The sequence below is a fragment of the Salarias fasciatus genome, chromosome 2 (assembly GCF_902148845.1).
Source record: "Salarias fasciatus chromosome 2, fSalaFa1.1, whole genome shotgun sequence".
NCBI lineage: Eukaryota > Metazoa > Chordata > Actinopteri > Blenniiformes > Blenniidae > Salarias > Salarias fasciatus.
Genome location: NC_043746.1, coordinates 6,995,693 through 7,127,756, shown reverse-complemented (window position 1 = coordinate 7,127,756; position 132,064 = coordinate 6,995,693). Strand labels below are relative to the sequence as shown.

The following is a 132,064-nucleotide window of genomic DNA, read 5'->3' as shown; positions in this document are numbered from 1 at the left end:
AACAGGCTGTCACTTAATAGAGCACTTTAATCAAGAGCGGTGGTGTAGTTAAATGACAACTGTTATCTGCAGCAGACGACATCGGCTGCTGATGGTAATAACAAGATGAGGTGGGCTAATGAAAGGGATGGTGGAGTGCACTGATAAGGCTGCGGTCCAGACTCAGATATTCCTTTAATGACTGGGTCGTCCTTTGCATTCTTAATGGGACGGCGCTCGTCTGCTCCCGGGATGAAGAAGCGGCCGTGGTGACAGGCCATTTGCTAAACATAAAATCTTACAGCTGTACCTACATTTAAACACAGACGTGCAACCAATACCACAGAAGCAATACATCCGCCCGCGCCCCCCCACACACACACACACTCACACACATACACACACACACACACGTGCTTAACAATAACGTTTGGATATTGAATGGACCGGGGCCGCCTCACTCGACATCTCCTAAATACCTGCAGAAATTGAGTCTGCCCTCATTTAAGTTCTCTAAGAGCATCCATTTTCCTCCTCCGCCGCCCGAGGCACCACAGCCCCCCTGCTGTGCAAATGTGAAATATCCCCCGGTCGGCTGGCAGGGCCAAGGCGAGGGCCGGGGCGAGACAGACCCTGTAAATTACTCAGTGCCTCCCCTTTCTATAATTCTCCGCTAATTGTCCGGAAGGCTCTGCATTCAGGTGTGGAATAATACTGACCGAGCGGCATATTGAAATTCCGCCGCCGCGCTCCCTGGGGTCACGTTTACAATATGCAGCCCTGCAAGAGCCGCGAAGCCGGAGTTTAGCCTGGCGCATGAGGTAATGAAGAGCGGTATGCATTCAGAGGAGTTTCTCCTCTGCTGTGATGAGGCAGTGGCACCTTTGGGCCTATTATCCCGGCAAGGCTGTGACAGGTACACACACACACACACACACACACACACACTGAACTTTTATTACAGAGTGCCTCAGAGGAGGTGGAGAAATCATAACAAGGACTTTTATGTTCCTACATTCATCCTACCATGCAGAGGAAGGAGAAGAGACAAAAAGAGAGGCGTGAGGGAACCAGGAGGGAAGACTTTGCATGATAAAGTAACACACAACAAAAGCTCCACAGCAGACCTCCAGCAACTTCTTTGCGCACCTCCTTCCCATTGTAACCCCAACCGTTGAATGTATGGGCACCATGTGGGCATGCATACATCCTCCGCCACACACTCCCCCGTGATGACTAATGAAGTTGACACAGGCCTTTCAACTATTCATGACTTGAGGCCTGAATTATTTGTTGGGTTGATGTAAGCAGGCAAACTGCGTTTCCAGCGATCAAACTCTAGAAAGATAGATAGAGAGAGAGAGAGAGAGAGAGAAAAAAAAGTGGTCCCCCTCTGTGGGAATCTTCTGACTAGGCGTGCCTTTGATTTCAAAAACACTGTCTCTGTTTCCTACATCAGCCCCTCGCAGTTTACAGCAGCTCCTTGGGGCGGACGCTCCGTGCAGCTGTGGGCATGTGAGAGAGAACGACGGAGAGACAGGAGACCGAAGACGCTCAAGCTAAAGCTCATTATGCCTCTTGCTTACAGGCGTTGTGTGGATATTCTATTAGCCATATCTAAAGTGTAATTGTACCATTGGGGGGGGTGGGTGGGCAGTGTTGTTGGGGTGCCAGGCTTTCTCTCGGCGACTAGCGAAGTGTGGTAATCTCACACACCATCTCATTACAGTTTAAACCCCCAGCAGCTGCTCGCATTAGACTTTTATTACACGCTGCCGCTCACAGCTGTGCTGGCATAGCCCCGGACAGGATGGTGAGAGACGGGAACAAAGACAGACAGACACAGGGATTCCAGCACAACATTTGGCTCCCATCAAAAAAGTGGAAATATCGGAGCAGAGGGTTGTAATGACCCTAGCAGTCTCTCAGTGTGATAGCTCCGCGGCCCCCTCCTCCACCCCAGATCCCAAACCCAGGCCAAGGACAGTCGCACAGATGGACCGAGTCAGACCCAGTCAGATTGGGATTCAATCAAAAGTGCCAGGCCAGTGGTCATGCGAAAGCTTCACGCAGGGACAGCTTTCATAAGCATTTGTCTCATCCTGGGAACAGTGTGAGGCAGCGGTATGCCGTTATCTCACAGATCACATCTGTTTTAAGTGAGTGTACACTCACACACACGCGCGTGTGTGTGTGTGTTGTAATGCATGAATGCAGTCAATATTCACAACGACATGAGGAGAACTCTACAACATACTGTGTGTTTTTGTAAACTGAAAACACCAATAAATTACTGCAAATTTATGTTTGTATTTTCAGGTCATTGAATTTTATCTTTTTCTATAATGATCCATAAATACATTTCAATATGTTTTATCTGCAGACGGTGAGGCTTGTAGTTCTTTTTTCTTTTTTCTTTTGCTCTTTAGAATCCAGCAAGTTTTATATCTGTGGTGTTCACACTGTGTAAACTACAGAACCCTGACAGTGCAGCAAAGGTTATGCGACAGTTATTAATTCTGAGGAATAATGAACAAAACCTTTGCTCATGAAAGCACTTTGTTATTTGGAGAGATAAATGAAGGCCTGCAGTAATGCGATGGTTACTCACTGTTTGAGCCCTCTATGTGGAGTTTGCACGTTCCTCCTACACCTGCATGTGTTTTATTCATATATTTCTTCGTTTGTTCGATTACTTGTCACAGATGCTGAGTCATTTCCACGGGGGTAGCCGAGAAAGGTTATTTTAGAACTACCTGCTTGACTGTCTAGTGTGTGTGCAAAAGTGAGGACCGTGTTTTTTTTTGGTTAGTTAATCTGAAACAAATGAATGGGCACATAATGTGGCAGTTTGGGACACGAAACTTAAGATTTACATGCAAGATACTTCATAAATCCCCTCGAATCACCGTCCCCGCATTAAAATCATGCTATTAATAGTTAACCTTGGCCACACATCCAGGGGGCAGCGCGGCGTCTGGGGAGCAGTAAGGGGGTAATGGACCTTGCTCGGGGACCCACAGCGGCGTCGCATCGGCAGTGGGACTCCAACCAATGAAAACCCAGCGAGAGACTCAGTCCTGTGACCTCCAGTCCACCGCCGCCACAGTCAGATGGCCACAAAAGAAAGAGCAGACTGCTCCATCCAGATGTGCATAGCGCCTGATTCGATGTTATTCTATGTGATGGACTATTTTAAGTATTTTAAGGAAGGACTGAATAAATTATTTTTAGGCCTTGCCCATTGCCATGACTAAGCTGAACTTTTCAACCGAGCTGAAATCTTTGATTCAGATTCCTGTCCTGGTATCTTAATTACACTGCTGAACGGTTCGGCTTCTCCGCAGCAGCTTGAGCTTCCCACGCAGCCAGGCGTGCCTGGACACGCTCTCCCAGCAGACTGTATGTTTTTTCACAAACAGGACGAGTGTCTAAAACATTATTTTCGCTTTCCGCGGCGATTAGCAACAGACTCCCGGTTTTTACAAGCCGGCTCAACGTCGGCGGACGCAGGAGTCCGACACCCGGCGCTGCTCGGCTCGTCGTAAATCTGCCCGAGTCTGACGTGCAAACGGGTGCTATAAATCTATCAGTGGGTGAGAGGAGGCGATGTTTTCTTTAAAGCAGCTCTGCAAGTCTGTCGTTTATTTGCGGTTCTGGCGTGCGTACATTTCAGTGTTCTTTCAGGAGAAAACAAGGCATCCTCTTATATTATGCTAACTGATGTTACGAAGGGAGAGGAGAGGAGATGAAAGATGGAGCGGGCCGAGAGCGCGTCGACGCTTTGCTTTGCAGGATTCTGCTGTCTGTATGTTGTTCTCTGAAATTAAACTTTAGTTTTCCATTTCAACACGTTTCTTTTTTCAAGTAATAACAGTTGCTGGAGCGACAACAGATATGGGTGTGCAGGAAAAGTGTATTTCATCTGGAGGGATGTGTTCGGGCAGCGGTGCTGTGGTTTTCTGTCTCATCTCACAGCGTCTGAAGCCCCTTTCTGTGTGGAGTTTCTATGTTCTCCCTGAGTTGAAAAAAAAGAATCAACATAATGTTCCTTCTGACGTCCCGTTTACGCAACATTTTCAAATGAAAATGCAAAACTTTCATTGCATTTTGGGTGTCACAGTGTTGCTCGAATTTAAAGTGGACGACCTTAAATTCACCCAAAGCTACAGCCATTAAACAGCACCGGTCGGTTTTATTTCATTTCATGTTGTTAATTGCTGATTGGTGGAATCGCTACTAAGCCCGACCTCTTCAGGCCGATGTTTATTGACTTTTAAGCTGTTCATCTGCTCTTTTGTTGTAGTTTGTGTGTGTGTATGTGCAGAAAATGAAGCACATACATTGTAAAACTATTTTCATTTAGCATTAGAGTTTATTTTTCTCTTTTTTTTTCTGTTTCTGTATTGCGGGAGGGCGCCACTGCCGCCGAGGCCTGGGTCTGGTGTGAAAAAAAATCTGAACTGCAACGTTTACACGGTCAAAAAACAGATCAGATATGGGTCACTTGTGAGCAAAAAATTAGAATTGAGTGGTATTTGCCTGCAGTGTGAACTTTTAAAGCCCTCCAGCTGCGTCTTCTTGTACATGGTGGAAAACACAACTTTTCCGAAATACTGCTGCTGAGCGTGGGCGTCACACTCATAATCAATAGTTCATCTCGATGTGCGAGTCGCTCCCAGTCCATGTTCTCCCGGACTCGGTATAGTTTTCTAGTTGAGACTCATCCAGTCTCATCACTTGACCGGACCAGTGTCTGTGTTCTCACCATCATTACGGTTTATTGCTTTTTGTTCTCTACAGGCATGTGAGTGTGGTTTCATGACAAAAATGACCAACAGCACCCACTAGTGGCCTCACATGTTAAAGACATTGTTTCCAGCGTTTCTGCCATTTCACTGTAAACGGACATCATTTTGGAAACATTGCTGTGTTCTCACGATACTTTTCTGAAACAAAAACTCAAACGGTGCGTTTTTCCTTGAAACGTTGCCTGGTAAACGGGGCCTAAATTTGCCTGTAGATATGAGTCTGAGTGCCTGTTGGGATCAGCTCCAGCACCCTGAAAAAGCAATATAGAAGATGGGTTTATGAATTTTGAAGTGTATTAAAATGCATATAAAAAAGACTTTTTTTTTCCCAAAGAAAACCAATTTAAAAACCCCTGTTTGCAGTGCGGCTGAATGTGTTTCGCTTAGTCACATTTAGAACACTACACCTTCATTTTCACATTGTCATCAGGGCCTCTCTGTGTGGAGCTTTCATGCTCTCTCTGTTTCTCAGTTTGAACAGTAGTTTAAAGGTACATGGACTAAATAGAAAATAAATCAAAACATAGACAAATGGTCTGAATGTGGGAAAACTAATTAGGTAAATTTGAAACAGTGTTCGGTCAACATAATTCTACAAACCATTAGAATATGTCGCTGCTCAAAGAAAAACTTTTTTTATTTATGGAGAGGATGAAATACTTAGTCGAGACCATGTTTTAAAATCCATTTGACTTACATTAAAGAGTCTTAAATCTTTGATGATTTTCATTTAAGGGATGAAAAAAAAAAAGTCCAATTTCTGCACACTGAAGTAGTGAGAAATAACTGAACCTTCCTGAAGCAGCCTTAAAGGATGCTGTCGACCCAGCCGGAGAGATTTCATCCTTACCGATGGAAAAAGCAGAACGTAATGACGAAGTTTATGTTTGACCGTAGCTGCAGGAAACAAGGAAGAAACACAACGGTTCAACATCACAAATGTTAGTGCACAATGGTGATTTTGTGTGGAGTTTGCATGTTCTTCCATTTGCTTCCACAGTCCAGAAACGTGCAGTTAGGTTACCCGGTGACTCCGAATTGCCCGCAGTGTGAATGTGAGTGTGGCTGTCTGTGAACGTCAGCGTGTATTGTGTCTGACGGGCCGGAGCTTAACCTGGATGTTCACCGATGACAAGAATAAGCTGATAAACGGTCTTGACAAAACACACTCAATAATTACACTGAAGTGTCGGTTAAAACCGTTGACTTATAAGCTTTTCACGCAAAACGCAAGTGTATGCTAGACTGAAATGCTCGCGATTCTGTCTGAAGAGCCACACTTAACACTGACTGTAATTACGCACTATGTTGCAACGAGACTTAAGTAATTGATTACTGTTATGAAATGCAGGTACAGGTCGTGGAAATCATCTCGAAAGCTACAGAGCTGCTGTCTTTGTCTCTGTCCCGCTCACTCAGCATTAGCTGAAGTTATCTGCTGCAGATCTTTTACTATTTCACTAACCTCCTGTTTATTTGATTGTAAACGCCTCATTAATCCTGAAGTAAATCAATAAGCCAGCTTGTAATTCATGTGCTGAAGTGTCCTTTGGCAAGATACTGAACCTCGAGTACAGTGCAGCAGTGAAGTGAAGAGCACCAGCTGTGAGAACCAGTACATGTTACCTGGTGTATTAACGGCTTTGAACTGTTATTTTACCCTTAAAGCTGCTTTTCCCCATTTTATTTATTAACTCAACCCTCATTTGACCAGGTAAGTTATGAGAAACAGATTCCGACTGACAATGATAATCTGGCAAAAGACTGAACTCGCCGTGTGAATCATTTGTTAAAATAACACCATGATAATCCCAACTGAATGAGGCAAATCAGCACCATGCAAAAATTACTGCATTATGTTGATTTTAATCAGAATCACAAAGGAATTTGTTCTGGGATTGTGGAGCAGGATAATAAACAGCTATAAATATGTACACATATTAATGTGATTTGAACCTACAGATGTATTTACAAGCATCCCACACATGAAAAAGTAACTCCACTTCAAAAACTTGAGACAGGACTCAGTTACTAGTCGAAGTGAGTTCGCTCCATGTGTTTCTTCCTGTAACTGGTATATCTTAAGGGTGTAATTGAAAAAGCAGTTTCCAATATTTCCTTTTTTTCCCCCCAGTGTTTCACTTTTTGACGTGCACAAAATATTGCCAGCTGTGCGTCAGTTTGCATGTTAGTTCATATACAGCAGATCTCAGATGTGCCTCGGCGCTCTGCATTAACACACCGAGGTGGAGTTTTCCGTCAGCATGAGAAACAAGACGGGGTGGGGGGGTGGGGTTCAGTCAGGGGAGTAAGACGATGCTACAAGACAACAATCTATCAGGGAAAACATCAAGATTCAATCTGTTCATTGTCAATCCGGTTGGACAGAGACAATTGTGAAAAATACATTTTGCAGGGGTTGTCAGAGATTGTTTGCCAGAATCCTGTCAAAATGCAGGTGTGCCCCTCGCAGACAGACAATGACCGGTGACCTTGTAGAAAGAGGAAGGCAAGTACTGCGGATGAGTAGAAAATCATCTGCACTGTGACAAAAGGAAGTATTTCATGCTTTGACAGAGTGTTCTCGGGGCGTGGGCGGACATGTTTGCTCGTCAGTGACGAAGACAAGGCTTCATGACCACAACCTCGGAGGATTCACCCCGAGATGCAGAGACCCTGCGAAAACTCAAAACCCAGCGGCAGCAGCAGTCTGCCAGAAACACATGGCGCTGTGGAGGGAAGCGCCATGGAGTGATCAAACCTTAAACCACCTCTGTGAAAACGATGGAAAGAGGAAAGTGCGGAGGGGAAAAAACATTCCTCCAGAATGATCCAAACTCACCACCTCATCTGTCAAACACGGCGATGCTTCTGTTGAGGCTCAGGCGCACATGGCTGCCAATTGAGCTGGCACGCTGGTAATTATTGACTATTTCCCTGCAAGAGGATGAATGTGGAGGTCGACGGGATCGTTCAGCCAACGGCTTCAAAATTTGCTGGACAACGTTTCATCATTCGGCGGGATGAAGATCCCCAAACGGCCTTTCTCGGCGAGGAAAGATGTGGAATATCCCCCACTGCCCGAGTCGCTCTCCTGATGTCCAGACCAGCCGAGCTGCTTTCCACTTGCTTTAAGGGCAAGCGCAACGCGGGGTTTCCCCCTGCGACATCTGCAGCGAGCGCCATCGATTTGGTGGCACGGCGTCTGCAGATGGCTCCGGCTGAGTGTATCTCACCCAAAATATTAACACTCAATTATTCTGGCTACCTGTATGTCTGCCCAATTGCTTTTGATCCACTAAACTCGAGGCGTTTTATGTTAAAAGGGCTTTATCACCCCCACTTCTGCCTGTATTGACATAAATCTGCTCAAATTAGGGCACTTTTATGTGGTACCATTAAAAGTGAATTAGCCTGAGGAGCAGGAAAATGTGCAGCTGTCGGAGTACTCCACTGTACGCTTGAATCAAAAGCTTTGTGACAGTCGCAATGAAACGCAAAAAGTGAGAAAATGTTGTTTTTCAAGGTGATTCAGTCAGAGTGCTCTGCTTCACAGGTGTTGTTTGCTATGAGTGTGTGTCTCTCTCTCTCTCTCTCTCTCCCTCCCTCTCTGTGTGTATACCTTCATCTTTGCATCTCACCTTGACTTCGCTGAGAATACCGTGGCATACTTGCAGAGGACACTGGGACACGGAGCCCAGCTGGGGAGGGAGATGAGGCACAGCTGGGGATAATTAAACCCAGCACTGTCTCCATGAAGGGGCCGGGCAGCGAGGCTGGCTCAGTGTCGCCCAGACAGAGCGGCTTGGATTGAGAGTGCACACACACACACACCCCTTGACTTTGCTGTTATTTACTGGAACAAAAAAAGCGTGTTCTCATATGTGCATAGCGGCGATAGACAGCGCACAAGCAGGAGCATCTGTAAAGATAATTGGCCGGAGTGCCGATAACATGGGGGCTTTGCTGTGTCAACTTTATTAGCTGTAATTTAGCCTTGGCTCTCCATGAAGCGTGGAAGGCAGCCATGTCACAGCCAGGGTTTGCCTGCATCAAGCCGCGGCTGTTTTTTTGTTTGATTTGAGGAATGCCTGTTTCTCCTCCACGAGGCTGATTAATTTACTGTGGCACAGCTCTCCGTCTCCGCCGCTCCGATCTCCTGTATCATTGGAAATGAAAAGGTTTACTTTGGATGTTGTGTTAGAAAAGTGAAACCCTCCGCAGGTCGCTAAATATCTTTTTAAAAACCCACGCGGCGTGCCAACTCAAACAGTTTTCTATCGGATGAATGGACCCGTCCTACATTTAAAAAAGCATGTACTTGGTGCGATGATAAACAGCAGTTTCCAAGAACCATCAAGCTCCTCGCTGTTGCCAGCGCCGCTGAGGTGAATGACCTAGTGTGCAAAAATTGCGGCGTGATTAATCAGCGGAGGAACTCACTGCCGGCTGTGCCTGCGCTATCACCACTGTTTTCACTTCTCACTGTTTGTTTGAATAAGTTCGACTGTTGAGCGGATTCATGTGATTACAAAGGCACTGACTTGGCTCATTAATGATGCTGTTAATGGTATCCTCCATCATCCTGCGATCACTGTGTTGTTGCACAAGCGGTCAATACGGCGTGCCTTTATTAAGTTACACTTTACTGGTCTGTAAAATTTGACTGCAGACATTTTATTTGCCACCTCTTGATGGCCGCGTTTGAAATATGGGCCGAGCGGCGCACGTAGGGGCGACGCATCCAACACACACCCCCGGCTGTAAATAACGCCCGCCGCATATATCTCTTCGCCGGCGATTTGCTAGCTTCATTGCAACCTTCACCTGTGTGTCACTTTTGTTGCCTTCACCCGAGGAAGGAATAAACTGGCCTGGTGGGAAATTATTAGCCGTCGTTAGGTCAGCTGCTTTTTTTTTTTTTCCTCAACGCCAAGTTAGAGAACGTGCAATATGTCTTCATTACAGAAATCATTATAATGTATTCCTCGGCAGTGGAGAGCACGATCACTGCCGTTGTGAGCGAAGAGCTAAAGGATTTTTGATTAAATCCCAAGGTGCAGACTTAGATGAAATGAGCTTCATCGGCAGTGATATTACCATTTATTGCCTGAGCTTTCACAAGAAATTATATTTTAACAAAGCAAAGCTTCTCTTTGTATCAAACTCAATTCCTATGACAAGCACGGATCTCACGGGGAGACGGCGCCCGCTGTCAACAGCGTGCACGTGCGTGCGCGCACACACCTGGATCACTCAGGCATGGGTTGCATAATAGACCCAGGATTCATTATCAGGCGGATTAGAAACAAAACTGATAAAGCTTGTTCGCGGAGGAGTTCACAAACAAGTCATCTGTTTGCTCATTTGGCCTTCGTATTTACTCCAGTCTCCTGTAACCATCCGAGAATGAGAAAACACTCATTTCGTGTAGCTATAGAGATTAGCAGGCGCGGGGTCCTGCTTCAGTTACCGTTGCCGCAGCAATAACGAGGCTCCCTGGCCTCATTTTTACACACACGTGGACACAAACCAAACATTTCACTGTAAGTGCATCTTCACTCCTGCTAAAGGATCATTAAGCCGGGGCTAATAAAAGCTGTTAACCATGATGGATGGCTGAGCGGCCTGGCCGTCCTCCTCCTGCCCGGATGGAGATGAGCCGTCTCTGCGATGCTTCACATGTTTTGACGTCTCCTCCGAGTTCTCGCCGCGAGGAGACTCAGTCCAGCCCTCTCGGAATCCATCAGGCCTTGGGAGGGGAGGGGGGGGGGGCTCTCTCCAGCTTGTTAGAGTAACACGTATGACCGTGTAGGAGCCCTAATGAGCGGGGAGCTAGCCGGGAGAACCGTGTCTGGACGACAGAGAACATAAATCTCCTGTCCTGCTCTGCACCCCGGGGACCGCATGAACACCAAAGCCGGGTGTCTGCGAGCGGCTACAAAATGTGTACACGCCGTGCACGCATGCACACACACACACACACACAATGCAGATGACTGCAGCGGCATCCTCCTGGGAAGCTCATCTACTATAGTTGAAAGAAGGAGGTTGTCTGAATTATGATCTAACAATAGTGTTCCAGCTCTACTCTATAAATGAATCCAATACGGGTATATCTATCATCACCGCGGAGCTCCCACTCAACGGGCCTCCTTTTATTTGGAATGAGTTTTGGAAATCAATCGGGCCAAACTTTGCCTTCGCGCACGCCACCCTGCAGGTTATGGTAATTCCTTTCTGTTTTCTGCTTCCCTTATATATAAGCTGCAGTCAGCAGCACTGATCAGATTCAGTGTGTCTCATTCGCTACCTGCCTGCCTCCAAAGGTAACTGTGTCTGATGTGCTTATCTATGTATTCCAGCAGCATAGAGTAACATGTACACCGGCCGTCTCTTCCTCAGACATGCCTTTCTTCACCTTGCAGGGCAACTAACTGCAGAGAGAGGCGTGTAATGGAAGAATGGACCTCCATTAAAGTATTGATTTGTGGGTAAAGTTTACCCAATCCGACGGGCGAGTGGCTTTAAATAAAGGGGTATGTTCGTGTCGGCACAGGAGAGTGAGAGAGGGGTATGAAGAGCATGCTCGAATGCAGTGCCACAGGAATGTATGCCAGACTGTGTGTGTGTGTGCGAGAGAGACAGTTTATGTGTGAGTTATATAGCCTCGGGGAGCAGCTACGGTCATATTTTAATAACTCGCAGTATGTTGGATTATGTACTGTGGGCTTGTAATATCACACCGTCAGGGCAAAGCCCTAACAGATTCTCTGTTAGCTGGCCCTTAGCAGAAAAAAAGCACATATCAGGGGACTCGCCAAAACATTGTTTTCAGTTCTGCAGCACTTGTGAAAATGTGAGCTCCCACATGATTCCAGTTCAAAGGTATGCCTGTGCCGTTTTGTCTGCCTCAGCACGCAGCGCTCTCTCTCCCAGCTACAATGAACAGAGCTGCAGGTTTAATAGGCCTTAAGTAGCACACCCCCTCTGCAGCCTTTGAAGAGCAAACACTCTTTTGCGCACACTCACACATGTGTACGTGTGCACACATTGCTGTGTGAGCAATAAAAAAAAACAAAAAAAACAGAGGAACAGTGGCGAGTTCTCTCTCTCTGACACATCAAAAGAGGAGCTGAGGGGAGTAATGTGTGGAATGATGTGTGTGTAGGCCAAGGCCGGGATGCCATTCATGGTTGTAGTGTAGTGCTTTTAGCAGTCGGAGAGGCCTTTAAGACTCTGACTGGCAAGTTCTGCACAGGAGTTTCAGCACAATCAGTCTCAAGTGTCGATTGTATTCAGAAGAGAGAGCAGAGGTGTGTTTTCTTGAAACTGAAGTACGGCGTTGGAGTTTATGACGAGCATTAGTTTTAAGCAAATGGCAACAAAATCTCTTTCATTCAATAAAGGAGGGCAAAGGTTTTTATCAACCTGCTCGCTTTCCCGGTTTAACATTCACGCAGTGGATCTAAAGGTCAGCGAACATTGATTAGACTTTCCACATCAAGGAGGAGGAAGAAGAAATACTTGTATGGCTTTCATTAGAACCAGAAGCTCATTTATTTGTAAATCTTTGATTTTTTTTCCTTTTTTTTTTTTTTGGTCTCTAAGCATCTGAAACACAGCGGTGCTGGTCAACATGTGGGTTGCAGATTTCTCTGAAAGCGTGAAAAGTGTGCTGAAAATTTGCAGTGAAACCAAACTCCCGTTTAATAGCTTCATTTGTACCCAATTATAACTAAGTATGCTTGTAAAAACACGGAGTTGAAGTAATTTTCCTCAAACACTTTTATTACCAAACTGTAGACAAATATATATATTAAAAAATAGATAAAAAAAATAAGTTTGCTGAATATAAACATGATATCCTTCATAGTCACGCAGTAAAATGACTTGTTTATCTCCACATCTTGGTTCCTCTGTCTGCAGATGATGAGTCGGGATCGCCTGGCATCATCAGGTTCCTCCTCGCAGTCCGCCGCAGAGCACTGAGTGCAGCGGCTCGATTTATCAAGGCAGGATTTCTTTCAGGACGCTCCTGCCATCTTTATCTCTCCCCCTTCATGCTACTTTGTCTTCCATTTGATTTACTCCCTCAGCTGTGGACTCTTCCTTCAGTACAGCTGAAAAAGCCTCCGGTCGTTCTAAACTCGGTCTCGGTCTCGGTCTCGATCTTTCCACTTGTTCCTTCACCTTTTTTTACAGTATGTTCTTTACTTTTACAGTATATCTTGTTTTGGGTGTAAACACACTGCTGCTAAATAGCTTAGCTATGTAAACATGCAATGAAAAATGTTTAAAAAAATGATTTATGTGAAAATGATTGCAGAAAAAAGCCAGTAAAGCCTTTGTGTTCAGTACACAGTACAAATCTCTCACCAGAGGTGAGAAGGGCCAATAGTTGTTTTTTTTCCTTCCTTTTTGACAGACTGAATGTGAAGCTTCGTTTCGTGATGCACGCATAGCATGGGTGCATCTGTGTGCATGTGAGCACATATGCACGCTCCCCAGCCTCACGTTGAGCGATCATGTAACTCCGGCAGCAGGGGAGCAGGGGAAGACGGGGGAAAGTTACAATTAGCCCGACGCCGAGAGCATAGCTCCGTCCTATGAGGCATGTTTACGCTTTACTCGCGTGGTAATTACACATGTCGTCTTTTGTTTTCCATTTCCCATAAAGTGAAGAACATAATGAGGAAAAAAAGAAAAAGGGCTAATTTCTAGAGAGCGCCGCGTAATACTACACAGTGCTCTTTTTGTCTTCAAGCTCATTTAGGCCTCAGAGAACGTCTACAGGGTTTGAAATGGGAGGAGACGAGAGGAAGAGAGGACTGTAAACAGGGACATCGCTTCTCCAGATGGGAAACTTCTGTTAGGCTGTAATGAGAATGCATAATGACACAAACGAGCCTGATAGAGCTAGACATGGCAGCGCCTTCATTCAGAAATATGAAACCAGCAAACCCATTACCGGCATTATTTACTTCTCTTGTTTTATTCCCTGTGATATCTATTTTGAGCTGTAAGTGGAAGACAAATGTCACCATTAAATGCTGAAGGAAACACGTTTCGTTTCCTTTTTTCCCCTCCATTTTTTACAGCCTTGCCCAACAGGGAGTGACGATGAAAAGGCAAGTACAAATGAGAGGAAAACAGAGAAAAAAGGCCGACTGGTCCTAATGGAACTGTTTTCAGCAGCTGCATTAACAAGCCTGTTTGATTTCCTCGTCCTAAGTGAAGTTGTCAGCCCGTGTGTCCAGCGCGCTATGTTTAGGATGTCTAAAAGAGTTGTGTGTTCTGGCACCGGCGGATAATAAATGCTAAAAGCTTGACCTTACGTCTCTTTCCCCCGTGTTGCTCTACGGTCATTCTCAAAACAGACCGACAAATCCTCTCGAGCCGAGGTCAAGAATCCATCACCACTTCTTTTTTTTTTTTCCATACCAACGCTGTGAGAAACAAGCCTGAGGGAAAAGAAGAGTAGCAAAGTGCTCTGAAAACATCATAACGCCACATATTGCTTTCAATTGAATCTCTTGTGCTTTGAATTAGGTTAAAATACTTGTACCTCTCTGAGTGTGGTTCTTTACATATGCAAATGCAGAAATACTGAATTGTCTGCTTTCATTTCCATAATGCGAATCATGAATACGCCTTTAGATTTGCTTGGTTGATTTCCAGCTATGCTCAGAAACAAAATCCATATTTGGCACTGTGAAAAAGGCGCAAAGATGAGTGGATTCTTTTTGAGAAGTGCCAGATTACTCACACATACATACTGTATTAGACATTCAGAAAACACGCACTCTCCATAGACCAGTGTGTTCCTGAAGGAGTCTTATGACTGCGGATTGCTTTAGCATGACAGTTTGGAAGGAAATGTATTGCCTTGTCCTTGCAAACGTGGCACAGCAGTCGATACGGCTTCAGAGCTGGAAGCCGTCTTTGACTGTGAAGGCAAACAGACTGAAGACGTTCTTCGACTGATGAAACAATAGAAGAGAAGAGAGGGGGGGAACATTCTTCTGCGGAGTCGGCATTATTGGATTTGGATTGTAACATGGTAGTATCAAGTTAGGCCGAGGTGGGGGGGGGGGGGCTGTGAATATCACGTTAGAATCACAATAGACAAGACCCGATTGTTATTGCACCGCACTTCCATTAATAATTCAATCATTTGACCCGTGACATGATTTCCCGTAAAACAATCTGATCCTCCGAGTGCTGATGGAGATATTTGAAATCTATGGGTGTGTGCGCTTTGCGTATGTGTGTCTGCTTTGACCTTCCCCAGTATGACACAGAATGGATGCCCGAGGCTGCAACTACAAGTATAATATTTAGAGGCGAAGAGAGGAAAGGAGAAGAGACAAGATATCAGAAAGTGTGCGCCGAAGCTGAAGAGTGCTGCAGCAGCCTAAAGATGTGCTCGCCCCAAGGGTGCTCCAATAAGCACCGCCACAGCAAATGGAAGGTCTCCCACAAACTCTGCACTTAAAACTGCACCTAAAGTCAAGCAGAAAGATAAGAACAATGCATGCAGAGTGCATTAAATCTGAAAACACAGTGTGAGAGCGAGTGGAAACAAGGTTCGGTAATATCATAATGCATCGTCTCAGGGATCACTACTGACAGACGAAACGATGCTGTTCCAGCTCGGGCCCCGCTCCGACTCGGAGGCTCGCATGCATGCAGACGTGGACAAATGGCGGCGGCTGCGACGCACGCGCAACCGCACCGAGCGGCGACACACGCGCACGCGCGGGAAGAAAAAGCAGGGGTGCCATCTATCAGGCTGCAGACGGGGGAGCCTTGGAAGGGGGAAATCTGTCCTGTGATGGCTGTAAATGAGGGCTGTGGCGGCGCTGTCACATTGCATTTGGCTGGGACGTGGGAGCTACGAGGGGCTACAGAGGGATGGACTCTGTGTACGGATATAATGAACTTGGGAAGTGGCTGGAGCATGGGCAGACGCCGCCATTCTGTCACAGCCGGGGCTGCTGCTGCTGGGAGGGAAGGAGGAGAGCAGAGGAAGTAAATTGAGAGCAGAAAAGAAAAGAGTGTGGAAGAGGCAAAGGCAATGATCAAGGCAGAACATGAAAAAAATAACAGGAGAGTGAGAGATAGAGAAGAGCTGGGAAAGCATGGCCGGCCCTGCAGAAAAACACAGAGCTCATCGCCGTCGGATTGGTGAGGCAATACCGGCGTTATACCCGAAGAATATTTACTCTAATTAGAGCCAGCTAATGCGTCTCCAGGTATAAAAGCTGTCGGTGCTTCCCTGAGAATAATTAGAAGCACAGAGCTGGTATTGTCCAGAGGAGCGCTGCGGAGCTCCCTTTGTACATCATTAACAGTTCACTGACAACAAAAGCTGAGTTAATAGAATGTAATGTGGTCTCCTCACCCATCCGTTTGTTCAAACGGCCATTAGGGTAATGCAGAATAATTCCTTCCTTCTGTGCTCCAACCCAAAAACTCAGTGACGCCTCCCGCCGCCCGTGCGGCCCTCTGCCTCCCTCCATTCCCCCAGCAGTCCTGTCCGCTCCCCTCCTCTCCGTCTCCGGCGCTCTGCCTTCCGCATCAGGACGATAAACATAATTTCACGGCACGTTACAATCATCAGTCTTTGTAAAACACACAAAAATCCCCCCCCCCCTCCTCGCCATGAAAGAATTAATTCTGCCTTGCCGAGACAGAGCCAAATGTATAGATTTACAATTGCGCACTCAAGTTCCCCACCGCCTTTTAATGCATCATAAACACTTGGTGTTTTTTGGTCTCTGTTCCAATAAAAACAGAGTGCGCGGGGGTGTAATATCTGGAGCTGGGGGAAATTAAAGCTGAAGTTCCTCTCCTCCTCGGTGCACTCCCAGCACACACACGTGCACACACACGCGCGCACGCACGCACACCTCCACACACAAACGCATGCACACGTTAATCAGCAGCCCAGAGAGAAATCTAAGACCACATCTACACCCAGTGGAGGGAACCTGATACAACCGCACCGTCTCCCCCTACCCACAGTCCCCCCTTTTCTCTTAATCATCAACATACATGCACGCACGCACGCATGCACGCACGTGCGTCTGCTGATAAATTAGACGCCAGGTTCGGTATGATTAACTAAAGTTAATGAAGACTGAAAGTGATCCCAAACAAGGAAACCGTAGAAGGGAAGTATTGGAGAAAACAGGCCGCCTGCATTAGAGAATCACAAGACATTCTTCTTTTTTTTTTTTTTTTTTTGTTCCCATTTCTGCTTCTGCTGTTATTTCCAAAAGTCCGTTTCGGTGTGCGGTGACAAACATAACCCTTCTGACTGGTGGAAAAATAAATCATACTTTCAAGTGTAGACAAATGCCTTATCCGCTGGGAGTAGCCGCAAGCTACAGTCATAATGGCCTCTCGCTCTCCCTCGCTCTCCTCCCCGGCTTTTCTTTTCCTCTCAAGGCAGGGAGTTTCCCTGAACTAGTTTTAAATGTCCACGCAAACCAGCCTTACGCAGCATAAAGCTAACCCAGGGCAGAGCGGTAGCAGGCAATACAGGCTCTTTATTTTACGACAAACTCCAGGATGGTGGGAAGCACTTGAGGCCCCGGGGCCCGACCGGAGTTTTTTTCACTCAAAGCAAACAGAAAACTCTCATCATCTCTAACCATACAAACACACTTAAGCTCAACACATGGCACGGGGTCATTACTCATTCTCGCACTTAAGATGGGAGGATTTTCTTCGGCGGAGACTAGCGTGCGCGTCTGGCCGGGGTCGCGCTCGGCTTGGCCGGGCTCGGGCCGGACCAGCTGCAGAGGTCCGTCTCCTCGCCGCTCTGCTCTCCCCGCTCGCTCTCAGTGCTATCGGGTTGCCACTCCTCCTCCTTCAGCCCATTACACAGGCCTCTTTATGCTGCGCTAAAAGCTGCTCATGTTCAAACACTCCTGGGAAAAGCTCCTTAAAACATGTCAGGATGAGAGGCCCTGTCTGGTAAAATATTAATAGGAAGTTAATTGGTTGTTAATGGACTGGTGCTTGGGCAGGAATCACCCTCCATTAGATAGGCCAAACGAAACACCCCCGTTCAGGGGTGTCATCTTACCACCTCTCCAATCTAATTGGTTTCCGGTCATTGTAGCCGGCGTGTTGCAGCGATCTGGTGTTAAAGACATTACTGCTTCAGCTTTATGAAAGGTCCTTGGAAGTCGCACCAAACATTTCTCCTTTTGATTTTTGGCGTAATGGGTGTTTGGTTACTCCGGGGTCGAGCTTTCACCATCTCTTCCCTTTTAATTGTGCGCTCTTTATTTCATCTTTTCACACTGTAACTCATTCCTTGTTTTACCCGCCGCTCCCTTCATCTCACACATAAGGAAATAGTTTCGACTTTTTTGTTGTTTTGCGGCCGCAGCGACCGCTCGCTCTCTGTGGTCGTCGTTACCCAACAGGAAAGAGCAGGGGGGAAAAAAAAAAAAGAAAAAGACCCCTCTTCTGCTAGAGTAGACATGTAATATTGATGCAGAGCAGACTCGGAGAAACAGAGAAATCAAATGGAATCTAAACTAAGTTCAAATGTCGACATCAACACATACATTTTTGATCATTGCAAACCTACGAGACGCCGTGGCTTTTAAAGGAAGGTTGCTCAGGAAATGGGACTTAAAATGGCGGGAGAGGTTGCCCAGACAGAGCGGGCCTTTTTTCTTTCTTCCTCTTTTATAGATTGGGGTTTCAAATGCACCATGTAGCTAAAAAAAGATGACTCTGGAAGTAAAATTATATTCTGACCAGAGCTAGAGCGGTGCACAATGTGTAAAATTTAAAAAATAAAAAAGACTTTTTGTCCATCTTTCAGGATTTCTTGATGAAAAATTGTGCAAATCCACATCACAAACACTTTCTAAACCACCTTAGAATAACAAATTATTGTCTATCCAATTGTTTTGTGCATGGTTTATTAAATGTTCCGGTTCAGTGCGATGAGGCTTACTCTCGTGACTCAAGCTATTTAACGGTAACCCCACTCAAACACTTAGTGAATCCGTGTCCAATTACAATCCTAAGCAAATGTCAATGGATCCAGCAGATGTTGTTCCACTGCACTCTTCGCCTTGCTTCATTTGACTAATGCAGATAGCACAGCCGCCACTAGATGGTATTCAAACACAGGCGGCGGCGCGCAATGTGCACAAGTAGGGGTTCCAATCCATTTTCTATACCTAATTCAGTCCATTCGGCTTGTCTGGGAAGCTGGAGTCGATCCCAGGTGAAGACTGGGAAACTCGCACACACGGGTCACCAACAAACATGTAAACTGCAAATGTGTAGACCCTCAGACAGGTCAGGCTGAGGATTGTGGGTATTTTTTTCCCCAGATAAACTGATGGATGCATCACCTGGGTCTCGTCCGACCGGCTCTGATGTGTTCTGGTTCCCCGCTGAGATCCATTACCCTGGAGGAGGGGAAGCCTGCATGTGGGAGATGCAGTGCTGCAGGTTGAGACTCTTTAATGTGTCGCTGAAGGGAAAATTAATCTTTCAGAAACACGAGACATGGATTCCTTCAAAGTACTCCGGTTTCTTCCCTCGGTCCCAAAACTTGAGTTTAGGGTTAATTGTTGACTCTCAATGTGAATGTGTGTGACTGATTGTGTGTGTGTGTGTGTGTGTTTGTCTGGACTGGTTTGGATCGGCTCCAGTGACGCTCAGTCGGATAAAAACAGAACAGAAGAGGGAAGGACTGTAATAATTAATACACAGAGACCAAACTTTAACAAGGCTGGTACCAAACATCAACAGCCGTTCGTCGTTTTCACTTCATTTTATTACGTCTGAAGCTGGAAATATTGCAACAACTGAGCGGATTCTTGGCTGGACATTTTACGTTTGGCAAAACTGTCATGAAGCTACAATGAACGCATTATGATACACAACAAAGCATCTGCAAAAAACACTTTTAAGAAACTGTAGAAAAGTTACAACAGTATGAAATGTCCACTCTGGAAAAAATTTAACTTTAATAACATTTGGCACTCAAAAAAACAAAAAAAAAAAGAACCAAAGAAAACAAAAGGCACCCATGTTTGTTGACTAATGGAATATTCTGTATAATTAGTTTTTTCATTGTTTCTGTGTGACCTTTTGACATCAAAATTTCATAAATATACATTTTAAATTGGCAGTAATGCAATCATTGGCACTTTGGGAGAGTTTATTTAGACAACACATGGGGCCATTAGTCAAATATAATTTCTAATGGATGACAACAGCTCTCAGAAATGTTTTCATATGCCTTCAGGCGAGATAGCTTCGCTTCTTAGCATGCATGTCACAACCATTTATTAACTGTCAATCAAAGAGTGGGTTTTTTTTTCCCCCTCTTCTTTTTTTTTCTCGTCTCCGGCACACACAGTAACGCTCATTGTGGAAAAAGCTAGTGCAAATGTCATAGTACAGCAACACAGACAAGCCACAGGGATGGGAACTCTTCAAAACAGGTTTTTCTCACTGCCGCCTTCACCTCGTGAAATTAAAAATTGCCCGTTGTCAATAATCAACAGGGACGGGACGAGGGAGGCCGCACGCCAGGAGGCCGACCGTTCGTCGGCTCGTGTGGAGGAATGCATGCAAGTGCTTTAATCAGCTCCAGAAACACTTGATGTGCACGACGCAGTGAAACAGGCAGTGAGGACGAACAAGAGTAGTTATAATTAGATTACATGAGACTGGAAGAATGTGCTGCCTTCTTCTCTTTACCGGGTATCCAATCACACCCTCGGACTCCAGATGATCCCTGACTTCTTTTCTTCTAACCTCTTCAAATCATTTACCATCAGTGACCATTTGAGCTTCGCAGAAAAAAAGAAAAAAAAAAAAATGAAAAAGAGAAGAAAACAAAAGGAGAACGGTTGGTGGACTGGAGCTTGTGAAACTTAAGAAGAGCTCGTTCTCGTTCTCGTTGTCTAGGCCGTGTTGTGGAACAGGATGGGCTTGACCATGCCCGACAGGATCTTGGGTACGTGAACGCTCACGATCTCCGAGATCATCTCCGGGAAGTTGACGCGCGTCTGCAGGGACTGAGCCTGGATGAACAGGTCGTAGGTGAACTGGTGCAACTTCCTCACAATCTGACAAGGAGAGAGAGAGAGAGAGAGGAATATCACCACCGGGTCATTAGGCAACACATGATTCTGACTGCGAAAGAAATAAAAGAACAAAGTGAGAAGATAAAATGACACTGAAGGCTGTCTTTTTGAGCCGGTTTTAAAAGATAACACTTATTGTGACACTCTTAAGCTCGGCGGAGGGAGGAAAGCCGGGAGGGGTTTGAACTGCGGAGTCTTGATGGGCTCTGGTCTCCTGCCTAAAGGGCCCTGCAGACTCTCCCTGGCTGCCCTCCAGCTGGAGAGGCAGCGAGCCCAGCGCTAAAGGGTAAATCCACAGTGAAAGACAGGAGGCTGAAGCCGCTGCAGCCCGGCTCTCCGTAGGAGGTACTTGAGAGCATGTTACTCATCTCATTGTGATTCTGCAAATCTGTTTCTGATGCTGGTCACGGCCCTTATCGAGGCTGTCGGGGGGTTTTTTTTCTCCCCTCTGAAAACTAATTGTTCTCCTCATAGTATTAAAAGTTCTACTGGTGGGAAAGTGAAAAGGTTGTTCGTCTACTCCCCCTAGTGGCCACACACTGCTCCAAAACAGCAGACAACTTCTCACTCCTAAATGCATGCAAGTTCAGTTTTCAGTATGAAACAGGTGAATAGATTACACTTAAAAAAAAATTCAAAGTGAGTTTTACTTAAACTTAAAAATAAAATCATGTTCTTATATTTTTTCACGTTATTATAAAGAAATTCAAAAAAGTTATTTGTGCTTCCTTTTTCAAGCGATTCAAACAATTAAATAAGTAAATATATATCTAACGGATGACAAAATCATGCATTATTTTCAAAACCCGGTTTTTAAAGGATGTTCTGAGGCTTCACATTTACAATGATTTACTTGTCTATGTAAAAATACTACATATATTAAAAAAAAGAAAATGGACATCTATTTCACATCTGAACTTCATACCAGTAAAATAGTGTTTGTTTAATTTTAAAGTTCTTACTGAAGTATAAAATACATCATTACTCTACCAGAATACAGAGTTCTAGCTTTTTTTTTTTTGTATTTTGCATCATAATTTGTAATTTTTTCATTCTGACTTTAACAGATTCAGCACTTCAGTATTAATTTTAGACAACATTCGATAATAAATCGGGGTTGCTTTTTGTGTTTTCTTGCTCACATTAAATATGAAATGTTTGTTTTTAAAAAGTTGATTTCTTCATACGCCCGTCACTCAATTTCATGCATTACAGACATAAAGCAGCAAACAGTGAAACGCTTCAGAGAAAACACACTGACAGGGAGAGGCAGCAATCACATGAACAGATTCAAAGCAGCAGCACTCTCCTCATCCACTGCCCCATTTCAGACAGATGTTTAATGTTCAACTGCCGGCCAGAATGTTCTTTCACAAATATGTACTTTTTCCCAAAATAAGACTGGTACTTTTTAACTTCTACTCAGTTAAAAAGTCATAATGTCGCATTTACCCGATTAATGTTTTATAGTCTGAACTTTAATTTATTCCATTAGTTTATCCAGTCCCCGTTGCTGGAACACAGCAGAGGTGGAGGACTGCATATGAGGATTTTTAAAGACTTTCGAGCAGAGAAATGTATCATGGGGTGCGAAGAGAATCGGTGAGAATAAGAAAGAAAATTCAAATGCTGCCTCAGGTCTTTGTGGATCGACTGAAGAATCTGCATAGCTGTGCATTCTGTCAATAATTAATGCAGTACAACAATTAGAAAGGTTAAATAGAAAAAAGTGAGGCACTTTATTAGTGTGTTGATTTAATTTAGGTTTAATTTAATCTGGTTGAATTCAGATAAATTCTATGAGGTTAAATGTGAAGAAGAAAAAAAAAAATCTGAGACTAAAACACACGTCAAGCCAGATAAAAACAAATCTGATGTAACAGTCGTCAGCCTGCAGGGGGAGGTAGTATAAAGAGTTGAAAAAGGAGTCAAATCCACAAATCCACCTCCCCTGTCACATGAGGGGGGAAAAAAAAAAAACTGGAAGGATTACTGATGCCAGCAAAGGCATTAATGAGTGAAGAGTTTCAGCTCGATGAGAAGAAGAAGGAACTTTATATTTTAAAATGCAATATACAATAAATTCAGCCTAAATATATCCATAAAATAATGAATTTCTAATATTAAATCGATAACATCCTGCTGTGTGTGTGTGTGTGTGTGTGGAATGAACTCTGCGGAGCTGCGGAGCTGCGGAGCGTTCTGAAGACGTGAATGGGATTCATGTGTATTACCGACTGGAGGTAGTCCAGCAGCTGCGTGAGCTGGAACAGCCTCTGCGTACGGGTGGTCTCTCCGCGGCGGCTGGCCAAGCGATCCAGCTCCTTGATGTAGGAGGTCCGCAGTTCATCAAAACAACGCTGGTTCTTCAGGCCCTCCCCTGGCACTGTGACCACAAAGCCAGAACACAACAATAACTCTCGCAGACTTGACCCCATCAATTCTCCGAAGCATGGCCGCGCGCCGCCGTTACTGGTATTTCACTTGCTGAGCCGACATTTAGGTTATTATTGAGACCGAGTCCCGGCGGACTCACTGATGCTGAAGAGGACCAGGGCCTTCATACAGAGGAACTCCTCCTGGGTAACCTTCAGCATGCAGAACCTCTGGGACAGCAGCTTCATCCTCACGCAGTGCTCGTACATACTGGACACTTGCATCCGGTGGCTGCGGGGAAATAAGAAAAACAGCGTGAGGGTGGAGGGAGAAGGAGCTCAAGGTGCAACAAAAGCAGAGGAAGAAGTGCGAGGCCACGAGAGGGGTCAGGCCGAGAGGAATACAGAAAGGAGGAAGACAATTAACAGCTGCAGAGACAAGAGTGGAGGGAAAAAAAATGATGAAAAGGCGGCAGAGGTGAGAAAAAATGAGTAAGATGGATAATGGAAAAAGAGATCGACAGAGAGGCAGAGAAAAATGAGGGTCAGCGTCGAGGGCAGGCGTATCCATTACCATGCAGGTCAGAGGCAGCGCGGCGCGGCGACAGAGGTCTAATGCAGGCAGAATGAGAGTTTTGCTAATGTTGCACAAATCACCATCCAATTGGAAGCAGCTCGGAGGGCCAGCGGCCAGCGTTAGCATTCACCGCGTCGCCCACCTCCAACAATTTACTGATAAGAAATGGCAGCACTGTTATTTATGTACATGGCGTGCGTTGATTTGTGACCCACAAGCTCCGCGTTGAGTTTTCTAAAGTGCAAGAGGAGAGGCAGAAAAACAGTGTCCGGAAGAGCTGGGCGCAGGCCTGGAGGTTGCAGCACAAATCAAAACTCGTCTAAGTGAATAATCGAAGAGCGGAAACGGTTCATAAGGCCGTCGGCTGGTTTCTGTACAGATTAAGGGGAATAAAGTTTTCGAGGTGATTCCACAGGCTTGTTTAAAGGCTCGTCTTTAGAAAGTGGATGTTTCAGAAACTTTGTCCGGTGCAGGTGGAGAGAAACGAGCCGCTCGGACTTACTCATTAAAGACCAGGTCGGGGGCGAAGTAGAGCATGGAGCTGTTGGTGAGCGTGTACGACCTCCACCCCAGGGCGAAAACCATCACCCCCATCCATGACAGCTGAATCAGTGACATCTGATCGTCCACGTGCAGATCACGGAAACCTGTCGACAACACTCATTTATTAGCCGGCCGCTCCGATTCATGCAGTCAGACGTGACCAAGAAACTATTTTCCATTCATTTCTGAGACAATGGGAGGAAAAACAAAGAAAAAACAAAGATCACACAGCAGAAAGGAAGTGCTGTCAGCTTTCAGCCCTCATTTTCCGCCTTAGATAGGTTAATAGCTCCATCTAGTGGCTAATATTCAAACCGCCTTGTTTACATTGACATGGAGCTTCAACTGGCACAGAAGTCTGGCAACGTCTTCCCTCTAAGGTCTTGAGGCTTTGCCCAGCGCCAACAGATTTCAGATACTTGTCCAGATAACTTCGAAGCCCGTCTCAATTTACTGGGAAATGTCAGAGACTTAGAGCGTGCTCCCTTCTGCTGGCTCAGTGGTATCCTGTCTCTTACCCCCCCCTGTTGCTGACAACCTCGGCCTTGCAGCTTTTTTCTTTTTCCTTTTTTTGTTTGGCTTTAAGTAAAAACGGTATGTCTGGCGATAGAGTGAAGGTGAAACGGCTTCTGCCGCGGCCCGGGCGCACACGGCGTGCGCCGCCGCCGCCGCCGCGTTGGCCGTGGAGGAGTTTACCTGGCATCGCCTTGGCCCAGCGCACCACGGTTACCAGCTGTCTCTCGCCCAGCTCGTTGAGGCTGGTGAGCAAGGACGCGGGGCTGTCCGGCTCGGCGGGGTCGTGCCCGGCGTTCACCACGGACGGCTCGATGGCCTGCAGGATGCTGAGCAAGGACAGGCAGGAGCGCAGGGTCGGGGGGATGCCAAGAGCCAGGGCCTGGGACGCTGCTCAGGACGAACAGACGGACAGGATGATGGACGGAGAGGACGGACAGCACGGAAAACAACACCTGATCACATCTCTGAAAGTCGAGGAATCTGCCAGGACCGAGTCACCACCTTGAGCCTTGGCAGCTGGATTTCCAGGCTCCAGGGCTGCGTCTCTCCTCCCGGCCCTGTCCTCCCGGTCTCCGTGCCCCCAGGCGGCGGGCTGTGGCTCCTCCTCCCCGTTTCTCGTCTGTCCGGCACCCTTCAGCCGGCGACCTTGAATCGACCACAGACAGCACGGGCGAAAGCAGAAGACAAAGAGGGAGAACAAAGGAGCATTACAGGCCGTTTAGTGGAGTTACTGGAGGATAAATATCTGGGGAAAATGTAGCTACTATAATTGGGAATCCACTTATCATGCAACTCATGGAGCTTTCCCTTATCATAACCATGTGAGGAAGTTTCTGTCCGTTGGCCAATCAGCCAAAAGAGAAATGATCCTTCCTTTTTTTTCTACCTCTGCTGGACTACTTTTGTTACACTGTACTCAAGTTGGAACAGTAAAATCTAAGGTATCTCACTACTTTGAGTCCATTTTCCAAATGCAAACCACAACTATTTTCCATCCTCTCTCTCTCTCTCTCTCTCTTGCTCTCTCTCTGCTCCTCCTCCACTGCCTCACCTTTCAGGCTCATTCCTGACATGAAGCACCTCTTTAGGCGACACGAAGCGCAGTTTTTCCGCCTCAGCTTGTCGATGGTGCAGTCGTTCCGGCTGGCACACAAGTGGTTCTGCTTGCCTGAAGGCGTAGAAAAAAAACAACAAAAAAAAAAAACCAAAAGTGAGGGGAGCAGGGTTCAACAATGGCCAGGGCCTCCGCTCATAGCAACGATATGTGGGTGTTTACTGATAACAAATAACCGGCCCTCATGAGGCCAGGTCACTGTGCCCCGTCTGCATCAGAGAGCGAGCGTAAGCGAGAAGAAATTAAATCACAGGAGCAACCGCTCGGCGCTCGCCGGCGGACCTGAGAGCGTTTCTCACCCACCTGCAGCGGCCCTCTTGAAGAAGACCTTGCAGCTGCCGCAGGTGACGGCGCCGTAGTGACAACCGGAGGCGTCGTCGCCGCACACCTGGCACACTCTCCTGTCCGACAGGTACACACCTGGGAAGAAGTCCTCATGCCTGCACACACAAGCATGAGCTTTACATTTCAAGATGATCTAAAACCGAGGAGGTTCACGCTAGACTACCAGGTTTTCTCCCCTAAAGCACGAGGTTGTCAGGGCATTCATGCTGAGTCGTGTTCCACTTTCAACTGTTATATTTCTGTCAACTGATTGTAAGTCAGTAGCAGGTAAGTGTGTGTGGCAACCTGTGATTAAAGAATGGCAGCTTTAATCTCTCCATGAATCAGTAACGAAACATTATCCTCAATTTGGTGCCGCTCTTACAGTGACACTGATACATTCATTCTTATTTCTGTCAAGTCAAATGAACTGTGGGCAGTTTAACAGCCACAGATCAGGACTTCTCAGGAAAATCACAAACATGATTTTTTTTAGGGCAGTTTTACACCCACAAAATGGGACTTTTCTGAAAAGTTTCACTGAAACACAATAATAACTTTTCAGGAGAACATCCCATGCTCAAGGGAGAATTTTCCAGGAGCCCTGGAGTTAGGATGAACTTTGATTCAGCCGAACTTGCATGTTGAAACACACCTTGGTCAAGACCAAGAAGAGCAGCAGGGTCAGTGGCGTGCAGGGCGATTGTAATGCTGAAACACAGCTGCGGCTGAGCCAGCATTAAACTACAGGGTATCAATCCAAACCATAGCCATTACAGTCATAATGTTTGTTGTAATTCTGCCACAATTTTTTTTTTGTAGCCTTTTTTCTCTTTTTTTTTTTGTTAAAAGGAACCAAAAGTGAATAACGACATCTCAATACCCACTTCAAAGAAAAGGCTGAAGCTTTGTTGACTGCGTTTTGGTCAACAGACACTCGCCTGCCGAGTTCATAATTAGAATAAGATGGAGCACATGGGAGCGGACGGGCACTGGTGAAACAGAGATCTGCGGCAGGGTTACTGCGAATGAAAAGCCAAACAGAGGAGGGAGAAAAAACTGTTACTTACCTGAAACTGCGGTCTGCGCAATTCAGCCAAATAGGAGGCTCGGTCTTGATGTTGGAAAAAGTGGGTTGCCCTTGAGGAATCGCGCTCGGGAAACTTTCCACTTGGCCGTACCCTGGTGCCATGGCCGCTCGCATGCCACCTTTAGCGCCCTGCTGCTCGCCCCTACTGTACCAGACACAGCGGCATTCCTGCTTGGCTCCGAGAGACGATTGACCACAATTACAATATTTACACTGGAAATTATGTCCGGCGGGTGCGCCGCGCTGCGGCTCGGGTCGCTCGCCGTACGCGCGCTCGGTTGCGCACCACACTCCCGGGGCATCTCTGTACAGGCTGGGGGCGGCGGGGTAGGCAGAGTAGGGCTTCAGGGGCACGGCCACATGAGAGGGCGCGGGCAGCTCCTGCGCCGGGCTCACGAACACGCTCGGCTCCTTGCAGACGTATCTGGATATCACCGAGCCGCGCGTCACAGCCCGCGCGCTGTCCATGTCGTCCGATCTGAACAGATCCATGCAGCTCACCTGTTGTATGCCGTGGCACACTTCCCCAAAGTCGTCCTCCCTCGCGCCGGAGTCGCCCAGGACGAGCCTGGCGCCCTCCGGGTTCATGCTCCCAGCCTGGGAACGGCTCCCCGCGGCGGGGTCGCAGTCTGCGAAGGCGCCGCTCGAGCACTGGTTCGTGCCGCCGAGCGGAGACGCCACCGAGTCCAGACCCAGAGACACGGACACTGCCTTGCTGAGCTCAGTGGTCGGGCACGCGTACGGCTCGCCAGGATCCGGGCGATCGCGCTCATTCATTAGTAAAGAGTTCTGCGTCTCCTCCAGGTCGGACAGGCTCGGCTGAAAGGCCATGTTCGGCTTCGTCCTTGGAGTCGGAGCGGCGCGCTGGGTGCACGGAGAGCCAACAAAACAACACTTTCCTGGCGAGAAAACGCCTACCCAATGAGGCTCCACTCATGTGTGTCAGCGGATGGGGAATTCAGATTAGTCGTCGACGTAGGCTGTGGCGAGGGAAGGGACGTCCCGCACGACCCGACCAGTAGTTTCACACGAATAAACTTTTTTTCTTGTATTCCTCCTCCTTTTCTCTCACTCTTTAAACAAAGTAGCCTCTTATTGCGTGCCGCGGCTTTCTTTTAACGCACGGGCGAAAAGTGCGCGTCAGGAGCGGAGGAGCGTAGGAGGACTTTGAACTTTGACGTGAGGAGTAACCCCGGTGTCACTTATTATACCGACTGGAAACTTGAGACGAATCTCGCGAGACGGAACCGTGAATATACAGTATAATAACGGCGACTTACTATAGCAGGCTGCTGTCATGTCCGTCCCCCCCCCCCCCCCCCCCCCCACCCCACACACACACACACACACACACACACATATACACACACACACTCTGACATACAGTGACAAATTCACCGGAAAGGAGGAACAAAACAAAACACTTTCACGTTCGTGTGAGTCCCGCAGGCGCGTTCTCGTGTATTCATGAGGCCTGATTTCATGTGAAAACGCAGTTGCGAGCGCGGCAGCGGGGAAAGCGGAGGCTCCGGTGGTCATGCTGTACTTTCATCTGTTTATTTTTGGGACAGCATGTGATTTATCAGCAACGGGAGAAGGGCGCAGATAAGACTGCAGACTACTAGGAATATAAGACAAATATAAATAATGACATTTCTATTAACATATCCCAAACTGCAATAAAAGGAGAAGAAATATCACGATGATGAATCTAAAAAAATAGAAAAAAAAACTTTTTCAAGGAGGAAAAGAGAGAAAGGAACAAGTGCAGTGATTAAAGATGCAGGCAGGGACTGTCTTGCAGAGTGCATTTATTTATTTATTTGTCTCCTTGTTTTGGACAGGCAGACAGGAATGCATCGATAACTGGCACATACCTCACGCAACACTGGGCTTCTTTATTTTGGAGATAAGCACTGCAGGATTTCCCATTTACTTAAATGTCAGAGCTTCAATTAATCAACATTACAAAACAAAAAAGTGAAATTGCAGTCGTGTATAATCAGATTGATAAGGACAGCTTTCAACTTTTTTTTTTAATATAACTGACAACAATGATAACCTGTAGTCTTGTATATGTAACACTGCTGGGAATGGTTGTGTTTGTTCAGAAACTTAAATGGTTTTTCGACAGATAGTCATAATTCCACAGTTGTTTGTTTACAATCGTAATGGAATTAAAAATCACCAAATAATAAAAGGAGATATAATATAATTTGTTGTCAAATTCGAGCTGCTATTACTTTTTTTTTTTTCATTTACAAAGCTACTGATGTGGTAATCTTCTCCCACACTTCTAAAATTTCTCAGCGTCTTGTTCTCGGGCGAGGTGGGCCAGCAGCACACCTTCTCACATGGATTCAAACTCATCAATGCGCTGCTTAGTGTTGCCCTGACGAATCTGACGCAGGGTCTTGTATTTGTCGCGGCCCGCCCTCACATTTTCGGCATGGATCAGGTCATTGGGGGTCTTTTTGCTCTCATCCACAGCCTCAGAGAGCTCAAAGCTCAGGAACTGAAAGAAAAAAAAGAAGAGCACAAACACACAGTGAACAAAATCCTCCTGCCAGAGACTGGGAGACTATTCAGAAGCCTTACCCCTCTCCCCCTATACTCCCCTCAATCCCATCTGCAAACACTCTTTTGTCCATCATTATTAAGGCCATTTTTGTGTTGAGTCATCTTTACAACGTCATATCTCATTTTGGCTGAGAGATAGAGACCGCGGATGAGATCTGCAGCATGAATGAAACCAAAAGAATGATAATGCACAAATGCAACAATGTTTAATTATGTAAAGTGCACTTAGTTCTGGTGAAACGCCATTTTTGTAGGTAATTAGGCTGCCGTCCTTGCAGCAAACTGCACCTCTCTATAGGACAGCGTCCATAAACAGCGAAGGCAAGGCTGCATGAAAACACACACAGATCTTTAAGCACAGGTACGGAGCAAACGTGGCTTTCAGACCACATGCAGACCACAGGAAACGGGGAAAGGGAGCAGCAACCAGCGCAGGTGGGTGTGGTGAGCCGAGTCACTCAACACTACACTGCTGTTTACTGTTTGCAGTCATCAGCCAGAACATTAAGACCAGAACAAGTGAACGACACTGATTATCATGACGCCTGTTGATGGACGGGGAACTTCAAGCAGGAAGTGAATATTTTCCTACTGAAACTGACATGTTAAAAACAGAAAAACGGCTCTAGACTGCTGCAGCGGCGAGCATCCTTGAATTGTGGTTGAAACAAGCCAAAGTGGTAAACCAGTAAGAGGGTCGGCTAACCACCTGATGCACGCGGTGAGTGAAATCTCTGTGATCTAACCCAACACAAGCTACTGGAGCTGGAAATGCTTCAGGGGTCAATGCCAGTTCAGATAGAAAGGTGTCAGATTACAAAGTGCGTCATATTGTTTTGTGGTCGAGTTAAGTAAAGGAGGATCTACGTAGTATTTACAGCAAAACAGCCATTTTAGGAGTTACTTATCCAAAAACCACTGAAGAGACGTGCTGGGAAAGCTGGACAGAAGATCAATATTCATCATCTGTCTGCTCTGAGACTTTGTGCTGTAAGCAGCCACATGTGCTTTGAATCCCAGTGCTTCAAGAAACAAGCCAAAACACTCACAATTACAAAACCTAAACATCTTCATACTTTGTGCCTGATATTCACTAGTAACCCTCTCACAGCAACGACCTGGTAGTGCTACCAGAGATATTTTCACTGAAAAACCAAAAGCAGAGATGACTGACCAATCCCTAACTTGAATAAGAACAATTGTTTAGTTCAGTTCATCTTCTATCCTGATCGCTGAGCCAGTCCCAGCTAACTGCAGGCGAGGGCAGGATACGACCAGGACAGGTGGCCAGTCCACCAGAGAGACAGCGACAGCAATGTTCACTCACATTTACACCAAAAGGGGAAACTCAGGGTCACCAATCAACCTCACGTGCATGTCTTTGGAGGGAGGAAACACACTCACACACACACTGAAACAACACGAAAGTCGATGCAGAAAGGTCCTGAACCCAAACCTTCTGGCTGTGAGGAGAGACTGCTCACCACTGCACCATCAATCCAATCCAATTACAATAAATTTTATTAAATCCAATGTGCCATTTATAAACCCTTGCAACTAAACAATTCCTTTTGTATGTTTTTATTCAGAGATGCATTTATTTGAAATGCGTTACAGAGGACCAGATCTGTTTGAATAAGAGTGTTTTTGGAATCGATGTCCAGGGCTTTCTCCATCTAACTTTGGTTCAGTGTTGGTGTTTAGTAATTCATTCATCTGCGCTCTCTAAAGCTCCCAGACAGCTCCGGGACTGCTCGCCTCCAGCTGAACATGACCTCTGACTAGGAGGTGATTAAGACAAAAAGCAAATCAGTCAAATAGAGAAACTGGCTCCGCTCGTCTAATCGTACCTTGAGGTTCTTCTGCAGCCTCTGGTTCTTGTGGGCCTCTGTTACTCGTTCCTCCTCGCTTCGATCTCGCACCATGCCCGGGGAAGTCAGCTCGGCGCTCGCCTCGGCGCTGCTCTCATCCGTCTCGTCGTGCTCGTGCATATGAGAGTGGACGGGATCCTGGATGTGGACCCCCATGAGTTTCGTCTTCAGCTCGTCTTTGGTTCGCTCCAGATCGGCCTCCACCATCATCGCCTAAAAAACACACGAAGACACACGCTGATGCACAGAGGCTGCATATTAAAGTACACCAAAGTGATCAGTCCTCCTTTGAAATGTGAAATCCCCTTATTTAACATTTTATATGCATCGCAGGATTGGAAAATCATCACTGGAGGACTACCAAAGAATGAGAGCACTTCATACAAGTGGTATATTTGTATGCTGATTTGGTTCCCATGCACTTTGCACGTCAACTATGGCTTTCCAGGACTGCGATTTGATCCCTCTGTGCTCATGTTTGATTCATCCTTTATCTCCCTCATGGGCCTTTTCTTGGCTCTCACCCTTTTCTGCCATCGCTTTGCCTCCTCGTCCTTTTTCTTCTTGGCGTCTTCCAGCTGGGAGATCTTTGAGGTGAGATCCGCCAGTTCAGTGGCCTATACAAGCATGGACACAAATGGACAGAGAGTGGAGCTAAGAGTGCACCTGATCAAAGGTCATTGTGCTCCGTAAGTGTGCCGCAGAGGGATGTGCGAGTGTGTGCGAGCGTGTGCGTGCTCTACAAGCAGCGTCATGGCTGTAGTGAATGTCTTTACACAGAAAATGTTGATTTTTTTTTTCTTTCTAATGAGCAAAACTTCACAACATAACTGAATTGAATTGCTTCAAACGTCACATTTGATGGTCGAGACTCTGATCACAGGGGAAATGTAAGTGCATCGGTGTATTGGTGTGTTGTGCACGACTACCAGGTTTTCCTGGCTCTTAATCTGGCTTTCAGAGTGGTGTAGCAGGGCTGCTTTGGCCTCGACTGCAGCTTTACGGTCCTTCTCCAGGCGCTCGGCCTCCTCCTGAGCAATTGTTCTCTCCTTTTCCAACTCCAGCGCCTTGCGAGTCTGCTCCTCCAGCTCTGAAACAAACACACAAGCACACACGAGCGCTCGAGCACACCCGAACCTACCAACATCCTATAAGCTTTACAGCTGTCCCCGTATCACAAAAGCCTTTTAACATATCCAGCAGTTCTTTTAATATTATTTAATAGGAAAGAATCAAGTTGTCAGACCATCTTGAGCTCTCTTTGTCTGTTCTTCAATCTGTCTCAATCTCTCCATCAGTTCCATGGTCTCACGAGCAATCTTCTCAGTTTCCTTCTCGGCGTTTTCTCGCTTTTTTTTCTCACTCTCGAGCAGAGCCCTGACAGGAGAATTGTGCATAAATACACATGTGGAGGATAAGGGAGAGAGGGAAAAAAAACTTTATCTCCTGACAGCTCTTTTTTCAAGTGGAGAGAACACACAGTAAACTGTAAAATAAATAAATAAGTGACAGTTTTTCTCCTTCTTTACCTCTCCATCTGCCTCTTGTTCTTCTCCTCCCTGGCTTGGGCCTTCATCTGCTGCACCTCGATAGTGTCGGGCTTGCGTCTGCGCATGTACAAGTCATGGTTCCCCATGCACAGCGCCAGGATGCGTTTGTTGATGCGAAGCCGAGGTACATAAAAAACAAAATCCTACAACAAACCAGACAGAGTCATCATTGATTTATTAGACTCCATGTTCACATCAAGTTTAAACACCTTAAGAGCAATGTTTTGATTTGGAGGCTTTAGTAAGTTATTTTTTTTAAACTCTTGGATACTTTCCTCAAGTCTTTGCATGCAACCTGAATCCAATTTGGACTCAGGGTCCAAACTCATGTTCATAAATGAGATCAAGTAGCAGCTGCTCTCATTTTAACACCTCCTGCAACTTATGCTATTCACTTCAAAAATGATCAGTTATTCTCATACAGCCATATATATCATATATATGGTTCTTCAGATGTTTGCATACTAATGGCTAATGCTTGGATAATGAGCACTCTAGGTACTGGAGGAGGAATGTCTACTTAATCCTCTCCACAAGCATCTATAAATGAGTTAAGCTTAGTTAAGCTTTTAATTCAGCATACCATCAAGGTGGGAAAAAAAATATATTTGGTTTGTTTGATTTCACAAGTGAAAGTTGAGACCCTGGAAAACATACATACTGCCTCCATCCATTCACAGAGAGACAGACCGTCCACATCTCTGGTCACTGCAGAGTGACCATTTCCATGCACAGATGCACAGATCATGCAGAGAATCCCCAAACAGTCTTCAACTGGGGGCATCGTCGCTGTGAGGCAAGTATTAAAGAACTAATAACCCCTAATACTGTAAAATAAAATATGTTAAAAAACCATGTCCTCTATTTCTCTTTTATTTACCCTTTAAATTTTTTGCTGTAAATTATCTACAATCTCATTTCTCTTCATGCTAATGTTGGTAAAAGCCTGACGCTTCCTAATGGTTTGTGGAATATTCACCCTGTCATTTTGAAGCAAATTCACACTGAGGATATTGAAATGGTCTACCATGAGAAAAAGCTTTTCTGTTATTTCATTTAACATCACAGCCGCCCAGTGTCAACAGACCAGAAAGAGCAGTTACTACGATTAAAAATGTCTTTGTCATATTTCCACGTTCCCACGGGACAGGTCGGACCATCTGGTGGGCCGTTTTAGGCCTGCGGGCCATATGTTTGACACCTCTCTGGTTTGTCTGGTCTCGTCAGGAACAGTCTTGCTTTACAAGGGTCTTTTGTCTGCTCATGTTTTGGTTTGATATTTACTATTTGTCTCTTTACGTATTGTGGCTGGCCGTTCCATTTCCAGTCGCCCTTTATGTGGTTTACCTGACTGGTCCTTTTGATTGTTTCCACCTGTGTGTGTGTGTGTGTGTGTGTGTGTGTGTGTGTGTGTGTGTGTGTGTGTGCGTGTGTGTCCCAGTCTGTCTTTGTGTCCTTGCTGGCCGCTCAGTTTTGTTTCGTTGCCTCACTGTGTTTGTTTTGTTTTCCCCAGATTCAATTCCTCCTCAGATTTTTGTTCAGACTGCGGCGTTTTGTTATTGTTTTGTGGGCCGCAGCTTTTGTTCCTCCTTCTATGCCTGCGTCTGTGTTTGACTTCTCCATCGCTGCTCTGTGACAGAATTTGGTGACAATAAAGTCAAGTTTGAGAGAAACTTAAATGTTGCTCAGCAAAAATAAGACCTGGAAACATTTTCAGGCTGTTCTTGAGCACGACTACAGAATAAAATAAGGTAACTTTATTAATCCCCAGTGGAGAAGGAAAATTTTATATGATAAAATGTGAATACGTTCTTAAATCTATAGATAACCATTATGCATCATTACAAAGTGGTTTGTAATAAACCTAATTTTCTCTTATCTTTTGATACAGCAGCTAAATTTTTTATCTTCTTTGGAAATCTTGATTTTTTTTTTTAATTGCAGGCCATGAGGCATTTTTGTATTTCACACCACTGATCTGAAGGAAAAAAAGCTTCTTTGCATCTTAAAAATAAATGCATTTTAATAACATATAGCTACTTTGCGCCATAGTCATTCCATTTCATTTGATTTTATGACCTTCCACACAGCCCTGTAATTATTACTGATTTCAATTTTTTCTTGGTCCTCCGATCAGTGGCTTCTAGTCATATTTCCATCATATGGATGACATTAAAGCTATTCTATTGTATTCTGTTCTATTCTATCCAGTGTGTTCCATGCAGTGACTTCCAAATCATATCTGTTTTCAATGTCTCAAACATCTTCCAAATCAGTCAGTCCAGTACTGTTTTTTAAATTTTTTTCATCTGTGCACAGATTTCTCTGGACTGACTGAATGGTTCCGCAGTATTATGTACAGCAGATGATGAGCGCTTGGTTCAAGCTGTGAAGTCTTTCACAGAATAATGACCTCCTCATCGGTGCTCCTAAAAGTCTCTGGCACTCGCAGATGCCCTTTTCTATCCTCAATTATGTTTCTGACCTGTTGCCTTTTGACTTTATTGTGTTTTTTAAGTCATTACTCAACTTTTTCTTTTGTTCTTTGCTTTTTTTTACAGCAACAGTTCTTGCCTTCTGCATTTGATATACTGTCCTTGCATGAGATATAATAAAAAATAATTAATACAGGGTGTTGATTTTATTGGATACTGTTTTTTTTAATTAAATTTTAATCAATGACACTACTTTCAGAGGAATCAGGATAAGAAAGCTGATTTTCCCACACAATTAACTTCAAATGCCTGATATTGAAATACTTCTGGGATGTATCAACACTAAATAATGGCTGGATCTCACGTATATAGCATGTTTTAGCAGCTTTCAGGCAGGATGTTCTACTGATTCACACACAATTCCACGCACGCTCACCACCAACAACAGCGTGGCCACACTCCAGCGGTCTGCACGCTACAAATGTTTACAGTTCACTTACTGGAGCTTTCCTGTCAATCGGCTTGATGAGGAATTTCTTGTCATTGAAGGAGATGTTTCTGATCTCACTCCAGGGGAAACCGATCTTTGGGGTCATTCTGTAAATCAATGCTTCAGTTTACAATTGGTTTGGAGAGTACGGTTGATTTCATCATGTAATCCTGTCTCAGTATTTCATATCGTCACACATTTGAGCCATAAAAAGCAAAATAATCAAAAATTTTCAAGAGATCATCCACAAAGAGTGGAGCTTCATGGGTTGCGACCCACCTGTCCTTTTTGTCGTAGATGTTGAGTCCCAGAGCATCCACCCCCAGCCACAGCTCCGACCCCTTCTTGTTCTTGATGCTGAAGTAGTTGACCCCATACATCTCCAGATCCTGCGCTATCTTCAGATACTCCACCATTGCATCCTCCCTGCGGTTGCGCGGCACAGTTTCACCACACTCTGAATGTCAAAAAAGTGCTTTGACGCAAAAGTGCTTCTCGGAGTAAGACTTTCAGTACCTCAGCACTCCCTTGTGCTCCTGGTGCCACACCTGGATTCTTTCCTCCCACTGATTCTTATTCAGCTTGTGCTGCTCCAAAACCCTGGTTTTAGCAGTAAAGCGGACCCACAAGTTAAAATTCAGATAACCTACGCTGGGATTAAGTTGAACTGTGGTAATATTGAAATGCGCGGAGCGGTCTACCTCTGCGGCAGCAGCTTCTCTCTTGAGAGGTATCCTGGAACGTGGTAATCTTTCCTGTAGTCCCCATGTTTGACCTGGACGGCGTACGAGGCCAGGAGCACTGCAGTCTCAGGCGGACAATAAATGTCATCATTTAAGATGCTTTCTTTAACCTAAACCACAAAGCAAACACACGGAAACCATGTTTTTACACACAAATCTCTGTATCTTGTGTGTCATTTCAGCAACAAAGGTTTCTAACGGTCGACAACGGCTGTTATGAGTTTCACAGACAAAGAGTTTTCTGGGTAATAAAGTGTTGTTTAGTGCCCGGACATATTTTTCATGAAAAATCCCACAAGGTTTAACAATACGTCCATGAGTCATCGCGGGACCCCCACCACTTGTTAGCCCAAGTTCAACTCTTAACTTTGCTAATCTTCATTCATTATTGCACCTGCAGGGTGGCACCGCTGCACAAGACAGCCCGACTTCAATCGATGGATCCACATTTGAATGCTTTTTTTTTTTTCTTTTTAATAGGAATTCAGTGTTATTGCTGTTGGTATTTTTATGCAAATACTGCCTGTGTCTGGGTAATTATGACATTAGTCAAAAATTAAAAGGGTGCAAATCCCTTTCACTGCATAAAAAACATGTGAAGTCACCTAATTCAGAAAATGAATTACAGCGACTAATGGTCATCATTATGATTCAGTGTCTCAGCGGTGCCAATTTAAAACATCAATCCCTTTTTAAAAAGCCGGTAAATGCACTCATCTCTGACCTGCAGGAAGAAGAGGCGCTGCGTCGCCTCCTGGATCAGCTCGTCGGCGACGTCCTCGGGGTAGAACTTGGCCCGGAACTTGATCAACAAAGGGTTATCCCTCTTTACGTCCTGGGCGGTCACCTGAGGTCCACCCCAGCACCACAGAGGGATGTCAGGATGGACGAATACAAACTAACTGGCCTTGATGGAGTGACGCTGAACAATCACATCTTAATGAAATCAAGGGAAGGTGCGTAAACGACGTCCTGCTCACCCTCTTGTTCAGCTTGAGCCAGGTGGAGAAGCCTTTGCTGTCATGATACTGGAGGCCAAAGAACCACGTTTCCCTCAGTCCGATGGTCTTCACAATCTGAATACATGAATAAATGCATCACAATTCAACTCTCATCTGTCCAGGCACCTGTGCGATTGTCATGTAAGATGTACCTGATCAAAAAGCTGTTTGCCAGTGGTGCTGGGCAGGATGGCGAACTCCAGCTCCGCATCCATGGTCGTGACCCGGACATTTATCTGCCGGAGGAAAGACTCATGGTAAATCACAAGGGGGGGAAAATATCTGTGAGAATCATTCATCTGTGTGTCTGGAGAAGAAAGAAGGCACATGCAGAGCAACAGCTGGGTGAGCAGAAAAGATGAGGAGCACTTCCAATTTAGTAATAACGTTGTTTGTTCTTTGGAAAAATGCTAAATTGTTGGGTTTTTTTGACAGCAAAATGACCAAAAAGAGTATTTCTTACATTCTTCTGTTCAACCAGGAGCATCCAATCGCAAGAGGTTGGTGGGGACTACAATCAAAAGATGAAGCCCACAGTATTTTAGACTTAACCGAGAACATGGGGTTCATTCCGTGATGCATTAGTGCTAACCACGGGTCAAAGCAGCCACAGCGTTATACCTGCAATCGTTGAAAAATGCAACACAAGAGGAGTATTTGCTCCATTCCCCGCAAATCTTTCCAGGATGTGCTAAGCAAAGCAGTCCTCCATTAGTGCCCATTTTAATAATAATAGAAACGATAATAATGTAGCCTTGCCGAACAAACTGTTTCAATGAATATTCATGCAATTGAGGATGGAAAGCTTAACTTTGCAACTGTTTTGTTTATAATGCAACAGCTCTGCAATAAGCCCAGGAACACCAAGGCACCAAGTTGGAAACAACTGGCGACTAGACATGACAAACTGATAGGCACTTATCAGGTTGAAGAAGAACACTTTAATATGATCCTGTAGCTTTTTTTTTCTTCTTTTGAAAGCAGGTTTACTAATTTTAAAGAAAGAGGGATTGAAGTTACAGAAGAAATAACGACGTATAAGGAAATATGTATACTTACAGTTGACATTTGTGTTTTTTAATCTGCGGCTGAAACACTTCTTCTTCGTCGTCTTCTTCAGAGAGGAGCCTGGAGTAGCCTTATCTCTGCAGAGTCATATGAAACTGCTTGCAATACCTACAAGGATTATGGTGGAGTGAGAATGGACCATTGTATTGTTCCCAAGTTGTTCAGTTAATCCAATGGCAGTCCTGGCCCACATCATTTAAAGAGGCAGCCTTCTCCCCTCTGCAGACACTTTTCCTCTGAACTCTACAGTGTTCTGATGGTGGAACACCTGTTTAGAACGTGTGTGATCTTTGTTTCCGATCTGTTTGTGGCAGAAAACAAATCAAGAGTATGGGTGGTACTTAATGTTCCAGTCGTGGCAACAGCTCCAGCGCTCCCTGCTAATCTAATAATCCTTTCAGTTTGTATTTAAGTTGCTGTGTCATACTGTGATTACTTGTTTGTTTTTAATTATGACACTATTCCAATACTGTTGGGACACTGTAGATAAAAACAGGCTGAAAAGATCTGATGCACCCATAAATCTGAAATTTCTTCCCTTTCATTTTTTTTTAACCACTTGCTGGATATTCATTTTCAATTTAATGGTTGAAACACTTTTCCAGAAAGGTTGGACAGTGACAAAATGCTGGAAAAAATAAATAAATAAAAACAACACTTGCAGAAGCATCTGATTGCCGAATAGGTTAACAGACAGGAGGGTTTTTCTTTTTTTTTTTAATCTCTGGTAGAAAAAGAGCATTTTACAGAGGCAGCCATCTTCTATACTGCTTTAGTATTTAAATTCAGGGTCACACAGTCTGGAGCTGATCCAAGCTGATTATGCGTGAAGGCAGGGTGCATACAACCTGGATTTGAATCAAGGATTTTCTCACTTTGAGGTATGAGTGTTGATCAATGCACCACCAGAGGAGACTAGTCCACAAAATGTAAGTGTTAAAGTTGTGAAACGGCACCATGAAGGAGTGTCCAGCGATTCTGAGGCTTCGCGGGTGCAACTGTGTGCTGGAAACCACTGCACTGGTTCAGGAATACCTTCTAATTTCTGTGCACACATTTTACCATGCAATCCACCGGTCCAGCTTGCTGTGCTGAGAACAAGCCACTGCAAAGAATTTTGTTCTTTTATCAAAAAATGAGCTCATTTAAAATGGACTGAGGCAAAATCTTCAGATGAATAAACATTGTGAGACCCTTTTTTGGAAACCACTCAGGGTTTGTCATGCAAACTAAAGAGATGAACCAACCAGCTTGTTATCAGTTTAAGAGCAAACAACCTGACTGGTCTCTGGATGCATCAATGCTTATGAAATGGATACATCTGAAACTGCGATTATCAATGCATGAAAGCATATTTTTTTTCTAAATGTGAATAAAATATGGGTTTAATGCAATTTGCAAGTCATTGCATCCTGCATTTGCGTTTTACACCCAATCATTTTGGAAAGGTGTAGATCAACTGTCTACAATATTGCTTTTGACTTCCATATTTTCCAAAGAAATACACATAAATACATGAAAGCATCTATTTTTTCAAGTATTGTACTAATTATGATTTCATTTCAGAGTCCCTTTTAACAGTTTTTCGGTTAAAGGATTTGATAACATTACGAAGAAAAAAAACAACAACTACGTATTCTGATGTTTGAAATGTGATGAAACGTTTGAAATTCCTCTCTCCATCCACAGCCAAAAGAGATTTAAATTTATGGCTCTGACCTTTAGTACAAAGAGAACAGTTTTTTCTTGATTTATATCCACTGATATTCCAGTGAAGTCAATGTTCGGCTGGTGCTGACTTTAATGTGCCGATCAGATGCTCGTTCGAGCGAGAGAACACACAACTGCTGTTCATCCTCCAACCAGGGTGATTGCTGACAAACTCTGATGGGAATCACAAGATCAGAAAGCCTGAATACACAGAAAAGTGAAAAAGGATTTTAAAAAGACACCCAAATTATATTTTTATCACTTAAGTTGCATTTATTTATTGTTTATTCAGACATGCCATAAGCAATCAGGTTCAACAATGTCCAGAGGAATTCAGAGGTTTTTTTGTCAGTTTTAGTTCTGAGTAGCATTGGCTTAACTCACATCGCTAGTTTGATTCCCAGCTCACACACTCTTTTTCAACGTGTCCATGGGCAATACACTGAAGGGCAATACTCAAGAAGTCAAGAATGCATTAAATAAATAGAAAAAAAAAAGTGATGATTGGGATTTGACTTTCGCATGTTTTCCATGTCTTTGTCAGCTGTTGGGGTTTTGATCTGCAGTAGCTGCACACATTAAAGACAGTGTTCATCCAGCCATCCATCCTCTTTGCTCCATCCTGTTCAGGGTTGAGAGGTACTGGAGCCAATGTCAGCTGAAACAACGGTCGGGTACACCCAGATCGCCAGTCCATCACAGGACAAACTCAGAGACAGTCACACACACTCACACCTCGCAGCAATTTCAGGTCACGTGCATTCAGTTCAATTCATTTTTATTTCTATTGTGTCAAAAACAACACTGTCATTTCAAGGCACTTTTACAAAGGGGAAAAAAAGGAAATTCCACATGAGCAAGACAAGCAGCGGTGGAGAGGGAAAACTCCCTTTTAACAGGCTTGTTTTTATTTAAGTGAGGAAATATAACTGGAGAAAACAATTGCTATGAGATGAGATCGCTACACATTACACGACTGTGCAGCTCTTATGTAGTAAAACTGCTTCAACAACTGTAATAAATAAATCAAATAGTACAAGTGTGCTAAAAAAAAACACCAATACCAAAAGTATTTGGATCACAATCATACTAAAAGGAAAAATGTTATAATAATACCAGGTTACATTTATTACATGCTTATTGCTGTTAAGTCTAAAGAGCAAGTTACAGTGACTTTGTGGGGGCTCTTAGAAGAAAACAGAAAAAAAGAGCAGCCAAATGAACACTTCATCTTTAAAAACTCAATATTTGTAATATTATATATGTTATTATTATTGATGTAATTCACAATCTTAATGGTTTAAGACTCAGGTTTTTTTTAAATTAGTTTGCCCTTTTTCACTTGCTCTGTATGCCCTCTAAATAGCCTCAAGTTGAGTAGTACAACACCGACAATCATCCAGCGTGATGACTACACAGAGTCAAAGCACATGCGCTCCTCCTGCAGCGGATAGTTTGAGCCTACACTGTTACTTCTGACAGCGATGTAGCGTTGGTTCTGACTGATGTGTAAATTGTGTTGCTTTTTGTCACTTCGCGCGATCACGGTGTTTATTTGACCCCCGCTGGCGCAGCCCCGATGTCCGCAGATATAAAAATAACGCGCGGATACCGATCTTAATGTGTTTCGAGTGTTTATTTGCCGCTTCCTCCGGTGTCTGCGGCGGTAGGACACTTTGCTCCGCACCTCGCGCTCCTCCTACGTAGCCTCGGCTTCACACCGCGGGCGCGTGCTGGCGTGCGCGCTCTCGTGGCTCTATTGTGTTTTTATTCACTGGGGGAGACCACCGGGGCGACAGGGGGCCACGAAACCATGGCGGACGAACAAGAAATAATGTGCAAGCTGGAGAATATCTTGGAAATACGGTGAGGCTGCTGCTGTCGAGCGGCACGAACATCTGCCAGATGTTTGGCTCGAGCCGAGGAACGTTATCTTAGCTTAGCATTAGCCGGCCGGGACTTATTGCCCTGGCTTGGCTTTTGTTACTGAGCTAGCTAATATTAGCCGACCTGCCTCGAATGCTTCCTTTAGCAGCATCGTGCTGTTCTCGTCTCGAGTCTGGTTTTCTTTGACACGGCTGCAGACAGGCTAAATGTGGCAAAGTAACACTCAGGCTAAAGTTTAGGTCCATATGCAGCAATATTCCAGATGTTAATGCCAGATGTGCGCTGTCTGTGAGGCAGCGACCTAGCTTAGCAGCCTGTCATTCAGAACGCAGGGACAGACGCTCCAGCTTGTTTACACTGTAGAAGCAATTTATTCCCAAGTTATTACAGTGATTAAGCTAACATGAGGTTACATTTGAGCTAATTAATACTGCAAAACTGCACCGGTGGAGAATAAACAGAGTTTGAGTGTTTTCATTTTTACATGTTTTGTTGTGTTGGATGAGGGTTACAGGTTTTCCATGTCTGTACATGGCTTGGTAATCTGGTCCCCCCACAATTCAGAAATATGTGTTTGAGCTGTATTGGTCACCTGAACAAAGTCTTTGACCCTCAGCTAGTGTGGCGTCCCACTGACTATAAGTAAATAGGATGGGTAAATGCAGATTAAGGAATTTTCCCACAAGGATTAATAAATCATGACGAGTTTGAATTGCCTGTCAGTGTCAATGTGTGTGTGGCTGTCTGTCTCTATTTGTAAAGCGTTCATGGTGTATCTTGCTGGGGAGATTTCCGGAATTGGATTAATATGGAAGACTAATGGATAAATGAATGTTGTTACTTGAACAACCAGGTAAGATTACAGAAAATAACAGCTTTTTTTTTTTTTTAATGCAGGAATAAGACCATCCAGATGCAGAAGATTAAGTCCCGTCTAAAGATTGAGTTTGAGGCTCTGGAGTCCGAGGAGAAACATCTGAAAGAGTATAAACAAGAGATGGATCTCCTTCTACAAGAGAAAATGGCTCATGTGGAGGAACTGCGCCTTATCCACGCAGATATCAATGTGGTGAGGGACACTGCTCTCAGTTTAATATTCAATACAGACACCAAATTACAGATTAGCTTTCACAAAAGCATTATTAATGATGATGTAAAACTGTGCATTTGTATTAGAAATATTTTGTTGACAAGTTCGGTTTCACTTCAGAAGTGATTTATTATGTAGGTGCAGTTGTTTAAAGTTTATACTGGAGTTTATACATGAGTAATCCTCAGACATCACACTTTGCCCTTTCAGATGGAGAGCACTATCAAGCAGTCGGAGAATGACCTGAATAAGCTGCTTGAAACAACTCGCCGCCTACACGACGAGTACAAACCCCTGAAGGAGCATGTCGATGCCCTCAGGATGACTTTAGGTCTGCACAGGCTCCCCAACTTGAACGAAGAGGAGGAGAAGCTCTCCCTGGAGTCAGTACACACACTCACACACACACACACACACACACACACACGCACAAAGTACATAAGAAGTCATTTGAATTTCTTTTGAACAGATGTTCTTAGATAAAGTGTTTACATTTACACTGTATGTTCTATGCCATCTTTAAATCTCGATATTTTTTTTTTCTGGCTACCATCAAGCCAATCTTTGACACATAGAGAAATTAAATCGTGTTGTTGGAGCTACACTGGAAATATATAGATAATTCACTTCTCTTTTCAGCTCTCACACACCACCACAATCAGCTGTTTTCTTTCAGCGTTGCTGTCAATATGCAATGAGACATCACTGTAAAATATTGTAATGACATTGTGTCCCACTCACTGACTGCATTACCGTGCCATGCAAATGCTATTCATACGCAACAGAAAGTGTAAAATTACAAAATGATAGCATCTTACAGACTACCCCAATCCAGTTATCCCTGCCAGGGTTTATGTTTGGAATTATTTTCGGATTTAAGACTAATGAAAGCAACTGTTGATGTTTCGATGCTCCTTCACACAATGTAGCTTAAGAAAATACAAAAAACAGCCACAAGATCAGACTGAGCATGATGCAAAGCTCAGCGTTTTATCAGACTTGCGGGGTCAGCCATGATTATTGATCCGTGTAGATTAAAAAAAAGAAGACATCCAATAATGGAACCTTGTCGTGCACCTTGTCTCATTCCTCGTTAGATTTTGGACTTTGATTTATAGTTCGGTGTAGGTTTGAATCCAAATTGTCTGTAGCTTAAAACATAACCGTCTCGCTCTGTTTGCCATTTGATGGACTGCCAGCCGGTTCAAAGTCTATCCTGCGTTTTACCAGTTGTTAGCTTATATTGGCTCCAGCTCCTCTCTGTAGCCCGAAGTTAGAGATGAATGTAGGTAGAAGATGAATAATGACACACCGATCGCTCATCTCTTAAGATCCATCTTTTGATTAAAAGAAATTAAAGAAACTCTTAAACATACATTCAGAAAATAGATATTTGATTGTGACGTGGGAAAAACGGCAATGTAACTAACTTAAATGAATTGTGGAAAGAATAACTAAACGTCAATATTGATTGACTCACTGCTTTAGTTTTTTGTTTTTGTTTTTTTTTTATAAACGTGCTTTAGTAAACTTTGGTTTTCCAAACTTTGGTGATCAAGACTCGGTTCACTCCATCTTTCTTGCTCACTGCGATGGAGCAACAAGTGAATCCAACTTTGTAATTTCTCAACAATAGGTTATCTTTCAAGATGAAAGTAATTGAAAATGGTTTCAGAAGGGGGCATGTACGAAAGCCAATGGCTTTGGCTTGTGTTTCTCACAAACTGCCTCCAAATATTCAGATACGGAGAGAGGACAGGCAACAGTCTGGGAGCTTCATAATTTGAAGAAGTCTAAGAGGAATTCAGTTGATGTGTTGTTGACAGATCCTAAGAAAACAGATATTAATTAACTCACAGAGAGAGATGGGGGCAGTGCGAGTCATTGGGAGAGTATTTTTAACGAAAGCAGGGCATTTTTCCCAAATCAAATGTACTGATGTTTTTTTTTTTTAATTTTTTAATTCATAGATTTTAATATCGCTTCGAAATGTGCAAAGTGCACCAGTATTGTATTTATGGAACTGCCACACTAGTGGTTATGGATCTGAAATAAGGTACAGAGTCCATTTATGCGGCAATTATACTGTCAAGGTCCAAGATGATTGTATGGAAGCCAAAAAGACAACAGAAACGGCAGACGGTGCAGTTGTCTTGGGGACTGTCAGCACTGTAGTTTTCTTCTTTTCATTTTTTACAATTTCCTTGACTTGAAAGTGCATTCTGACCAAAGTACTGAAACGCTCAATTTATGACGCATGCAATCATGCGCATAGTTATAAATATCCGCGTAATAGTCTTATTGCCTTCTTGCTGATAGATGGGGAGACCCGCAGTTTATGACACGGAGCTGATTTATTGGCTGGTTTTGTATGGCCGCCAAATTCTTCAAAGAAAGCTGTTGACATGATAGACCAAGTTGGGTTATAACAGTCGGGCACTTTGGCAAGACGTGTCGAAGCGCACATTGGCATCATATCTTTCAAATGTCAAAGGCAAATGCATGTGTCCTACCCTTTGATTTGAATTGTGTCAACATGATGGAGCTAATTCTTTTCAGAAGACAAGCCGGTGCTAAAATTTAAATGTGATGTAACGTTTGCACGAAAAACTCTGACTGGCATTTGGATCTTGCTCGGCCGTGAAATGTTGAATACCTTGCAATGGCGATGTGAGTGGTACTTCAGTAGGACGCACTGTCAAAAGGAGTCCGAGGAAACTCAATGACTGATCCCGATGGGATGTTACTCGAGTATTTACGATCGTAACGACAGCGAGAGCTCTGGATTCAGACAGGGTTGCATGATGGGCTATTTCAGCACTGCGTTGATGTGTACGTACACGACAATCATAGCACTGGTGTAGATTTGTGTTGTTATCACAAACCAACAGGCACAGGGGCCAGGTTAAACTATCTGGGTGTCCGTTGCTAACCTGCTAATCCCTGGCAGCAAATCAAAATAGTCCAGTGTTTTTAAACCTCAAGCTTGACTCTGTATACACAACAGGAGACCGTAGTCTCATCCAAACGAAGATCAGGAGGAAAACACAGGATTTGAACTGTATATTTAAAAACTGTAGTTGTGGTTCTTGGCAACAGACATGAGTTTCTTCTTTTTTTTTTTTTTTTTTCTTTGCTCACTAACTGACTGTAATTAGTGTATCAATGTAATGCCACACCTCTCTACATCCGTTTCCTAATAAGAGCCATATAACATGCTTTGGCATGTATAATTCACTGAACACTTCACTTTTTTTCAATGTCGCTGTTATCCGCAGAAACTCGTTACAGTTGCTGAGATGTGCAGGGTTTACTTGACCTCGAAGGCGCTCGACTCATGTGGTGACTGCTGGAGGTTGATGTTTGCCGCACCTCGCGTGTTTAGGCTGACCCAGTTGAGTTTTGGGGCCGATTAGAGCGCAGCAGTCACGTTTGGCTGTGACGCCAGCGTAATGGGAAGTCGGTTGCACCAGGGTGGTGTGCCCCAGCTGCCTCAGGTGCCCAAAAGTTGCAGCTAAAGTGCTGTACCTCCCACGGCCTGCTGAACGGCTCCCAGAACATATAGCAGATTAAAGATGGCGAAGGAAAGCGCCAATAACTGGAGCCAAGCCAGGTTTCAAGAGCTGAAGCGATGGACTGCTTATCACGTGTTGGGTGGATGTTTTATAGAAAAGTTTTTTGCTCGCTCGGTGGAACGGTGCTGCATGAAAGCCTTAAAAATTGCGCGGAATTTGCCCGCGAGCGTCACAGACGTGGCACTCCCCACGACGTCGCGCTGAGCAGTGATGGAAACGTGGCGCCCTGCCAGTCGGTCCGGTGTTCGGACCAGACGCAAAAAGTAATTAAGAACAAAAAGTTGCAGCGAGGGCGTCTGCGTAATTCATTAATGCCGCCCTGTTCATAAAAGTGGCATTACTTGATTGTTGCCTGCTGAAACTGCAAGGCTTCCGGAGTGATTCTGCATTCTTCAGACGCTCGTTATGAGTCATCTGGTGCCAGAAACATGACTTTTCACACAGTAACAACTGTAAGTCAGGACCGTTGAAACAAACTTTGGGAGTGAAAAATAATCCCAATATTAAAAAGGAAAAAAAATCTAATGTGACAATTGATGCTTGAAGCTTTTTAACTGTTGTAACTAATCGTGTTGGACTCAAGCTGGCTCTTCACCATTAGAACTGAACACTAGAAGAGTGATGTACTTGAAGATTTTGGCTAAAAGGGACACCTGCTAGTGCCATGTGCTGGTTTGGCTAAAATGGCCTCTTTTTGTATAAGTTCCTCAGCTGTCCACCCGAATGGCTTACACATTATTATCAGTTACCATAGATTCTGTACTCCTCCTGCTCCTGCTTTACCATAATAAGCCTTCATTGCCACTGTTTAACTGACCGAACAAGAACAATATCCCCCCCAAAAAAGAAGCTACACTTCAGAATTGAAGCTAAAACAAACCAAAAAAAAACAACAAAAATAAAGTCAATACTCATTGGTAGTGCAGCTTTGTCTGAGCACGGAACAATAAATGCCGCTTAAATGCCAGTACAACTTGTTAGCAAGTGTTTTATTCCAACGAAATTCATTAAAAATGATTTGGTGCATTTAAAGTCATGATATTAAATTCATAGAAATCCTATATTTTGTTGTGTTGGATATCGGTGGTGGTCACATGTTTCAACTATATGTTCATTCTACAAAGATTTGGATTGTTTGAGAGATTTCGGCGTCTTCCTTCTCTCTCAGATACATTTCTTGAGTGGCAGCTCTTCGGAGGTAAATTCTGCCATCGCTGACATTTTATCCAGACGCCATTTGAAAGAGAGAAAAAAAGTCTTGAAGATTGGTGCTTCTGCTTTTAGTTTGGTGTAACATTTGATCCCTCATTTAGACAGCGCATCGCACAGTTTTAATAGTCATTATTTAAGTTTATTTTCACGGGAAACAGGCTGCAGAAATAGTGTGTTGTGCTGCAAGTTTCTCCCCAAACTGCACGGAGGTCAAAGTGTTTGAATTCAGGCTTCGTCTTGCTAATTAATTAATGCCGCGGCGAGCTCCACCAGCATATGCACGCACACACACACACACACACACGGTCCCTCGCCCTCGTAAGGTACAAACCGTCTTCCAGGACACAAAAAAACAAGTCCAGTTGACCTAATTCCATTCATTTCACATGGCTCTTACCTGGACAAATGAGAACATGCACAGACATCTTTCTGGCAGGTTTTGGAACGAACACCTCCAAACATTTTGTGGGAATTTGAAAAGACAGCTTGAAAAGTTGTAGATTTCCAAAACCATCTTTGGATTCAAGCTAAGATGAACACAAAACAGAATTTTATACCAACAAACCTGCGCCAGTGTTCCACTGTAAAAAAGCCACAAAGCTCAGAACCACCTCCCAGATGAGAGAACACAGATTTTCTTAATGGAGAGCCTTAGGTTTTCTTTTTTTCTTTGAACTAATGAAGCCACTTTATCAAAACATCTTCCACTACTCAGTTGAGTCCAGTTGACCCCATTCAGTTCATTTGAAATGCCTCTTTCCTGACACATGAGAACCTGCACGGACACACTCCCTGTCTCTTTCTCTTAACTCTGCATTTGCCAAAACCTAAGAAAATACGACCACCAAGAGGGAAACCCCCTCCCAAAACCCCCGCTAATCTTCATTCATCCCTTCACTCGACAGCATACATTCGGCTCAGCAGTCGCAAGTGTCTAAACTCTGGCTTCCTCCAACAAAGACATGCATGTTCAGTTAAGTGGTGACTATAAATTGCCCGTGCGTGCATGTGTGTGCTCGGGTGATTAATTTTCTGTGATGAACTGTCCACCTGTCCAGGGTGTACGTTTCCTTTTCGCTCAGTTAGCCGGGACCGGCTCCAGCTCCGCGTGACCCAAAGTTAAATAAAGTTGGGATAGAAGACGGATGGATGGATAGATTCAAGTCAACTGCCCCTGCTTTTAAGCAGAGCAGCACTAATGAATCCTAAAAACTGCGTTTTAAATCCGCGGTGGTTGCTTTGCTTGTCCTGGTGCCATTATGAAGGACCCGTGAAGGATTTAACTTTTAAAGAGAAAGGTATTTGATTCTGGAACTGGTCCGGTTTAAGAAATGGAATCCAATAAATTTTCCCCTCTATGTGGCGAGGATCTCTTGCTTCAGAAACCAGCGAAGCTGCTGGTGAGGAGGAAACCCATTTCAGGCTTCACAAAGTCCCTGTTATCCACATTGTTGGAGGCGTGTGTGGGGGGGGGGCGAATGGGATGGGTGGGGGTGGGTGTGGGACCAGGGGAGGACGGGGAGTCCAGATTCCCAGCAGCACCAGCTCCGAGCGCTGTGCAGCTCACAGTGTGACTCACGGTTGAAGAAGGTGAAGGTTATCCTAGCTTTGAACCGAGACTCTCTGGTATCTCCAGAAGTCAAAGCACCGGCTTTTCGAGTGCCATGAGCCATCGCCGAGGTGGGAGGAGCCTCGGCCGCGGCCTCTGCCCCGTGACACGTGATCGGATTATTTATAATTAGTCTGATTTATGTTGCTCTTGTTTCACGAGGGCACGTTGCAGGAAAGGACTTGTCATCAGAGAAGCTTCTTTCCATGCACAACCTGTTTGCCAGAATGGATTCTGCCAAAAATCTGTCGCTGATCTCTCTCACCTGCAAGTGCGGCTGTCAGGAGGTGAAGGCAGAGCTCGCTTTTCTGGGGAAAGAAACTTCCAAACTTGAGAGCACACGGGGAATTAAAATAAAATATGAATAGTCATTTTTTTTTTTTTTTTTTTTGTTGTTTTTGTCATTGAGAAAACCTCTTTGCTGAGCTGATTTAAAGCTGAACCAGGGCTTGCTTGGCAGACTGCTCTTCTTGCTTTGGCTGTGAATTGTGTGCAGGCTCGGGGGGGATGAGTTCACTCCTTGCCAGGTGGTCGTCATCTCTGCTTTCCTTTCAGTGGCACGTTCCTTGATGTTTCCCCAGTGTATGCCTCGCTTAAAAAGTTAGGGCTCCTCACTTGTTGCTCTTCCGAGTTCCTCTTTCTTTTCATGTTTCGCCTCTCCTCAGACTCGGCCTAATTTCCGATGGCGTCTTGGGAGATGCTAAAAGCATTATGTGCACTTGGTTTCGTTAGTAATTGTACTTAATAGTAACGGAGCTGCACTGTGATCATATCCGAAGGTGTGACTGCAGTTTAGGGGGGGAAATTAAATCACACCTCAGAGGCCCGCGGGGTGTCGGCTTGATTTTAAGATCCTTTTGTGAGGTGATGTGTCGGCACAAAAAAGAGAGCCGCACACCTCACAACAGGAAAAACAAAAAAACAACACGTCTAAACAACAGCAGTCCCGGCTCTACATTAATGTAATGACTATGTATTTATTTTTTGTGAGCTCTTGTAAATACGCTCTGCTGTTTGTGGCTTTGGGGAGAAAAAAAAAAAAGTAACACGTTAAATTTGGTCTGCGAATGTTCCAAACTTCTGCTCAATCACAGACTTATTTTGAGAAGAACCAGAGAGTGTAATGAAATGGGATATCACTTTTTTTTTTGAAAATGGGCCAGTCAGGCATAAAGTCCAAGGCCACATTTCTTCCCCAGCCCTCCCCTTCTCTCCCCTGCCCCCCTCCACACACACACACACACACACACACACACACACCCACACACACACACTTGCATGCATGCAGACAAACAATCTCACAATGACTGTGCTTTTGCGCAGAGTTACACATGGGAAAAGAAAAAAAAAATCAGGATGTGTTAGCTCCACTATAATGTTCTTCAATTTAAGTCTCCCTTTTATTTGGCGTCGCCTCTCCTCATCTCCCGATACACAGACAGCCTGGATGGGGTAATCTCAACTGCGATGTGATTCATGAGCCCCAAATAAAGAATCGCAGCTAAAGCCCGGCGCTCTCCCTTTCTTTTCGCTCCCCGCAGTTACTTCGAGAAGCAGAAAGCGGAGTGGCAGAAAGAGCCGCACGAGCCCGCCATCCCGGAGTCGCTCGCCGCCGCGGCCGCCGCCGCGCAGCAGCTTCAGGTGTCCAGGAAGCAGGACGCCCGCCAGACGGCCACCTTCAGACAACAACCGCCGCCCATGAAGGTACTGCCGCAGCCCCCTCCATCAGCGCTGACGGTGGGAATGAGTCGAGACAAAACCATTCGGAAGCCGTATCAGCCATGTTTACAACAAGGACGGGCTTCAAGGGTGCCTTCACACCTGTTAGTGTGCACGCCAAACTGTGACCCTGAAACGGGTTAAGAGGTATAGAAACTCAACGGATGGATCCCAGTCAGTTTGTGTTCACGGCTACTTTTGTTGCTCTGGTGCAACCGACTGGCTGGACGTCATGTTTCCATGACAACTAAGCTTGTTGACATGTTTGTGTGGCTCCAAACAATGTTCCCTCGAGGTTGTGGAGCTCATCAGATAACCGTTTTCTCCTCTGTATCATCGGCCCCCATCGTATTAAATACTTTGCACGTTGCAGTGTCGTCTGGAGGAGCTCTTCAGAGAGGTCTCCATGCAGATGTTTTGGTGCTTCACATCTGTCCTGCTGCACCACAGGTGTGAAAGTCCCCTTCAAAAAGTTTTGAAAGTCCCTCGTGTTGCACCCGTCCCCTCCACTGCACTGCTACCGAGAGAGCATACCTGCCAGCAGGATGAATGCCGCCGTCCATCTACGAGGGCTGGATTGAAGCGGAGTGGTTAGCTCCGTGTTTGCCGTCCCTTCTGCCTCAATCATGCCATTTGCAGTGTGGAGGCAGACAAACTGCAGCCTTAATAGCTGTAACCTCCACTGACATGCTGGTGGCCGGGCAATCTTCCAATCATCCTGTACCACCAGCTTGCTGACACAAACTTATGAAAACATTTGCAAAGATTTTAAATATTTACAAATAAATGGAGCAGAAGAAGCTGCTGCTACTGGGTGAGCTGCCATGCAGAATCTTCACAAAGTTGCTTTTTGTGTTGTAGGGTGAATTTCTTACTGTATTTGCCCAACTGGTAAAAACTATTGGTTGCTTGGTTGTTTAAAAATTGCTCTGGCTTCCTGCCGTTCCAGGCCTGCCTGTCCTGCCACCAGCAGATCCACCGGAACGCTCCCATCTGTCCGTTATGTAAGGCTAAGAGCCGCTCCCGCAACCCAAAGAAGCCCAAGAGGAAGCCAGATGAGTAGATCCCAGGAGCGACTCACACCTGCAGCTTCAGCGAGCAACTGGTCCAACTCCCCGACCTCCCGCCAGCTGTGTACTGTACATGTGGTTACATGGCTGAAGTAGCAGGACCACTTCCGCCCCGCCCCCCCTGCTTTAACAAGCTGTCTTAGTAATTTGTCGAACCATGTGTCGAGAGTTGTTTGTGTTTATCGGTGCTTCGGATGTGTTTGTATTATGTAACTGTGTTTGCTAGACCCTAAACAATGTAAATGCAATAATGCAAAAAAAAAAAAAAAAAGAATTTGTCCCAATGCTGTTGCTATTGTTTATTGCCTTAGATATTTTACTGTATTTTCGTCTTTTTCTCGCGTTGCATGCTCCTAGCCACGGCTGTCCGTTGTGTATTTTTGTGCCAGTATGTAATCTTATAGGTTGAATTTACAAAGCTAAATACAACACAGTGTTGTTTTAATGTTTACAGCAAAACTGGAGGGAAAGAAAAAGGCCAGACTCATTTGCTTGGAATAGTCTTCTGTATTCAACTTTAATACAGTGTTAAGAAAATAAAAATGCGGTTTTCTACTAACCTTGTCTGCTTGTTATTTTCACACTTAAAACCCAGACATCTATTCGTGGTGTTTTAGTGGGTGAATGTGGACATGATTGCAGGCTGTTTGACTGACTCCACGTTTGTATTTAAGTCACAAGCGTAGTAATCGACAACCTTTGATCGTCGTCAGGTCAACAGTTCTTTCATCTAATGAAGATCCAACAGCCGTCACACCCTCAGGGCGGGCAGGTGTGTTTCAAAGGGCCATTTAGTCTGTCACAAAAAAAAAACCAAAAAAAAAAAATTGTTCAACACATAATCAGCATAAAAAGAAAAATACAAAGGAAATCTCTCAAAGAAGCAGAAATTTAAATCTTTACATGGACTCAACTCCACCGCTCATCCCACAAATGCACATTCCTTCTAAAGGAAAATTACTTTTCCCGATGGTGAAAGATCCATATTGTGAAGAAGCCAAGCGACAACAAAGAGATCATCTCCCAAACCTCTCTGAATATCTTTCACAGGTTTATTTGTGATCATCCCTGAAGTGCACCGCCGCTGGATTGTGTTGGTCCGGCACTCCTCCCTGTGCTCTTAGTTTGAAAGCTCTCCACTTTTACTTACACATGCCAGCTCACATGGGTATCTGATAAGTCTTTTTTTTTTTTATTGTGTTACAAAATATCCCAGTGCCTCTAATTCTGATTTCACAGTGCTGTGAATGTAAACAATGGGTGGTTTTCATCAGTGTTTGGAAATAAAGAGGCAGGAATATGCTTGACTCCACAGCATCATTGTGTCTTTGGCTGTATTAATACTGCGCCCAACATGTCTGTAGCTATCTGTCTGAAAAAGGACAGCCAGGTCTCGCTAAATGAGTTCCTGTAGCGTTTTTGTCAGGGTAACCCCTCATTTCATCTGTTGCTAGGGCAACTCCACGTTCCTTAGTGGTTGCTAAGGCAACCCCAGGTTGCTGTGACCCGCATATCTTCGCCAAGTAGTTCCTCCCAAATCCAGTGAGGGGCATTAGAGGGCTGTGGGAGATTTCTGCTCCCACAAAAGCACCCAGCCCTGCAAGAGAGTGTGCAGAGATTACAGCCAGAAAGCAATAAATCACTCATTCATTGGCAACCGAGTAAATTTCAACAAATGATTTTAAAGATCTCTCTTGAAGGTTTCTGTGGGTGTGCACAAAGGCAAAGGTAGATAACAAGATTTGCCTCCTTCACCAATGCTGTGCTCACTGTGCCAGTCCAGGGAGGGTTTTTTTCTTCTTCTGTTCATCTACAACACTTTGTAATAACTTCTCTAACATCAAACTGGCGAGCTGTCAGTCAGCTTTTACAGGCCGTCTTTAAAAGAGTCTGTGCTGTGAATGTAAGTTGGAAGACCAGAAAGTAGCCCTTTAACTCGATTTCACTAAGTTGTGTGTCAGGTTTTTACTGTTACTGCCTGATGTCTCACACACGCATGGTTCAGTAGTTTTCTCGCTAAAATTTGCATCGCATCCTTACGTATCCCAGATTAAAAGACAAAAAGCTACAAAACTGTTAAATGCAACATTTAAACGTTGGCAGTGCATTATATGTAGTTTTTACATATCAGAGATGCAACCTGAATTTTAGCTCTGGCGACTGCATCAACATGTTTTACAATATAATGTTATAAACTGTTATTGGAGTTAAAAACTCAGGTTTGGTGATAATAAACAATTTTCATGGATGCTGCAGGGAGGCCACAGACAAGATAATCAATAGCTGGAGAAGAGGTAGGAATAATAAATTTTCTTTTTTTCCTGCTCCTGTGTGCAGGTGTACTGTAGAAATACAGGTACATTTTGTATGAACATACAACTTTGCTTTGCAGCCACATTTCTTTTGTGGAAAGGTAATTGTGTTATGATATATTTGCATCTCTATCCTCTTCACAGGCTTGTTTTATATTTGTTTTCTGTAAAGCACTTTAATAACGTTTGAGAGGGGCTTCATAAATAAAGTTAATTACTGTTGATCCCGTGGATCAGTCGGTCTCTCGTAAACGTGCTGTTGACAGATGAGCCTCTAAAAGCGATCGGGCCAGTTAAAGCCACTCATTCCGGCCCGTGTTTAGTCTTTGGGGCTGCGGTTGTGTCTTCTTCCTCCTGATAAACGTCTCCAAGGCCGGAGGAGCCGGAGGAGCCGGAGGAGCCGGTGTCTGCCCGCGCACACCGCGGGAGCCCGGCCCGGCCCGGCCCGGCCCGGGAGCCCCGCCTCTGCGGGCTGTCACCGCCGACAGAACGCAGACAGCGCACCCTGACAGGCTCTTTATAGCAGCGAAAGTGAGTCAGGCGGTCAGGATTGGGAGTGACCTCTCTACGGTGCTCTTTGAATGTCCTGACCTTCAGAGCGGGGCTCAGTGGAGGCGGGACGGGGCTCCGTGACTCCCCCGGGGGGAGGCTCCCGCCCCCCGGTAAGGGGGGGGCCCTTACCGGGGGGCGGGAGGCTCCGTGTCCCCGCTGCCTCGATGACCCCCGAAAACTGGCTGCGGTCCCGTTACTCCCTCTGGCAGCCCGCGCCTCTGTCTCCTCCTCCTCCTCGTCCATTTTCTTCAGGATAGTAAACACTTTGTCACAGTTTTAACGCGGCCTGCTCAAACCTCATAATGTCCACCGCGGGTTATTACTCACCGCGTCGGTTACATAGTAATAAAAAAAAAAAAAGCGACTCCCAGCCCAAACCAGGCACTTTAACAGTGTTTTATACGGATTTTAAGAGAGAAACATAACAAGGCTGAATTTAAACAGGCGCTCTTCCTTGTTTTGCTGCTGTAGCGACACTTCCTGCTATCAGCGAGTCATCACCGCCACCTGCTGGTCGAACAGTGTAACTGCAAATTCAAATTAATTCGACACCGCAATGATCACATTATCCATGACTGCCACGTGGAAGGAGGAAAACAAACCCACATTCAACTTCTGATTTGGTTAATTACATTCGATTTTGTTACCATATCATTGATTTATAAGTCCTAGAGTTTCAGAATGTTTTTTTGTAGAAAGGTTAAAGAGCAGCAGTGGTAAGTAGCAAAATGTAAATGCTTCATTACCATGTTTCAGTGTGTAGAAACATTGTGCAAGCTTATTTTGTTCACCAGTTCCTTGTTTTAAGCACACTGACACAAGAATAGCTGATCATTAAACCTGTGTAAAAGGTACCCTCTGGAATATTTGTAGGGATGGACACATTGCAACAGGTTGCTGGACACTTTCCAGACTGCTATAATTAAGAACCCACCACTCCCCTTCACATCATTTCCTTGCATTGAGTGTACTTCAATACACCTCTTTCTTTTTTTATCCAAAGAATCATTGTTCAGAGGTGCAGGACTGAGCACAGCAGAAAAGGCCTTCCAGCCTGCTGCTTTCAGACTTTATAATGCTCATGTTTATTTAGCATCCTGGCATATTTACACTTTATGGCGCACAAAGTTAAGTCAGAATGCTGCTGTGTTTTGCTCGGGATTTTTAAAACAGAGGCACATAAAGATGCTCCTTTCAGATATATTCTATTAGAATGATTTAACTCTTTTCAGGTATTTTTTTAATTAGTAATTTAGGTACATTGTATGTATGCATTTTGTTTGTTATGATGCTTTTTGAGTTTGTAATTTTACCCACTACATTTTGAAATAAATGTCTGGTGATTTGTAATCCTTATCTGAACTAATTTATAAGAATCCATAAAGATTGAACCTTTTTGTGTTTCTTTTCAACATCAAGATGGATTTCTACTTATAAAATGTGAAAATAACACAAAGAAAATAGATTCCTTTTGTATATATCAAAGTATTTCCTGCAGGCCAAAGATGAAAGTCTGCTTCATCATCAGATGTAACAGGACATACAGGTGATTAAAACTGCATGATGCTCACAGACCCATAGTGACTCTATAAACACCGATCATAAAATATATGAATTAGATCAACTCTAAATCGTAAAAGCCTAAAGGTCCCTGACTTTAATGTCTAAAAATGAAAAGAATATATATTTAAAGGATGAGACTGTAGCTAGAGTGAAGAGGGAGATGTGATGGTGGAGAAAAGATACTTGCTCAAAGTGATTTCTTTCACATTGAGAACAAGCTAAAAGATGACGGCGAGCCATTTCAGAGGAGCAAGCGATTTGTCATCCGTGGCTTTGTTTGAAAGAAATACTAGTAACTGTCAGCTGGAAAACCTGAAACACTCAGTAGAAATAATCTGAGAAATGCTTCTTTTAGTTTCTCCTCCAAGCAAATTCTGATGAGGAATTGAAAAATACTTTTATTTTTGCTCGTGAAAAACTTTATGTGGAAAAAGAAGGAAGCTTCAGAATGGACCAGTCTCAGCATGTGTCTTTTATTATGGCTTCATTCTGAGTTGGGGTTATGGGAGGTGATGGAAAACAGCCTGCTTTTAGCATGAGCAAACCTCTCAATTATGATTTGACCCATTGACGGAACAAGTGAGCATCAAGGAGGCTGCTGAGCTGTTAAGAAGGAATATAAAGCAGAAAGGTAGCGGTGTGAGTGAGAAAAGAGCAGAAAACAGACGGGAGACCAAATATCAATGGCCTGCAGGAACATCTGATTTAAGGCTGCTTCTGGAAATCTCTCCCCGCCTGCAGGTGGTCATCCGGGCTTTATCCAAACGGACAGAGAAGCCTCTACCGACATTAACCATCACACTCAAATCATGACATTTCTGCATGTCATAACATTAAAAGCACGACGGATGGATTCCCCGCCGCTGCCGGCGGCCCGCCCTCACGGGACGCTTGAAAAGAGCCATTGATGTTATCAGCAACAACCAAACTCAAAGCATCTCCAGTCAAAAAGCCCTTTGTATTTTATTGGAGGAGCTGATCGCTTTCATTTCGTCGGCGTTCTTTGAAGGTGACTCCGGGTGTTTGCATTAACCGTCCTCTTTGAATTCCGTCCCGTTTCTTTCTGGCCGGATAAATAAATAAAACGTCACAGTGTGTTTGTGCAATGCCAGGAATCCTGACTCTTCTGCCATCTGCTGAAAGAATGCCATGCGTCTCAGCCGCTCTCTCTCTCTCTCCCTCTCAGAACGTGGGACGGCATTGAAAACATGGCTGGGTTTGGCAGAGGGACAGCTGACTGGCTTCTCCTCTAAAGCTTCTGACAGTCACGCAGCTGACACTAAAAATGGCTTCATCAGTGTGAGTCAGGAAGGCGGGGTGATCGCAGGACACGGGCGGCGCACCGGACGCCTTCCTCATCAATTATTTGCTGTTTCTCTCACCCTGTGGACCCCGGTGCAGCCTGGCACATTCTGGGGTTATTTTTTCTTACTTTTCTATTTTGCATACCGGCACAGGCAAAGTCACGCTCGCCAGTCGCCGAGCGGGTGTCACAACTCCGCCACCTTTCTAATTATAAACCTGAGCCTCCACTCTCCAAGAATGGAAGTTTAGCCAGGCCCATGTGTGGCCTAAAATTAGGCCCCTTCCAAAGCCCCCCCCCCCACAACCCCAGGAAGGAGTCCTGGCCCCCTCTGTCAGTTAACACACACACACACACTACACACACACACTTATGGCATACTGCACTCCTCACCAGTGGCAGCGGCTCTGGAAGCATCACCCTCTGTCTTCGCGTTCGCTCACGTGACTCACAATGGAGGATCTTCAGAGCTGAACTTTGGGAACGCCGTCGGCCAGCAGCGAGGTGAGGTGTGTGTGTTCCTCCTGGAGTCTGGATCGGACTCGCGTCCTGCGACGGGTGTGAGCTCTGAATATCACACGAGTGACAAAAGGATGTGTTCTGCTTGCGAGCCGTGGCGTCTCTGTCTCTGCTGTTTGCAGATGGAAAGCCTCTGACTTGGCGCCGCAGCCCGGAGTTGCGTTATGATTCTGGGCCAAGCTGTCAACATGAGTTTGATGGACATTTCCAAGATCTTCTCCCTGCTGCAGCCCAAGGAGGAGGACGAGGACGGCGAGCAGTGCCAGGCCTTGAACAACGCCGTGAGCGGCGACGACGTGGCCCTGCTCTCCCAGCTGCTGTCCCAGGAGGCCTACAGAAAGTCCATCAACGCCCGCAGCGGGTGGGGGGTCCCGGTGACCCCCCTGCGCACCGCCGCCGCTCTGGGACACCTGAGGTGCCTGGAGCTGTTGTTGGAGCACGGCGCCGAGGTGAGACGCGGCGGCGGCGCTTGTTTTTCTGAGTTGTGTGCCGCAGCTGGGACTGCTGATGGCTGTGATGTTCACAGAGATCCTGTTTACACATAAAACCCAGCCATCCCATAATACTGCCGCATGATTCCTTTAACTAACATCATACTGAACTCATTTGATCATATTTTGGATCAGAGCTGCGATCTTTCCTCCTCTTCTGCCATCTTTCGTGGTGAAGCACCACGATTGCTGTGTCAATGATAATGTTGTTGACCTTTGACCTGTCGTCTCCATACATCTCCAGTGATTCGATCACAAGTATCCAGCAGTGAAAACATCAGCTAGAAACTCATTGTTCCAGCAGAGTTGTAGGTTCTCACACATTCAGCGTTCTCCATCCCCCGTGGACGTTTCACCCCTCGGCTTTCAGCAGATTGACACTGCAGGCAGATGTTTATTCATTAGTTTATCCGTATGAAGAAAACAAACCCATCAATGACGGTGTAACTGGAGCAGCAGCAGGAGACTAAAACACTGAGGAAAAACAGACAGAGCTGAAGTGAACCAGATAACACTGATAACAGCAGACTCCTTCAATGGGATACCTTTTATTTTTAAACCTGGAGCACAAAGCCAGCGTTATTTAAAAAGCCTAACTGGAATTTTTTTTTTTACACAAATACGTCTACTCATGTGAGAATTTTGCCTCCTGCCTCAAACCACGAGAAAGCCAGTCATGCTTGAATGTGGCATTCTGCTCACACTGCTTCAGCCTCATGGACACACAGCTGGAGTGTGTCCAGCTCTCAATGTGACCTCCGCCTTCACATCTCACTGTTTGTCTTCGGCGGAGGATTCGCCTGAATCCAGATGAGAAGCCATCGCTGTAACGCCATTCATTTAATGACGCACAAATCACACGTAGATTCACTTATGCTTCAGTGACATTTGATGATCAGGACAAAGCACATTACAGTGTCGTGTTGTCATACTATTTCAATGAAATGGTATTAAAATAGTATATCATCTTATTTCATACAATTGCTTGCTTTGTGTGTTATTTTAACACATAGCTTCATTTCATACTTTATCCCCCACATTGCGCTGTAACTTAATGTATAATCATGACTTAACGGTTCAGATGGCTTTTAGTATAACAATGAATAGCATCAGTATATTTCAGTATGAGCCTGACTCGTTTCAGTTATATTCTATCCGACATCTGAGCTGCATCGTGATGATCTGTGAGTTTGATCGATGCTTTGTTCAATCCCCTTCACGGTTTGTCTGCGCTGCTTTGTTTTCCATCCAGATTGACAGTCTGGACGTGAAGGCCCAGACGCCGCTCTTCACCGCCGTCAGCGGGAAACATCTGGACTGCGTGGTGGCCCTGCTGAAGGCCGGCGCCGACCCCAACGGCAGCCAGTACAACAACTGCTCCCCGGTGCTGACGGCGGCGCGGGAGGGCGACGTGGACGTGCTGCGCGAGCTGCTGCGCTTCGGCGCCGAGGTGGACGTCAGGCCCAAGGTCCCCGAGTGGGCCTCCAACGCCACGGCCTGCCGGGGGCCGCTCTACATCTCGGCTGTGTACGGACACCTGGACTGCTTCAAGCTGCTGCTGCTGCACGGCGCCAACCCCAACTACAACTGCACCGACCACAAGATGCTGGCCAGGATCAAGCAGCCCAAGACGGTGCTGGAGGTGTGCCTGCGCTACGGCTGCGGCGTGGAGTACATTCAGCTGCTCATCGATTTCGGCGCAGACGTGTACCTGCCCACGCTCATCATTGACAAGACGACAAAGCAGAACGAAGCCCTGCTGCTGCTGCTCAAGGAAAGAGGTGAGACGACGCGAGCAGTGTGCGTCTGGTTCAAAATGCTGCAGTCCACTTAAAGAAAAATATGATTTAATGCAAGCAACTTGACCAAAGAATGGAGGAAACATTCTGTTCAGAGTTTGCATGTTCTCGCTATGCATGTGTGGGTTTTCTTCAGGTACTCTGGTTTCCTCCCCTCGTTCAGAACCAGGCTTCTGACACTAAATTTCCTGTGTGTATATGTTTGTGTGTGTTTGGGTTGAGCATGTCCAGGATGTAGCCTGCCTGTGTCCATATTCATCCTGGACCGGCTCCAGTGTCCTGTCATTGTACAGTGCAGTGCACCGGACGGATGAATGGACATTGTGCTCCTTTCACTCCGGCATATGGCTCATTGTGCATCATTGGTTTCTGAATTACATTTTCACACGGCGTCCAGTCCCCTTAAACGGCTGTTGCTTCTGTTTCGCCGTCAGTTTGTCCCAAGACGCTGATGTCTCAGACCCGACTGGCGATCCGGGGATTCCTCCCGTCTGCAGATAAGGAGCCTGCGATTAACAGACTGGACGTCCCGCTGATCCTGAGGAACTACTTGAAGCACGACACCTCGGAACTCATGTCGACCTGATTGTTTTTTTTCTACCGTTGTTGTTTTTGACTCTTAGTGTTTGACGCTCCTGCCTGGACGGATTGGATGGCTGTTGGGAGATGATTCTGGAGGGTTTATGTTGGGAGTGTAGCTCCACGGTCGACCACTAGAGACCAGAGTAGCACCGCACATCGGGCCTGTTCAAACTCCGGGCTCTGCAGTGGCAGTTTTCATCATGCGCTTGTACTCACACACACACATACACACACACACACACACGCTTGCTGCTTGTCAGCATCACACCAGGATGTCTTAGATCTCCCTTGGAAAAAAACAAACAAATAAAAAATAAAACTTCAAACTATCAGGAAGCCGAACGAGCAGCCTAAACTTCAGCTTCGCCAGCAGGGAGAGAAGATTTGCATATCTCTCATGACTTATTGATTAAGGCTCAGTTTTTTTTGGAGGCTGCCATTAGCGGAGAGAAGTTTGTAATTTCTGAGAGATTTTTTTTTTACCGTTAATTTTGCGACTTTCTTCTAATGAGGCCTTTAGTTCTGCGGTGATAAATCTTCCCTCTGTAACCCATCCAGGCCCCCACAAAGCCAGGGAGATAATATCACAGCACCGAGCTCTCACTCACACATCTGACGCCTCGACACGCACTTCTGTAGAGGTTTTATTTTCAACAAAAGTACAGCTATATCAGATATGGATTTATTTTTTACAGCGAAGTACAACATATTCCCAGTGCTTCTTGATTACATCAAAACATATAATGTACATACAGCTGACATCTCCACTCTCCCATTCACAGTTTCTGGATTGAATAGGCAATTATTTTTCAGGTTTTTCATTTCTACAACAAATAATCCAACTGAAAAAAGGCCAGCGAGAAAGAAAACGACAAATGTTGTTTGCATATGGCGACAAAAGGATGCAGATAGTGCGAGTAAGTTTGTAAGTGAGGAAAAATTAAAAAAAAAGAAAAAAAGAAAGAGAATCCAGACCTTGGAACTGGATGGTAATATACAATGGAGTGTGTTTTTGTGAGTGTGGGATGTCGTCTTCTGTCAGTGGAAACCACGTCAGGCCGTGGCTGTGGACGACTTGTACCCTGACCGGTCTGAAACAACGCGAAAGAGTTACTGGCTCATGTGTGCCCGGGATTCACAAAAAAAAAAAAGAAAAAAAAAGAACAACAATAAAATAAAAGAACAGGTAAATGTGAGCGTCCAGTTGACAGTCTGTTGTGATTACATGACCAGAAAAAGAGAGAGAGAGAGAAATAAAAATAGAAACAAATGAAAACTTCAGCTGTGTCAGACGCTGTCCTCTCAGGTCAGATTGAGAATTATAAAAGAAATAAATGGAACCGATATATACATCCTTGAAACGACGTGGCCAGAATTGGTACTATTTAATACTGCTGTTAATAAATACAAGTGAGGAATTCACTGGTAAAGTCAAGTCATTGTACTTCAAATAATCATTTCTTCAGCAGAAACAAGAGCATGGTATGAATTGCAATGAAGTACGCTATATATGTGTGTGTGTGTGTGTGTGTGTGTGTGTGTGTGTGTGTGTGTGTGTGTGTGTGTGTTTGCGTGTGTGTCTTCAGGATTATGTTTATTTTTAGCTCATCCCAGGAGGTTTCGAATTTATTCAGCTCTTCTGCTTGACTACAAATCTATACACAAACACCCATGATCGGTGCTAACGCCTATTTGGTTCACTGTTGTTATAGAAAAATTATACCCGTTTTTTTCCTCCGCAGAAAATGGCATTTGGAAAGAAAAAGAAAGAAAAAAGAAAAAGATATCAACGAGCAGTCTGGAGCGTGACAGTGAAGGTTAAAGTAAAGACTTTAAAATAAGGTTACAGTTTCTAAATCCCCATTTATGTGGGTAAAGAGAAGACCAGTGCCTGTCAGATCACCTATCAACAGCTCAGCGTGAGCGGAAATAACACACGTTCCCCCCCGGACTCGACAATAAATAAAAACAATAATAAAAACAACAACCAAAAAACAAAACCAGAAGCTACAGCCTGTGGTGTGCAGTGAGCAGGAGACGGGTGGACAGAGAAAAGAGCGCCCTCCAGTGAGATGGCATGGGACCGCGTCGTCGTGGGCTTCCATGAGATTAAAAAAAAAAAAGAAGAATAAAATAAAATAAAAGAAATCCGATTCGGAAGTCAAATGAAACCAAACAATCTGTTAAGAGTTGCCTTAAGTCTCATGCAAAATATTGGATGCCACAAGCATGCATTTTACCTGGTACTGAGGTCTACCGCACGCTAGAACTGGAACAACATTCGTCTCCAACGCAAAATACCAATATCCAAATATATGATCTGTTCTTTTTACAGTATTTACAGTGTGTAGCTGATAAAGGTAAAATAGATGATTCTTCTTTTGATTCGGAACTCAGCGTTAATAATATACTTTCAAATGTGAAACCTAGGTCGACTAATGAGAATCTGCTTCCTGCTATATATTCAAATTAAACCATCTCTCAGCATGTTAAATAGATAAATGAACTCTATGTAGCTTCTAAAACATCTGAAATTAGATTTCTTCTTGTGCAATAAAACTGCTGCTATGTAGAGTGCGATAGAATATAATAAGGTGTTTTTTTTTCTTTCTTTTTTTAATACTATTAAGTGTGTCTGTCGGACAGCACAGGATCTACTCATATGGAAAAGAAAGGAGGAGAAAAAGAAAAGAAAAAAGGCCTGACCTCTAAGTTTTTGTCCGAGCGGATCTCGTGCACCGGGGAACGAGGAATTCCCAGAGTGTATGAGAGCGAGAGATAGAGAGTGAGAGAGAGAGAGTGAGAGAGAGAGAGAGAGAGAGAGTGAGAGATGCACTGAAGGGAAAATACATGACTAATTCAAATCTGCCTGTGAAACTGAATAGATAATCACTAGTGGAATGCTGGAAGGCACTGTTAGATAGCATCTCTCTTCTCCGCAGCAGAACGGGCCAGCGAGTGCGCGTGATTATGTGTGTCTGCGAGAGTGTGTGTGTGTGTGTGTGTGTGTGTCTATGTGTGTGTGTGCGTGTTGATCCTGGTGGTAGTGTTGAGTAGAGTGGTGGGAGATGGGGCGGGGCGGGGCGGGGAGGGGAGGGGAGGGGCGGGGCGTAGCACGGGACCTGAGGTTATCATGGCCTGGGAACCATATCTTTTTGCTGTGCCAGACAGGAGAATTATCTTCCAAAACGATCTCACCGGGAGCCATCTCTACAGACACCAGCAGCCAACTCACCCAGTTCTCAACTTCTCTTTTTACTGGAACGAAACATAAATTACACAACGTACAAAAGCAACTCTAAGGTCTTTTTTTTTTTCTTTCTCCGTTAGTTTATAAGGCCTATAAGAAGGCAAACGAATGACATAGAACAATATATAACTCTTTGATATCACGTTGTAGTGAATAGTGAAGATATATAATGATATATCACATTGCACAAGTTGTCATACTGTATATGTACTGTCCGTCCGGTGAGAGAACTCAACACAAAATGTACTCCGGTATCTGAGGTCAAAGTATGATCACAAACTGTGGACAGATGTTTCACTTACATTCCCAGTGCAGAAAACAATAGATCTTTCATGATGAGCGTTAAAAATCCACCGTCTCCCTCCTGGGATCTTCGTTCAGGGCGACTCGATAGCAGGATCCCTCGCTCGCTCTCTCTCTCTCTCTCTCGGAGGCGGTGGCGGCGGCTTCGGGGACTTTGTTGGTTCAACAAATCAATCTGATCGGGCAACAGTCCTTTTTGTAAATCACTTAGCGGGTGCCGCAGCTAACTGCCAGAGAACACGGATCAGATCTGGGGGAGCGGCGTGACGCGGCGGCGAGCCAGGAGTCGAGGCTGCAGTCTTCAGAGAGGCCTGGATCAGTCAGAGGACACCTGCGAGCTGCAGACTGATTCCAGCGCTCTTCTGTCTCCCCACTCCACTGCAGCACACACTCAGGTCTGTCCACTTCATTCCCCCCCCCCCCCCCCTCCGCCCCCCTTAGTGCTAAAGAAAGCCTCTCACTAACTCCTCATGTGCTTGTTTTTTTTTTTCCTTTTTTTTCTTTTTAAACAGTGACAAGCAGAAGAAAATGATTAAATCAACTTTTACTTAACGGATGACTTGATATTATTTCAGACCTTGGCCGATGCGTCAACTTCACGTTCTGGTTTCTGGAGGTAGGCTGTGCTCTTTCCATAAAAACACCCAGTGAGCTGCCAGCACAGTGCTACAGGGGTGGTCTCTGGGGGGGTGGGGGGTGGGGGTGCGACGCCAGGCAGGTGGACCGCAGCCTGCCTATCTCCGGCTCCCAGCTGTTCCGTCTGAGCAGGCGGGCTCCGGGCGGCGATCCCCGGCGTGGTCGGATATGAATACCCTGTCACGAGCGCTTGGTGGAGAGGATGTAAATATTCTATTGATTTGTTCCCTGACCCGGCGTATCGTGGCCGGCGGCGGGTTTCCGAGTGAATGAGAGCCTCCCCTCCGAGAGCCGCTGACTCACGGAGGCCGAGCAGGTGGATGGAGAGATAGAGGGAGGGAGGGGGGGGGGGGCTTTCTGTCTGCAGAGTGGAGGGGAGGAGAGAGGAGGAGGAGACCACGATCCAGACCGGTCCGTGATGGGACGGGCTGGACTCCACGGCCCGGCAGCTGAGGTCGTCGCTCATCGATCTCACATTCAGAAGAATGCAGCAAAAAAAGACAAAAAAAAAAAAGACAAAAAAAAAAAGAAAAAAGTAAAACCTCACATAGCAGCAGCGGCGCGCCGAGACCTCAGCTCTCGGACCCCCGTCAGCACGACTTCCTGGGAATGACCCCACGCGTGACCTCCTGATTCCAGATGGTGGAGCGAAACAAAATCTGGTGGGAATCCCAAAAAACAAACAAAAAAAAAAAAAAACCTCCAGGACATTCAGACGGAGCGAATATGCAGAATCGGAGGGGAAGAGTTAGTGATGGACGACTCAGCTGGAGAGGCATGATAACTAAGAACGTTACTAACATATATGAATTGTAAAGTTGTATTTTTTTCCTCCATTTTTTTTTTTTTTTTTTAAATCCAAGTCTTCAGTCCTCTTGCTGCTTTCCAGTCGCTCTCTATATTAACATTGGTCCTTGACTTCCAAGTCTCTTGTGTGTGTATGTTTTTCATATTTTTCTTCATCATGGGACATAATCATCCAGTGTTTAGTGCTTCTAAGAAAAATAGCTGGTCCTTCGGAAGAGTCTGTGTTTCTCTATTTCTTAAATGGAGCTAATCTACTAAAATTCTGCCAGAAAGGAGCCTGGCCTCTTTTGGATTGACTGAATTCAAAAACCTCTGCTTGTGCCATGTCCTCCGTAACCTCATACTGCCCCACGCTGAGGGGGTCCTGGGGGGGCGGGTATGAGGGGGGCGTGCACCTGTTTACACCTGCGAAGGCAGGTGCAAAAAAAAAAAGAAAAGACAAAGAAAAACAAAAAGGAAGCAAGAAGAAAAAAAAGCAGAGTTTGAGGCAGAAGAGGAGGGAGGGGGACGAAGAGGAGGAAGAGCAGGACGCCAAGCAAAAGGAGGAGAAGAAGAGAAGCGGGCAGCAAAAAAGGGAAACGTTATCAGTACGGCGTCCAAAACGGGCACAACAACACAACATCAAGTCATGCTTCCACACAGAGAACAGGCAGAGAGACGAACAAAACCAGCCATCCTGCACATGAATCCTGCGATGTGGCGGAGGATGACGGCGGCTGAATCTGGGCGGCATGTGGGATTCAGCGCGAGCGATACACACCAGGGAGACTACGGATGCTATTCAATCAAATCCGGAGCAGCAAAACGACGGAACCAGGAGGTCACAGCCGGGGGGTGGGGGTGGGGGTGGGGGTGGGGCGTTGGGTAGGGGCATTGTTCTTCCATGTTTGCTAGCAGCACATTTGTTTGAATAGCACCCTCGACAACTTGAGAACACAAGAGTGGCGAAAATATAGAGCCAACAGAAAGAAAAAAAAACTGTTAATATGCACTTAACTACAGTCTACGATGTCGTTTAGCTACAGTCTACAAGCATCACAGCTAAGCTAATGTCATCAGTAGATAGATACAGTCAAGATTTGGGGATGAAGTATTCAAAAGTTGCCATGGCATCTTGGAACCAAAAAATGAGGAAGATGAGAAACAGTTTTCTTTCGTTACAGGTGTTTTGACCCCCGACACGGTTTTGTGTCAGCGGGACCCGATTTCTCTTGGTGATGGTCAAGATAATGCTTGTAAACAGATTGGACGGTGGCCGCATGCTCCAATGCCAACGTTTAGACACAACGCCTCCCAATGCTGCTTAGCAGTTGCCATGGCATCTTATTGTGCTAGCTCTAAGGAGAACTCTAATGCATATACCTTTATCATTTTCAAACCATGTCCATACAACATGGCCCTCTTTCTCAAGATGAAATCTATAAATGAATCTGAAATTCAAGAGAGTACTTCACCTTGTGCCAGCCATGTACACATACAGCACTTAGAAACACACAACATTTACTTCCGACAGACATCTAGAGGGGTCCTAATGTCGGAGAGAACATTCCAGCAGTGGTCGTTAGTTCAGTAGTATCTCAATGGGTAATGGTCATGCTCATTGCCAGAACAGGGTCAGAAATGGTAAATGTACAGACATCTAGCCTAGCACTAAAACGGCTAATCCTTAAAGGACGACAGCAGCGCTGTGGGAATGCGGGCCCTCTGTCTGCGGCGCTTTGTCAGGAAGCGGCGGCGGCGCCGCCGCCTTGAAGAACTCGTCTGACGCGTTCTCCTGTTACTGGGACGGCCGCGGGCATCGGCGAGGCTCGCCGCGTCGGCCGCAGAGGGCGTGGGACGCTAGTGGAACGGGGCATGGCCTGATTTTAATCACCTTCAGGTGGCCTGATTTCACTAAGTATGCGAACCAGGGCTGTGCTCCAAAACACCTGCTGCACCCTGAGGACGAGCCTCACGTCTGGGATTTCACTTACCGTACGCCACATCTGACTGACGCAAACAAAAGGCTTGAACAGAACATTTCAAGGCCGTTTTCCATACTTTGACTAATCCGTGTTGAAACTTGTCAGACACAAAATTGGATTAATTTAACCGAGGTCGCACTGTGGTGCAGTGGTTAGCCGTCTCGTCTCACAGTGGGAATATTTAGCTGTTCAAGTCCAGGCTTGGGAGTTCACAGGCCAAAACTATGTATTTCAGTCTAATTTGAGCGTCTGGTTCAAATAATAGTGGTGAATGTGGAAGTGAGACTGCCTCTCTGTATTGAAGATGGATGATTTACTTCACGGTCACATGCCGTTTTGCAGATATTTCAATAGTTTTGTCGGTTGGTCCACATTTTTGCTGCTGCTGCTGCTCATCATGCATCAAATGGATATCTGTCAGTGTGAATATATTAAAAAGTAAAACTAAAACTAAACAAAGCAAATCTTGCATTGCAGCTGTTTTATTCCTGTTTTGAGAGAATAGAAATAACCTAAAACGCAGTTATTTCAATTTTGTCACATTCTTCTGTATCTCACAAACTGTGTTGGTGCAGTTTTCAAGTGTCAACGTAATCTTATTTTAAAGTGTGAACGTATTAAAAATAGTGTGTAGAATGTAATTATTGATCTGTGACAATTTCTTTATCTACACATCGTTACCTGCTTGATGCAAACTAATTTTTTTTCAAAATACGTTTTTCTTTTCACAATTTTTGGCACACAACACAGTTTATTCTATTATTTTCTACAATTTTATAAAACATATAAATCCATATATAAGTAATTAGTTTGAAACACAGCCCAGGATTCACTACCATCTTGTCTGTTGCAAAAAAACATGTTAAGAATTACTTGGATAATTAGAGTCAGACTGAAGGGTGGGGGTTTCGTTTCCATGATCTTGAATGGAAAGAGAACCAAAAGTCCCCAAAACCACCCAAACTCAGTAAAAAATAAATAAATAAATAAACTATTGTCTGAAGAAGTAAATAGTTTCAAGACAAGCGTGACACGAGACCCACATGCCACGAACGCCGGTGTCGTCCTTTAAACTCGGTACGTCATGCAAACAGCCCTCTGTCTTTTCATTGATGCTTAACAGCTGCTTTGCGACTCGGATCGAGTCGTCCTGGCGTTTATGGGGCTGACAGACAATTAGCTCGAAGAGAGGAAATATTGGAGGCGATAAAGCGTGACGACATCAATCCTCTTGACTTCTCTGGCTTACTGAGCACCAGGCTATTCTAGGTCCATTCAGAAACACGGTGCGCGCTCGAAAAAGGTGCGGAAAGCAAAAGGAAAATAGGGAACAAAAAAAAAAAAAAATAGAACCCAACAGAAAGCAGGTTAAGAAAAGAGTAAACAGCGATGAGAAGACAGAGCACATCAGTGAGGAAAATAAAAAGGAAAATCACCTGATATCTTCTTGTTGCCTCACCTTTCTGTTTGGTCACCTTTCTCACTGTCATGGCTGCCTGACGCTTCTGGTACTCGGAGATCTCGAAACCTGAACGAGAGGGAACGTATGCCATGTTTTTACTTTTTCTTTTTCACTTTTCGTGACAAACCTCATAGTAGCTCAAAAAATCTGCGATGCTGTCACCAAAAAAAAAACAAAAAAAAAACCCCATCCGGATAAATCACACACGTTACCTTTCTTACACAGAGAAACTCTTTGTGCTACAAAACCCTGCATCCATCCTGCACATGTGACCGAACCTCCCGCTCCCATTGTGACTGAAGCTAATGGCTTCCAAACAGCGAGGTGCAGAGAGTCGCGTGACCAACCGATTTTCTCATCCTCCTGCACCATCTTCCTCTCCTCGTGGAAGGCCCTGAGCCAGCGGATCTTCTCCTCGGGTTTCTTGGCCAGGAAGATGTGGATCTCCTCGCTGTCTTTGTTGCACAACTTGAAAGCATTTTTCACGCTGACGTTGAAATCGTCGTCGCGCCCGTCGATGGCGTCCCGCACCTCGTAGCGATCCATGTCGATGCGGCCCTTATAGTACAGGATGTCCCGGCGTATCAGATCCTGGTGAAAGAGGAGAGGAAGACGTCTGTTAATGTGTGTGTTTGCCTGCGTGAGCGTGTGTGTGTGTGTGTGTGTGTATGTGTGTGTGTGCGCTGAACCTTAGAGGTGTCAACAAGCATCTCTCCCTTGGTATCCTGACAGTCTGTCTTATGCAACCCTTTCCATCTGCTGCCCAAACACACAAACACCTTCCACGCACGCCGCAGAAAGCCATATTTCTCAGTGAATCTGCTGCTGGCCTCATGCAAACACAGGTAGAAAGTGCTCCATCAAACCGCAGCGTGTTTACTCACTGCTTCACTGAAACGCCAAATATTTTTAATGCCGAGTTTATTTTACTGCAACTCTGAATTTTCATTCTATCAAAACTGTTTCCACTAAAAAACTAGCATGAGGACCATGAAACTGCAAGGCGAGGCAAATCAAACCAACCTCACAAATAATAAAGCCTCAGATTCAGCTGAGAGTGACTGGACCCGTCGTGTCAGATGATCGACCAACATGCTACGTTGGAAACGATGGTCGAGGAGAATCCGAGCACGCACGACGCCCACCGCCAGGCATGTGACCAGATTGCCGTGTTCGCTGTACAGCTAGCAGCAGCGCGATGTGTGTACAGTCGATGCTGTTTGACAGTAAATAAACGCAACAACTCCTCAAGATCCGCGCTAATCCCGCATGTTTTGCCACCTGCTGATCCCAACTGTTTGTTCATTTGGCAGCTGCGAGTGGAGGCATCTTTCATCTGAAGCTGTCAGACTCTTTTAAATAGCTTCACAGCTCATTGCTCTGCAAAGATCTCCATGCAATTTATTTATTTTTTGCTCATCTGGAGAAGAGTGACACAGACTACCCGTCGCTGGGCGGCGGCAGCGGCGGCGTTTTGTTCCACACTCGAGCGCCGGGCTGCAATCAGCGGCTGTAAGTTAATGACGGGCCGCGGGAAAATGTTGGTGTCGCCCAACCCGTGCGTCTAATTAGAGTGCTGGAGCAAGTGTGTGTCAGCGTGTGCACGAGGAAAACCGTGAACTATCCCTCAGTCTAAAACCTCCACACACACACACACACACGCACAGCAAAAACATCAACAACAGTAATCAGCCACAACATTATGACCACCTGCGTAAACGGCCCTACCTACAGAGTCAGGTGATCTCTGAAGGCTTGCAGGTATTAAACTGTTAGGAGTGATTAACACTGCATGGGCCGAATTCATGATCATTAATTCAACAACCATCACTGATTAAAGTTTGCTGCAGGCTGCACACTTTAGTCTAACATTAAGTTTGTGAGGAGCAGACGTGTGAGGAGGCCTCCATCATATTTCCAGGATTCCACTTGCTACACTGATCACTATAGATAGATGCTGAGCCCTGCAGACCACCAGGCTGCACTAAACTCACTTAAATCCTTACAGTCACTTGTTTTCTTGAATTCAATAAAATGACTTTGAGGACTCCTAATATACGTTACAGCCACTAAAAAGCGCCGTGATGAAAACATTTTCACTGCTGCTCTCACTCCATCGTTCAGTGGATACAGAGTTATGCCTTATCTGTGTGTGACAGCAGGAACAACATAAAAACAGTGGTTATCTAATCTGATCGTTTCATGATTTCCCTCTTTGGACAAATCGCTTTTTATTTGAGCTCCAGGACAATAAACCAAGCACAAATGACCTGAGACAATGTAATTTATAGCATCTGAAAGGAAAAGATGAACACGTGAGACAATCCTCATCGTGACCTTTGGATTAAATGAACACCCATTCACACTGCCAGGCTAAAGAAGGCAGAAAAAAGAGAAAAAAGAGGAAGAAAAATAAGAAGGATCCAGCATCTTTAAATAAGCACACTCAGGCAAATGTGCATCCTTGTGCTGATAAGGAGAAGAGAGGGAAAACGGAAAGGTGCACGCAACGTGCCCAGAACACACCCCGAGGGCTGTTAGGAGCCCCTATACATGCGGATGAGGCAAAAAAACAAAGACTTGAATTTATAATTTAGTGCGTGTTACTGCTGACTTTAGGCAGAGGAAAAGAACAGCAGCTTCAACATGCTGATCTGCAGACGAGCTGGATTTCGTTTGTGGTGCCAGAGATGTTGACACCTCTGACATAAACACACTACATTTACACGTCTTTTTCTCTCTCTCGATGTTGTGATGAAATGATTGCTCCTCGGCGTGTGTGTGTGCGTGTGTGTGTGTGTTGATGCGGTTATTCGGCCTGTGTGTATGTTTGTGTCTGTCCGTCTGCATTTGCGTCTGTATCTCAGTGCATGTATCCAACCCAGCCAAGCGTGAACGCTGGTCTGACAGGAGAGCGCAGCCTCGGTGCATTAGAGCCCAAACTACCACAGCTCCATTTTGTGAGAGGCGCGGAGGATTTGAACGCGTCTCCACTCAGGGCTGGTGCGTCTCATGCAGCATTATGTAATCTGTTTGCGGTTCTCGGCGGAGGTTGTAAAGAAGTCACATTGTCTTCGAGCGTCCCTGTCGGCGGCGGCCATGTGATACAGCGACGTTGAAGAACACAAATATGAGGATACATTTTAGCTCATCAGCCTGCTTTCACCCGGCCGAGCCTTCAAACGAACGGAAGAAGTGGAACTAAAAGGAGAGAGCGAGAGACAAAAAGAGAGCTCACCTTCTTGCAGAGGACCAGCTGGTGATCAAAAAGGAAGAAGACTCTCTGCTGGCTGCGTCCATACGGCTGATAGATCCATGACAACTCCCCGGTGTAGATGAGCTCCGAGCTCCTGTCCAGGATATCGTCCCCCTAAACACAGAGAAACATTCAACAAACAACCAAAAAAACTGGAGGTAGAGTCACAGCAGGTTTACTCATCGTGGTTAGTCCTACTCTGCCTGTAGAAACAGTTATATAACGTCTTCTGAGGCTCTTCAGGTTTGATAAGAAGTCTCAGAAAAAAATGATAAATGTAAAAACCTGTCATGCCTCAGTGTACCAGTACCTCAGTGTAGAAAATGTTTCATTTCTTGAAGTGGAACATTAATAAAATGTATGAATTCAAGAAAGAGCAACAGTATTTACTTTTTAAACAGCTGCTTTAATTTTGATAATGAGATCCAGATATTAAAATGCAACAGAAGATTTCTCCTTGGTTTTCAATCAGCTCACATCATCGTAGTGTGCTCCAGTCTGTCGATCTTGCAATACAACTTTGCACCACTAGATGATGTATTATTGGGTTACACAAAGAATAGCTATAAACATAAGGTCTGAAGCTTTTGGCTACAACACAGAGGTGTTTTCTGCAATATTTGCATTTATCCGCATCTACCTAGTGAAGATTAGCTCAACAAATGTCATTATCAACAAAAAAATATGAGTAAAAAAAAAAAACAGACGAAGAACAGACGAAAGTGACTTATCATCATCTAATGTTCAACAGAAGCACTGGTTCTATTTGACACAGATTCTCTTCAAGCTATAGCTTGTTCAGCTTTGTTTCTAGAGAGACGAAGCAGCAAGAAAACAGCTGCAGCAAAAAATCAACACCATTAGCCTCACTAAAGATTTGTATAAAAGATTCAGAAAGGTCTGTTTGCGTGCTTTGCTTCCTTCTCTGCATTATCTCTGCTGGGCGGGCAGAGAAGTGAGAGGCTGGCCGACGCACCGCTCTGAACTGTGCATCGATGTCTGGCGGACTCGGGGCACTAATGGCTTTGTTACGAGGCGGAAAAGAGCAGGAGTGAAGAAACACGTGCGACGACTCCAGCACGCACTGACGACTCCCGGTCTTCAGCTCATTTCTAGACAGCGACAGTGTTTTGATAGCTGTTCACACTCTAATCCGCTCGAAAACGTTGCAGGTTCATCCTCAAACTTCATCCCTTCACTTGCCAGCAGCTGTCTGCGGCAGTGGGAAGCAACACGGAGGAGAACTCTTGCTTTGTTTGTACTTGTAACGGCCAAATGTGGCTTGAGGCTGATAGCAGATGGGGGTGGTGATAATTGTCGCTCTGCTAAAAGCGCCAGCATCGTGGTTTACAGTTTCATCTAACAGGGGTCATTAATAGTAACCAGGGGTAAGTACGCGCCGCTTCTTTCTGTCTTGTTGGGAACAGGCTCTGAATCCTGCGATGAGAAGTGTTGTTATGAGACGGGGGAGTCACTTCACCGCCGCGTTCGGGGATCTGACGGAAACCACGACTGCTGTTTGCTCTTTAAAACAAGTGGTTTAGCTGATCATTAAAGTACAGGTGAAGAGCATCCAGGCACGTACCTCCCAGTCCAGGACGGAGGCCTGCCATTGGGCGATCTTGTCGATGTTCTCCAGCCTCCTCTTCCTCTCGTTGATCTGCTGAGTGACGTTCCGCATTACCGCCAGGGCCGCCGCCACGTATCGATAGTCACTGCGGACACAGCGCACACGTAATTACTCCGAGGTGTTAAAGGGTGAAGTTACAGCACTTGGAGGACGGCCACTAAAACACATGTAATGTTGCAGCAGTAAATGATACTGACCAGCCTATTAAAGACAAGGGTTATAAACTCAAGTAACAGCAATAAGTCTGCTGGACCGCAGTCAAAACAACACGCCGCTATTTAATTCCAATCAGCCGCTTCCTCCATTCACCGTTTAGTCTAACTGCGTCTGTGCTAACTGAGCCGGACTGACCCCTCGGGCTGCGGTGCGCCGCGGAAGCGATCCTCGTTTTGAAAGCGGCTGCGCGTACGTCTTCGCATGTGTCGACAGTGCCGCGTGTGGCTGTGTGACAGAGACGGGCCTCTCGCTGGCAGATCCTCCGCGGATCCTCACAGCCCAACACTGTGAACTGGCAGGCCTCGCCGGCAGAGCTGGCACCTGTCCCTCCCTGGCGGAGAAGGCACGGGCTGTGAATGACCTGGAGCCGGCTGAGGCGCGCTGAATCACCCGCGCCGTGCTTTCTGTGGGCTCGCACGCACGCGCTTGCACATCTGGAAGCTCACGTATGCGTCTGTGCGCGACAGCTCATCCGCAAATGTTTATATTCCGTGCTGCATGTGGAAAACGGTGATTGTTGCTCTCCCAAAAGCACCAAAAACGCATTTGAGGTACTGATGTGCAAATGATTTTTCTTCAGCACGGCGTCACTGTAGCATAACAATAAGGCCGAGATTCCTTGATAAAATGTTCTCCTCTGAATCATTCAAAGAAAGCTGCTTAAACAGTACAAAACAGCCTTCGGTTCAGTTCACGCATGGATAATTACCGTTTCAGTAGAATAAGCCCAACACCTGCAACAGCTGCATTGATGTGCGCACACAATGCATCCGCAGCTCAACGGCGCATCAGCAGGGACGTTTTTCAAATGAGAGAGCACATCGGACAGACTGGATGTGATCTCGGTCAGCGCGTACCTGTGCTCCTGCGCGGTGTATTTAAGAAGCTCAGCCAACTGGAGCGGGTATTTGCAGATCTTCTGGACAGGGGTGAGCAGGAAGCCGTCGATGGCGATGTCAATCATCTGCTGGAGAAGGCGGCAGGCCTCGAAGAAGTGCTGGTACCTGCCATCCCTCATCAGCTTGCTGAGCTCCATGCAGGCGTCCAAGTGGTTGTTACAGTACTCTGAGTAGATCCAGAAGCCATCTTGCTGTAATGCAGAGAAGCAGCGAGGGCCATGAGTAACAACGGCTGCCCGCAGATTCTACATTTTCTCAGGATCATGACTTAATTACCCCCTTATCTCAGGATAAATGATTTACGGGGGACTTAATTACCGCCACAATTTCAATGTTATCTCAAGATAACAAGATCATTAGGTTCAGATCTGGAGATAACGGGCTGAATAAAATTATTAATGATTGTGGCTGCTCCTGGCCGGACAGTGCAAACCCTCTTCTTCTTCTTCTTTTTTTAAAAACCATACTTACGTGTTCTAAAAAACACGGCCCGATTTCAGAGAGATGCGGCTCCTCCGTGTTGTACTGCTTCTCCAAATCTCTAACAAAGCCCATCTGGAAGCGATAAATGTCCTCGATGTTCCCAAAGATGACCTTGAGCTGGTCGTCGTTAAACATGTCCACGCGCTTCCTGCACTGGCGCAAGTAGCCCTGTGAACACATGAATCAAACGCTCGGTGAGGCTGGCATCGAACCAAACATTATTCACACGAACAAAACCGGAATTGTAGTTCTCTAAGTTTGCCAGTTTGTGAAAAGACTCTAAAATTCTCCCCACTGTTGTCGTGAAACATGTTAATCCTTTATGTTGTTAATAATCATAAATGAAACTGTGACTGTCCTTCTAGTGAACTGGAGGCAAGAGATTAAGGGAACATTAAACTTTCCTTTCCTCTTCCCGTGTTTCTCACCGTCCACAGTCGCCTCTCTTATTCACGTCTTACTCTGAGCACAGATAACCATCAGCTTTACCACATGTCTCGACATGTTTATGCTAATTTCCAGCGAACTGGATGCTAGCAATTCCAGGAGGAGGTGAAGAGGTGAAATTTACGCTTCGTTGCAACTATTTTTAAACACCGCGTTTGGCTCGCAGAACAAATGAAGGGTAAACAGAGCATTAAGGAAAGATGATTAGATGGGCAAAAAAAAAAAAAAAAGTCCAAAGTCAGAGAAATGCAAAGGTGTGTTGTTTTAGTGTGACGCGACCTCTCTGTCCCAAACAGCACTTCAGAAACAAGCCGGTGCTTCTGTCTCAAACTGCTTCGCAGGAAACCAACCGCTGGGTGTGGATTCCTGTACATAACAGAATGTTTGTTTTCTTCTATTCCCATAGCTGTTTGTTCCTATAGAAGTGATTAGTATGTGGAGCTGCTTCCCACTTTATTTTTACATAATGCATGCAAATGATCTGCATACAGTATATTAAGTGATTCTGTAGGCCTAATGTTAGCAGCCACATGCAGCAACCTAATGTTAGTTCCAGTAGTTTAAAAACAGAAGGCATTTGAAAGTCTATCAAACAACCATGAGCTCATATTAAACATTATTAACTCTGTAAATACCTCAAATCAATTTTAAAAAGAATTACACTGACAAAAATGTAACCAAAACTAAACAATAATACTGTGTAGGTATAAGACATACAAATATATGTGAAAAAACATTAGGCTGTCTTATAAATTGAGGGTCTAAAACAAGTGAAACACAAGAGGAACAAGCTGCATTTGAGTCAGTCTGCACACAATTTATCAAGACCATATTATTTAGCGCACGAACTGCGGGGACAAAAAAAACCCAACTGTCTTTGTGTTGAAGTGTTATCAGCAAGCTGTGGTATACCAAATGCTTTAGACGGCAGTGCGCTAAGTGGATTTAGGCTGTTTGTAATGTATATACACTTAAAAAAAAATTATCTGTAAAACTTTTCATTCAAATCTAATCCGTGTAAAGAGGGTCATCTTATAATCACATTTATACCAACATGACAATCTGATTTAGGATCCCAACCAGTCAACCCACTGCAGCATCACCAAGTTCTAAAAGCATAAATAAATCACAAACAACAAGGACTTATACAATCCAAAGAAACAGAGCTGAAAACAATCACTGTAAACACACAACGGGTCTAATTCACTGAGATCCTCTGTAAAGCATGCTGAATTGCACTTATGCAAATGCATAGGCTGTGCAGGTGAATGACTAAGAATAACACCATGACTGGCATCATGTGCTAATATGAATATTTAAATGAGGGTTCTAAACGCTGTTTATATGAGATCAATCAGCTGGAAAGTTTTTCTTCCCAGCGTGCCTGATGAGAATGGATTGTACGGTGAAGGATGCAAGCAAGTTTTATTTTTTTTAATATCAAGATGAGTTTCTCACGCCGTCGTCACCTGGAAGTGATTCATCTCCTGATTCGGAACATACTGGGAAGTGTGAGTTTATCACAGAGAGAGTGAATGAAACTCCAAGACCTCACATCCAGAAAAATGTGACTCCCTGGAGTCAGATGTGTAACAGCACATAAATCAGAATTTGGAAAAATAAAAGAAAAACTACATAATGGGAAATGATCCTTCACAAAGAAAAACTTTAAGGGAAAATATAAAAAATCTGATAAAGTTTGCGACAAAAGTCATTGGGAGCCAGCTGAGGAAATGTCTCTCTAACACCAACGGTTCCACTAAAAGGCTGCACTAACGCAATGATGAACACCAGCATCTTCAGAGGAAGTGAATCACGGTACTTTAAGCTAACTGTGCATGATCGAAATGAAGAAGGAAATGCGATCGAATGCATGTTATTTGCCCGAATTCTCAGTGCGTCCAATTAGCAGGTCAACTTCCACACGTGTGTGCACGCACATGCAAAGGTTTAGAAAATCAGACCCAGCGTGTTAATGAGATATAAACACAGGAATCACCATTTGCCGTGTACATACAGTTATTAAAAAGCCCCTAATGAGTTAAATGTGTAACTTCTGCTTGTTAGCAACTAGGGATGTGTGATACCACTTTTTTTCAGACCGATACCAAGTACGAGTACTTCATCTTCAGTACTCACCGATACCGATACTTGCATACCGATACTTTATATGCATAAAATGTAAAATAATGCAATGAGATTATTTTTGAAAATGAATTTTATTTCCAATAAAAAGGCAGCCCAGCCACTACGTTTAAGTCCAAAATAATAGTCTGAAAAATAAAACAAGCAACTCTGAGTTTGCACTTATTTAAATGAAATTAAGTGCAAGATAAAACAATTTCTCTGAGTTTTACACTTTACATAAACTAAGGTTTTTAAATGTACTAATTTGAATGATTTTTTTTATGAACTAAAGTCAAAGATAGAAAAACCCCTGAGTTTAAAGAGTTGCTCGTGTTATTTGTGCTGCTCTCGGATCTCTGCTCTTCAGTTTCTCGGTCTTCTGCAGAGTTTGCCGTCGAGTTGCTGCCGGAGTTTTCTTTTTTCCAGCACAACAGCGTCAGACTCTCGTCCACAAGCTTCGCCCTGAGGTGTTTAAACAAATTACTAGTGGTAAATGAACAACATCGCGCACCTCCTTTAGCAATTTTAGCATTGCAGAGTTTGCATTCTGCAAAGCTCGGCTCGTTTTCACTTGTATAAAAGAATTTCCACACCGGCGGAGTTTTGGTGAGACGAGCAGCCGTTCTGGATTCATCCTGTCGTCTCTGCTCTGGATGAGACTCATGGAGAATCAACCCGCTGCAGTGAAGCCCTGCGCCTGTCAGCTCCAGAGAGGAGCTTCTTCCTCCTTCATGTTTGTCGGCAGCTTGCATCCCATTTGGTTGCACTACCGCCAACTGCTGGTGAGGAGGGCTTACTACGCGTGGGGTTTTCTTGCCGTGAGTATCGGCGGCTGGCATCGGTAGCCTTCACGAGTACCCGATACCTTGAAATAAGGCCAGTATCGGCCCGATACCGATACCTGGTATCGGTACTCGCACATCCCTATTAGCAACTGTGATCACTTGGAAGTGAAGATCATCTGTACTACATCAAGTGTAGGAACTGCTAAAACGTATATGATGAGAGTTTGGATTGAGATTTCAATTTAGGATTACGTTTAAGAGTTGTCACAAAAGGTTTGTCATACTAAAAATATGACAAATGAAAATCCGTTTGTTTCATGTTATTAAGTGTGAATTTGAGTTTCTCACTTCAGCTTGAATCACAGTACAAAGACAAATTTAATCTGGACTGCCAGGACGACTGTGTACAGCTGACATATTGTGATTTCACATTTTTCTAAAAAAAAAAAAGCACGTTTTGCATTGGAAAGGAAAAAAAAAAAAAAAAAGCAATATGCCTGGAATAAAAGTGTGAATGTGGGAGTGTTATGAATTTATGCTAAATCCTTGTTGTAGCATCAGAAAGGCCGCTTCCTCTTTCGGTGCAGTTAATCCTCACTGTGTTCTACCTGTGCAGCTCTGGCTGGGAGCGCTGCAGCAGCAGCAGCAGCAGCAGCAGCAGCTCCTGCGCACGTGCGTGTCGGTGGACGCATGCACATGCTTCGTACCTCGCAGATGTCCTTGAGGTGTTTGATGTAGTGCCGCTCCGTGCTCATGATCTCGTTGATGACGTTGGCCCGCATCTGGTCCCGGTTCTGGAGCGGCGAGCCCAGACACAGGCAGTCATTGGTGGGATCCAGGTGCCCGTTCTGCACCTCGCTGGTCCCCTCGGCTGGCTCCGCTCCCCCGTCCTCCTGGTTCACCCACAGCTGAGGACAAACACACACACACACACACACACAGACAGAGCCACATGCACTTGGATAAGAGATGTGTGCTGTTAAGTGTACTAGAACAACAAAAAAAAAAACATGAGTAAACATTTTAATATTGCTCTAAAACTTTGCCTTCAGAGTGTCACTCAGGCACTCTTCAGTATGAGCATGAATGCACACACGTACATAAACACACACCTCACACACACAGAGCTTCACATGGAAGACCTCCGGTAGTTTGGACAGTGAGTAAAACTCAGAAAGGTTTGGGAGGCACTGCCCAAAGACTCCAGAGTAACACAGAAAAAGTCCAATAACAGAGTCTTTCTGGCACTGAAGATATTCGGAGAACGTTCAAGGCACTGTGTGTGACTCCAAAAAACAAACAAACAAAAAAAATCTCATTGCTTGCCCACCCTGCTACACATATGCATGCATACACACACACACACACGCGCGCTCACACACACACACGCACACACACACACACACCACCACCTCGTGATCTCCACACGCAAGCATGCGCACATACGCTCACTCTCAGGTCCACATACAGAGCGTATTCCACTCTCGCTCACAGAAAAGGGGCCAAGTGAGCGTGGTTTCAGATGCCCAGCAGCCAACACCTGATGACACACAGTTTGCCAAGAGAACATCAAAGAACCGACGGGTAGAATGCCAAACACAAGATGAGGAATGCAGCGCCACAGACAAGCAGAGTAACGGGTGGTGGAGCACTGACTGCAGACGAGAACGAGTAGCGCAGCGTTACGACTGAGTATTAGTCAGAGTCAATAGTAAATAGAGTACTGAAGAAGAAAGTGATTCGTGATCGAAACAGAATCTTAGCAATTATTCCGAAATCCGTCTAATTCTATGCACACTTTTGAAGAATTTTTACCTAAGAGGGAAAAAAGAAAAGCCGTTGAGAAGACGTTTAGCATTAGCTTTACTCTTGACTCCTCAGTTCTACCTCTCTATCGACCCCGTTGAGGAATGGCGTGATAACGTCATGGGTACGTTAATGTCTGGAAATGTCGAGGGCACGTTGCGTTGGACAGACTGGAGCGGGCGGGTGGGCGGGCAGGCTGGATGGGTGGATGAAGCTGGGAAAACGCACCTTTGACGTGGTGTTTTGGAACCGTGGAGTTGCTATGGGGTTGATATAGAAAACCTGTTTTGTTTGGGGCTGAGGAGGGTGGGGTTCCACCTTGGAGAGAGAGAATGACAGAACAGAGAGATACTGTTTGGTGGACAGTCAGTCAGCCTGTCTGCCCTGCCCTCTCAGGAGTGAATATGGAAAGGGTGGAGAGGTGGGGATGGCCATGAGGAGTGTCTGGGGTTGGGAAGGGAGGGGGAGGACTCCACCTGCAGCAAGGACGCTAATTCTCCCTTTGTGAAATAAATATCCCCTCTAGGCAAACTGTAAGCTGCATGAACATATCTGCATGGATAATATAGAGGCCGGTGTTATAAATATATGAAAAACCTTAAAAGAAATGTCTTAAGAGATTTCCTCCTGTGAATTTACTTGTTAATTGAGAAGATTTCCATTGCAGATTTGAGGATTATCAAGTCCAACTCACTGTGAGATTGCACTCCTTGACATCTGTCTTCCACAAATTCTGCCTTGACAAAGCTACAAAGGCTCAGCTTCCTGAGATAATCAGAGTATGTTTGTTTTTTAGGTTGCAGTTTGCGGTGGTGTTATCCTCCACTGGGCGGGACAAAAAAAAAAAATTAAGAAAAAAATCAGGAACAGCTTTCAAAATAACGCAGTTCAAACTAACACCACTGCAAATAAAACCCCCAAAATAAACACGTATTGGTTTAAAACCTCAAAACTGAACACGGATTTAAAATAAAACCTAAAAACTGAAGGTGTAGGTGCGGCCAGTGAGTGCATGTCTTCCACTGAGACTTCCACTGTCAGCCGCGGGAACTTCAAAGAACCACTGTGGCGTTACATTCTGGATATACATACAGACAACTCTTCCAACATCCAATTAGAGTACAACAAGTTAGAAGTGTGAAAAAACATGCAGCGGCTCCATGAAACGTGTGTGCCTGCTGCTGTCTTTAACTGTGATGCGGATGAGATTATATAATCATGATGCAATGTGAGGATTGTTGTCAACTTAATCAGATTTCTAACATGAAAAGGGGCACTTCCTCGTCTTTGTTTCGTTGTGCCTGAAGACATTCGGCAAGCCGATCTCTGGAGTCTTAATTACTGTTAAAATCCAGCGTTATTTAATTGTGTATCTGTGGAGCGAGCGTCGTCAGTGTGTGCGCGATTCCTTTTGTGAGTGCGACAAAAAAAAAAAAAAAAAAAAAAAAAATCATTGTGCCTGTGGACTTTCCAATGTGTGTGTTCATCAGCCCGGGCGCATATGTCGGTGTGCCTCCGTCTCTGTGTGTGCATGGGCGTCTGTTGTTCCTGTGGTCGCTGGCCAGCCATGGCTGCGGCTAACTCACCCGTACGAAGCTGGCAGGAAACCATCCTTCCTCCTCGTCAATCTGGCCCCACCACCAGTCCTTGTTGGAGGCGTCCAGCACCTTGATGACGTCGCCGGCCTTAAACGCCAACTCCCGGTCCGCCATGGTCACATGGTCCCATACCGCCTCAGCGTTGACGATTGAACCTCCACTTATCAACTGAAGACATTTGAGGAAGAGACAGGGGGGGGGGGACATCTTATGCTTTATTCTCATCACACACTGATCGGGACAACACACAAACCACATCTTCTCACAACGCCGTCTCAATCAGATATGACTTTGTCAGACGTCATTAGCTTTGAATTTGTGCAAATTTAGCTTGATAATCCCACTCAAGATTCCTAATGGTGAAAATACACACTCTCACAGTCGGGGCCCGGTAGCAGCAGCTATGGAAACACACACTGCCAATAAACCAACGCGATAGCCAACACGGACCGTAGCACGCTCCAGACATGTCGTTTTCATTAGGACAGCAGAATTCAAACACCAGGCAACACCAAGTGTCTCACAGGGGCAGAGGAACACAACATGACAACAATGCAACCACACACACACACACACACACACACACACACACACACACACACACACAAAAAGGCAGAGCTATTAGGAGAGAAACAACAGTGTTCAGCGACACAGCACCAGTCTCCACACAGAGACGCTAATTGGCCCATTATGACATTAGAATAATTACATGTGTTAATGTAATATAAATGCTGAGGAGAAAACAAATGTGAAGGGATAATCTCCTTTCCTTCATGCTGTCACTGGGGCTTGTTATTTTATCTGCAGCACTGTCTCCCTCACAACGTGGAAGGATGACTCATCAAATCTACTCTATTGATTTCAAAATCATGAATTAATAATGTGGACATTATGCGACAACGAAAGGAAACGTTTACGCCGCGTGAACGTGCGTGACGGCCGACAGACCGGGACGGTGAGGGGATCAAGTGCTGCTGGGAGATTTCTGAAGGGGCTAAAGGTTGTTCTCGTTTAAAGGACGGCGGCGAGGGCCCTGGCATCATCAATCTGCAGCCGCGCCATCCGTCAAACAGACGACGACAGGGGCGCACTCCCATGCATACGTGCGCACGTGCAGCCGCACTCCTCCAACTCTGTATGCATTACACCCGTGCACGCATCCGTGGCACAATTCCAAGTGTTTGTTCCAATTGTTCTCTCCGACGCAGCGTTCATCAGCATCCTCCCATCGTCCAGAGAGCGAGCCGTGCGTCCGGCCCCCGGGGCCGTGGGCCGAGCAGCCAGCGCTAACCGAGCGCTAACCAGGCCTGACAGGAGACGCTTAGGCTCTAGGTACGGAGTTATCAAAAGCCTGGAGACGCGGATGTCACATGCACAGAAACAAAATTAGCTCCTAACTAACTCGCAGGGCTTTGTGGTGTTTTTAAATTATTTACAAAATGAGGAAACGTGTTGAAATCCACCTCATCACTTTCACTCAGATATGCTATTCCACCTTCCTGCTGATGCAGTGTGTTTGTGAGAATGCTCTTGAGAAAGCAGATTGTGAGTGCCCTCGTGTGCTTTTGTGTGTTTTGCATGTGAGTGTGCGTGCGTGTGTGTTTGTTTGTATTCATCCGGAACGCCCCTTGAGGACCTCGGCTCTCAGACTCAGCAGCTCCGCTGACCTGTGGACGAGCCCACTTCCCCCGGCGGCTCGCTAAGACAGCTACAGTGGGGGATATAAGCCAATCAGAGCCCGGGGAGTAAACACAAGGAGGGACGTGCATGTCTACAAGGGAAAGAGCAGCCGTCGTCATGGTGACAGATGAGGATGCTTCGCCAGTATTGACAAGATGATGGGCTGAGGCAGGGACACTTTGGGATGCACCACAATGTTTTCTAATTCATGTGTGTGTGAGAGAGAGAGAGGGAGTCACCAAACACACACACACACACACACATACAGAGTAATCTTTCTCTGCTGTGAAGTAATAAAACCTCTGAAATGAGCAAATCACACTGAAGTGATCATTTTAGCACCAACGTAAAATGCTAAGTTGGATTTTAGAGGTCTCTGCATGCAGATCCACACATCAGAGATGCAACCAGGCACGTCTGTTCACTGGAGCGTCACTCTGGACTGGAAGCTGGGGCGACAATAGCTGTATCCTATATCTCAAAGCTCTCCACTACAGGAAGAGAGGAGGATTACCGCAAAAACATGTGTCACGCTGCCATGGAAACAAGGCCAATGAAGAGTGCTTGAAAACATTAAAACATCATCACTGATTCAGAAGGAGGGATTTGATTTAAATAATCTATTACACAATCATGATTAAAATTTTAAAACAACTTGTAGCAATGAGTAAGTGCAAGTTAAATAAGTTGTACTTGACCGTCACCATCTGATACGCGGACCCTCGGCCTATAAACGTCCCACAGAGCAGCTCGCTGAGCAGATGAGCTCTGGCACCGAGGTCAGTCTTGCCTCGTGCCCCTCCATCCTGCCTACGGCGCCACTCCATTTTCAGGACCATTCACTACAAGCACAATCTCTCCAGTCCCCATCAATCTGCTGTAATACAGGCAACAGACAGAGAGAGCGACAGGCAGAGAGACAGAGATCCATTCACAGCCAATGCTCCTCTCTTCTCAGCTCTCCCCTTCCCCTCATCCCTCCATCTCCCTAATGAGATCAGTACTGCCCTCTCCAATATATTGCATCCCCTTTTTCCCTCTACAAGTCTGAATAAATTAAAAGCATTACATAATCAATCTTACCCGTCCCTTGCTTCAGAACAACCCCATACCTAGCTTGATCAAATGGCATACAGTAAACACACAGACACAAACAATGAGAGGTGTTGCCCGCCGTTACCGGTGTCTCTGCCGGCTATAATGGCCATTGTCATCATTTTAGTTACACTGCAGTTACAACATCAAAGATCAGAGGGCTACACGGCCCCCCGGAAACCGCAAAATCTGTATTTGGGTCAATGCAAATGAATGCAGAGGAATATTCCCCTATACATTCGATACATGTGGCACCGCTCCCGGTTCAGAGTTAGAGCACGTTTTAAGCACAGACACGGGGCATGGAGAAGGAAACACTGAAGAAAAGAAAAGCCCATTCACTTGCTTATATCATCTTTGCAGCACAACACATCAGCATTCACTGCACCGGCTGATCCACTGCATTCCAACATCCTCCTCTGTCTCTAGCCATAGCACAGCTGCAGCACAGCACCTATAGCATCCCTGAGCCAACACACACACACACACTCACACACACATGCACACACACATACACACCCCTTACCATGTTTGTGGCATGAAACTGTTCAGAGAGTGTATGCATGGAGAAGTCCGGTTCATACAATCATGATAATCAAATCCCTTTTTTTCTGTCTGTCTTTCTTTCTTTTTTTCTGGGAAGATGGGCGAGGTGATGGTCCTCCGCGAGCGCCGACTCCGAGATGTCAAGTAACAAGGTGCTGTATTCCAGAAAGAGGCTTCTCTTTCCGACGCACTGAGCGAGTCTCGCGGTCCGTCCTCCCTGTGTCTGCCAACCCTGTTATGTAATACACTTATACCCTGAGTCTGGGAGCCAATCAAAGATGCTCTGCCTAAAACCAGTGAGGAATACACACACACACACACACACACACACACACACACACACACACACACACACACACACACACACACACGCTGTTGTCTCCCTTGCACACACCATCTGCACATTGACACTTCTGACTGCACAGCATTTAACAGAACTCTATTAGAAGGCACCTGCCCTGGAGGAATCACAAATGTGTTAACACTTGGGACGCGTGCAGGACTCAAGATTCAGGGAGGAACAACAGATAACACCCACTCAGGACTACCTCTCACACGCCGCCTGACACATGCGTACATGTGAAACACACATCTGCACGCAGCCGCGTCTCGTCGCCGCCGCCGCCGGAGCGAGCGGCGGCTTACTGCAGTACGCCTCGTGCTCCGGTGACATTTTCACGATATATGTATTTACAGTCCTGTGGGGCATCTGCAAGCGGAGGAGCACGCTTGCACTCCGTGCCACAGCGAAAGGAAAACACCAGCCCACATGCCAGGGCATGTGATGGAAGCATCCCTGTTCATAATACATGGCATCCAAAACCTTACTTCCCACACCTACTGTTCAACATTTACCACTTCACTACACACACACACACACACACACACACACACACACACACACACTGAAAATGCACAGCACTTAGCCTTGAGTGTGAGGAGAGACAGAAAGAGCACATACAGTATCCTAAAAAAAAGAAGGAAAAAAAAGCTGAACCAATCTTCCATCCCTATTAATAGGACTGTCATGGACAGCTCTGGGATAGGCTTTTAGCATATCTATTTCTGACATTCATTCAACATTCATGACACCTGCCTCCAATCCTTTATCACAGACTGAGCCGCTGCATGTCTGAAGAAAATGAGGGGGAAAGGGAGTTTTTGTGTCATCTCTGCCTGACACCGATATTTCACTCCAACTGCAGACGTAAAGCTAGAATTTCTATCCGTCGCTGTGAGGTGCAGCACCGAGCCACGTTCAGAGGCAGGTGCCACGCTGGAACAGTGCAAACAGGAGAAATGTGAATATTGGGGGCTATGAAATGGGAGCTGAGTTTAGCTGAATCTAAAATGGGGGAAACCTGGAGTGACGGAGGCCCTCCTTTATTAAGGCCTAGCCCTGCCTGCTGTCGGTTACTGTTCAGCCGAGACCACAATGCTCCTCCAGAGCCCGCCGTCAGCAACACGAGCCTCTCGCCGGCATCGCTATTTGCTCCAAATATCACATTAACTTCTGAGCAGAGATCACTGCACAGCTATCCGCTGCCATATTGTGGATGTGGCTACAGTGGATCTCAATAGAAAAAACAAGCCCTGACGCAGCAGTGGGCCGTGGTTAAAACAGACACCATCAGATCATTTTATTCACCTGGCAGTCTGATTATGGCAGAATAAAAACACCCAATGCGCATAATCCACAATATATACAACATGGAGGAGAGGGGGGAGGAGGAGGAGGAGGTGGAGGAGGAGGAGGAGAGGAGGGGGGCATCATGTTTATATGCGGGGGAATATGAATTTCCAGTCAGCACAGTGAAAAAGGTAAGAGCAGCACAGAATCCGGACCGAGCAGCGGCAGACAGGACTGTAGCCGAACCACAAAGCGGCGAGGGGAGACAAGACATGAGGAGGACCGGGGAGGAGGTGTGGTGGAGGTGGAGGTGGAGGTGGAGGTGGGGGAGAAAACAGAAACACATTATGTTGTACCAACGTCATTCATTTCAACGCGGAGCCGTGATGGAGCGCCCGGTGTCCCCGCCGTCGCCCAGCGCGCGCCGCCCGCCTCCGCCTCTCCTCTCCCCGGCGAAGGAGCGGTGGTGGTGCGCTGCGCCGAACCGGGCCCCAGGCGCACATCCATCTAACGAGTACCGAGGATGAACATCAGCAGCACGTTCACAAGCACCAAAACCGCGATCACCGTGAACACCGCGCACGTCTGGACGTCCAAGGCCATGGCGCAGCGCTGCGGGCCGACGCTGCCGCTGCCGCCGCCGCTCGGATGCGGCGCTCCGCTATTCCCGCTCCCGCTTCTTATTAGACACGCAGCCTCACCGCGACCGACAGATCCACCATTACGGTTAGGCGAGAGTCGAAGAGGAGGAGGGACGCGAAGGAGAAGAAGAATGGAAAAAAAAAAAAAATAACGGTGATGAAGAAAGAAAAGATGCCGCTACGTATCTTCACACTCCGCGGTGTAATTCATAAAGGCACGGGAAGAGATGCATCATCATCATCCTCACCATCATCATCGTCATCAGTCTGCACCGCGATCTCTCCCCGCTAGTCAACACCTGCCGGTGTCTCTCCTCGCGCCGAACGGATCCTCAGCTCGAGCAAGGAGGGCCGGCTAGTCCCGCGGGGTGCCTGCAGCTGCCCGGCAGCCTTTCCGGGGGGGAACCGGGGAGGAGGAGGGGGGCACCGGGGGGCCGGGGCGGCGGTGCGGCGGAGGAGAGGCGGTCCTGCGTTGACGGCGATCGGCGCGCTCCTGTGCCAGACTACCGGCATCAGCCATCACCTAGAGCCGGGGCGGGGGAGGGGCTCAGCCCGCCGGCCCCCCCTCCTCGCTGACTACACCGACCACCGAGACCAGAATCATAACCTCATTCATCTCCCACCCCAATCTAAAAATACCGCGGCCGTGCCGGGCTGATTTATCATTTATCATTAGGAGCTGCGCGATGAAGGGGAATAAATGTCACAATAATGGATGCATGTTCCTCAGAGTGATCACCATCTTATAATTTTATTGGCATAATGTCAGCCTCTTCTGCAGGTTTATCAGTGGCGACACATTAATCAGGTCCGCTTGATATTATATTATATTATATTTCCACGTCCACACACCTGACCACCCCAGTGTGCCATCTCTGGGACATTCAAGGGTTTCAGAAGTCATTCTCACCACTTCAAAATCAACTCAATATGGTCCAACCCCAGCACCAAGGCTGAGAGGTTACTGGCCTTTATCACCGCCCTAAAGTTAAAGTCAGAATGCAAACCAGTCCAGTAATTACAGTTGGTCAGAGTCCTTGAAATAACATAACAAGGCCTTTTAATTGGCTCTGGATTCTCTAATTTCACCCATCACAGCACAGCTGGAAACATTTCAGGGGCATCCGTGGGCAAGTTGTGTATTATCACATTGTACTTCTGTTTATCTCAGCCAGGTGAAGCACAACTTACCCAGAATGCTGCAAATGATTATGTAAAACATACAAACAAGCAAAGACGGTAATGAGTATCCACAAGGTGCCGGATGTCCAAATTATTGGACATTTGAAGAAACATAAAGAAAAAGATGGAAATATTAGGAGAAAACATTTATTGCTTTTCCACAGATGATGAATTGTCGATTCTACTAAAGTAAGGGAAACAAAAATAAAGGGTTCAATTATCTGCTTTTATACAGTGTCTATGGATTATAGGAAAACTGCCACATTAGCCCATAAAGTGCCTCTGATGTGCTGATTTCTTTTTATGTGAACCAGAGTAACTTTTTATGATTATAATTTGGAAAAAAAGAACAAAAATATGGTAAACACAGATTAATTTTAATTACAAAGTTGATACACAGACCTGATAATTAATATTGGTGGATGCCTGGTTTATTTATAAATGATAAATAGGAACTCTCAATGCTGTTGTTAAAAAGGCCTTTGGCAGAGACATGTTGATCTGTGTGAATCAGAAACAGAATATAAAGTGAAATCAGGTCGACAGGTGAAAACATTTACATCCCCAGAAACTCCAATAAAGTTCTGTCTTAACTAAAACAAAACTATACACTCCCCTTTCTGCTCTAATCTTCCAAATTACAGTTTAAGGAAGCAACAACTTCACCCGAAGCAGTGAGACTTGCCAAGATCAACACAATGCTCTGACTGAAGCAGCAGTAAAACACAGGAACTATTTCCTAACTGACACACGCATTGAAAATAACTGTAATTTTTGCTTTGTGTAATTTCAAAGGTCAAAAATGAACTATGCAATGCTAATATTGTTTAAAATGATGCTTGTATAGAGATAGAAGTGGAAGGCATTGCAGAACAGTATAATAGTATTTATAGCCGGCCTTAAATCAAGCTCCTTTCAGCAGCAGGCCAGCGTCAGTGAAGAAGTAAAGCATCCAAATGTCAGTGGAAAACCTCATGCAGCTGTTCATTCACAGGAAAAATGCCCTCAACTGTCACTTCCACACAAAAATACCCGATTAAAGGTTCCAGGGCCAACAAAAAAAAAAATCTGGCATTCTGGCAAATGTATCCCTGCTTGAAATGTACTGAGCATATTTGTGAATGGTGGCAAAGCACAATGTATTTCAGGGTGTTTTATGGACACTTTAAACTCCACATAAAGAAAACTGTTAGTGGACTCGACTGAGAATCACTGCTAACATTACATCACATCTTAAAAGAAGTGAGAAATAGAGATTTTACAGCCGTCCGAGCTGCATATTTGGTATTCAGAGCATTATTTGCAGTGCCGTGTATTTTTTCTAAGGTTCAGTGTTGTGAGTGACGGGACAAGACTCGGGCCTGCATGTTTGCCGATGCTGTTATTGTCGCCTTCATGTTCACACTGATAGCTAAAGAGAGCTCTGTATTGCACAGGAGCGGATCTCAGCCCGCGGCTCCTCATTGTTGGCGGACTTGACGTGATCACAAATAAATTCATGCAGGAGAATCACTTCATCCCTCTTCATCCTTCAAACCAGCATCCGCCTATTACACCATGCAGCACTCACACTCAGAAACCACAATGTCTTCACGTTCGGCTGAGAGCTCCGAGATGGATCAAAAGACCTCAGAATAAGTTCAGAAGAATAACACCAAAGGAGTGCAATATATCAGTATTTTTAAAGCCATAAATAATTTCCAGGGCACTTTCTGCACATACATGCTGATAAAAGCAAAGGCTCCTGAAAGCTGGGCTTTCAGTGAGCAGAGAGCAGTGCGAGGCATCACAGCTGAGATATGACAACCGTCCTCAAACAGGCTTTTTTTCCACACTTTGCACTTGCGCGCGCGTGTGTGTGTGTGTCCGTCCATGCATGTGTGTGTGTGAAACACAGAGCGAGCAGATTACATAAGCCTGCTCTACCTCTGTGGGCTCCCTCTCCAATCTCCCTGACATTTAGACAACAAAGGTCACATCTGAAAGTCTAAATCAGCACAGACACCAATGCTAATATACTCATGCATATACACAGGAGGGCAAGAGTTGGCGGTGGTTGTAGAATATCTCCCTCCAGAAGAGGATTCCTTGTTTAATAAGTCTGTGCTAACTGAACGAGCATCATATTACAGACACGTCACAGCTTTTTCAAGATTTCCAGTTTTATTCTTCAATATTTTTTGTGCTGATTTGAGTCTAATGATGCATCCGTCACTTTAAATTTCACTGTGTCGATGTGAAAACCATCTGAAAGAGTACTAACCAATGCGCCACTATTCCCACAAGGAAATCTGATCCAATTCTATCATCTTCATTATATCAGGTTTGGTTTTTAAGCCGAGTCTTTCAACCCTCAAGCATCAGTTTAATTTGCCTCCGTCTTTAATCAATAACAACAAAAATGTCTCCTGCATAAACCTTTAGAAGGCTGTGCATAAAAAGCCTGTCATTACTCATTGATTGAACATGCTGTATCAAAATTAATTGCAGTAATACTATTTTCACAATTTCCCCCGAATCATTTTTAACTCATTGTCAGAGTTATCGATAGATATTTACTTGACATATTTCCACAATCAACACAGCAGAGTGATCTCTTAGCACCACGTAATCAAACTAGTTCTTAAATGATTCCAATCCTGCAAAATAAAGAGGTGGATGAATAATAATAATTATAAAACTAACTTTGATGGATGAGAGATCAGAGAAGCAATGTAACCAGTCGTTCACATCCCCTCTGTGGCTCCCAGAGCAAGACCCCCAAACACCAACTCCTCAGGTTACATCAGGAAGGACATACGGCGTACGACCCCGTGCCAAATCAAACAAAGGCGAATCACAGTCTCAGCTGTGCGGCTCCTGGAGGGGACAGCCGAAACACAATGAGAAAAGTGCTTATGCTCGTGTGTGCACACCCTGAGCCTGACGTGACGCAACAACAGCCACCGCTCCACCAATCTGACAGTTTCATGGTGTCAGTGTTTGTCATCACATGTGAAAATGACCTTGTCCTCCATCCACACAACCTGCTGCTAACTCAACGCTTGACTCGGACGTCTTTTCCTCTGAGAGAACTGTTCTCAAATACGCCAAGGGGAGAAGATAATCAGGCCGATCCCACGTCCTCAAACTGGACTTTCTCCAGACGCTGAGTGCACCTCAATATCCGGCTCATCCACACAAACAGGAGCACAAAGCCTTGAATAATGCTCAGCTGATGTAGCGCTGCCAGAAAAGAAACAGCGCAACACTGTCACAAAGTGCCAATTTCCAATGCATGCCTTGGGGCAAGCTCTATAATAGTTAGAATCGAGACATGGATGCAGGCAGGAAGCTCAGCTCTTGAGACAGCAGGCATGTGCCGCAATCCTGACGTCATCCGTCACAACGACACGCACCCAACACAGGAAAAATGTTCCGCAACATTTTATAGCATTACTATAATAACCGACGTGCTCAAACACGCTTTGCTCAGAAGTCTTATTTCAAACTCGAAATACTTCTTGTGATATTCAAATTCCAATTTACAGAAGCTGCAGACTGACTCTGACTTGTCCACTGAGTCATCAGGAAACTTCTTCAAATGAAACCTGTAGCATTTTGACAGATTTGGTTAAAGTTTTTGATCACGTTCACCTCTTGACCCATCACGGAGGGTTCGGGTCACTGGGTCTGTCAGAAAATGACTTCAGAAGTTAATATCGACCTTCTTCCTCCAGGTCTGTAGTATCAGGAAGTGAGCGTTTACATGGGTACGGATGCCTACGAGGTAAAACCCCCCCCCCCCATTGTTTTACTGTGGATAAAGTTAATTCAACTTTACCATGAAGGGAAAAAACAAAGCCCTGTCTTTCTCCACAAAGTGTTATAGGATAAATCATGGTTTAATTAATAAGTACCAGTCAAAGTAAGATCCACGCCCTTCTCGTTTTTAAGTCATAAAATAACGTTTTTGGCTGCAGACTGAGATTCTCCATATGCTCTGAACACAGCCAATCAAATCATACAACAACACGACAAAGCTTCCAGTGGTTGGATCAGATGCCTTTCGTGCTATTTATCTGTTTGGTCACCATTTAAAGTCGGTTTGGAGCTGGCAGAGCTGGCATCCTGCTGACCAGCATCATATTTAGATCACCTCTGAATAACAGTGGACATTTCAGAGCTTGCAAATGAAGCTGTTTGTGGTCAGTAGGTATTTCACTAATGGGAGGCAAAGCCCACCACACCCATTTCCCCTCCAGTCTGCTCCAATTCTTTTCTTCTCCTCCTGTCCCCACGGCAACCACACTGACTTCCTGCTTCCTCCCAGGCCCTGCAGCCACAAAGCGTCCTAAAAATAAATCGCTGGACTTTTCCTGAACGCAGTTTTGTCACCATTGTTCATCCATCAGCTGTTTATTCGTTCAGCTCAATTTGGCGTTCAGTATAAAGTCGAGTCAGTGGGTCAGAGCATGGACGGATTTGAGAAACGGCCTCAGACAGCTGAGGGAGAGGAGAGAGGCCGTGCCAAGTAGGGTGGAGAAACGGCGGTTAAATGCATCAAAAAGCAATATCATGTCATTCCTCTGTCTCTCACAGCTTTGGGAGGAATATTCCTGCCTGTGCACGATGTAGCCACGGGGCCAGAAGAGGAGAATCGTAATTTAATGATAAATCAGAACGATATCTGTGTGTTCTGAGCCGGTGGAAGATGATGAATCCATCCTGCGACTGTGCTTTGCGCGTCGGCCCCTCGTGAGACTGCGTAACGTTGTGCAGCTCCAGCAGAACTGAAGGCAGAGAGCCTGTGAATAAACACCGCCTCAACTTAAGGTATATGAGGTCTCTTGTGGAATAAAAACAGGCTTTTGAAGACAAGGTTGCCGAGGAGAAACACTAAAACTACAAGCTTTCTTGATGTACCCTTCACCTGCTGTCCTCACTTATGCGACAAAAATTTAACGATGTTGTGATAAATGAGGGAAAAAAATGTATTTTTGGCATTAATGGTTATGCACAGAGCTGCAACTCAACACGGGCCTTCTGTACCTCTCTAAAAATCTAAATTATACTGGAAAGACTCCGTCAGACTTCCACTGTTTGGATTAATCTAAGCAGTCGCTGGATGTGGCTTCATATTTATCCCACATTCTCCTGAAAGGCTGCAATTTTCTCATCTCTTCGGGAATCAAATATGCACATTCCCCCAATTATGTAGCTATTTCTGCAGCCATGATTATATTGTGTACAGTATTTTATTAATAATAAAAATGAGAAATATAGATGATGAGATAAAGAACATATTTCACTCTGTCTCTGAAAAGTCTGCTCTTTCAATTGTTTTTGACTCCTCCACTCGGAAGCTTATTAAAGCACCTCCCCGAAACATCTCAGGAGTGGAAGTTGATTTAAATGACCAGTGTGAGATTTCTGTAAAGTAATTCAAATGGAGAGGAAACAATGCCTTCTGATAAAATACACTGTAACAAGCTCCCTGAACGCGGCACGGCAGCTTTCCACGAACTGAAAATAAAAAACAAGCGGCATTAAGACACTCTGTTGAATCTACAATCTCATTTTTCCAATTTCTGCTTCTGTTCTGCATCAGTGCCAATGTGTACTTAAATAATTGGTCATTTGAGACCCCAGCTGTGGCATGAGGGATAAAGCCAGAGGACCTTTGCGAGGATTTGCTTGCTTGTCTAAACCAGCAATTGTGCTGTTGCTGGTTGTGAGCGGAGTGAGCGCGCTCGCTCATGTCACCATTCATCAGAGCATCGCCCACCACCTGCGGCCCCCGACGGCGGGGAGGGCGGAAAGAGGAGCCCTTCTATTTCTCCTGAAATTTTCTGACAGCTGCATTTACATGCTGTGTTTGCTCTACGTTGGTAAATTATTCTATATTTAGATTTTTATTGTAGCGCTTCTGGCATCGCCTGAGAGACATGGGCCGAGCAATGAAGAGCCCACTCACAATAAACCGCCGTTCCCATGGATGTGCTGCTCAGGGTGAATGGCGGGGAGGTGCTTACAAAACTCCACCTGCCCTCTGAGCAGGAGCGATTTCACATTCTCACTGCTTCCTTGCCACAAGAGTTCAAAAGCAGAACAGCAGATTGAAATGCAAAACTCTGCAGTGGAACCATATTTGGGTGGAGGCTTGTTTGGTATTCTGTCTTTCTGAGCGCCGTTCTTTTTGTTGATAGGTCGGCTTCTGCCATCAAAGGCTTCGCAGACTGCACCTGATAGCGTGCCGTCCTGCGAGGCGCTCGCTAACAAGCCCACCGTCCAAACTCCACCACAACGCCGGGGCAGGGATGCTCACACAGACCTGCGTGCTATCACACATAAAAACACTACGGCCGCAGGAAGCAGGTGTTTTCACAAACCTGGAAGGGGGAACGGATGAGAGGAGGGGAAAACAGAGAAGGGGCCGACGGAGGGAGGGAGGGAGGGCTGACGGAGGTGGACGGAGGGTGAAGACGTATAAGAAGAAAGCGAGGTTGCATAATACCGGTACCTATATGCGATTCGGGGTATTCTGTGATGCCGCATGTGGAGTAGCAGGGAGCCGGGGAGGTCAGAGGAAGAAAGTTAAGCTAAATAATGTATACAAGAAGTGGCAGCTGCCAGAAAAATCCAGCCCGTCTTTCACAGAGGCCTGCAGGATACATTCTAACTAGCAGAATACTGTACAGGCAGTTAGCTTCTGTCTCATTGTGTCAGGCCATCACAAACTGAGCAAGTTTAGAGCTCTGCATTTTATTATCGCTACGACTGCTCAATCGCATAGTTAGAGGAAGCTCGGCATGCTTAGAGGTGATGCACGTATTAAAATACGAGGATGGCTCCCTCCCGGGGGTCGCCACAGCACATCACGTCATCCACACATATGACTCGGCACCAGCCTCACGCTGGGTGTTCTTACTGATACCAACCCTCAGTGGGATTCGGGAGCGCTGCGATTCCAAATCTGACCTTTCAGTCAAAAGCTGTCTGCTTTAACCTCTAGGCCAGGACTGCCTCTGTACATATCTGACGTGTGAAGAGACTGATTCTCACCCTCTTAAAAAAAAAAAAAAAAAAAACACAACCTCTTACTGGATGACTCACTGGTGGCCCAGCGTTTCATGTATTTTCAGAAAACCTGATTTATACTTAATGCCAACTAAGGACAACTTTGTATGGAATAGGTTAAATGTGGAGAAATATCTTCCCCAATAACATCAATAGAGTAGGCTTTCTTTTTTTTTCCCCCACAGAAAAGGTTTTGGACCCCAAACCTGCTCTCAGTGAAGGAGTGTGTTTTATTATCACTTGTGAAACATGTAGTAGAAGGAAAAAGACTTCGAAATGTCCTGGTTTTATTCTACAACAGTGACAAAATGTGAAGTAATTCTGTTATGAAGGCTCATCCAAAGGTCCTCCAGAACATCTAATCAGGAGTTTAGTCCTTGTCATTGTTTGTCAAAGTGAGTTTAAATGGTGTTAAACTTCAGGCCGATGTGTTTATTTCTTGTGTTCAGTGAAAACATGATCGCTGCCTGTAAATCACTGAATTAAGTAACTGGTTAGGATCTATAAAAGGTTTGGAGTACAAGTAAACTTGGTAGTCCACACGTCCATGTGTGAAAGCTGAGTTATGAACAGGAGGCATTGATGATCGCCTCTGAAAAACCTGCAACATAACACACATACTCAGTTTTCTGCATTCACTTTCTTAAATACAAAATCTCAAGCCTGTGTTTTAATATTTCCATTGTCTAAAAATTGATTATGATTGCATTTGTTGTGGTGCAAATAGACACAGTCTTCAGCAGAGGTGCTGCTGTTACTGTGGTGAGAAGCTTTTCATCAGCTGGCTCCACAAAACTATTATTTGCGGACTCGATTAAAAGATATTTTCTACACTGCAATCTTTCCAGAATCTCCTCGGTGTTACTACACTTTCATGATTTTGTGATAGATTACCAAACATATGTATTGATTTACCTTTATTTTCTGTAATGCTTTGATATGTTTAATAACTCAATATGGCAAATAATAGGTTTCATTTGCCACATATGAGCTCCATCTAATCACTCCATGGTGAATGCAGAAACACAAACACAGAAACTACACTATTTCCAGCAGATTGTTTTCATGGAAAGATTATTGAATTCACACAAAACCCTCATTTGAAAACCTCTTTTGTCACTTATGCACATCAACGCACACAAACCAAAAGAGCAATCAGTTCACGGGAGAAGGTAATTTATCACGCTTTACACAGGATCTTAGTCAAACAGGCCTTTTGTTTTTGCCTAAATGCAAAACTGATCATGTTCAATTACTGATTTCATGCTATTCTGAGAGCGAAGAATGCTGCATGTCCGTTTTTTTCGTCTCACAATTGTTTTTCTGCTGTTTATTTTAAAAGCATTAATCAGAAGTTGAAGTTTCGCATGTACTCCCTCTGAGTCGATTAAATCACTTGCAGCATTATCAACAGTACAATCTGTGCATTTCCAAATTGGGACATTGTGTATTTAGACAAACCAGTTTAACGGTTTGGAAGGAACTCATCCATGGCATGAAGGAAAGTGTAAGCAGGGTTTAGATGGAGAAGATGTTTCAGCTCGCGCTGGTCAGCTATCACACAATCTCACGTGGCTGTGATCCTCAGTCACCGCATCGCTGCACACTGAAGTCATTTTCTCTGCATAAAAACAGTATTATGCACTTGTTTGGCAAATCCGCCCACGTAATAAGAGCACACCGCTGTACAAGTGTCTCTTAAAGTGAATGGGATTTGAAATGATTGGCTTAATTCATTTTCGGGTCAGAATGTGCCAATGATGAATTAGGTGACTCATCATTTTAAATCTTTGCCAAAAAAAAATTGCGAAAGTGAATTCCGCTTGAACAAATGCAGTTGAACCCGATGCACTGAAGATTTAAACCTGATCACGGGATCAATCACAAACGGACCAACAACACAAGAAGTGACAACATAGTGAAAAGAGAGGAAGTACATTTAATTGCAAATAACATGGCGATTATATTACCCTCCAAACTTGAGTATTTTCAACTTAGGATCATAGAAAGTACTCTTCCCCTAATATCAAGTCATCAAACTGCAATGAAAATAAACAGTGCATTACACAAAGAGCGCACACTGACGGCTGAGGGTAAATCAGAGCGAGAAACTGTCACAAATAGTCCAACTGGTGCTGCATAACAAGCTCCAAAGTGCTCCAGGCTCTAAACAGTCTCATAACAGAAATGACTGCGTGTTGTTGTGATATCAGTGAAGCCATCCACCAAAATATCCCCACTGTCCGACAGTGGCAGCGGCATGACAGAGCTTGAGTGATGAACTTGTACAAATACTGGCCCTGATGAGATAAGTGCTTGAAGAAAAGCACAGACACAGATCTGTGCATGCACAGGCATGCATGATCCCACAAAACACAGCGGCTGATGTGGAAACGCTGTGAAACAGGATTCACCACCAGTGAGTCAGGGCCCAGCTCCTCAAGTACTGGGGAACATGCTGCCATCTAAAAATGAAAAGGCTTTTACAGAGAGGGGAAAAGAAGAAGAAGAAGAAGAAAAAAAACTTCCCCTCTCTGGAGTTATATAAGATAAATGCCCTGAGCCCAGAGAAAAAATGCACTCCATACATGTTAGCATGAAGTCACATGACCACGCTGCACACCAGCGACAGCACACACCTGGGAAGAAAAGGATTCAAAAAGGTCGTTCTGTAACCACCTGCTCAAATCCAGTTAGTGACCCGTCACCTCTTAGCGAGCAGCATTAGCCGGCGACTGGATAAGTCTCAGTACATGTGTGCTTGAACTGATAAAGGGTTGTGGGTTGAAAACTGCACAAGTGGGTATTTTGCACAAAACCCATTCCCTGCTTTCTTTTTTCCTCTCCCTTTTTTTTTTTTTTAACAGGTACCGAAAGAAAAAAAAGCCTCGGGTGAAACAAATGCTACACATTCACAGTGTGTCTGACAGAGACATCACGAGCCGCTGCGATTCATTCCTCACCAAATCATGAAGTTGTCAATGCACTGACTCACGCATCCTGACAGATAAATTCTCAATGCACTAAGTGTGCACATCAGAGGGCGTATGGTAGGGGCTAAAGGTCTAATACACAAAATATTTTACAAAAACCTCTGCATGTGGTTGAATTAACTAATAAAACACATCGGAACAAGTGTGTGCGTACGAGGACTCATTCATCTCCACATTGTCCTTTTTCCCTCGCTGCCATATTTGCCCAGCTAGCCACTGCCTGCTGACTCATGCGTTCATAATAAATAGATCGCATTGCATAATATGATTATGCCCAGACAGACCTAGGTTGGCCCAAACTTAATCATATAAGATTTCTGTTGAAACTCTTAATCTGCACGGAGCCTTTAATAAGACAGGCCCTCTTTTCTGACAAGTTGACAGCAAAGCTTCGGGCAAGGCATTAGTAACACACAGGGAGACTGTCCTCTCATCTGCATCGGAGAGGAGAGGAGAGGAGCAGAGAGGAGAGGAGAGGAGAGGAGCGACTGACTGGGGGAGAAATCCATTTAAATGAAAGGGAGAAGAGAGGCGTCAGCATTAGCACTTAATCCACTGCAGTGAGAATGCTTTCTCTCTGCCTGCGGCCTCTAAGCCTGAGATGTCATCCAAACAGGAAGATTGTAACACACACTACCCCGGATCTGAAGCAGCAGATCCGACCATGACGAGCCTACCAGATCCATACAGCTCTCAACCGTTCGACTGCACTGCAGAGAGCGACGCCGTGCTAAGCTGCATTACTGTTGTCATGCCAAACACAGTGGCACGCAGACGAAACGCACACGGCAGGGAAATGTACCAACAAACGCTTTCTCTCCAAAACAGTGGCACTTATTAACTCCGTCATCAGATCAGTTATTGTGAAAACAAACACATCCCTACAGTTTCACACTAAAATGTTCACGGTGTTCAATCTAACTCTGGCTTGACTGTAATAGGATTTTTTTGGAACTGAATTTGTCCTATTTTTTCCAGATTGTGGGCACTTTGACACCATCATCCTTTAAATTTCAGCCTGCTGCACAAGGACTTCTCTCACTACTGAAACACACACACACACACACACCACACGAGGCATTTCCAGTGTAAAGTGTCCATGTTCCCTCGCCCAGGGGAGGGCCGCGACAAAAGGGAGCATCTCTCTTCCCTTCTCTCCCACCCCTTTTTCTCTCTCTCACCCACACACGTTCTCGATTTAGCTCACGCTTAAAAAGGCTGCCTAAAGATAGAAGCACGAGGATGAACAGGAGCCAGCCAGTGTCATGGCAACGACGTGCAGCGGTTCACAAACACTATTTAGATCAGCGATGAAAAGTTATCATCAAAGCTTAAATGCGGTAGTATCACTTCTTCAAACGTGCAGTCTACTAATTTCTTTAATGCGGAGGCGAGTTAGAACTGAGAACCCATTGTTCCTAACTCAAGGAGAAAACTGTGATAAAATCAGGTTCCTTATTGTGGATTACAGAGTGTATCGCAGGCAAACCTCAGTGAGTCTGTGTAAAGGCATGTTGTACTTGGCTGAGATCTATCTATGGGGCTAATATAGCAACAGAATGACTGAGGCGTGCATGTGCAGAGCTCTCTGTGTGTGTATATTCAAAATTAGTATTTGCATAGTAATGAAAGTTGTGTGTCTGTGATGAGATTTATGTGGACACAGAAATGTGTGAAACGCTGTGCAGATATTTTTGTGAATATATAACACAATGAGTGTGTCCATGTAATACGGTGCATGAAATAATTAGTGCATGCCAACAAGGATCTGTGAATTTCTGTCTTCACCTCCACCTCAGATGGACCTCTGTCATTTTATTTGTCTGAAACTTTGCTTTGCATTTGCTCTCGAGGTCCAGTGTGGCTTTACAGATTACATGTAGAGTACAGATCTTGTGCATTGTGGTGAAACTGTTGTGAATTCTGGAGCAAGCCTCAGAAATGTGCACCATCCTGTCAGGATATTTTAGGAAAACTCTGAAAAAAAAAAAAACTCTATCTCTTCCCACTACTATCCCCCCGAGGCTGCTCACACATGAAAGCATCAATTCAGAAATGCCTGGTTTCTCTTCCCGAGTAGTATGACTCCAGCATACTCCGCAGCTAATTTTACACTCCGACAAAGACACTTCTCTGAGATTCCGGCGCACCAGGTATAAAGACGTGATTTAATGCCACTCTGCAGTCAGGGAACCGCACGTGTCCTCGGCACGTCTGAAATTCTGGGTGCCCAAGTGGGGATGAGTAATGGCCTGAGAGTAGCGCACGGCATCAATCCACATGGACACTGTCTTCATGGATCACTCCCTTCATCATCTGATGAAACATTGACCGGTGCCTTGTCATCCCCATCTTACAAGATCAGTAAGAGGTTATCAGTCATGCGTCTGATGAATAATAAATTCCAGCCACGTGTTTTCATGTATCTGCCAAGGGAAGGAGTTCATGTTGTGTGTGTAAACATTACCTTTGAAAACCACTGAGTTATTAATCCACTGGTGCGCACAGCGCTTATCACAGTGAAAGCAGCGACCACACGAATCTGCATTTGTATATGTGTGTGTTTTTTTACAGGGTGAGTGGCACTCACTATGTTAACCTGCAGCGGTTCTGACCCGGGTCTGAGCAGCCTCCTCCTCCTGCAGCTGCCGGAGCCTCCAGACCGCAGACGCACGGATGAAGAATGACCCATGTCTCCTGGGATAAAGGAAAAGAAACAAAATCCACTCATACCCACTCAGGCTCAACGTGCCAAAGAAGTACCGGTCAGCATATTGCAAATAAAAACATAAACGATACCTGATGTCGGCAGGAGCAGAGCCAAAGCTGTGAGAGTGCTGGGGGGGAGCGGCAGGGAGCGACATCTCTGGAGAGATGCCCTGTGGGGGGGCTCTAGCGGTGACACCCCCAGAGGGCGAGACAAGGCCTGGAGGGGACTGAGTGGTTAGAACATCACCTATACTCCATACATTGCTATTCTGATACACACACAGACACACACAAGGTTGAATACAATCACTCTTCTGTCCTTCACATGAAAAAAGAGAAGCCCTTTTCTACCTTGTCCCTTTTTTTTTTTTTTTTTGCAGTGAATTAAAGTATTTCACGTCAAGCAAGTCTATTCTGGTGCATTGGTCGGTGTGCATGCCCTGCAGCAAACCATGAGAGACTATACATCATGCCAACCAGGCGGTCTCTCAGGTTAAAATGAACTGACTCTGAGTTAGGACATGAGAGGTAGAGCTTATGGGAGCGATGAGGCAGAAAATTGGCCACAGAGAAAAGACTGGTGAACGAGGGAGAGTGAAAGAAAAGCCACAAAGAGAAAAGAAAGAAAGGGAGAGGGAGAGAGATGGAGGGGATGGAGGGAGGGAAGGGAGGGGAAAAAAGGAGGAAGAGGAGAAAGTGAGCCGAGGGAAAAAGCAGCATCCAGAAATCCAGGCCTGTGGAAATGAGGCAGAGCATGCAGCCATTGTTGCAGCTAACAGAGAGTGGTGTATAAATACTGGGTTAGCATTGGGCTGCCCTTCAAAGTCTGTAGTGTGTGTTTGATTCATTATGGGCCAGAGCTATATTTATCTGTGAGTTGGTGGCGACTACAAGTGAGACTTGGCCCATCTGCACTGATTTTTTTTCTCCCCAACACCGGGATGAGATATGTTCATATAAATACATCTATTTTTCAAAACTGCCCACGTGGGGATATTTATGAGACTATTTGTCAATATTATACCAGTGGACATATGCATGTGTTGTTTGACATCTTACTCTGTGATGCAGCTCCGTGGACTGCGTCTCCCTAGTAACACTGGTCTCTATGACGGAGCACGGCCTGGCTCGGCCGGCCGTCCGTCTCTGATCCGGGGAGAGCTGCACGGCGGGGGCGGGCCTGCGTCTCCGACGGGCCAGCGAGCCCACCTCGCTGTAGTGGCTGTAGAGATCCCGGTCCGGGTTGTGCCGCCGCAGGTCCAGCGCCACCGAGGCCGGGCGGGGGCGGGGACGAGGGCGCTTGCGGGGTACAGAGGTCCTCTCTGTGCCGGAGTGGGGCACGGCGGGCCCCGGCTGTCTGACGCTGCAGCCTGTCTGGCTGGCAATCTGCTCGCACAGCTGTGATTGGCACAGACTCTCAGCATTTTTTGGCCCAGATAAAGGTGCAACATTGCATATCTTGAGTCGGGAATTGGGAGAAAATGTCTCGGTAGATTCTACAACAACAACCTCATATTTCATTCAGAAACCATCCATCAGCCGTGAGCTCCTGCTCCTAATTGTGAGGCATCAATAGCTAAACACTTGCCAAGATTATTGGCAGCTACATCTTAGAGAGGATGACAGGTGGAGTTTATTTTTAAGCATTTGATGAATATTGGAGAGGATTTTCCCAGTGTGGTCATGTCTCCTAAACATATTCCACTCACACATGCAGGCGTGCGAATGTGACAAATTATCTGTGCAGCAGTGTGAGTGACTCTTGAGTTCTGACACTCTTATTAGCAAAGCTCAGTTTACAAAACATCCAAGTAGCTGCTTCCCACTTTTCTCCGGCAATAATCGTCACTGCTGCCAAAACTATGCTAATTTCATCAACTCAACTCCAAAATAGGCCAAAACCAACTTTGCACTTGTTGGGTCTGTATCACTGGGAGAGAGGGGGGGAAACACATTTCTGTCTTCACTCATCAGAAAGATCGTCTATGAAGTCAAAAAATCATCACGCTCTAACAGCAGTGTACATATCAAGAACGGAGTCGTCCTGAGATGAACCACCGGCTGATCACTTTAGGGTTTTCAGCCGGATTCTGCAGATCACAACGTTCCAAAGGTCAGATCAATATGTTAAATGGTTCATCTAGTTTTGCCCCAAGTTACTCAATACTTGTGCATGTCTTCTCAACCTACAGCCTTGAAAATGAATCCGATCCCTTAAGAAGAGTTTTTGTTACTTTTAGAATCTGGATACCTGACAGATACGAGTTCATCTAAATTTATACAATAAAACATATTAGATGGATACAATTCCAATTATTAAACCTTAAATTAAATGATCTTTCAAAAAATTAGCACTCTGTTGTCCATGGTTATTCACTAATCTTCCACCAAAAGTTCATATAAATTAAAGTCAGAGGTTTGGATTTGTTGGAATTCGGGGGCTTATTCTGTGGAGTCTGCATGTTTTTCCTGTGCCTGGAGGTTTTCTCTGGGCGTTCCAGTTTCCTCCCACAAACCGAAAACATATTTGTGGCTCTAAATTGCACATACTGCAATAGAATTAATGCTGCACCACATCAGACGAACTGGCAACATGCAATGATCTTGTCACATGTTGCAATATCAATTTGGTTTTTAATATATAGAAATTAGTCGATAATGATAATATAATTTGGATTTCAGATTTTTTTCTTCTTCCAAATAAACAATAAATACTCTGTGTCTTGCCTATAATTTCCACCAGCTGTTACTGCACCGGGGTCAAAAATGCACGAAGGCACAGTACATCGAAGTGTGAAGAAAGTGTAGTTGGGTTTTCTCTGAGTACTTTGCTTCTCTCCCACATTCAAAACATCTCAATTCAAGGTTAAATGCTAACTAGTCCTGTCCTGATGGGTGACTAGTCCAGATCTTAACCTTAACTAGAGTCAGCTGGATTTGGCTCCAGGCCCTTAATAAATTCCCAATAAATGATCTCTATTACCATCTGTGCCCAGTAGCCAGTCCTCAATATGAGAGTGTTTACAATCATAACTGCTCACTCGTCCGCAGTTACTCTGAAAACGTTGATCTGAGTGATGACTGATCTGAATCAGATGAAGCTGGTTGCTCATGAATTCACCCATTGATCCCTCTACAGCTGCTAAAAGCAGCCTGGGTAAACCCTGGAGAGAGGTCACTGGTTCATCACAGGGGAAACAGAAAGAAGCACAGTTACTCACAGTCACCCAGACGGCGAATTTAGATGCACCAATTACGCCAAAGGCCACATTTTTTTGAAAGCAGGAGAAAATCCACACAGGCACTGGGAGAATACGCAAACTCGACACAAAAAGGCCTTGTCAGTTGGCGGGACTGGTCCAGGAACCCGCTGTGAGATGACAGCGCTCACCACAGCGCTGCTTTGCAGTCCTGGCTCCAACATGTATACGTAAACAACTTGATGAAGAATACAAGACAGAGGATCCACTGTAGACACTGACAGCTGAAAGAAGGTGGACTTTCTCGCAACACTTTAAAGCAGACAACACCGCTTGTTTTCAGAAGCTCTTGCCTGCCTCACACATACTGCGCCCTAATTTTCTTAGTCGCTTTTAAATAAGCAAGGCGCGACGCCCTTAAGCTCCCTAATTTACATGTCTTTTACAGGCATCTAAAACACGCGTAAGACTAGAGACAACCCTGCCAAATTATTGTGGGACTGAACATTAGCGCCCTTCTTACAAACCCATTCTGCTAAAGCCCTTGCCTTTGCATAATAAACCCCTATGAAAGTGTGCTGAGTGTTGAGATGTCATATCTCATTTTGTCAGGAGGAGTCGGGGCTAACGTGTCCTGACTCATTGGTGTGACTAGAAGGGAGATGACTAATTCCTCCAACGGAGTGAGAAAGGGAAGGGTGCTGTCATGAAACGCAGACGTCACACAACTGTGGGGCTGATGCAGCCACACACGGCTGAGCTCGCTCCGCGGAACATGGAGGCTTCCCTCGCAGGCTAACATGTGGGTGGCTGAACCCAGAGAGGACAAACTCCTCACAGTATGGTGCTGTGCACCTCTGTGATCACTATTTCCTCCTCTCTCCAACAGATGGGGCAAAAGGACAACGGCAGAGCAGATGAATAAACCATTGTCCTGCCAGTCTGCTGCCTTGTGTTGCCTTTGTTTCACTCTGGCAGTTAATGTTCCAACACCTTCGACTCATGAGCTGAACATTAAGGAATGAGTGTGTTACTGATGATTTGAAAAAGCAAAAGAATGACCACAGCTAAAGCAGTTACATAAATGATATTTTGGGCATTTATGCAGTAATTACATGAAGCATGCTCCTGGCAATGTTAATGATGTGGAAAAAGCCTGCAATGGAATGTGATTATGGCACAAATGTGGCACATTATACATGAAAATGCTATTCTCAAGGAAAGAAACAAACACAACAGTAGTTTAGCAACACAAATTACGGACTTCTTAAGTGGATGCATTTATTACATTCCAGTGGCTGGTAATTAATGCAGCTCACTCTCGGTTTGCGCTCACGTACCTTGAATATTTCTTCTGTGGAATCTGAGGCAGGCACACTGTTGGTCGTGCTGTCTTTATCACCTTGTTGTGATTGGTCACTCGCTTCCTGTAAACGCTGGGAGTCAAGAGGAGCATCCCTGGAATCCTGCTCATTTCCTGTCCGACCCTCTACCTTTTCCTCTCGACAGACACAGTTCAATTGACCTCTTTCAACCTGTGCTTCTGTTTCAGCTCCCGTGTCTGAATGAGCGACGTGGTTTTCCACGACGGCCGTGGACTGGTGGTTTGCCTCTCCGTCCGCAGGTTGTTCCGTAAGCTCAAAACCCTGAAGGCCATTGACAGCTCGCTGTCCCGGGCATGCCCTGAAGGCTTTCAGCACCACCTTGGGGGAGCGCCCAGCTGTCACAGGTGCTGGATCCTCGCTGTCAGCTCCACCGGAGTGTGGGGATTTATCGGTCATTGGCGATGACGGGGTAGGCTGGGATTGCGGGAGTCCTTCATTGTGCAGTGTCAGGGACACACTGTGAACGCCGTCCGCCGTGCGCTGCAGCATCCGCGGGGAGTTCACCGGCGACCTCTCTCCCTCCGGAGGGGAGAAGGAGCGAGACGTCGTGCGCCATTTTCTCGCCGTTTCTGCCACGCTGTTGAAAAATTTGAAGAGGCCACCGAAGTGCCCCTTGGTATCCGACTGTTTCGGGGGCGGAGGCTGAAAGTCTCTGACGCTTTCAAAGTCTACAGAGCCGTAGTCAGAGTCCATGGTCTTGTCCAGTGAGGGCAGCTCGGATTCAAAGCTCCTCTCGGAGTAGACGGGATTGCTCTTCCCCAGAAGGGAAATCCTCCTCAGGTAACTCCACACATCTTTATGCCTCCGTGCTCCGCCGTGGTGGGTTCTCGGACTGCCCTTAATGCTGGGCTCCTCACAGCTCGCCACAGTTTTTTGGCAGTTGGATAAATTGTTGTGGCTTTTTTTAGAATAGGAAACTCTTTCGGTTGGTTTGAAGCCGTTCTGAGTCACAGCCTCTCCCATTACAGTGGACTGATGGCCGTCCATAGGAGCGGAAAGGTCAATGTCTTCAAATGAGCAGTCGAACTCTGCTGTATAGCCAGCATATGAATGCCTCTTGCCACGGTGTTTAAGCGTGCCCCTGCTGGACTGCTGAGGAGTGCCGATCTCGCGGCAAAACGACTCCTCGTCCACCAAGGAGCTGGTGAATTTGGCATTGGACAGCTTCCCCGTCTTCCCTCTGAACACAGCGGGGGATTTAAGCTTCTTGAAAGAGCGAACTTTGTCAGCAAAGGAGAGTTTAGGGATGGAAGCCTCTCCAGGCAAGATCATTGAGTGTGGTCTCCTCTCCAGCTCCGAGACAGCTCTCTTTCGATTCAGGATCTTCCATATGCCCCCCGTGGCACGGGGCCTCCGGTTGACCTCCTGTCTGTCCTTGACAGGGGTCTGACAGGAGGCAGCGTGGATCTCTCCCTGCTCCTCTGCAGGCCCTGGCCCAGTCTCCTGAATAGAAACACTGCCGGTCTCATTCTCCACATCCAGAGAAACATTAAACACTCGGTTGACAAACCCATTAGGGTTGTTGCTCTCAGGGGCAGGGTTGTCTGTCTGCTCCATCCTCTCTCATTCTACGGTGTCAGCTATCACTTCCAACGGACATCATGCTCCAGGCCTCCCTCTCTCTCAAACACCTGCAGGAACAGAGCAGTATATTTACTCAGGAGTTTGACATTAAACCCACTGTCCTGTCATTTCAAATCGAAAAATAATATGTCAAAGCTTCTTGAAAACACCAGTAGACGTCTGTCCTGAATGCAAAATGTATTTCAAGCCATATTTTCCTACAGCAGAGGTCAAATGCAAGATGAACATAATGCAAAATGTTCCTTAAACACTAAAACAACAAGTTTATGATGGGTCTCTGCAATCTGTGATTCTCAGATGAGGATTTCTGTACCAGCGGTCAACATGCACCGCCCTCGCCTGCCCTCCCCAAATTTGGCCCATATCATCCAAAGTAATTATTTGAGACACAGTCCCTGTCCGCCATTTACGCTGGGAGGCTGCGTCGCCATGGAAACACTCACTACGGAGATGCCTGGTTATTTCAGGCCCGCTCCAGCTGTGACATCATCCCGGCTCAGATAAGCTCCTTCGGAGGAAGAGGATGCTCAGACAGCGCGGCCCTTACCACATGCTAATTCCCCCTCCTCCTTCCCTCTTCTGTAATCCCTTTAATGTATGGAAGCGGCTTGTATAATTGGGGCCCCCAGCAAACATCTTTGTTGTTACACGAGATCATAATGGCAGATGTGTTTCAATTAGAGCAGTCTTTTAACAGAAAGCCACAATTTAATTTATAAAGCCGAGAAGGGCAGAGGAAAAGTGACTCCTCAAGCTTTCAAATACAGGAATGTCAGTCTAAGGGGCAAAGTATACATTGTTCATTCAAGTTTTCTAAAGTGAAATGGATTGTTCTAAAATTATCAATATGATTTTCTACATTTTGAGCCATTCTTTGACTTTTGTTTTCATTGCCAGTGCTGTATACTTATTTAATTGTCAGCCTTCAATAGAGCAGAATTCTCTTCAGGTCATCAGTCTATCAAATGCCTGTTTTTGGACTGAGGGAGGACACCAGAGTACTAGAAGAAAAGACTATGTACACACAGGGAGAACATGCAAACTCCACACTGAAAGGCCTGGACTGGACTCGAACCCGCGGCATCTCACTGTGAGGTGAGAGCTAACCACTACAGCACTGTGCAGCCTGGTTATAAAATGTAACTCCAATAATATTCCATTGAAATATCAATTATTCTCTAATCCGGTCTGTTTTTTAACTTGATAAAATGACTTGGAACGCTAATTTAAGAGGTTATAATAATTGAGATTTAATACTTGCATATGGGGGGAGGAGGGGGAGGGGGGGGGTTCAAGTCTGTCTTTTGCTTGGTGGTCCTTATGAGTGAAGTTTGCATGTTTGGCTCCAGTCCAAATACATGCATTATGACTTTTTGGTGTGTGTGTGTGTGTGTGTGTGTGTGTGTGTGTGTGTGTGTGTGTGTGTGTGTGGTGTGTGTGTGTGTGTGTGTGTGTGTGTGTGTGTGTGTGTGTGTGTGTGTGTGTGTGTGTGTGTGTGTGTGTGTGTGTGTGTGTGTGTGTGTGTGTGTGTGTGTGTTCGGGTGTAGCCTGTCCTTACAGAGTCAACTGGGGTCGATTCCCACCCTCAGCTGGATAAAGCGGAGTGGAAGCCGGCCGGGCGGATCGATACTTATTCAACGTGTCTGCGCTGTGTGCGTAAAGCCGTAACGATCAGTCCAACCGGCGGCTGATTTCATTGTTTTGAGTTCATTATTATATTTACAAATCGCAAAGTGACTCGCTCGGTCATTGCTGAAACTGGTTTTACTTTTTTCTTTTCTTTTTTTTTTTTTGTATCTGACAGTCATGTCGTTAAAACAAAGAATAAAACTAAAACAGATTTTATTTTGGTAAAGAAAGAAAACTTTTTTTTTTCGTTTGTTTACACTTCTCGGCAAAAAAAAAAACAACTTCTTCAAGTTCGGCTGTCGCGGGTGAAAATGAATGACCGGACAGAAAAATGACCGAGCGAGTTACACAGAATCCCTCCTATGAGTTTGAAGCAACTTTTTAAAAGCAGAAACTCACCCATTAACAAGAGGGAAACACCGGCCGGAGTCCTCCGCTGCGCTTCCTCCCTGAGCTCCACTTCTCTCCCCGAGAGGGCGGCGGAACATCCAGCGACTCCCTTTTCTCCTTTCTGACACTCACATGTGTTTAAAGTTTGCCCCGAAAAAAGTCCACAACTTAATCAGCCAGAGGTGGAGAAAAGTCCGCCGCTCAGAGCAGGAGGAGGACAGCCCGGTGAACTCTTGGCCCGCCAGCTTCTGCAGACGCAGACGCTGTGATTTGTGATAAAGCTGCTTCGCGGGCGCGCGCGTGTGCGCGCGAGGACACACACACACACACACACACACACACACACACACACACACACACACACACACACACACCACTCCCCACATATAACCACACGCATACAATAAAAAGTCAAAACATAAAAACATCTCAGTAATTATTTTTAATTCATTTAAGTGGAGGGGCGGCGCTAGGAAGGGGGGGGGGGGGGGGGGGGGGGGGGGCGGGGGTTATCTTGATGTGGCGCTCAAATGAAATTATGGAATTATTAAATTACACTTCATTTCTTTGGTTTAGAACTGTCTGTTAAAATGTCTACTCAACATTAAAGCTTACCTCGTACTGTACTTCCTGTCAGGCTTAGGTGGGTTTTTAATATTTTATGATAATAGTTGGCATGTTTACTCCTGGATGTGAGTCACTGAGCCAAAGATAATGATAGACTGTTGTTCTTCAAATTACATTCCACCATAGAAGCTCAGCCAGTGTTTATAATGAGGACAAGGCGTGTGAAGACGAATATCTTATTCATGCTAAAGAGCGATAGCAATACATTTACAGCTAATTTCATTTTAAATATTACATTAGTTTACATATCCAACATTGTTTGAACACATTTATTGTCTCTGTGATTACATTTTGACTACTCACTTTAACAAATGCCTCATTGATTATTTAAAGCTGCTGCAGCATACATGGTTATAGCCTGTTTATATCCATCTGGCGCTTGTTGGATGGATTGTTAAAAAACACTCATAATTTCTAAAGAAACATCAGAGAAAACAAGTGATTGACTGAACTCTGGTCTCACTAGCTGATCCTCCTTTGGGATTTGCACTGAATGTGAAAATCCTTCCATTGAAATGACACAATAGAGAGAGGGAGCTCGGAGGGGGGGAAAAAAACTGAAGGAATTCACGAAACTAAACAGCTCCAGAGCTCCATAGCCGTGAAAGAGGAGATGGTGGAAGAAGGGGGCCTAAATTTAAACGTTTCCTCTTTGTCCTGTTTTGGGCCCATTGTCATCGCATGGCGTTCTCCCCTTCTGCACAGGAAGGAGTGGATCTGACATCAACGCTCTCAGGCTGACAATGCCAGGAAGTCTGTCTGGCTGTATGTAAATATCTCTGTGTGTCCATGCTTCCCTTGCTCGCCCGTGGAGCCGTGCTCTCTGCCGCCTGGCCCTCTCCCCGGAGCTGCCTCCAGCACTCGGGGGTGTAGTGGCAGCGGCGCTAGTAGCTGCAAGATGGTGATTTACATGCTACACTTCCCCGATAACTCATCCGCAACTGTCACTCCGTGTTACGTCAGGCTCATCTTCGATTGACCTCTCCTGTGAGGAATATCTTCGGCGCACGGCTCCATGTGCCGGCCTAATTGGCTCCTCTTATATTTATATACGTGCCAGAAAGCGCGGTCTGTGTTTTTCAGACGTCGACGTTCTCTCGTTTCGTGGTGTTTTCTCCTGACTGGATGTTTGTCGGTGTCCTTTGCTTCCATTCCCTCACTTCTTCCCTCCCTTCCTTTGCTCGCCGACTTCCTCAGAACTCCGAGCAGTCTTCCTGCTGTCCCCGGCCCGTCACAAAAGACATCCTGGCTCGAGCAGGCCCAGAGCTTCACCTTTTCAGACAAGCCTGTTATCTGCAGTGAAAGAGCAATTTGTATGAGTGATTGAAAGCGAGTGAGAGATTTATAGACTCTCGGCGAGATGGGTTTGTGTCTGAAATGATAAGTTTTGTTGACATTTGGCGAGCCCCGCGTGTTAATTCCCTCCACTTTGCCTCGTCGCCGATTGACGACAGGAGTGTTGATCGCTCCGAACAGAGCTCTTTGAAATGATGTCATTGGTTTCTGGTTTGCAGAACAATCAGCCCCTTCCTCCTCTTCCTTTGACACGGTGCGCGCTCGTAAGCGCTCGGCCGAGATTACCGGAGACAAACACTCGCCTAATTTTTTTCTCTTTTTTTTTTTTTGAACTCCCAGCCGTAATTATTTCGCCAGTCTTTGTCAAGACTGCTGAGTGAAAACAGGCTGCTGTGAAAAAGGCAGCCAGACAGGGAGAAAAGGGGAGGGTGGGGGGAGGGGGGGGGGCAGATATGTTGTGATATCAAATGAAAGGCTTACTAAAGCCTGGGAACGAGGATTTAGGAGGTGTAACTCGTGTGAGAACAGCTGGGAGGTCAGTTTAGATTTTCAGTGCAGGTGTTTGGGAACAGCGCCGGCTGAGCCACTGTTTGGCCCTGTAGAGTCCTGGGAAGGGGAGGACCGGGAGGGCTTAGAGAGGGGCTGGAGGGAGGAACTGACGAGACGCTGTGTGCATGTATACATGGCCGCTTCCCGTCGAAGCATCCTGGTGCGCTGGCACGGATTCAGACGAGCATTTTTGCCCACTTTTTCAGGAAAAAAAAAAAAAAAAAAGTATGTTCAGGTGGTGTTTGGCTTTGGTAGCAGACCGGAGTTTGAATTACACCCACATTCCTGGCATTCCCCCTGCACTGACCTGCATACTTCCTCTGCCTTGGGTGCACATGGCACTATCCCTGAAACACACACACACACACATCTGAACTCACGCCTATGGCCGACCAGTTCACACTTTGACATTTGACACTTTGAGCCCTCCTGCAATCAGTTTGGGCTAATCAATCAGTCTGGGCCTTTTTCCACACTCGCAGGCTCACCTGGCACACACATGGACGGGTGGAATGTGCGGCGCTGCGCTGTGAACGTCGCCGTGCGGCGGAGCGGAGGGAAAACGACTTATCTAGGAGCCATCTGAGAGATAGAGAGACAGAGACATGAAGGGAGAGGAGGAGCGAGAGGGGTCGGACAGGCACGGGACTGTGTGTGTGTGTGTGTGTGTGTGTGTGTGTGTGTGTGTGTGTGTGTGTGTGTGTGTGTGTGTGCAGCTTTCAGCTGGGGACTTTTGGCCATTATCAGGATGAATCTGAAAACAGGAAGGCGCGTTCCAATAAACAAGACGAGCGGAAGACGACCACAGTTCTACTTCCTGTTTTAGAGCACGGGAGGAAACAGCAGATTTTTTAGGAATTCAAATCACAAGCAACACTTCGCTTGGACCATCTTTAGAGAAGTTTTAATCCTTTTTTTTTGTCAGTTTGTCAGTCATTTTCTCCTGTTACTCTTGTTAACAGCTGATTTATCGCTCTGTTTTGTTAGTGTCAAAAAAATTGTGACAAAGCAGAAAAATTTCAAAAACAGTTTCCTATCTGGCTCCACAACGTCAGGACCTGGGCTGAGCTTCGTCGCACTGACTGAAAAGCACCTCAACGCTTCCATCTTTTCTAGAAGAGGGCGGAAAAACCTGCTGATTAGGAAAACGCAGGAGCTTTTGTGATAAAAGGTGGGATTACAGTCAGTACGAAGAGGGATATTCAACTTAGAAGAACAAAAAGAGATAAAACTTTGCAGATCACTCCGTGCTGGTGAGTAAAGGGTTGAGATCTAAGAGGAGATAGCGCACAATTAATGGTGTGATTGATAGTAAAGTGGCATTCCTCTCACTGATTCTCCTTCTCTTGGACTTGTCTGTTTTATCTCCCTGATGAATGTCGACCTCTGACCACGTCATTGTCTCTGGTCAGTGTCTGCTCTGCTGGTTCAGCTGTGGAAATAAAGCGCTATCCGGCTCCGGCTTTATTGGCGATAGGGCAGAAGCCATATTAATGGTCCTATCAGTTATCAGCAGACTTCATTCTTCTGTTTGTGTCCTCTGCAGAGGTTTGAGGGGAGCCAAAGGGCAAGTGTCCCTTTCCTCACATATTTTACTTCTTCTCCGAGAGAAAAGAAGTTTATTGTGAAAATATGTCATTTTCATGAGTGAATTGTAGATTATTATTATTCTTACAAACACATTCCTGAAGTATGTGTTATTAAAAAATGACACGCTATAACTTTAATTCCACCACCATTCCACCACTGTAAGTCACGAGGTTGGCAGTTTGAGCACCGGTGTTGAAGCATCATTGGGAAAAACACTGAAACATCTCACATTGGTCTGTGAGCATCGACGGATATTTTTAACTGTGAGGGAACATGTAAAGCTGTAAAATTCAACTGATTAGTAATCATTTCACATTTGTTTGTCAGTTCTGCACATAACCCTGACCTAACTGAAATGTTAAAACACACACACACACACACACACACACACACACACACACACACACACACACACACACAAAATGACGCCACATGCCTGTATAACAAGGGTGAAGTTGTAATCATTAGACACACTTTAACTGGAGTGTGTGTGTGTGTTGTGTGTGTCTTGCCTGAAACAAACTGGTGCTTTACCTGTCGTCAGATCATGACTGATTCCATCACCTTATGGTTAAAGAAGGTTTAGAAGTTGATGATATATGAGAATGTTGGACAAGTGTCGCTCTGCGAGGGAAAACCAAAAGAATTATACCTTCATTCTTGCTCTAATCTGTGATGCTAACCTAACTGTAGCTTCAACATGATACAAAACAAAACTAAAAAGCAAATCTCAACCCTTACAAAGCATCATAAGGACCAGCATTTTGGTCTCAACGAGACAAATCAGACCCCTCAGAGAGAAAATAATATATGAGTGTAATGTAGAGAGACTTGTTTTGTGATCACGCATGTATGAAAATGATCCGAAGCATCTTAGTGGAAGAACGTTAATTTTCCATTCAACGAAGGACGCATCTGGTCAATAAAAATGCTAATGCGCTTATTCAGTGGGAAGAAATTGCCTTATTTGTTTTTCCACCTGTTTAAAAATAACCAGCAGAAATCCATATACAGCACATAATAAGTTAAATGCATTATCCTCGCCCATTAGGAGGGTAAAGGACTCTCGTAGAAATAACCATTATGATGTAGTATATTCGAATGAAGACACACTGTAACACAAAACAGGTATCTATAGAAAGAAACAAAAGTAAAAATGTATTTCTTTTAAGTGTCAGGTGAAGAATATAAAAAAGAAAGGAAAAAGGAACAAGTATAGGAAACGTGTAGTTCTGGGTAATAGTAATTTAATAGCCGAGGTCGCAGTGAGGTCCAAACACACACTGTGAAATAACAATGTGAGATGGCACAGCAGGATGAGGGTTAAGTGCAGAACATTTCTAATCACTGCAGTGATAAAACACGACCCACAGCTGCAGGTTCCAGATGCATGAAACCAGGAAAAGTTGTATTTTTATTATTTTTTTTCAAGAGTGTGTCTTTGCCCTCTCACCCTTGAACTATCTGAACAATCAATTCAGCTTTTCCGCTCCTGGAGAACTACACCCTCATTTTATTAGGCAGGAATATTCTCCTCTGATCATAAATCAGGAAGAAAACACTCTGGTGAAGAGAGACACCCAGAGGAGCCGCTTGAAACTGCTGCCAGCTCAGTGGACAAACAGGTATCTGTTCACATTAAGACGGATACTGATGGCTGAATACAAAACAGGTTTTATTGTTTGTTTTTTTGTTGTTGTTTTGTTTTGTTTTAATATATAAAGTGAACACGAGTTTCTATCATCAGAACATGCTGTGTTTGTACTTTCAGTTGTGCTTTACAGGCTGAGTGGTGAATATCCACAGACCGTCTGCAGCCACCAGCCTCCTCCACATGGTGGCGCTCTGGTTCTTCCAGAGGAGGAGGAGGCCGCCTCTTCACACTCGAAGCCAGGATTGCAAGACAATCCGTTATTATTAAAAATCAGATATACCATGCATTTGAGAATATTGTCTATTTCAGGAGTATTACCGCGCAGGCAAATCCAGTTTTCAGGGGAATCAAACTGATACAGTGAAACTGGAGGAATTGATCCAGAATGATGAAATGAAATTGGCCAAATTTTGCTCTGAGGATTTTAATTAACTACTACCAGAGTTCCCAGGTTTAGTTCACTGTCTCATCACATTATTGGCTACTGTTGGGGGTGTGTGGTGGTGGGGTGGGGGTGTCCAATAAGCAACTGCTACTAAATCTGATTAAGGGGTGTGATTGTGCTCGGCGCAGGGTCTGCAGCTGAATTTTGGTCTTCCATTAATGAAAGAGGTGCCCGAAGGCTGAAGGCTCCTCTCTCTCCATAATGAAGGTGCAGGTACACGGGCAGCAGTTCCACAGAAACAGCCCGGATTCCTGGCAGCATGAAGGAGAGCAGGAATACTCTCTATTTGGATACAGCCTTTAGCCGTGTGTCAATCAATGGATCATGGTCATACTGCTGAATCTGTGACCACAGATACATTTTTTGAGAAAATGCGCCTGAAGCTAAGAAGTAATTTGGTGTGAAAGTAAAGAATTAGACCTCGGAGATGTGGCCAGCATTAAAGTTAGATGTGATTAAAGCTACAGGCATCGATTGGATCTCTGTTACAAGGTACCGAGCCGAGGGATGTTCTGCAGAATGGTGGGATCCCTCTATTCGATTTCATGATTTTCCACTGTAACACAGCCAGATGATTCCATTTGCTTTACACATTTGCAAAGAGGTCCGGCCAAGAGAAGCGTGATCTGCCACTTCTGCTGACCGGTTCCACAGAATCCAGCGACGTCTAATTGATACGAGTAAGGTAATGGGTCGGTTTAAATTAAAAACTACAAGTCAAGTGGAACTTTCTCATTTATAATTCAGTGGAGCACATCGTCCTTGCTTAAAGGCTTCACCAGGGAAGATAAGAAGCTTTTTAATCTGTGTATTTGAGACATACCCCTGTTTCAGCTCTCAGTCCCCATCAGTCAGGAGACACACGCTGCTCATGTGTGTTTACGTGTCCTAAAGCGTGTGCATGCATTTTCCCCGGGTGCACGGCTCGTATTTTCATGCATAGAGCGAGTACAGCGTATGCGGGTGGAAAAAGGTATTGTGGTTATTAGGGGGAAAACTGTTGAAGAGGTTAGAACCCGGCACTCCAAGCTGGAGCCACTTTTGCTTTCATGTTAGCAGCTGTCCAAGCCAAAAATGGCCAATTACCATCATTTCTCTGCTGCTCGCTGTAATGTTAGTGAGATAGTCAGAAAGGGGGAGAGCGAGAAGGGGGGGGTGAGGGGGTGCAGAGAGAACCGAGAGCAGATGAGGTAGAGGCAGCCGAGATAAGCCAGGAAATAAAACCATATTTCCACAGCATGGAAATCAGACAACATCCACCATGACAGAAGGTGAATCCATCATCTGCAAAGGAAATAGATTCAATTAGATGGGTCCCTCTGGTGTGTGAATATACACAGAGATTGTTTTTATGGTAATAATGATTGGATTGTAATGGCAAGATTTCTTAGAACCTCCACATAAATTATGCTGTACTGCGAGTGTGTGTGTGGTGTACAAACATCATGCATTTAATATGAATTCTCAGTATATTTGTGTCTCTTTCTCCTCCTCCCTGCGTGCGCAAAGTACATCTCAGTGACGTAGATGTTCAGATCCATTTATATGATTTTTACATGACTAGAATCACGACACACAGAAGTAAAGTAATCTGTGTAAGATCAAGAATCAAGGGGTCCAGATAAAAAGCAAATGATCAGAAGATTGTCGGGGATTCTGTCTAATCCAAACGCCTGATAGTTCGTCTCTGTGTCGAGTCATCGTTCTCCGAAGGCCTTCAGGAGAACCATCGCAGAAGCATCTGAGCCTGGTTAGTGATTCACAAGGATCTCCCAAAGATAGAAAACAAAGATTTTTGTGTGTTGAAGACGATGCCAGTCTGCTCCTGTTAACTTGCACCACCTGTTTCAACCGAAAACCAAACAATTTCCTCCAAGAACCCCGTCAAAGATCTAAATGTAGATGTTTGCGATGCACAAAATCATCCATTCGCTCTTCTCCTGCACCACTCGTCCTGTTCCGGGTCATCGGGTGTTGGAGCCAATCCCAGCTGACTCTTGAGCAAAGGCAGGGCAGGGTCCACTCTGGACCGGTGGCCAGTCCACCGCAGGGCCGCACACAATCAGAGCATTCAAATAAATTCCTCCTAACAGGGAAAGTATGTTTCAATTTCCATGCAACAAATGGAATTCTGACACAAAAAATGTCATACAATTTCAATTTGCATGGTTCATTTCAAAATATAATCTTAAGAGGAATTTTCAGTAGTAATAAAAATTAAACTGAAATTTCTCTTCGGGCACATTTATTACAGGACTGTGTGTGTGTGTGTGTGTGTGTGTGTGTGTGTGTGTGTGTGTGTGTGTGTGTGTGAATTAGGGGAAACAGCCTATCTTGTGGGGTGTGTATGGCTAAACATAACTAAATGTATCTTTAATCCTAAGCTATTGATTAGGAGAGAGTGAGGTTAAAGATACCCTCAGAACCTAAGGTAAGGGGCTGGGAAATGCGTTCTTTCGATGGCAATGTGCCACAAAAATAGCACCGCAGATAGAGAAATAGATAACTGGAGAGATAACAAGCGAATACAAAAGAAATGGAAAAAAGAAAGCATGAAGAAAGCGCCCTGCCATGTCGGAGCACTTGACTCTGTAAGCATGCATGTGTTATTATTATTGAGAGAGAGATGAAGACTGACTTTTCCCCGGAGACTTCCTCACTGATCTGTGTCTTAACGTCTGGAGCTGATCTTTGCCAGGAGGTAAATGCTGTTAGAATTTGAAAGATTGCCTCTGCATTATTTCTTGTGGGAAATATGCGATGTTCGCTGGGAAAGAGCGTGATGTTTTAATCAGGTTTTCTCCCGCTCTGATCAATGCGAGCCAATCAAAGTCACATAGCACAAGATTTTTTTTGCTTTTTTTTTTTTTAAAAAAAGAAAATATCCCTTTACCCCCTGTGACTTTTGTCAATCCATCAAGGGGACAACCAGTGCACCTTTTACTTTTGCAAAAACAAGAAAAGTGCTGCTTCTACCACAGGCGAGAAGCAAGTGAAAGAGCTGACATTTTTCAGGTTAGATGAAAGATTGCCTCGTGTCTTTTCATCAGGATTGATAATGCAGCAAGCAGTATTACATGTGGGTGGCTTTGGTTGCTACTGAAAAGGAATATAGAGTCTGTTTTTTGACCTTTCATTCGACCGCCGAGCCCTCACCAATGGGTTGACATCAATATCAGACAGTGTTGTGTGAAAGAAAAAAAAAAAAAAAAAGGGAGAGAAACTCAATCCGCTCTGGCGACAGCGTGCGACTGTGTGAGTTAAAGCGAACGGCGGCGGAGAAACTTCAAAACACCTGTATGAGAGGCTGGTGACACAGAGGGAGCAGCCACTGCACACTTTAATGGCACAACGGGAAGAAAAGAGAGAAAACTAAGCTCAACAAATACTTTGCAGATGTCAGAGGCTGCGCTCGCTTCGGCCCTGATCTCGGAACCGGAAAGAGAAAGAGTTTCGAAAATATCTGAAGATGTTTGCAGCTGTTTGCAACTTCTTTCACCCAGTCACAAGGCCTCACAACTTCCATCAGTCACCGAGGTCTTCAATTAGTATTTGTACATGTGAATATGCTGCGAAGGCCAGCGTGTATTTCTGTGGTCAAGTGATCCTCGATTGTCTTGCGTGACTGGCGCGCAACTGTTGCACAACTGAACAACCATCATGTCGTTTGAATGCAATACAAGCAAAGTACCAATTCAGCGTGATTCCGAGTGAAAATTATTTCCACGCGATGAGTCGCATGTCTGTGTGTCTGACTATTCGCATGTAGTCGCAGCCCAGTGAGAAAGGGGCTTTAAAGAGGCTGATCATCCTCCGCGGTCCAGTTTCAATCAACACCCAGTTAAATTCTCATTTTAGGTCCTCGCGTGATAAGTAATCAAGCACTCCTCATGCAGAGTTTATTCTCGTTTGATTAATTCTAATGCAGCTTTGCCCAGTCTGGGATAACAATGAGGGCTGCATGTCTCACTGCCTCCATCTGTCCTACTAGAACATATCTGGGAACACAACATCACCACAACACCAGAACGGTTAATCTGCCTTATTTACTTCTCCCAATATGGCTCCTTTGTCACACACATCATTTGTCCTCCAGGATAAATATTTCCCTAGCGTTGGTGCACACTAAATGTTGATTTATCCTCAGCCTGTTAAACTGGCCGATCTGCATATGCCGTGTTTGTGTTTTGTCAGGATGCATCCACTGTGACAATATATACTATAATTATCCTCTAAGTGTGGAAGCAGAGCCGGAGTCCGTTCGTCAGAGACCTGCAGATGTGCATGTGTGCGTGAACCCAGTTGTCTTGTTGATGCAGAGCGCTGAAGAGATCTCATCTGACAAAGGCTTGATTTAATAGGAGAACAATTTAATGTTGTCTGATTTAATTGTAATGAACAAGATCTTGACTCATTTTCTTCTCCTCAAAAGGAGAGGAATGAGGGGGGAGTCGGAGTGGGAGAGAATGAGAGGGAGATGAAGATCCGATTCGTCGTCTGGCTATTTATGCTGCTGAAACAAAGAGAATTTGGAGCAGGCCATTTAACTTAATGCTCTCTCTTCTTTGCTAACGGTCTGAAGATAATTAGCATTACTAATCAAAACACTTGTGCCTCCTCTCCCCTGTTGTGGCATCTTCCCCTCGGGCCATTGTAAACTCTCTATTGCTATGAAGGACACTCAATTGTTCTCTTTATGTTTCCATTGGATGTACACCGGCACGATGTAATGTATTTCCCATCTGCACCGTTTATCATTGCAGCCATAATGTCCCATATTCATTGTTTTTGTTCGATTCATCAGATATCATCCTAAAGCCCTTTAAATCGCCGCCTTACATTTCTAAACTCATCAAACAGTCCTAATTGGATAGATGAGCGTTGGATTGGACCAGGTATTCTGCATGGGAAAAAAAACCAAAACAAAACAATGAATGATTGGCTATCATGGCTCAATACTTCAAGTTAATGTTGCAACAGTGGGCGATTTAATTAGATATTTATGATTATTGCTGATCATTTCCACAACCTGCTGGATGAAAAAGCGAAAAATATATATAATTGCTTGTCAAATAGAAACTGAAATAGAGGGTATAACTTGCAAGTCATGCAATCCCACTAAAATTTCCAACATGGGTTTTTGCAGAATCCCAGTGAAATCAAATATCTTGTTTTGCTGCAACAAACAGTATAAATCCTGAAGATAGTTGAGAAGCTTTAACCAGACCCGGTCAGAGAAACAAATATATGCACAGGCGTTAAATTTCCATGAGCAGGCAGGAGGATTTTGTACGAAAAAAACTCCCAATAAAGAGCCATTAGCTTCATTTCTGAGGGATATTATACTTACAGAGCTTATTAATTTACTTCCTTGTCAGTTCGCTCAATTCTTTGTCACGAGAAAATATCTTTTGAAAAGATTTATTTCTCTGCGCAAGCAAAATACCTCTTGTTAATGAGGTTTTCTGTACAGCTGTATCCTTTTCATCTCCCCACTATTCCGCTGCTGGGACAGTGTCACGCTTTATCACTGACTGCAGTGAGGAAACGGACGACAACTGGTACACTGACAAGCAGAGAGCCAACAGAAAATTGTCATTATTTCTCTACAAATCTTCTCGAACAAGCCACAAATGGAGCCAGTCCAGAAATTGGTTGCGGCAGAACCAGACTAACAATGTTCATCCAGACTTCCTTGGAGAAATGTGACGGAATATTTTTGGTGATTTTGATGCACAGGCGGAAATCAAAGGACGGGTCTGTGCATCTTGAAACACTGTTTGTTGTATAACTTTTATGGATTCAGATACAGATATATAATTGAATTCTATTTTCATTCGTGTTTACCCCAGCGTCAGACTCGTCTTTTTGGGAATTTGGAGAGTAAATTTTGGAAAAACAAGCCGCTGTTCATCTCACTGAAACTCAATGGTTTGAACAAAAGTAGCATTTTTTTCTTAACAGTGAGTCTAAAAATGAAGTGTGTGAAGGGTGAAATGTTGAAAATCCCATTAAATGTGCATATGAAAATCATAACATTGAAAAAGATGGAAAAATCAAAGATAGCTGCAAAAATTATTTGTGAGGTTATCCTGCAGTGGTAGCTGACACTTTGAATTTCTTTTTGACAATTTCTTTTTTCCTTTTTCAGTTTTTGACATTGTTCTGCTACAGAAAATAATCTGATCCACATTTAAATCTTTGCCTTAGGGTGCCATATGAACAAAAACGCAATGCACAATTTGGTTTACAAACAACAATTCTTTTCTAAATTGCAGCTTTACTTTAACACAGTAGCAGTTGCAGTATTTCTTAGGAATCTTAAATGAAAACAGTTTCTATTTTAGTCGCCTGTGTTCATGGCAGAAAGTGTGCACAGTGATCAAGCTGCAGTTTAGCTCGTTGTGTTCCCGTCTGCACTGTTTGTGCGGATGAACTTGTTGACGTCAAGAAGGCGTCTGGTCCATGGAGTTCCCAACCAACAGACCAAAAACACCACTAAACTACTTCTAATGGCAAAAAATAACTAGTTTCTTTTTTTCTGTCCTCTCTTAATAATGTGCACAAGGCTTGTTTTTCATGTAGCTGAGCTGTCAGCGCTGTGTAATGACTGAATCACTCACCAGGTTCACCTGAAGTTCGGAGGACTGAGCTGATAAAATTGGTTATTTTTCTACTGCAGTATTTTTTTTTTCCTGCAGTCTTAACGGGACATTAAAGGACTGCTAACATCTGCTGCTGGAAATACCTGAATGTATTAATTAGAAACTGAACATGGAAAAACTTTTTCCTAACATTCCATCTCTGAATGAAGCTCTGCTTTGTTTTAAACTTTTTTTTTTCCACATAATTTCCTTGGACACTTTTTATTTTCACCATGTCTGCGGTGGAAGTTGATTGGTTCAGACGACATCAATCATCATCACAGCAGAGGGGTTCTGCGGTAGACGGCGTCCTTTCTCACCTCACTGACTCGCATGTAAGTGGTCGGCAATCAACCGTACCGGCCCCATAATTGCATCACATCTGTTGATAAAACGAGGCCCTGCGCTCAGCGTGCGCTCTGCCGACGAGGAGAGGCGGGACTGGGATCGGCAGTGTGCACCGTGTTCCAGCCGCACTGGAAACAGTCTGAGCTGCTTCATCGGCCTTTTCCAGCAAACACACCCCTCTTCCTTCCTCAGAGAGAGTGTGTACAATGACACGATGAGACAGGACAACAGTCTGCTGGAAGCTTTGGTGGTTATAAAACCTGACATGGAACGTCCTTCAAAACATCTTCAGCTGCCCACATTAGTGAGACATCTCGGGGCAGTTGTAATATTTGTATTTGCACTTTATGTGATGGATTGTGCAAAGAAAACTATAATCAGCATTCTCAATGAGTTTCAGGTCTTGTATACAATGTTTGTGCTTTTGTGTTTCAGAAAAGTTTTGCGTTTACATGGCGACGTTTTGAAGACGATGTCTATTCTCACAGAAACAGGCGGAATTCGTACGGACAGACGACAAAGTTGGACTGATATTCTCTTGGCTATAAAACTACCAAGTCCCAGGAGAATGGGACAACCGTTGTCATAGCAACAGACTCCCAAAATACAACCAAAGTTTTTCGTTTTCAGTTGAAATTGTATTTGTGTGACCAGGGTCTGAGTTGGCTCTGTGGTAATGTTGTGATGTTCACCCACTATTCTGACAGCCTCAGTACAAAACTCAAATAAATAAAACATGATATTCATGTCTGAAATATTTTATTTTTATTATTATTATATACCTGATGAGAATCAGCTGTTATTCTTACTGTTATGGCCTCCTGGACTCATGAGATGAACAGGATCGGAGGTTAGGATGCCTGTTATTAAGCTACTATCAGCTCTATACAGTGTGGCTTTGGCTGAGGAAACACATCAATAATTTAACCACATTACTAACTGTGGGATTCCTTTACAATTCCAATGAATCCTGACCATACCTTTGCAGACCTCTTGTTTTTGAGAGGTGTGACGATTCCTGAATCACCGTCGAAATACACCTTTTTATTTCTGTCAGCAGTGTACCTGTTTAAAGTCAAGACATTCACTACTATAGAGTTTATTAGGCTGAGCATTTAAATCAGATCAAATGTTATAATCTATTAATGCAGAGGAGTAGAACATTTTATAGATTATCTGCTCTTGTTCCTGTCTCGGTATGAGGCGGTTTCTCATCATTTGTTGTAGCAGCGATTCCAGTGAGATGACACTTTACCGAGGAGTGGTGGTTGGCGGAGATGAGGGAAGTCATTGTCTGCGACTTCATCGCAATAAAACACCGCCCGTCATGGATTATAGGTTAATTAGTCTTTACCTGAAAGCAATGAGTGGAATCCTGTGGTGAAAAGACCAATTTTACACATCTCTGATTAAATAGTGTAAAATTGCTTTTCAGAAATATGAGCCTAAGAGCAAAATTGTACAGTTTCTACCCAGTGAACTGCTGGAGAAGTTCTGGCAGCAAAGCAAAGGCGTTGAAAAAGATGACATGAATTAGACTTTAAATTAAAAGAAAAAATAGAATTTGTGCCATTTATGACTGTGAGACAAGGCTTGAAAATATGCAGCGAGCTGCGCTGCAAGGCCGGGATGCAGCTCTGAAGCGTTCGCAGGTATTCTTCATCCCAGGCCACACTCTGAGCTTCCTGGATCAGTGGAAATACTGTACATGTTCATCCCATACTCCAAAAATCTTCAGAAGATCAATGACCAGTCCGGTTAACCCACTTCCCAGCCTTCAGATGTGGTGATTATCTCCAGAGGAGATGGACTTGCTCCTTTTCTCCAGGACGACGACGACACTGACCTCTTTTCTTCCTCGCCGGGGACGGCGTGTAACTGCTGTTAGAGGATGTTACACAGATCTATACACACGTGAATCAGGTGGGATACAAGCTCCTCTCTGCGAGGAAGTACATTTAGAGAGCTTTTGTTACAGTGGGGACGGTTTGTTTAGCATGTGAAGCTGAAATATGCTCTTTAATTAAAGGACTGATGTGTTGATGCTGATGATACCTGAAAGCTATTTATTCTGGAGCAGGATGTAGAGGCCGAGCCGCCGCTTCAAAGCGCTGAGGGGCTACAGCGGGATACACTGTAAACATTCCCCACCAGCTACATGATGTGCATGGTTGAAGTGAGTCAGTTCTGATCTGAAACAATGACCGGTGGATTGTGGGTAAGCACCGGGCCGTCTACTGACCACAGAGGAGGATAAAGTAGGCATTACGTCCGTCCATGACTTCTCCAGGCTAAGGCCCCGTTCACACAGCATTTCATGTGGAAACTGATTTTTTTTTTTTTTTGCTTTTTCTTTTGTTTCAGGAAAGTTTCGCGCTTAAACAATATTTTCCAGATAAATGGTTGAAACACGGAAAACAATGTGCTCAGCGTGCCAGGCCAGGAGCTGGCGCTGTTGGTTGTTTTTGGAATGCAACGACACAAACGCACACACAGACGTGCACAGAGAATAAGCTATGAACATGAACAATGGAGAGCACACTTACATTTGTGTCACGATGTTGGGTTATTATTATTATGAATTTCAATTCAGAGAACCTGGACTGGGCGTCATGACACTCTGGAGGCAGTAATTCCTTTTGTCTACTCATCTACACCCGTGTGTGTAGATGAAAAGTTGTATTTTCTCCCGCTTCCAAGGAGACGGAGTCGGAACGTTTTCCAAAACGTGCGTTTTCACCACTGTAATGTAAACCGGGCCGAAGCCTGGAGCATCTTTAACTCCTTCACGAACCCATATAGACATTTACACAACAGGATTTGTTCTTAAAACTTTGTGAATATGTCTGGTTTCCACTAGTTTTCAGAAACCTTTTATGTGTGAATTTAAAGGGACTGAGATCCACAGAAAGCCTCCGCTCTGTGTTGCATCTCACCTTCTCCCCGAGAGGTTTCCTTCTGAACATTTCTATTACACTCACAAACAGATGGAGCAGGCGTCAGAGGCTCAGGGCAGCATTGTCTCCAATTTGCACACAAAGTGCCAAAGAGCTGCTTTTCAGAGGAACTTCAGAAGAGGAAAAAAAAAAATTCCCAATTTCCCATCCCAGTTAGGACAAATGGGAGGAGTGCAGAGCTGGCATGTGTTGCTCTCTAACTAAAATACTGGATATCTCCGAACTCCACTGGACAGAGGAAAGCATTAAAAAAGAGCCCAGCTCAGGGCAGAGTTCTTCTGGATGAGTCGGAATGAGATCCAGGAAAACAGAATGATGGAGGTGCAGCAGGGCGCGCGCCGGCATTTTCATACAGTTAAACACCATAACAGCTACAGGTGCATTGATTTCACCCGAATCATTCCCAGACTCTGACACCGCCAAGAGGTTTGGTCGTTCCTGCAATAAGACCAGAGCCATTGTCAGTGGTGTTATAGCATCCCGCTCTGCAGCACTGTGGCGTTTCGACAGGAGGAAGGAACCATGAAGCAGGGGAAATATTCCCGGTCATCAGCCTGCACTTCACCTGGAAGAAAGACGGCGTGGAAACAAGACTAACTCAAGTTGAGAACACAGCTAATGCAGGAGCAGGAGCAAAAGCACAACATCTCACCTATTCATTCATTCCTAAAATGAAAGGATTGCTTGCACTAAAGCAAATTTCCTGTTATTTCCTGTGAGGCCTGGACGGCTCCTGCCTGCAGGATGTGGAGGAGTGGTTGACTCCCATGAAGGAGTGCACAAGATTCACGATCCGAGAGCGTCTTCCGGGTCGGAACGATGAGGACGGCCACACGGAGCAGCAGGGAGACAAGAGGGACGGTGTCAAGTGTGTTGATCCGGACAGCAGTCTGGAGGAATTCAAAGAAAGGCACAACACTGACGAGGAGCAGCAGGAGCGGACGTCGTGTTTCAAGACGCCCCAGAAGCATTTCACGTCCCTCACAAGTGCCGAGAAGAGAGAAGCTTTCTGCTGATGGACTGAAGAGGATTGGACAATTACAAGGAAATGACATCCTCATTCGTTCAGCAACCCCCAAACCTGCAGGGAAACAGACGCTAATGGGCAGAGGGAAGGGATGACCAAGATTAATACGAAAGTTTTGAATTTAGACTTTTTGTTGAAATGGTAGTTCTTGAAGAAAAACATTGAGAGGCAATTTGTTTTGTTAATTTGTCCAGTAACACTTGAAAAAAAGAATATTTTGCGTCGTATTTCCACAATCTACAAGGACGAGCCTTTATTTTTAATCATTTATTTTCAGAATGTTTTTTGTACATCTTACTGCTAAAATAAACGTTTCCCCAGTGAGATCAACACTCACACTCAGCTCAGCTCTACCGCTCTCTCAGCTACTCGCCATCATATATTCAGACCCATATTCACTTCTGGTGGTTGTTGCTGCTCCGCCTGTTGGTTTGTGACCTCTGACCCTGCCTTTGCTTCCAGTTCTGACCCTGAGCCTTCCTGTGTTTCCTCTGTTGGAAGAATGAGCGGCGTGACACTGACTCTGTAAAAACTATTCATCTATTCTTCTAAATGGCAAATCTTCTGCTCAGGCACCTGGAGGTCGTTTGTTATGCAGAGCTGGGGATTTTTTTTATTTTTTGAATAAAAAGGAGTTAGACAAAGGTTAAAACACTGATCACACAACAAAAGGAACAAATACGCATAGTTGGTAAGCAAATGGGTTTTGGGTAATTTAAGTTTTCTCTGAGAAAAACAGCCTCCAAGTAAAAGGTAGATTGCAGCCTCTCACACATCACAGTGTTCAGAGGAAATATATGACTGCCAGCACTTTGCAGTAGCTTTGGGGAAAAAAGGCAGGAATGGAAAAAAACCTCAATGCCAAAGAAAATACCAACTGAGAACTATCTCATTTTTAATTTCTTATTTACTATAATTTTCATGAACATTTGTAAGTTGGAATACCACACATACGTACATGATGCATTTCTATTTGTTTTAAAAATCACCTGTTGATACATTTTTACTTCACTAAAGATGATTTAATTTCCTCTGATATACTTAAATATATATAAAATCATTTCTGTGTGTAAAACCATCTTGATAATGCACGCTGATCATCCAGCGCAGGATCATGTTTGGATGTAATTGTCCTCAGTGGTGAACAGAACTCTGGGCTCATTTAGCTCCACAGTTTGAGAAATCATCTAAAGAGAGAAGAAACTGAAGGAATAACGGCTGATGATGCATGGTTTGTGCACCGATACTAAATACAGCTACTAGTTCAGCATTACTTAAAGAAGGCTGCTTAATTAATCTCAGTATCTCATGAAGCAACGGTTCCCTTTAATGCCGGAGTACCAAAACCGTGACTAACCTGAATATACATGCAGGCTCACCTGATTAGCTCTGGACACTTCACTAAGGAGACGTTTTCACTCCTACTGAGTGTTATTTATTGATCATTTCTACCAGCCGAGGCCATACTGAACAGAGAATCTAAACTCAAGATGCAACACCTCTTTATCTCACGGATGAAAAACAGCAGACACCTCCTGCCCAATACAAAGGGAAGATAATGCTAATACGAATTTGAGTCTTATTTTGAGTTTTGTACTGTAGCTGGAACAGTCACACCACGTCAACAAGACTTAAACTTAACAAACATATAAATTATATAAAAAAATAAACACATTTCTTTGGTCATTTGATCAAATTTCAATATTTCTTTTGATGTTCATCAGATTATATAGAGCGAAATCAGATTTCTAAATTCAAGCACAGGAGGAAAATTGTCCAGTTTCATGTATGTGTGAATTAGACTGCAAAATGGACTTGAGGCAGGCTTTAAGTCAAGCTGTGCTGCGCAGCAATCTAACTGCGCTGTGAATTAAGAGTTTGATGGAACAACAATGGAGGCGTGAAGATCCTGACAAAGCAAATCCTGCAGAAGCAAAAGACAAGCTGTAATTCTCACAACCAAGGTTAACCCAACTGCTTTACTCTAAAATAAAATACAAAAACTGTTCAAAAGAAGCATTAAAGGTGCTGTAGGCAGGATTCTGCAACACGATTTGACCCATCTAAGATGGCGATTTGAAACCCAGCACAGCCAATCCTTTCCTGTTTTCTCTGACATCACGCCCTTACGCAAGTTAAGCCCCTCCCACAAGAACGTGCGACAAACGCCCCTCGACCAATCACGGTTGGAGCCTCAGGGGCTCTTCTGATTGGTCAAAGATACCTGGAGCTGTCGAGATTCTTTTTCAGCTCAGAACAGAGACAGATGGAAACGCGGCGCCCTCGCGGTAGTGCAGTTATGCTACACTCCTAAAGGATTATCAATGGATACTCTAACATTTAATCCAAAGAAAACACAGAAAAATTAACATTGACTAGCAAAATCCTGCCAACAACACCTTGAAGACGATTATAATGAAATAAAAAAAATCATGTTTGGATTTCCATTAAAATGCATTACTCAGCATCAAGATAATTAAATAAGTAAGGTTTACTAAAATGAGCCTCAAGATTTTTACATATTAAATTATACCTCCTTTGTTAAATAACACACAATATCTTTCCAAGTGCACAAATAGAGGCATATGTCCCCCCAAAAAAAATCTGTCTTGAAATAATGTCTCTACTTTATTGAAAATCATAGAACAAGTATTTTGACTTTTAAAAAAAAACCAACCAAAAATAAAGTACTTATATCATCATTATTTGAAACAGTCAGAACTATGAAAGGTACAAGTTAAGCAAATTAAAACTATCTTTAGTTTTCTCTGGCTTTTCTGTGATTTCTGAGTTCTCATCATGTTCGTTAGAGACCAACACATGAGCAGCGCTCTCATTATATGAGCGAATAAAGACAGTGCTGCTCCAACCTCTATTCTTGGAGATGATCTTTTATCTCGAACTATTATTGAGCATTTCAGAACCACTCACAATGCCGTTGGGATTTACTGTCACCCACAACAAGGTGCTGTAGTATTCAACATGTGGATAACTGTTCCTGAAAAACAATGGATAACAAGCAATTCAATGAATTTAAGTCAATCAATCAATAATGGGTGAATGGAGAGGAGAACATGTCAATAGAGATATTAACATTGTAAAACAAACGAAAAAAACAAGAAATAACCCACCAATCCCACTACTTTAAAGCTGTATGAACTTAGGTTTTTAATTTAATAAATTTAATTAATCAACCGGCTCTCTTGAAATAATGCTACTGAACACATTCATGACAAAGTACAGCTGATGTTGAAATTTAGCTTCCAGCTCTATGAATCAGAACCACAAATGTAGTTTTATTTGGAACCATGATGTATTTACAGCTCTACACCA

General features: G+C 44.9%; 5 protein-coding genes and 1 long non-coding RNA gene across 15 annotated transcripts; 3 read left to right on the top strand and 3 right to left on the bottom strand.

The window, feature by feature from the left end:
* Window positions 1–20,165: 20,165 nt before the first annotated feature.
* Window positions 20,166–28,302, bottom strand: LOC115398769 (androgen receptor-like). Its single transcript, XM_030105708.1, has 9 exons — window positions 27,452–28,302; window positions 26,361–26,497; window positions 25,995–26,111; window positions 25,445–25,588; window positions 25,124–25,330; window positions 24,387–24,531; window positions 23,469–23,599; window positions 23,167–23,318; window positions 20,166–20,914 (listed from the first exon to the last, which is right to left on the bottom strand). Exons 1-9 carry the CDS (start codon window positions 28,300–28,302, stop codon window positions 20,750–20,752), a joined length of 2,049 nt encoding a protein of 682 aa, XP_029961568.1. The 3' UTR covers window positions 20,166–20,749.
* A 1,010-nt stretch (window positions 28,303–29,312) lies between these two features.
* Window positions 29,313–39,318, bottom strand: LOC115398773 (moesin-like). 2 transcript variants are annotated; one of them, XM_030105721.1, is made up of 15 exons: window positions 39,201–39,318; window positions 38,605–38,652; window positions 38,294–38,377; window positions 38,121–38,216; window positions 37,865–37,987; window positions 37,099–37,250; window positions 36,914–36,997; window positions 36,677–36,823; window positions 36,408–36,504; window positions 33,452–33,615; window positions 33,169–33,299; window positions 32,852–33,012; window positions 32,447–32,539; window positions 31,902–32,135; window positions 29,313–29,986 (listed from the first exon to the last, which is right to left on the bottom strand). In XM_030105721.1, the coding sequence occupies exons 1-15, from the start codon at window positions 39,207–39,209 to the stop codon at window positions 29,822–29,824; spliced, it is 1,788 nt and encodes a 595-aa protein (XP_029961581.1). In that variant the 5' UTR covers window positions 39,210–39,318; the 3' UTR covers window positions 29,313–29,821. The 2 variants fall into 2 exon arrangements, with proteins under 2 accessions (XP_029961581.1, XP_029961589.1); XM_030105729.1 differs by lacking the exon at window positions 38,605–38,652.
* Window positions 39,319–42,645: 3,327 nt separating this feature from the next.
* zc4h2 (zinc finger, C4H2 domain containing) lies at window positions 42,646–53,557 on the top strand. Its single transcript, XM_030110530.1, has 5 exons — window positions 42,646–42,785; window positions 43,704–43,875; window positions 44,107–44,279; window positions 51,834–51,996; window positions 52,961–53,557. The coding sequence occupies exons 1-5, from the start codon at window positions 42,733–42,735 to the stop codon at window positions 53,072–53,074; spliced, it is 675 nt and encodes a 224-aa protein (XP_029966390.1). The 5' UTR covers window positions 42,646–42,732; the 3' UTR covers window positions 53,075–53,557.
* A 5,961-nt stretch (window positions 53,558–59,518) lies between these two features.
* On the top strand, window positions 59,519–62,206 carry LOC115404540 (ankyrin repeat and SOCS box protein 12-like). The gene is made up of 3 exons (XM_030113920.1): window positions 59,519–59,779; window positions 61,074–61,602; window positions 62,055–62,206. The coding sequence occupies exons 1-3, from the start codon at window positions 59,519–59,521 to the stop codon at window positions 62,204–62,206; spliced, it is 942 nt and encodes a 313-aa protein (XP_029969780.1).
* A 664-nt stretch (window positions 62,207–62,870) lies between these two features.
* arhgef9a (Cdc42 guanine nucleotide exchange factor (GEF) 9a) lies at window positions 62,871–111,831 on the bottom strand. Of its 9 annotated transcripts, none has more exons than XM_030115751.1 (15): window positions 111,604–111,831; window positions 107,947–109,622; window positions 104,466–104,804; window positions 103,497–103,623; window positions 103,288–103,394; window positions 83,860–84,039; window positions 82,502–82,591; window positions 81,175–81,375; window positions 77,097–77,276; window positions 76,584–76,816; window positions 75,466–75,595; window positions 73,863–73,994; window positions 70,972–71,215; window positions 70,622–70,690; window positions 62,871–67,603 (listed from the first exon to the last, which is right to left on the bottom strand). In XM_030115751.1, the coding sequence occupies exons 2-15, from the start codon at window positions 109,546–109,548 to the stop codon at window positions 67,428–67,430; spliced, it is 3,810 nt and encodes a 1,269-aa protein (XP_029971611.1). In that variant the 5' UTR covers window positions 109,549–109,622; window positions 111,604–111,831; the 3' UTR covers window positions 62,871–67,427. The 9 variants fall into 9 exon arrangements, with proteins under 9 accessions (XP_029971611.1, XP_029971635.1, XP_029971620.1 ...); XM_030115768.1 differs by having other exon boundaries at window positions 67,468–67,603; window positions 70,599–70,690; XM_030115775.1 differs by lacking the exon at window positions 104,466–104,804.
* Window positions 84,114–84,310, top strand: LOC115405990 (uncharacterized). Its single transcript, XR_003933484.1, has 2 exons — window positions 84,114–84,171; window positions 84,202–84,310. It is a non-coding gene; the product is annotated as an uncharacterized LOC115405990 (long non-coding RNA).
* Window positions 111,832–132,064: the final 20,233 nt, after the last annotated feature.

Coding starts and splice junctions, on each gene's coding strand:
- LOC115398769 (XM_030105708.1), bottom strand. CDS start 28,302: ATGGCCTTTCAGCCGAGCCTGTCCGACCTGGAGGAGACGCAGAACTCT. Junction 24,532..25,123: donor CTGGGCCAAGGCGATGCCAG/GTAAACTCCTCC, acceptor TGTTGTCGACAG/GTTTCCGTGATCTGCACGTG. Junction 23,319..23,468: donor CCTGGTCCTCTTCAGCATCA/GTGAGTCCGCCG, acceptor TTGTGGTCACAG/TGCCAGGGGAGGGCCTGAAG.
- LOC115398773 (XM_030105721.1), bottom strand. Junction 38,217..38,293: donor GCAAACAGCTTTTTGATCAG/GTACATCTTACA, acceptor TCATGTATTCAG/ATTGTGAAGACCATCGGACT. Junction 37,251..37,864: donor AGCGCCTCTTCTTCCTGCAG/GTCAGAGATGAG, acceptor TTTGTGGTTTAG/GTTAAAGAAAGCATCTTAAA.
- zc4h2 (XM_030110530.1), top strand. CDS start 42,733: ATGGCGGACGAACAAGAAATAATGTGCAAGCTGGAGAATATCTTGGAA. Junction 43,876..44,106: donor TCCACGCAGATATCAATGTG/GTGAGGGACACT, acceptor TTGCCCTTTCAG/ATGGAGAGCACTATCAAGCA. Junction 51,997..52,960: donor AACAACCGCCGCCCATGAAG/GTACTGCCGCAG, acceptor CTGCCGTTCCAG/GCCTGCCTGTCCTGCCACCA.
- LOC115404540 (XM_030113920.1), top strand. CDS start 59,519: ATGAGTTTGATGGACATTTCCAAGATCTTCTCCCTGCTGCAGCCCAAG. Junction 59,780..61,073: donor TGTTGGAGCACGGCGCCGAG/GTGAGACGCGGC, acceptor TTTTCCATCCAG/ATTGACAGTCTGGACGTGAA. Junction 61,603..62,054: donor GCTGCTGCTCAAGGAAAGAG/GTGAGACGACGC, acceptor TTTCGCCGTCAG/TTTGTCCCAAGACGCTGATG.
- arhgef9a (XM_030115751.1), bottom strand. CDS start 109,548: ATGGAGCAGACAGACAACCCTGCCCCTGAGAGCAACAACCCTAATGGG. Junction 84,040..103,287: donor AACCGCTGCAGGTTAACATA/GTGAGTGCCACT, acceptor AAATGTCTTCAG/TTGATAAGTGGAGGTTCAAT. Junction 71,216..73,862: donor AGCTGGTCCTCTGCAAGAAG/GTGAGCTCTCTT, acceptor CTCTTTCACCAG/GATCTGATACGCCGGGACAT.